Source organism: Aulostomus chinensis, chromosome 5 (assembly GCF_037954235.1).
Source record: "Aulostomus chinensis isolate RoL2024-O1b breed Wild chromosome 5, RoL_Achi_v1.0, whole genome shotgun sequence".
Lineage (NCBI taxonomy): Eukaryota > Metazoa > Chordata > Actinopteri > Syngnathiformes > Aulostomidae > Aulostomus > Aulostomus chinensis.
Genome location: NC_141324.1, coordinates 17,934,220 through 18,077,665, shown reverse-complemented (window position 1 = coordinate 18,077,665; position 143,446 = coordinate 17,934,220). Strand labels below are relative to the sequence as shown.

Genomic DNA, 143,446 nt, shown 5'->3' with positions numbered 1-143,446 from the left:
TTGATAATGAGCCAATGCAGAGTAGATCATTTATTCTGATGACGCATTGGTAGTGCAGGCTCGCTCTGCCCTGCTCACTGTTGGTCTTGCAGATAATATAATCAAAGTTTTCTTGAATTTCTTGCTCTTTTATTTGCTCTTTAAAATGTTTAAATATGCTTTTATGTAGGTAGAGGCCTACCAGCTGGTGTTCAGCACTTTGGCTGGAGATCAGTATGAAAAAGTCATCGTACCACGAAATGAGGGCGTCACCACTAAGACCACTCTCACAGGTAAAGCAGGAGGACGGGTGTGTGCTGTTCTGTCTTTTCTTCATCATTCATTCATTCCCTCTGTTTTAATGTTTGTTGTTATCATCTGTGTCTGTCAGAGTCATTTGTCGCTTGCAGTGTGTTTACTGATGTATTTACTGCTGTGCGTCTAATGTGTGGATGCGGGGAAGGCGGGAGGTGCCCGCGTGTGTGTCTGAGGATTGTCTCCAGAGCGCACTCGGCTGACAGGCTACTGATTGTATCTGTAGAAATGCTTGTTGTCCTGCGGGCATATTGAAAGGCTGTCCAAGAGGAGAGGTCAGATGGGAGGGTCTCTTTTTTTTTTTTTCCTTTCTTTTTTTCTAAAAGGCCATAGTGCTAGAAAGGGCACAGACTGGAAAAAGAAAAAGAAGCAAAAGGTTCTTGTGATATTCTGTTGGACTACTGCAAATATCCCACTCTCCAATCCATTTCTTGGCTGTGACACATCATTCTTTCTCTGCTCCCTCCACTAATGATTTCTGTCACTCTTACTAATTTTTTATTGCTCATGTCTTCATCTCAGTTTCTGTAGCTTGAGAAATTCTCTGTGGGTTTACTGGATTTGAAACTCATCAATTATGCTGTTGGCCTAAAAACAACAACAAAAAAACAAACAAAACAGGTTTCTTCAGAAATCATGTCGATGTATAAATGTATGAATAATTGGGCTGTTATGAAAAAGTGTCTGAGAGGAAGTTTGTGAAGTTTCTTGTCGAATTAGTCACCAGTTCTCTCTCCGTCCCTGTGTCTCAGACCTCCTCCCGGGCACCGAGTACGGCATTGGCATTTCTGCCATGAGAGGCAACAATCAGAGTATCCCAGCGACCATGAACGCCAGAACAGGTGAGGGAGACACGGTGATCTGCTCTAACATGGTAGTGTTATTGTGGAAATGTCAGCATCACAGCAGGCAGTTGTGAGGTGGGTTATTGCCGTGGGTCATTGCTCCTGTTCCAAACATTAAAAGCAGTTTTAGTGAAATTAAGCAAATGGGATTTTAGGGATGTGTGTGGCTTTTTAATGTAACTGGCTCAGGTCAAAGTTCCCATTACAGCATTTTAAATCAGTAATAATGCATGTCATTATGCTAATGGAACTCTCTTTGCCGGAGTTCTTGTTTGAATTTGTGCGTGTTTTGAGGTGTTTGACTGAAAAGGGAAAAAGAAAGGACCCCATTTAACCTTGAAATGTTAGTGCACCGAGGTGCTTTGCTAATCTTTCCCATTATGTCAACTTTAAAGCATGTTCTTCCCCCAGTTGCAGTCATTTTTGTATAATTCCACCTCAGTTTGCCTGATGAAGGTCTTTCAACAATGCATTTCTGAGTTCTCTCCACAGGTATTACTCAAACACCCTCTGCATTTCCAATTCACAATTAAAGTAGTTGCTGAGAGGATATTGTCTAACAAAAGGTTAAATCATTATTAAGCACTAGTGATCCACTGGGTAAATCCAGGCATCACCACGGGAGTTTACAACATTTTGAACATGTGCATAAAAAAAAAAATCCTTAGTGGAAAATTGGATTAAATCTTAAAATATCGCAAAAAAATGTTTCATGCTTTGGGGAGATGGAAAAGCTGGAGTATAGACATGATACGAACGCGATGGAAGCGAAGTCAGCAAATAGACGATGACACACTTCAGTCACGTGATGCTCAACATCGTCAGGTCTCTTTGTCCAATAGCTGTAATATTATTTGTTCAATTTTCTCCATCTCCGTTCTGGTCAACACCTCTCACGTTATCCAGTTTTTTTTTCTTTTGTCGAGTCGTATCAGTGCTGGATGGAAATGTGTGTCAGTTTGCTTTGCCAAATTCATAAAAATTCTGTCAAAATTTGTGATACATTTTGGTGGAAACTGAATTGCAGTCACAAAAATATGTGGCTTTTTAAACTTTTTGTTATAGTGGTAATTAAGTCTAAATCTGACAAAAGCCATTAAATGACATCTCTTTGCGCTTTAAGTACAATCTGAGGGGAATTTCTTCATCAGTGGAACAGAATTTGATGATCAAATTAGAAGCTCAGTGACTGATTCATTGACATTCATATAATGTTCTAGTCGCTTCCTGCACGTTGTGTTGCTTTAGTCATGAATCTTTAAAGAAATCTACCATCAAATACTGCCATCAGTATTCCTCACACAACCACTTTCCATTCAGATCCGCTCATCATTTTCCGCTTTTGTTTTCACCGTCTGTACATCGAAACACTCGAACCTCACAGTGAGAACATGGTAAGGAACAACAACACAACAAGTCTGTTAGCTGGGGGCATAAAACTCCTCCCAGACTGTCTTTATTACAGAGTAATTGTCTGTATCGGTGACCGGAGGCATGGGCTGAAGGGGTGGCAGCAGGGTCGTGTACTCCAGTCGGTTCTCTGTGAGCGGTGACAGTATCAATGAGCTGGCAGGTTGTTAGTGAACAAGCTGGGGTCAGTGAGTGGTCTTCGAGGTGGACCGAGAGAATGTTCTCACATTATCAAAGGCCTGCCTGGCTTGTGTGCTGCTAAATATTGGATCTAATATCTCTTGCACAGGTAGGTTTTGCTGTCTTTATCTGATTTTTTTTCCTGAGTGGTTTCTGTCTCATTCAGCCTCGTGATGGAAAGCTTGCTGCTTTTCCTTAGGTTTTGTTTGAAAGGTCGCGGTCGGTATCAGGATCGGCGCTTGTTTGTTGGATAACACTGTTCGTGCAGTCCTCTACTTTGTGTCTGTGTTTTCCATTTCGTAACATGTTGAACTAATTTGCACTCATGTGTCAGGTCTGGATGTGCCTATGGATCTAACTGTGACGGCCTCTACAGACAACACCATCACTCTGGTATGGGGAGAGGTCCAGGGTCCCATCGACTTCTACAAGGTTACCTATACATCTTCATCTGGCCTGGCTACCGAGGTAAAGACTGAAGCTACTGAGTATTGACCAGGAAATAAATACCATGCTGTACATTTCATGTAATGCTCATTGTCAATCAGTACGTTCACATGAAGTTGGAAGAAACTCACATTTTTGGGAGCCCAACCGAAACCATACTTCAGAAAGTTGTTAAGTTGTTGTTAAGTTAAGTTGTACCCTTCCCGAAGCTTTCCAAGTCAGGAAGAAGACCTGCTTTCATATTTTTTTGATTGCTGCTGTGTCACTATATTGTAATGCTGTGTTACTATTGCACTAATAAAGCTGCTGCCTTGTTGTAATAGATGCGTATGGATTAGATATTGATCAATGTGACAGCAGCTCATCGAGCTACTAACAAACACTCATAAATACAGCTGCCTGAAATCACTGGCTAAACGTGGGTTCACTATTATTTCATAGTCTTTCATCGAAAAATCTCCATCGCAAATTTCCCTGAAATATTGTGATATCATTTCAAGGCTGTATTACCCAGCCTAGTAAATGTTTGCGGGCCCAGCTGCCATCTTAAACTCACAGGTCAATCAGTCCACAACTAAAATAACTAATTTCTGGACAAATGAGTGGACAAAATGTACGTGGTCTCAACTAATGGAGTTGCAGTCTTGCCTCTAAGGCGTCATACCGCTGCAGCTGTGCGTGTGAACCCACTGACCTGTTTGTTCCTGCTCCAGCTGACCGTCCCTAAAGATGTAACCACCACCACTCTGACCGACCTTGAGCCTGGGACGGAGTACACCATCACGGTAGCAGCAAGGAGAGGAAGACAGCAGAGCAACGTGGCTACAATAGACGCCTTCACAGGTAGATGATTCTTCTCATTCATTCAACCGGCATGGGAGCACTTTAGTAAAGTATAAGAAAGAAATCCATGAAAATAAGAACCATACGATACAAAACAAAGCCACTCTGGACATTTTTTTTAACCATAGCCTGGTATAAATATTTGTAAGGAGCATTAAGGTTGTAAAACATCGGTTTAATCCACCCAATTATCAGACAGAACTCAAATATATTCGCTCCCTCGTGTTTTATCTGAGCAGATGAAGACATGAAAGAAAGGCCTATTGGTGCTGGGAGCTAGAAAACAATCTTAACAACAGTTGTGAACTTGAAGGAAGAATACGAGTTAAATGTGGCAGCATGGAAGGTGAGTCTTACTTAAAGGAAACGGAGGACCGTACTTTGACTTTGAAGGAGCAATTAGCGGAGTTTAATTATTCGAGTCAGCTAATGAGCTTGTTACAAACGTTCCCTAATTGCGCCTTGATTTTTTTTTTTTCCCCGTCTAAATGTATTTGTGTTCCTGTTTCCTCTGATTTCCCTTTTCAACACCACATTCTCTCAGTCACTCTGATCTCGTCTTCGCTGCCCTCATCGTCTCTGTCGTCTACCCCGCGACCGCCGTGGCAGCTGTCACCGTCATAACCATCATCGTCATCATCGAGATCATCATCGCATTCATCGTCTTGTGTAATCTGTGGCTCTTTAGTCACACCACTCCAACCATCTGGCGTGGGGAGAGATGAAAGAATGATAAAATGACAGATCAAGAGAATCAGAGGGAAAATAATTAATTACCTGTCATCTCCTCATCCACCGTTCACTTGGCCATATTGGCAACATCTGTCTGTCTGCACTTACAAGGAAAAAATCGGATAAAAACAGCAAATGATAAATAACAGTCTTGTTTTTTTGGGGGGGGGGGGGGCGACTGTCGTTCCTCCAGTTTGCCCTTTTGTCCATGAGATGCTGTACAAGAACTTTCTTTCCTTAACTGGCGATCTTACAACATTTTACTTACGCTGTCCAAGTCTTGACAACATCTGCTGTCGTCCTCATCGCTTCCTGTTTCTTTTTTGTGAACAATTCCATCACATCTTCATCTTTATGGCAGCTCCATCTAATTTGTTTCTCTTTTTTATGGACCAATTAAATCATTACTTCTGCACGATTGTGGTCTTGACTTACTCTCAGTGCCGTAAATTAGTTAAAGGCTCATTTTCTCAGCTGTACCATAAACGACACCATCCATGGCTGCTTCCATCCATCATTGATTTTTTTCCCCTTCATTTTGTCCTGCCTCTTGGACATATTTTACCCTCTGGTGACCTTTGACCCCTGTTGCTCCAGGGATCAGGCCCGTAACTCACCTCTACTTGTCAGAGATGACCTCAGACTCTGTGTCAGTGGCGTGGAGCGCCCCGGCGCCACCTGCCGATCTCTTCATTCTGAGCTACAGCTCTGCTGACGGGACCGATACCTCTAAGGTGACGCTGGATGGATCCAAGACAAGGTCACTGGTCCAGGGCCTGCTGCCAGCCACCCAGTACACCATCAGTCTAATCACTATACAGGGGGATGTAACCTCTGAGCCTATAACGGCGTCACTCACCACCGGTAAGCTGCTTGATCTGACTGACATCTGGTGACTAAGGTGTTTCGAAGAAATACGGATGAATAAACTTGAGCAGCACAGTAAAGGTTTGTGTGTTTGTGTATTTCCATTCATTACTGTCAAAAATGTGTGCCCTCGATGCCTGAGGTGGTGTCGATGCTCTTTGAATATTACGGTCTGTACAGCAAACTCTCCAAAACACAGAGACATCAGCATCATACCACATACAAGAAAAAATGTATCGCCCTCCTAACTAGTTGTCAGGGAATTTTTCTTATGCATGTAAATCGATGTCAGTGCTTATCAATAGTTAAATGAATACACTTTTAAAAATCCCTGTTCATCAACTACCTCCATTCACTTTGATTATATTGTAAATGTCTACCAGTAAATGTGTCCATGGGATTTATCAAGATAAAAACTGTGTTTCTGAATGTCCTTTTAAAATTAATGTGACAAAGAGTTTGGGAAAAGAAAAGATGAGACAAAAGTGGGGAATTAATGTGTTTGAGGTAGAGTGGAAAGAAATGTTGAAAAAAATGGAAAGACAAAGTGATTTTGAATTAAATATGAATATGCGAAAATGCTCTTTGAGCATTTCATTCACACATAACCACAGCAAAAGGATCTTCCTTGAAGGGTTATTTTTTTCCCTCCCAAGACAGACACAACACCAGAAACGAGGATTGATACACAGATTATATCAGTGTTAAATGCACAATTTTGAAGACATTGCACACAAAAGACATTTTCCTAAGAGAAAAAGAAGAGGTTGTAACGCGTGGTTGAAATGATGATCGGAAAATGTAGTCGAGGTGAAACATTCTGCTTCAGCTTTGTCCCCTTTGTCATGCTTTTTTGGTCAATTGCTTCTTTCCTATCCCTTTTCCCAATTGCTTTCGATGCAGTGCAGCGCCACCCGCTGTACTTGTCTTTCAAACGCGCAGTATTAGCTTGTATTTCTTCATCTTCAGGGTTATGATAATAAGCTTTTTTTGGTGTTATTTGTATCTGTGGGAAACAAGAACAACATAATTAAGGGAACAAATGCGCACGCGCGCTCAAATGCGTGTACCGACAGCTTCAGCTGGCTCTTCACCACTTCGCACCACATTAGAAACATGAAAGTGAAAGAAACTGGAGTATTTCACGTCCTGAACGATCCAAACGTGCACCACATCCTTAAGACACCAAACGGTTCTCTTCTTTTTTTCTTGAGCTGAGGAATGCAGTGGCACCCGTGACTTGCAGTGCAACAGTACAGACCTTCAGTCTAGTAAAAAGCTGAAAGCTGTATTATCTGTTGGAGCTGGAAAGAGCATCAGTAGTCCCAACTGCTGTTCACATTTGCGGATTCACTCCAAGTATTTTGGGTATAACAGTGAACAAACATCCATAAACTCAGCAGATTTGGGCTGAAAAAAGTCCTGGTATCAATTCAACATGTCCTCTGCATCTGGATATATCTCCGATATTACTGACTTTGATAAATGCAGGACTTTGAATTCTCCCAGACGTCCCAGACGAGCGTATGAAATAGTATCCAAGCTCTCGCTCCTTCCTAAAATTCTTCACTTAGCTCTTCCACATCAATTTTATTTCAAGCTCACCATTCCCATCTGGGAGCGTGAGTCAGTGAGAAGATGTTTAAACCAATCATGAGAAAAAGGAAGCAAGAACATCATTTTTATATAAGAGGCTAAGACTAATGGAGACGTCAGGAATGTGAGACATTAACTATAGAAGCACCTGAATGTTCTGCTCTTTCATAACCTTGACAGTTAGAAGCAGTTCTGTTCTCTTTATCCACTTGCAGGAGATGATGGGCAGATTTTTAGGGTGGAAATTGGACAGGCATTTTCAGACGGGCGCACAGTATGTCTTGTGCTTGTCTTTGGCCCTTGATTCTTTCTGTGTGTGTCTTGCTTTTATGGTTCAGAATGTGAGCGCTGATGAGAGACTGAACTCGGGCTTGCCTCGTATAATTTAGCAGGCTGTTTACTCTGAGATTTGAGGAATTTGAGATCTGCCACATCCCAGTTTTAAAGGTGGTTGGTTTAGAGGACTGTGGCTGTCACACCTCAGCCATTGTTCTTTCATTCACTCTCTGTTTTATATAGCTTTTCCCTCTCTGTTCATGACCTCATACTCTCAGGTTGTTGTTTTTTTAAATCTTGACAAAATCTGCTTTGAAAAGTTGGCTGGTCCTTTTCTCACTGAAATGAGAAAAGGAGTCGCCCTCTTTTTGGGGGCAAATTACATTTCATGTCACAGAGTCAAGAACCAGTAAAAAGTGAAAGGTCAAAATAACAAAGGCATGTAGTCTCTGGTTCACACACAGTTTTTTGGTAGCTGTGTTTTGCAACCACAACAATGTTAGATTTTTTTTGATAAAATTTGTGGCTGAGATGATAAAAAAGTTCAATTTAGCGGTGGATGTGATGAGATTTCATTGCCTCCCTGTAAACTGTTGATAGCTGAGCTCCAACCACTCATCATACCTGTGGGTTCAGTTTTGTTTTTTTGTTGGTTATTTTTATTTGGGGGGGGGGGGGGGGGGTCTCAATTGTTCCAGTGAATTATGACCTTCCTGTGAATAAAGTAAATAGCAAAAGACAATAACTATTCTGCATTCTGTTGCTTTTTCCAGCTCAGAACAGGTGGAATCCTCATTAATTATGAAAAGATTTTCACCATTATCCCAGTGTTGCACCTTTACCGAGGCAAACATAATTAGTAAGATATCCATGCATGGATAACCACAAGTTATATTGATGCTGCTGTATTTCGTACAAGTAGAATTTAAATTAGTTAAAAGCTGGGAATTACAGATTGCCCTCTCTGCTTATGAATAACAGTCATTATTCTTTCAAACTAAGAGGGGAGGGTCAGGGTAGTTTGTTTTCAAGTGCTGCCCATCCTGCTGGATGGAAGTGATCCCTTAATCTTCTTCTTTTCATCCCCATCTCAAACTTTCTCTTCACCCCTGTGTCAGTCACTTTCTCTAATAGCAAAGGACTTCCCATCAGTTTAATTGTTGGCTCACAATGTTTTCGCCGTAACCTTTTCCATGGCAGCTCAATCGTCTTGAGAGACGTGTAAAACCAATTGTGGGCAAGGGGGAGAAATCTCCTGTGATTAAGCCTTTTCACTCCCAATGCTGATCATTGTGGTCTTTGAGCAGGACTCACCCAGACTGATCCTGGAAGATCTTTTCATTAATGGTTTTACAACTGGCATTGAAATATGTTATTCAACAGATCAAGGACAGGCCTGTCTGTGCTAATACAATGAGTGAAAGATTAAAAATGGACCAAAAAAATAAAAGAAACATCTTGCACTTTCAAGGATACTGATCCTCTTAGATTTGAATGCAAATTTCAGCACTTTCATTCTAATAGATTCTATAATGTGCTCCTGCTGAACCAGTATATTTAAATATCTTTCATGAAAGTCAAATAGTCTTTTTAGAGGCTCTGACCGAGCACATCCCTACCTCCTACATCCAGGCATGGACCCACCAAAACAGATGACGGTGTCAGCTGTGACCGAGGATGCAGTGACCATCTCATGGATCAAACCTCTGGCTCCATTCGAATATTATAAGCTGTCCTACCAGTCAGCCAGAGGTAATCAATATTTTATATATGTATTTAATGTCTTTGCTATATAGTTATTGGATTTATTATGTCAGGACATATTGTAAACATAATATCAGTGAATTTTAAAGGTATAATAGTTGGAAGGCAGCAATCCTGACAACCCCACACTGGTTTTTTCCTCCAGGTCGAGTGGACAGCGTGGTGATTGACAGCGATGTCACCAACTACACCTTGTCTAGTCTCTTTCCTGCAACAGAATATGAGATCAGCCTCAACGCCGTCAGAGGGAGTCAGGAGAGTGCGGTGGTCAGCACCTCCGTCTTCACAGGTAGGAGCCAAAGACATGTTGGGTCTTTCTTCGTGGCAGGGATCCTTCCAACATGGGTCCTCCAGAGACATCAGATCAGAGCCAGTCTCTCTGGATCGGTCTCATCAGAGTTGTGAATGATTGGGTCAGAGAAGCTGCTGTATTAACTGCAGTTGGGTTGAGGATGTTACCTCCTTTGAAGTGTTGATTCTAGAAAGCTAAGGCACATGCACTGCATGCGCTGTCTGTATGTTTGTGGCAAAATGCAAAATGGTTCTATTTTTCATTGAGTTTTTGTTATATTCTAGTTTTTAGTTTTGTACAGTCAATTTTGACCACAACAATAAAACCATATTCATTGAACTAGATTTACTGAGGGCAGCACGGTGGTGCAGTGGTCAGCACTGTCTCCTTGCAGCAAGAAGGTTCTGGGTTTCGAGCCCCGACTGGAGCACAGGATCTTTCTGTGTGAGTCTCCATGTTCTCCCTGTGTGGGTTCTCTCTGGGACTCCAGCTTCCTCCCACAGTCCAAAGACATCAAGAGAGGACGAGGCTGATTGATACTCTAAATTGACCGTAGGTGTGACTGTGAGTGTGAATGGTTGTCTGTCTCTATGTGTTGGCCCTGCGATGGACTGGTGACCTGTCCAGGGTGAACCCCGCCTCTCACCTGAAGGCTGCTGGGATAGGCTCCAGCCCACCCGCAACCTTAACAGGATAAGTAGTAGAAAATGGATAGATTGATTTACTCAGACATCTTTGCCACTTAAAATTAATTAAAAAAAACTCTATCTGTGTGACTTTCAGATGAACTTTTCTCACAATAATAAGTTGAGATATGTGCTTAAAAGAGAATCAAACACTCACACACACACACACACATATAGACATCAGACACAATCTAAGGTTGCAGATGCAGGAAGTTTGCTGCAGCAATAGATGAAAGCGTACGTCCATTCCATGACCCAATAATTGGTAACCTACTCCTAACACCATCTCCCTCTTTTCTATCACTTTACTTATCTCTTTATCCTTTCGCCTCACTTCTATCCCCCGTATCCTTGTATGTCTCTTTATTTTCTCTACACCCAAATGTCTTTGTCCTATTTCTTTCCCACTTATTTCTCCTTTGTTAAATCTCTTCTGTATTGCCGTGTCTCCAATCATCAGTAGTCTGTGGGTGCACGCTCGCTTATTTTCATCCTTGGAAGTTAACACGGTGTCACGAGTTAAACACAAAACTTGTACACTCACACAAACACACAAAAACATTGCCCTCTGCATTCTTTTCCTGGAACATTAAAAATTGATGACATGACTTTTGTGCCCAGTTGTGCACATACCCTCCCCAATTAACTGGTCTGATCTAGTTTGGTTTGTGTGCCTGAAAGTAGCTTAAGTCATTGGCACACGCATGCGTGCGTGCGTGCACACACACGCACACACACACACACACACACACACACACACACACACACACACTCACACAGACAATAATGCACATAGATATGGCCCACAGATCTCTATAAAAAAATCCGTTAGCCAAAGATTATCACTGTTGCAAGGCTATGCTGCATGCGTGATGTTAGGACTGTGTGTGTGTGTGTGTGTGTGTGTGTGTGTGTGTGTGTGTGTGTGTGTGTGTGAGAGAGAGAGAGAGAGCTGAGAGCAAAGGATAGGAGGCAGAAGGTGTGTTTGCATGCCAATGAGACCTGATTCTCCAGGAGTCGGCAGGTTTAAGTACCCTGTGAGATGATAGAAACTGAAATACTCTCTCGCTTTCTCTCTCTCTCTCTCTCTCTTTCTCTCTCTATCACACATAGACGCACACACACACTTCCACTCAATTTTCTCATCTCTGTCTGACTCTGATCCCACAATTCTTTAATATCAGACCCCTTTTCTAATAATCCCAGCATGTTTACAATGAACTAGGCTGTCGGAGTTTGTAAGCCTCTCAAATGAACATGTGTTTAAAGTCAAGCTTGTTAGAAGTGGAAAAGAACTTTTTCATCCCAGCACTTGATGCCCAAACAAGGACATTTTAATACAATTTTCAACAGTAAAACAGGGGATTTTGTGATTCTAACATTGCTTTACGTGATTAACGCTGCAGTCGCTACTGACTTTATTTCTGTAATCAATTATTGTCAGTGCGGATGAAAAAGTGGGGGAGCCGTACTTCACTTTGCAAACACAGCAGGTGTTGCTGGTCTAAGATGAATTTAGCAAGGTTGACACTAAATGGACTATGTGAAGGCCTGTTTAAGGATTAACGATGATTCTCATTAGCAAAGTGTCAGGACCTCTAGATCACTCTTCCCTTAAACTGAAGTCCTCCTTGTTTGGCTGTTTTTTTCCCCCCACCTGCTACCTCAAGTGTAGATAGGTATTTTAGATGGATGTGTGGTTTAAATGGAAATAAATAAGCCTTAAGTGTAAATGTTTAAGGTAACCAGTAATTTTACCTCCGAAGGAAGATGACTTGTAATTCAGAGGTGGTTGAAAATACACATACTAGAGATTTGAATGAGCGATTCAAACCAGGCGAAAAGAAGAGGGAGTAAAATGGGTGAGGAATAAGAGGTGAGTATATAGTCTTCATCTCTTCCTTGTCAGAAAACAGCATGTCTTGTCAAGCTGGAATAGTCTCTGACATGCAGTACCCGGCAGTTTACAGGTTAGCGCTCTTTGGCCCTGCTACTCTGAATGTCTTAGCACAACATGTCTACTTGAGGGCTGCAAGAAAGCATTTAGATTTTAAAAAAGGGCCCATTTAAAGTGGATTGTCGCTATTTGACAGTAACACACGGGGTCTAGTATATTGTACGTCACACTTACCAGGGATAAAGATACAAACGCGGAGAGGTAATAAGGAACAGGTAAAGAGAATGCAGACTCATAGCTCCAGATTCAGTTGCACTATAGCTAACAAGTAGCTTCTGAGAGACCTGAAAATGATTACAGTGATTTGACGTTTCCGTTGCTCATTGTACACTCAGAGAAATGTCAATTAAGCTCACACTTTTATGATGCATTATTAACCACTTCATGTGAATTTGTTTCACGAATCATTTAGGTTAAACAACGTAATTATGCACTATTACTAATCCCCCCGCGATTGCACCCCCCCACACACACATGCACGCACGCACTCACACACACACAAAAACAAGCTTCATACTTACAGTATATAACAGTTGTTATTTAACATTTGTACTAAAGCTTTTTCCCTACAAATGCATGTATCTGTAGTGGGCCTGCATTATTTTATTCGTGCTACAAACACATCCTGTGTAGCTGTGTGGGGCTCATGTACAGCGAGGCAGTGTAGCTTCCACGGTAATGATGAGGCATGCAGGAAACGGGGACTAAAAAGGCCCAGTGTGTCTTACTAGCTATAGCCTACCACAGTCTGGTCTACATAATTGCCAGAGGCTCAAAACAAATCAGACTGACCTCATGGTCCACCAACACAGCTGGCGGGCCAAACACAGATTTGAAGCATTTTTCCTGAAGTGTAACTGATGCATTATTCTGACATCTTTTAGCAAAAAACAAGAGAACTAGAGTTAGAGAACATTTATCCACTGAAAGACTGACTAAACCTAGAATGCAGAAGCATTAGAAATTGTTCATGGTGTATTGATAAGCACAGAAGGTCTTCTTTAGTCTGCTGAGGGTCTACTAACCACCTCATCCGGCTAGAGATTTGGAACGCATGCAGTACTTTGTGATCTCTTGCCGCAGTCTTTGCTGTGCCAAAATAACACGCATGGAGAGAAATTGGGGTTGAAACACTGAGGTTAAAGGTATAATTAGATTCCGTATCAATTTTGGCATGTCCAGCAGTCTGGGAATGAAATTAGGAAGAGGGCGGGGAAACAGTTGGCTCCGGAGAATAACTGAGACAATCTGCAGCATATTTTACCACGTAATTTCTGTTTGATTTGATCCAGTTGAGGGAACGGCGATGGCAATGACAATGACAAAGAGAGTCATTATAAATCAGTATTTGTGCAAAGCTGTTCTGTGTCTGGGTCTATAATTATCAGTCGGATGGGGTTATAATATTTTTTCTATTAATCATTATTTGGTTATACTTGATTTTTTTTTCATGTGATACAGCTTTGAAATCCATGGGAAAAAGGATGAAAAGATACTGCAAATTCTCACCATCAGTCTTGCTGAGAAACGTGAAAATTGAGTGTTTATCAGAGACATTTTTGTGCGTTTTAAAGGGAGTTGAACAGACTAGAGCTTCCTGTGACTTTCAAGAGATGATGCCTCCCAAACATTCTGTATTCCGGTTTTGTTTTGTTTTTTTCAACTATGTGTTCTGTTTTATTTTATGTTTGGCTGGACTGGAGCACTATAAATGCAAATATGGCGTAGGTAATCACAGTTCTGAGAGACCATAGTTCATTGCTGATCAAGAGTACGCACTTGGTCAGTGGTGGTGAAGGTGGGGAGTTTCTCACTGCCTGCTGCCCGTTCAAAAGAGTCAATTTGAAATTACATAATACACAATATAACCTGACCAATGCAGTCCAGCCATATACTACAGTAGGTTTTGACCCTATTCTTGTTTGTTGTTGGCGTTGTTTTTACAATATGTTCTTATGTTGTAATCCCAGCTATGGACATGCCTTCTGAGTTGACAGCCCTCAACATCACTCCCCAAGGAGCCCTGCTGAGGTGGAACCCCCCCCTGTCCAGTGTGGATAACTATGTGCTAACCCTCACACACAACCAGGGTAAGCTGTCATCTAAACACTTGTTTTTATTTTCTGTTTCTTAGACAGTGGAAGGAGTAAGAAATCTTCTGTTAGTTTAATCATCAGTGCCTTTTTCTCCGTACTTGGAACAGCATTATCAACCGTACATCAGCCTTTATAGCCAGAACCATATGTTTACAGAGCAGATTTTAGAGGACAGCCAAGATATTTGATGTCTGTTGTTTGCGTTTCACTTTGTTACCCTCACCGAAGCCTCTAGATAAATGAATATCTACTTACTGATTGGATTTGGAGAACAGCTCTCCCTATCTATTCTGCTGAATTAAATGAGTGAAACCTAACGCCGTAACGGGCGGGCTTGTTTTCCATCATTCCGTTGCATTGTGGGGAGACGAGAAAGGTTTCCCCGTCAAGCGGCGACATCAGCGTGATGCATCCCTCAAGGCAACACAGATGCATTTGTCTTGCTTTCACAATAGTTCATCATGCTTGGTTGAACTACAGTACTAAGGCTCGGCAAAACCATTGCACTCATCACACGGCATAAGCTTGTGATGCAAGCTGTATTTTCCCTTGGTGACAGCCGTACATCCAGATTGGTGAACGATGGCCTTATTGCTCGACTGTTTATTATTTGCTCCCTGATTGGCATGGACACCTGCCAGGTTAAACCAGTCATACATGCAGCTAAAAGCTCCTCGACACACAGAGAGCTATATAAAGTACAAGACCTTTCAAATGAACATTAGCTACAGTTGGCACTCGTTGGCCTTTGCAAAGATACTGTAATTTTTTTTTTTTTTTTAACACACCTGACTAAAGTTCAGCAGCGCTTGAATTTTCTATGTGACTTTTATGAACTGGTTGGTAAAAAAAAAAAACAAATGTTAGGGAAAGCATATTTTTCATTCTGGCAGCGGCACGGTTATCCTGAGAAATCTGTATTGCTCAGCTGTCAGAGTCGATGTGTAAATTACACCCTGACTGTTTGGATTGCAGCCAAATGATTTCAGCTACAGAGAAACCCAGCAAGGGTTTTAAAGAACTGCTATGCAAGTTGTGGACAAATTCCCTTGAGTGTCAGTGTATTAAACCCAGGTCAATAAAAGTCGTATTTCAATGAGCATCGTCCTGCATCACTTACAGGTTTGTTTTTTGCTATAGGCAACTGGTAACACTCAAACAAAACCATCAGAGTACATACAAAAATACATGTATGATGGAAAAATACGATTTGTACGTGGTAACGAAGCCAAACTCAAATTGAAAAGGTATCAGGAGCAACTTGACAGAAACTGTTTTGTGATGAAGACAATATTACTACTTTATATTCTTTAAAATCATTTTATATTAAATTATTTATTTGTAATTTAACTATCACCTTTTCAAGTTGGTTACATGGACAATTAGTCATGGAAACACCTTAAACATACATTTGCAATATGAAATAACATGGGATGTTCATCCGTCTTACGCTCCTCAGTCCAATTTGAATGCGGAGTATGTTCCATAGTCTGCCTCATTTTTGCAGAGTAGTTTCAAAAGCACTATGAATATAGAAATCCTTCGAATTGAAAGAAAAAGCCCCCAAAGGTGATCAAACCGTGCCGGTGTCGAGATTCAAATTGTTCCCTTGCCGAGGTGCATTTTTTTCTAAGAGATTGAATATAATCTATTTAAATGAAACTAAAAACAGCGGAAGTGTGGGACGGTGCAAGTGTAAAAAACATGAAAAATCTCGTGTGCGTTTTACTTCTGTTTTTGCAGTGACAGCTGATACTTTCCTTGTGGAAGGCAACAAGCAGGAGCATCAGCTATCCAACCTGAAGCCAAGCACCACCTACTCCGTCGCTCTCTATGCCACTAAGGGCCCCCTCACCAGCGGCACCATCATTGCCAACCTCCAAACACGTATGTATTAACCTCATTAAGTTGGTCTCGAGCTGGATAGCGAGCAGCGAGGGTGTTGGAACTTGTCGGCGGGCTCTTCTAGGTCATATCAAAGTCATTTTTTGTACAGCGTCATGGCCGCTCTTAAAATAGTAGGTCAATAATTTAGCTTGACATCAGCAAACTAATTTCACCCAGGGGATTAATAGATTATTCAAAAAAAATTATCACAGTAAACGGGAACATGGTTCTCAAGTTAATTAAACGTTAATTAAATTAAAGCAATATAAATTAAGAGATTGTATAAATCAAAATGAAGCAATACAACAAGTATTCATGAACTATGCAAACGTCACCAGGAAGTAACCGAAAATGCCATTTAATTTGATGGAAAGGAGGAGGAACACGTTAGATTTCAGTTTGGCGTATTATTGAATATCAATTTTCATTTCAGCCAATATAGAAAAATAAGTTGTGCTCCCATTGATATTGAGCATTAAGTTCACCCTTGTAATTCCCCCATAGTGAATTCAGAAGCTGAACAGTTTGAACTGTTGGGGGGGGGGGGGTCACACTGTCATGCAGCTTCGGGGGGGTCGGTGTAGTTGCTGGTGTGGTGTTAAGCTTTCACTTGCATTTGTATGAATTACAAAACAATGGCCTTTCAGGAAAAGATTTTGTTTTTCGTATTGTATTTTATTGTTTAGTTCACAGTAGACTTAACGTGTCTTTACGGATATGATGTGATGTCCTCTACCCACTAAGGATCTTTATATGGCTGGTGAAACATCTCTGTACCAATACAGAAATGTATTGAATGTAATGTATGTATTAATGTATTGTAATAGTTTTTTCTCCGCTGTCCTGTGTGACTTTTGATACCAAAACAACCGCGGCGTCTTCAGCTAATCCATCCAGATGTGCTGACTCCATTCAGTGTGAGAAGTGAATGTCAAGCAACAGTGACAGGGGCTTATCAAGGACATCGCTGTTCACATTATTTATATCAGCTGTGCTTTTGATGGATATATCAGGGTTATTTGACAGTACAATTCCACTGAAATCACAGGCTTTTTGTGTTTAGCCTGCTTCACTTGAAAGTGACACTCAGGCAGCTCTAATTACATTTACCTTTATTGGGTGGCTTTGCTGAGAGAAAAAAAAAGTGTGAGGTGAAGGGATTGTTCTAGTTTAGCTGAGTTGCAGCTCTGTAAACTTTATTTTTCTTAAAGAAAAAAAAAAACATTTCTGTCAGCAGAGGAGTTTATATCCCCCAAGGAGAACCAGAGGTACCTGTCCTGCACTGCAGCAGAAACGAAGCACTTGGAACAGAAACAAACAGCAGGGATGCAGAGACTGAATAACATACAGTAGATGAGGCTGAGGAGAATGAAGTGTACCTACAACCATGTCAACACTCTACATGCTGATAATAATTCAGTAAAAACAAATCTTCTTGGCAAGACAAGAACATTTAAATGCATGATGATATTATTAAAACTGGCAGGTGAGATTTGAGGAAAACCACTTCCAACAATTACTGATTAAATAACCTGACAAAAACACCAATGATGTAAGGAAATTACTCTCTGAAATCGGAATCAAGGAAAACATGGAAGTTCTGCAGCCGAGGACCGCGAACAGCACACAGCACTCGCTTCAGTGTTTAATCCAGAGATTCAGTAGGGACTTGACCCGATTGACTAAGATCACACTTGACTCAGTTACCTTGTACTGTTCTCAAGCACAATTGTCTGCTCACCCCACCCCCCCCCCCCCCCACCTCCCCGCTGGCCTACACTCATGTTGTTCTGGGCCTGACCTGGCATGAGCACTCTTACATCATCACTGGGCTGTGCATGAGAGCCTGATTGGTCTGAAATCCCACGGGTCACGATTTATTCATTGAGTCACGGGAGCAGTGAAACCTGACTCCCAACTTCTCTCCTGTTCAGACTGTAGACTGTAACACACTGCAACCAAAGTTTGCATCCAAAAGTGTAGATTCGTGATTCAGTGCAACATACAGCAAACTATGTTTACCTGGGTTAACTCTGTGTTTGCTTGTCCACTGTATGTTAGGAATCACAATAGACTGATTACTTGTTCTCCAGGGTTTAATCACTGGAATTCACCCTGTCTGTCCACTAAGCTGTCCACCGAGCCACAGTGCCACACCCCACCGCACTCATTATGACAGCCACACCGCCCAGCCCAGCCCACAACCTGCCAAATGGATGATTGTAATTGTAAATGTAAATGTTATTTTGCTGTATTATTTAAAATATCCCAATTGTTGGAACGGTGTTGTCACTGAAACACGCCTGTAAACATCGGAACAAAGGCTGCAAATGTCTCCAGGTCTCTCTCCTCCTGGATGGATAACTCAGATGTGAGTTATTCCACCGTGCTTCTGTAGCTGTAACCAGGAACTGTGACTGAGACGCTGCAGGACAACAGACTCTAACTGAGCGCACCCTGTACGGCTGACCCTGCTGCTGTGGCAAAGCTGTCCGTCAGTGCGCCCACAGGCCACGCCCACGGGTGTAGAAAGAGCTCTTAACAAACAGACAAATATTTCAAACAATATCTTTGATTAATGATTGCTGGTTACTCCTGCTGTTTCTCTTATGCACACACACTTGCTGTGTCTCTGTGTGTATGTGTGTGTGGCCATTTATCTACTTTTTTCCCTGCTGGAATCAGTAATATATTCTAAAAAGGCAACCCAAAACCGCCCACCTGACCCGTGGGCTGTGGGCCAACCCACGCATCACCATGCTCCTTGCTCATGCAGTTGTACCGTGCAGAAGCCCACCTCTTTTGTCCGCGTCTGGCCCAAGAAGCGCATCGCGGCTGGGTGCGGTATGGAGCTATCACGCGTATCAAACAAACTGGACTTTGCCGGGTAAATAGTACAGTACTGAGTAGGTCCTAAGGCTGGAGGTTGGTGCTGGGACAAACTGTCCAGATTAATATCAAATCAGGCCTAAAACAAGCCCGCAGCCATTGTAGAGTCATTAATATGCGGGTGATGCGGTCCTGTTTCTCAGTCTTTTCATGGTGTGTGCCATATGTTAGCAAAGCGCCGGCTCTGTTAACGTGGAGCTGGTCCACTCTGAACAGATGCCTCGTGTCCAAAAAAAGCAGACTCTCTGCCTCGTGAGTCATGTACTTCAGCTACTCCAGGCTTCTTCAGTGAACAACTGAAAAGGAAACAAGCAGTTCTATCACGGTAAGATTTTCATATGAAAGAATTGGGAAAATTGCTGTGATGTCGGCAAGCACCGTAGAATAAGAAGACACGGATTGTGTTTTGTTATGAATACCATGTCTGATTGAATCAAGCACACGGTTGGAGGCTTGCTTTTGTTGTCGGCCTCTTCTGAGTGGAATATATTACATCAATCCTCCCCATTCTGTTTTAGGGAAAATACGGTTGGGTAGAAAAGACACAAATAAATCACATTCCTCCACAAAAGAGGGAAAACATCTTCAGTTGCTCGTCCTTTTCTGGTCAAACGTGTCCTGCAATTACAGAACAAGCATTTGAAAATAACATCCTTGCGTATGCAGCATGGCTGAAGCTGTGAAGCATTTTTGGTAACATTTCAGTTTCACATATTTTTCAGCTTTCATCCTATCGATGAAAGAATAATTAAGTTTTGCCTCATTTCACAATATCAAGGATTGATGATGGATAATTCCTGACTCCTATCCAAGTTATTGATGTCCTGTGAGTGACTTGCTGCATTTATATTCTCAGGCAACCAGGCGTCGCAGTGGGACTCCTCCACTTTACTACTCGCACAACCCAAGTTGATAATTCAAGCCCTTAAATTGAACATGTGAAGCCCAGTTCAGTTGCACTCACTCACAGTTTGTTTTCACGGGTTGATGTCATCCTGTCTGAGAGGGAAAAGGTAACACATTTGACTGGATTAGCCATCAATTCTGGCAATATCTGCTGTACAAAGAGAGAAATGACCATAAACCCGGTGAACCACGAGCAGTTAGGGGAAGATGTGGTGGGCTTGTTACCGTCTACTTTATCAGTCCCCCACCCTTTGATTGTTGCAGTCAAAAATATTTGATTTTGCAGCTGTTTTTTCAAAAAATATGTAACAAAATGTGCAGGATTTTTTTCTTTGAGCATTGTTTGATGGAACATGATGTGAGGGGCCGATCAATTTGAGGTTTGCCCATAAAGCAAGACGTTGGTGAGGTATTTGAACACTGTGGAATGAGCTTTTCAGTCTTGAAGAGTCAGATAGATGAAAAAAAAGACCTTGTGCAGTTGTGGGAAGGGCTATTTTATTTGCTTCTTTTATGGCCAGTGTGATTTACAGCATACTGTCCCACTATGGGAAATTATTATTTATCTACACGCAAACTAAAGACAAAAAAAAAAGAAGATAGAAGACAGAAAGCAAGTAAGTGGCCATTCTGTTATTTTGTTGTTGCTTGGAGTATTTTGATATCTCACCTCCACGCCACAGTAGCTCAACACTGACTGAGACTGCTTGGCACCCCAAAGGCTAGTATTTAAGTTATGGACCTGGAAAATAAGGGATTTTGCTATGGGTGTCTCCATAAGCCTGTAGGCTGGAGCACCAAGATTTTTTTACTCCTCAGATGTCTGAGCCCACTTGCTGAGAAGTGCTTGGCAAGTTTTTGAAGGCACCAAGATCCTTCCCGCGGGCAGCCTTACTGAGCTCTGGCTGATCGTTGCTCACCAAGTGCTGAGACTGCTCCTGTTACAGAAAAATAATATCAGTTCTTCAGGCGATTGGGGCTCTCTTGACAGTTTAATATACTTTAAGAACCCTGTTGCCATCAAATCTGTGTTACTAATTCTTCCATTACAAAATGTAGCAGATTATTCAGCTATGTTCCAGTATTACCATGTGAAATTAGGCACCGTCTTGAATTCATGAGCAAATTTTTGTCTCCTGCACGAATTTAGGAGATGCTAACCTCATACTTGTTGCTGGAAGCTACTGGAGAACAAAGAAAACCAACACCAAACCTCAACAAAACATCTGTTTTTATTCAAGCCACAAGCTCAGTACTCAAATAACACTTTGATGTGCGCTAAAAAGTGCTATAATTTATGGACAAACGATCATTTTTTAGGGTTGGTTTTTTTTTTAGTCATTTGAAAGCCTTCATAAAAACGTGCGTAAAGATACAAAAAGTCCCTTGTAGGTAGGTTTGAATTGTCGTTCTACTGTAATACGCAGAGCAAATGCAGAGACGCTCACGTTCTTGCTTTGTAATGTGCAAAGAGAAAATTAGAACATTCGATTAGATGTCATTATTTGACAGAAAGTAACAATCGAACAAGCAACCACCAAATCCACTCTTGTCATTTGAAACACTGCCGGGTAATTTGATCAAACTCAGCCAACTGCCTTGTCAGTTGCCAAATGCAAATGTCTTTTTAGAAGATTGTAACACAGTGCTGATATTATTATTCCATCTGTGGGATCCATCCACAGCAGAATTGTGCGAGTTCATCTATTCAAATGAGTTACATCCTCCAAGTGGAGTGTCTCACTTGTAAATAGGTAAAGCGATGTTATTCACACTCGACTGTATAAATTCCTCCCGCTTGTCTTCATTCTACAAATTACCGTTGCCCATGCCGCCCTTCCCCATCTGCTGCTTTGTGTGTCTGTTATTTTCCTCTAACACTGTTTACACTGTGTGTTAATGAGACATTAAATGTAGCCAAACCTATTCATCTCAATCTCATTGTCCAAACCTGCGCGTGTGAAATTGAGCTTCAGAGTCGCTGGAATTGCTGGCGACAACCTGTTCACCTGCTTTGCCGCTTTTCATGCAAAGGTTTAATTGGAGTGCAAGTGTGAGAGAAAGGAAAGGACACAGAGATTGATTTAATTGGAGAATGAAGAGCAGGAGAGGAAAAAAAAGAAAGAAAAGAAAATGTTTTTTGGGGGCCATTTCCTTGAATTGAGAAATATACCCCTCTCGCCTCTCTTGACTATTCCCTCTCTCATCTGTCCCCCCATGGGCACATAATGCAGCGCCATCAATACCAGACGATGACGAAAACAAAAGATAAACTGTTCATTCTCTTGCACACTGAGGTAGAATGGCAACCTGTCAGATAAAAGAAGAAGGAGGAGGAAATGGACAAAGAATAGGGACTTTAAGAGGGCAGCAAAAAGAAAAAAGAAGCACAAATGGAGATAAGGAGTAAGGAGGAGAAGGAAAGACCCAGGTTGATGTGGGAATATGAGGAAGCAGACAAAGGAGGAGAGGGAAGATAAATTCAAGAAGGTGTAGGAGAAGAGGAGATTTGCACATCACTGTGGACTGTTTTTTTTTTATCTCAAAGTGCACTCCTCCGCCTCGCACTCTTAAACACCCTTTGTTTCCACTTTTTCCCCTTACTCTTTTGTCCCTCTCTCTCTAAATCCCCTGTTGCACAATGTGGAGCTGCCTATCAGAGTCTCTGGGAAAAGGTTATCAAGGCGGCTACATGCTGTTAATTACTGAGCTGTCACCGATCTCTCCGCACGCGCAGACATAAGGATTTAAACGAGAAGCGAGCAAGGGTTGAAAGAGTGTGGGTGCCTCTGGGTTTGATGTCCCTCTGAGTGTCACGATCAGAATGAGTGGGAGTAAAACAACAGAGATTTAAATCAGGTTTTGCAGATATATTTGTCAGATGTTTACAGGAGTGACTTTTGGTCACACAGCCCACAAACGCACCTCTTTATGTGCCTCCTTCACACTGACTGTTGTATGATGACAAGCTGACCCCGTGTCCACCAGTCATGATGTAACTCCAGGAAACAGATTTTTCTGAATAGAGGGTCATTTCTTTTCTATCATGCACTAAAATGAGGTTATAGCGTGTCACTGCTTCAGCTACCAGTCGGAACATCGGATATTGACTCAAAAAAGGGTGATGTAAGGTGGGGAAATTGAGGTGAGTCTCCCTGTGATGTGGTTAAATTATCAACAAAGGCACTGTAATCAAGCTGAGTTAAAGCTGTGCAGAGACCAAGAATATACTTGAGTGGTGTGATGTAATGTGCAGTAAAACTTGGGTGGGCTTGCTGATCAAGGGCTTGAATGCTTTTGAGGGTGTGACACAACCAAATTATATCACTGTTTTTCTTGATAAGTCCTGCAGGGATTGATAATTGTTGCAACTTGGCATACACTCACAGCACATCTGCAAGAATGGCTTGATATTTGTTTTGTTGGCATTTTGATGCGATATATATATTACTTGTTTAGCTAGCAGTAGATGAGCGCTTAGTTCATTTAGCTGTCATTCAGAATCGACCTCCCCCGATGGCAGACGTCTGAGATTTCTGTCTATCGGTGCTTCTCATCCCCAGTTGTCCCTCACAGTGAAGGAAAGCAGAGTCATCAGATTGGTATATTTCAGCACAAACATTTAACAAACACTGATGAAGTGTTTGACACGATGGTGTTGTCTTCGGGGACTGCGGCTGAGTTGTACGACGTTGCTGTGTTGCTGGTGGGACAGCGTTTAGAGGAACACCAACTCAAAGGGCTGTCCTTAAGATTCGGATGTGGTTTTGCAATGCGGAGCTTTTTTGTTTTTTTTCAATCTTCATTGGTTTCCATCCACTTGTATCGACATAACCTGTGTCAACAAATTATGTTAGCTGACCAAAATTAATATGGATTTAATCTCATTAATGTTGTCTGTGCACATATAATGAATTTTCCATTGTTGTCTTTACATAATGAGCCCTACCATCACATCGGGTGTAGTTTTATTTTTTTCATTACCACGAACCCAGCAAGTTCATTCAATATACACAGTCTTTGTTCTGCAAATAGTCACTAATGCACCAAATGTTTGTTTTTTATTCTAGGGCTGAAACTGTTTTGCAGGAAAATGGAGTTGACTTCTCTTCTTCAGCAGGAATAGAGGGACTCGGCCCTTGTTTTCCCGTTTCTGTGAATGTATGCAAGTCAACCGCGAGTCCTGCCAGTTTCTATGGAAATCTTCTAGATCAACAACGTGTTTGTAAACGAGCCCAACCTTAAGTTTATTTTCCATCCTGGTATCACCGGAGTGCTTCTTGCTGCTATTCCACATGAAAAAGTGGCCAAAAAAAAAATCGGATGCTTCGTTTCCACATGGATTTGTCAAGTGTTCATAAATCCATGTAGAAATGAAGCATGGCAGTTTAGATTTATTGTTAAGTGTAGGAAAGTCCAAAATTACAACGTTTCTCATTCGTTTGCCACTCGTCATCACCCCCTCTCATTCCATGTGTCCCATTTAATCTAGCAAAAGATTAAAAAAAATCAAAAAGTACCGAGGAACAGACTTGCACATGGTCTCATAATGAGATTTGTAGCCGTAAGAATAATTGAATGATGTCAGCCTTGTCCTTTGGATCTATATTTAAACTGTATTTACACTGGAAGAATTGCATTTGCGGATCAAAATGCAGAAATATCTAAATAAAGAAATCCTTTGAAGATGGCCCTCAGCAGCGCTGGCATGGACAGTTTTATATTTTAACACATTCTGCTGTATTCGGTTTAAGCTGATTAGATTTCTTTGAAGTAGGGTCACTGCTGCTCTCTTCATGGATCTCTATGCTCAGAGAAACCTCCAGAGACTTGGCCGGAGGAGCAAGTCGACTCGTGACCTATAAAAAAAAAAAAGGTCCCTATTTCTGTCAGATCAAGTCGAAACTTCATATTTTATCCTGCTGTGCATCAATGGGCATCATAAGATGTTAGTTTACTCTTTTGCTTTATTGGCCGCTGCTGGTAATACGGCCCATCTCGTCTGTACTACCTGTCAGACAATGAAAACTCTGCAGGACACCTGACCTTGAGCTCTGTTACATTCCTCATCTGTCAGCTTGCCACATTAACAAATAAACCACATTAAATACTATAGTGATCTTCCAGGGGAAAACGAGTATAAATTGATACAAAGTATAAATTGATAATACAGCTGATGGAGTTTGTAAAAGCATGCGACTTTCTATTGTGCTAAGATGTTGTTGTTGCGTTTGCTTGAACTTTGTGTTGCGTTGGGCTGATGTGGCCTGATAATGAGACGTGCAAAACTTGACTTTCCTCTTCTAGCACAAATTTTCAGCTCTAGACACTCCCTCTACCTGATACTTTAAACTCTACTCTATAAAACCTTAAACGAGAATTAAAATGAATGAATTAAAAATCCTGCAAAGATTTTTTCCAAGCTGCACTACACTGACGTGTGGAAATGTGTCTTTTTAGGAGGATACGCTTCCCTTGTTTTTTTCAGCTTTCTAAATTTATTGTAAAAGTTCCTATTTTCCTTCTTTCTGACAGCCATGGATGCCCCTCTGAACCTGACAGCCAGTGAAGTGAATCACCGCAGCGCTCTCATCTCCTGGCAACCGCCAATCGCAGAAATTGACAACTACATGCTCACCTACAAGTCGGTCGACGGAGGCCGTAAAGTATGTGTATACACACACACACACACACACACACAATCATATTCCGTGCTCTATATTTTCATCTATTTAAGCAGTTTATCTGAAATCAAATCAGGTTTTCACATCTTACCGTGTTCCTGTTGCATATCCATACGAACGTGTGTCAGGGGAACAAACTCTTCTTTTGTGAAGCCACGTATCTGAAAATGGAAAATCTAAATCCGTAGATTTTGTTGCCATGGGTGGAACCTCCTCTTGGATTTAACTTCGTATACTCAAGTCGACTCAATATTCAGGAAAAGAAAATGAATGCAGAATCACAACTTTAAGACAGCCGCTTTAAAATTCGAGTTTTATTTTACAATCCTGTAATCCCTGGATGTGGACGCGCGCACACGCACATATACACGCACACGCACATATACACGCACACGCACATACACAATCACAAGGGAGCAACACAGTGAAATTGCTTGTCCGATAGAGATATTACTTTAATGTGCCTCTGTAGAGACATTGTTTATTTTGATTAAACTTGTCAGTGTGGCTTAGTGATGGTAATAAAGCACATTAGTAAGAAGTGTGTGGAATATCCCATGAAGAATTAAGTGGAACCATCTCCCATGATGCTCTGCAGTAGATTTTTATTGCCGTTTAGGTGTGTGAAACACACAGAGACGGTTCCTTGGTTGCCCATTATCATGACATTAATAGTGATCCTTTAATGCAGTGGATGCTTCATCACTGTCTTGCCCGCTGACCCTGCATGTGGCCGACCATCAGGTGTCACCCATGTACTAAGAATGCTACAGGAACTCTCTATATTATCATTGAGAGGTCATTTGCTGTCAATGCAAACAGCTACAGCCTCTTCACCAGACGGTCACACAGGCACAAACACTGTTGCTTTTCACAGATTGTACCGCCAAATCATTTTGAAGGAAATTTGCAAACACAAAGTGCACAGATCTGCGTGTTTTCTTCGGCACAGTTTACATTCCTGCTGTCAAAAGTCGTGTGGAAAAAAAAACAAAACTTTACGCAGTCGGCCATTTTCACACGTTATAGCCGGGGAAAGAAGTGTAATTGACAACCCCAATTTAATGAGCCGACATGCACTGCTTGCCCACCCTAGCACACGTGGATCAGTTTCTCTTCAGATCACTTTCTGTTGTGCTAAATGTCTGGACAAGGGGGGGGGGGGGGATGGTGAAAACCAGCTGCCAAAAAAAAATAGCAATCATCAAACTGTCACACACTATGTCACTGTAACTGCCCCAGTTGATTACAATGATTATTGCCTGCTGCAACTGTTTCTACGCTCACATTATGCGTCACAGACAGTCAGAAGCATTGAATTTCTGCCCTTAGACCTGTGTTTACTTTGGAATGACATGTCATGATGGCTCCTGTAAAAAGCACCTATAGAGAGAATGTGTATTTATATTTTCATGATGGCTCCTCCATCTTTGCATTCGTCGATCAAAGCAATCAAACTCTTCCATCTGAAAGTGTATTTGTATAAATCAGCAGCCCACTGACAGAAAAAAAGCCCGTCTCCCACCTGCTTACACAACAGCTGCAAACTTTGAACACGGTCTTCTTTTAGATTTTATTCAAATGTTCATCCGAGAGCTGCTTTAACAATCAGCGTCACATTTTGAACTCGGAACATTTCAACAATAAATGAGTCATCGCACTCGGAGCAAAATCCCTGCAGCCACACACTCAAGTGCACCTTGTGAGATGCTCCTCCTGTTATCTGCTCTTCAGATCCGTCTCAGCTGAGCATATGTGATGGTTTTATTTAGCCACATGTTTGTGAGCTTTACAGCTGCTCCATACAGATAATACATCATTGAGATTTGCACGCAGTAGTTGTGAGATTAATTTCTTATCCGATCAACATATCAGTTATAGTTTGTAAATGCATGTTTCAGCGTTTGTCGAGTGTATCCCTGGAGTGATAACACGTCACCATTCACACACAGGGACAAGCATACCTCTGACCACTCAACCACACATGCACAGTCGATGCTGAGTGTATGAAGGTGTATATTATCCTTGAAAAGTCAGGGTTATCTCAGTGGTCGTAAAAAAAAAAAAAAATCTTGTCTCGACCCCCGTAACGGTGAGAAAATATCTGCCTGTCCTCCGAGACGGACACACCCTGTGTACCGGTTGTTTCCCATCATAATTCACATGGACACATTGCCTGGAAACGTGTGATGTGATATAATTTTTTCCAACTTTATAATATATTCTCTCTTTTTCATATGTCATGTGTATCCCAGCCAAGTGCTCCACACACGCAGACACATGTACGCTTGTTAAATCCGACAGTGCGAAGCCCTCAAGGTTTCTGCTTATCAGCTGCACGAACCTGATGTGGGTGAAAACGCTCTCAGAGACGGTCAAACACATTGGCTCGCTGAAATGGGCAGAATAGGAGGATTTTGTCTGGAACAAATGGAGTGAACTGTGCTACATTCATGACTTTAGCAACAAAAATAGAAATCTTTGTTTCCTGATTGTTTCATTGCTTCTCAGCTTGCCTGTCTAATGGGAGTCTTTTATCTCATCCTGTCGAGTTTCAGCCCCGACCCTTTTTCTTTCCTGGTCTTTCATACCTTTTTTCTCTAAAGCTCAGTCACTTTTCATAAGTGAAAACATATGCCGCCAAACTTGTTCTAGCTGCCAGCAAAAGTGTAACTTTTCCTAATGAAATATTAGTTTTTTTATATTCTTTCTAAACACGCCTCATAGTTTGTGTAGTGAAACATAAACAAGCTGCCGCGCGCTTCCAGAACAAAAATAGCTTGAAGGTTTCTTTGTTCCTCTTTTTGTCATTCAGTTCAATGTTTTATCAGTGACCTAGCAGAATTCTGATATAACCTATTTTTTTTACCCTGAGCTTTCCACTGAACACACTTTTAAATTGCTCCCTTTTACAGAAAGCGGTGTTCATATCTGATACCTTTAACCCTCCAATGATATGTGGATTAATTTGCTAATTGTTTGTGTTGAAGGAGTTGATCTTAGATGCAGAGGACACGTGGATCCGTCTTGAGGGACTGGCTGAGACGACAGAGTACACTGTCAAGCTCCAGGCTGCAAGAGGACTGGACACCAGCGCTGTCGTCTCTACTACCTTCACGACAGGTGAAAACACACGCACATATTTCATTGTTTGCTTTAAGCTCAAAGCAGTTTGAAAGGGGACAGTTTTCTTGACCTCACAGAATCGCTGCTCGCATTTATACTGTTTTATATCCCAGTCACAGAGACAACAGTGCACAATAATGAGTGTCAGACAGTTTAATCCCCCTATTAAGGGAGGACTCCTCCACTCCTGCTGTACTTCTGCTGGAAACTATGATATTAAATAGTCAGAATGTAAGTGGAGGCTGTGATGGATGTCGAGCAAGTTCTCAGTACCGCTTTAGTTGTCATGACAAATGTCTTAACTTACATGTTTACACATTCAACGACAAAGCAGCATTGTGTTTTTTCCCCAACTAATGATGTAAGTGCAGTATATTCATGTTCTTTTTTCGTTTTTTTCAGCTCCATTTGGGTGTCCACCATTTTAGAAGGAAAATATCTGGCTCTCTAGCTAGGCTGCCCCTTTGAAACTCAATGGTCCGAATTATCAATTAGGAAACCCTCAGGCCAACTGAGTTTCATCAAATCAAGCAGCGAAGAAGCTCAGACATGCCGCTCTTCCCTCGATTCAGTTTGACCACGGGATCATGCTTTGCTTTTTGGCCCCTAAGAACAGGAATCTCCGACTATTCTCCTCTGGAAAAGAGGAGACGAATGCTGCTAATAGTGTTCATGTACATTTTAAGCATCTTTTATGGAAGATTAGAGGTGGTTAAAACCGTAAATCTGTTAACGTTATATCTAGGTAAAGCTCGCATTCTGCCCATCTACCTTTAAGAGATTGTGCACTTTGAGCACTGAGTAGTCGCGGTTGTGGCGAGTGCTGAGTCTTGCTAAGTCAAAGCTAACTGTCCTCACTCAGAGGACCTCACATCTGTGGCCTGCCCCTCCGTTCTCACCACACAATTATTCCAGGTGATGTAACATCACCTATGGATTTCACAAGTGGAAGAAGTAATTGTTACTGAGTGCAGACTCAATATATAAACATGATAAAGTGCTTCTAATATTAGTTAGCAAGCTAACAACTGGCTCGTCAAGCCGAAGCCAGTGCTTCTTCCTGACAGTTTCTCTTCTTTGGCCTGTTTGCTCAGTGCAGGTGAAAATGTGAATAATTCATTGAATTAAACACCTCCAGTAAATTAATCTCTGACAGCAGCGTGAAATAGGTGTGCACGTTGAAGACAGGGACAGCAGCTCCCCTTGTCCTTGCTGCTGTCACCAACCTCTGTGGCACAGTGGCTGCCGCTGTGTTCACGCCAAATACAATAGAGGCAGCGCTGGAAGCCGTTCACCGTCTGAAAGTACCACAACTTTGTCGCTCCGCTCTTTGGGGCTTGGGACGTAGCGTACAGAGGGTTTATCAGCGTCTTTTACCAAAAACAAACTGCCTGGTGCTGCAAACATTTTTAATGAAAGTGACAAGTAAAAAAAAAAAAGTTCCACAGAGAACTTGAAATATATGTGGGCCCCTAATTATTTCACAGCACATTATTTTTGGATAAATCCTGAATGGTGTTTGTTTGTAGCTGCGCGTTTGACATTCTTCTGCAAGCTGAGTCTCTTAAAATAAAGAAGGAAACACAAAAGAAATCAAAGCATGTCATCACTCCTCCTCTTCCTCCTCTGCTTCTCTCCAGGGAGTCGTCTGTTTGCGACACCTCAGAATTGTGCTCAACACCTGCTGAATGGAGAGACGCTGAGCGGCGTCTACACCATTTACATCAATCGAGACCCCAGCCAGGGTGTGCAGGTGTACTGTGACATGACCACTGATGAGGGAGGCTGGATTGTAAGTCACTGTGAAAACAAATCTTCTTGTGATAGCACACACTTGCTGTAACTCCTGCCAGTTGGATGAAAATGTAGGGGAGAAGTGTAGCTGAGAAAATTGGAATTTGATTAGATTGTCAGACTAGTTCTTTATTAGTCTCACTTACAGAATATTTCTTTGATCACAGCGGTGAGTAACAGCTGCTATTTTAGTCTGAACAATTTATTTTTACTCATTATTTATTTATTTAAATTTCTGTCACATCATCACTTTGTAAGGTATTCCAGCGACGTCAGAACGGACTGACTGATTTCTCCAGGAAGTGGAGTGACTATCGAGTCGGTTTTGGAAACCTTGAGGATGAATTCTGGCTCGGTAAGACTCTCGACATAATTAATCTGGGGAAAACATGAACGCGCCGTTTCAGATGGAATTCACTTTGAATTCATTTTGACGTAGAATTAAACACCTTCTGTTGTGGAAACATCAATTGCAGGTAAAAGCGTGTATTCTCTGGATCCTGGGAAGAAAAAAAAAAGATAAGTGGAAAAGTCCCGCAGCTTTATTTCAGCTTCCTGTCAATTTACGCAGGAGATGCTGGCAGCATGTCACTGGCTCAGACCAACACCAACACTGAAGACTTTATCTCGCCTCCGTGACTGAGGAGAACTTGATAGGTCCAGTCATTAGAGGCTCGTAACTTCCTCAGGTTCCAGTTGATACATCTGTACATGGCAAAGAATAATTTCAGCAATATCTTTTCGGTGGCCTCGCTTGTAAGATGGTTCACTCTGGAACTAAAACCCAGCTGCCAGACACCTTCTTGTATTATTTGCTCGTCTCATCTTTCAGCGCGCGCCATCAAAAAGTCGACCCTGTTCGTTACTGGGTGTTGTGAAAGCTCATTTCTCTCTGAAATGACTGGGTAATTGTTTTCAGCATCGCTCGATTTCCAAGACAAAAAAAACAACAACAACAACAACAGAAGATCACTTTTTTTTTTTTTTTGATGGACTGCTGACTGCCCCCGCTATACCCCCACCACCTAAAAAATAAAAAAAAAATCTAATTACGAAACAATAATTAGATTCATTAAAAAAGTGCAAATGAGTTATGTTTCTTCACGAGCCGTTTTTTTTTTTGTTTTTTTGTTTTTTGTGCATGTTATTGTTTTTGTGTAAATGATGAAAGGAATATATTACATGAATATTTCATGAAGTAGATCAGGACCTTCAGAAAAATGTTTTTTTGAGCTTTTTGATCAGAGAAATTAAATAACGTGCGTGTTACAGCTTTGTATATCGCTACATTATAACCGAGGAAAGGCTGTTACTCTGCCAACATATATTGGATCGTAATATAAAATGGCTGTGGCAAGCAGCGGCCCATTAGTGACTAAGCACACTGTAATAGGTGATTTCATGAACAGATTTTTAGACGTATCCCATCATGAACTAGAGCTGACAACATAATGGAATCCGTGGTAATAGCTCGCTTTTTTTTCTTTTAAGTCCTCTATCCTATAAGTTGCTTCATTGGTTAAATTTAATCCGTGTGTTTGTGCTGTAGTTGAATTGATTACGGATGTCTGCCGTTCTTATTACTTTGGTTCAACACCGCAGGGTGCGTGAACAGAGGTAGATCTTAATGTTTTATCACTACAGGAAATGATATTGCTGCCCACGGATATAAATGAACAAATCCATTTGTTGTTTTTTTCCCACAAAGTGGAGTTGTTACTTGCGGAGGCTCGATGTAAATATTGGACGGGTGTCTTCATCTCTGATTATGCACTCGCCATCCAGAGAGAAAGCACAGAGAGGGAGCAATCTTCTTCACCAGTGTAACACCAAATATTGTCATCAGCTAGGAAGTGACATTTTTTCGCGATTTTCACAAGCGCTGCACCCTGATTGGGATCACCTGTCAGAAAACTTAAACTCGCTTGACTGAGATTGTTTAAGTTGATATTCAAGAAATGTTCTTAATATCCCAGTTTTTGTTTTTTTTGTTTGAATTTGGCCGCAGGGTGTTTTGTTTTGTTGTTGTTTTTTTGGATTGATTTTGCAATTTTCGAATTGATTCTGTCACAAAATGCTAGGCTAGTGCCGAGGGATGTTAGCTGTGGTCAGTGACAGCAACTCGCTAAATCATCCCAAAATACAGGATAGAACGTAATTTGTTTGCATGAAATCAAATCAATTAAACCAGCCCAGCTAACAGAAACTGCCTGTTCACCCTGCCAATGTTTGCCATGGTTACAACCATCGATAACAGAATCCTTTATTGCAGAGTGCAGTTAGAAAGAGTTGAAACAAGAGAGCCTTTGTATAGTTTTATTACCTGCTAAGAAAACCCCCCAAAAAACCAAAAGTCAAACTGAATGGTATTAAACAGCCAAGTCTAAGTGGACTGTGAATTCTGCGTACAGCCCTGATCTCCTCGGGACAAATACCATATCAAGCCATCTCAAGCATTTTGCTTTATTTTTTAGGCGCCCACTTTGCCCCCCCACCAAAGCCTTTCTTCTTTCTAACGCTGTACTCCGACCTCTGAGTGCATAAAAGCAGCTTAATGTCACCTCAGGGTGTAGCTCTACTCTTGGCTCTTCCTCTGATGCCAGATAACAAGCCAGCACAGAACACGAAGCCTCAGTTTACAGGACAAATGTCGGGCTACTCTTTTCAAATTGTCTGTTGGAGCTGCTGGTAAAGAGGGTTGGGCAGAGGTGTGCCGCTGTTACTCACAACATCAACCAAAGCTCAGAAGGGAACAAAGAAATTAAATGGATTGAGTCATTTTATTATTTGCACCTTTTGGTGCTGTGACATGTCAAAATGTAAAAGACAGTCCGGGTTATTATGTAATCACCACAAAATGGCACAGGGTCACTTATTCTTTCTGTCCTTGTACAAAAAAAAAGCAGGTATTTGAAGTTGAATTTAGAAGGTGATGTAGCGAGTACTTAACTTTTCATTACGGCTGGATTTATTTGTGTCAAGATTGTGGATAAAAGCTCCGATTGTGCTGCTTCTCATCCAGACGAGGAGAAAAGAGGTCAGGAAGAAAAGGTTGTACGAAACAGCTTATGTAATAAAAGGTTTTCTCAATTTTGTATCCTCCGCTTCTTTCCTTTCCCACAAAGGTCGTCATTGCCAAGACAGTTATTGGCAAGATTTTCACTGTGGAAAAGTACCAGATAATCTAAGTCAAGAGCAGTCAATGACAGCTCAGCAAACCTGTCTTATTTGAGAGAAATTTCCTGCGTTCCTGCGGCCATTAACTCCAAGGTTCCGTGTTAGTATGGAACCGTAGTCCCTAGATTTCAAGCCGTGACTGTGTTGCAGTTTGCTGAAGTTGACACTAAAGTTCTGTAGGTAAGTAGTTTGTTCAAAGCACGTTTCTGTTGTAAATACAGGCTAAACCTGGTCACAAGAAAGCAAACTCGCTGTACGGAAGTAGTATTTTTTGATTTTTTTTTATGGATTATATGGAATAGCTTGTTAAGCATAGATAAAACTGTGTCATTCTTGGCATTTGTGACCAGGTTTACATGTTGAACAAAACTGGGAGAAGTTGCATTGTGCAGCAATTGAAGTTCAGCCTAGTCAAAGCTAGCAGTCTGTCATAGGGTGAGGAAATTCTTTTAAAAAACTAAGAGATTCTGTCCTTTTCAGACAACATTTAGGGCCTAATCCCCCCAATTCATTGTGTTCAGGGCTAGTGCATAATAAATCAAAAAGAAATATTGTCTGCTGTTTATCCGTTGAGCCAGTAAGACATGGTGGTATTTCTGTTGCTAGCATTGAATTGACAGCTGCATTCTTCTCCTGCTGAGACAAATTCCATTCAAATTCATTCTCTTTTCCTTCTTCTCTTGTTTGCAGTTTCTTTCAGCGTTTCCTGAAGTGTCCATGTTCTTTATCATGTTTGTAGCTGCTCTGAAGTTCCGAAGCTTGTAGCATCAAGCTCGCGGCACTCGGAGGTTTCCACACGTGACGCTGAAGTCTCTCTATATTTCCAATCACAAAAGTTAAGGGGGTTCTCTGCTGTCTTGGCTGGGGACCAATATAATCAGCCATTCTTTTAATGGGGGGGGGGGCATCTTTTCAACTTGGGGGTATTCCCTGATTTTTCCACCCTGTTGCAATGCCCATGTAGACGGTGTATCTGCGGTTGCAAGTCAGAAACACTGAAAATAATTGTAAAGTGCTCTCATTCTTATTATTCTAATTTAATCTGTGACACCAACCTGCCTGGGAAATAAGGATTAAAAAAAAAAATACAGATCAGAAGTGCCCATTAATACGCACTGTCTCCATTTTTAAATCAAGTCTAAATCGTTAGTGATTTTGGTGGCGGCACCTTTTAACTCATCAAGTGTCCTTAAAAATCATCATTACATAAAAAAGTAAATTGCATCGTCACACAGATGTTCACAGCAGTTCAAAACCATTGGACCTTCACTCGCGGCTCCACAGATGAGGTTCGTGCTGCCGCAGCCCCGGAGAGCGATCGTATTAAACATTTAGCTAATCACCTCCTCCACACACAGAACAGCCATATACCGGACAGTATGGAACCATAAATGTCCACATTAAATCCTAAAGAGACACTTAACTGGACAGCAGTAAAGACTGAGGAAATTACACTTTCATTATTATCTGTTACAGTTTGAAAGTGGTGGGTTTTTTTATTGTTGTTGGAGGGCAGTCTGTTCTGCCTACACGCTGACCTCTGCCAGTTTTATGCAGAACACAGAGTCGTTTTAATGATATAATAACGGTGAGAAAGCGCGGTGGCTGTGATTATTATCCCATTCTCTTTTCTTTCTTTTTATAAACCCCCCGTCCTCCGGTCCCCCTTTTTTTTTTCCCCTGCATAAGTGTTAGTGAAATGCTGGTAATAAAATGTGACAGGATGATAATACTGGTAGTATAATAGGACAGGAGCAGGATCATGTGTCAGAATGCATTTTTAATCACTGCAGATGGGAATTGAGCAGTCTGACCTGGTGAAACCGTTAAATGAAAACTGTTAAAAATTACAGGGGTTTGATTAATTGGCGATAATGTGGTCGTATTATACAATGGGAGTTAAGGATGACTGAGCGTTAAACACAGTTTTATTGCAAAGATTGCTTTTTCTCTGTCACCGTACGTGCCTAGAGGTTGTAACATCGACTTTATCTGTTTTCCATTGACATATTACTGCAGACTTAGTTTTCTCCCTCTCCCGGATTTCTACTTCCTCCTCCTTATCAGCAAAGGCTTGAGGATCTCTTTATTTTTCTTCATAATTTCTGTGGGTTCGGGAAAAGTACACACACGAAGGTTTCTGTGGGAGGTTAAGCAGGGGCGCAGGTTCTTTTCCAAATAGGTGCTTGTTATAATCTGATGGTGAAGGCGGTTCCAATCTCTCAGGTCGGTGTTGGGTCTTATCACCTGTCAGGGTCCAAACGAGCCTCGCATCTGCTACATTGGAGATACAGAGCCAAGCATATCTCTAAAAGCTGCAACATGTGGCATTTGTGGGCTTGAGGGAAGAGAGGGGTGGGGGTGGTGGTGGTGGTGGGGGGGGATTTGCCTCTCATCGGTGCCCACCATCCACCTCTGTTTGACCAGCTGACATCTGACACACTGCTTATCGGGATTCAAGGCTTTACACTTCAAAACTGCAGGTGGAAATAAAGCACATCTCACCAGAAATAATCCAGTTTACGTGGTTGAATATCATCAAAACAAAATGAAATATTGAGTCATAAACATTTCATGTATTTTGAATTTATTTAGCGAACTATGAAGCTCAATCTACCGCATGTTTGTCACTCGTAGAGGACAGATCCAGACTCTGCTCCCTGGAAATGTAAAAGATCAACAATGTCTGCCTTACCTGGTTTTAGAAGGAGGGAGACGCTTCTACCTGCCTAGAAGTACCCCCAGTCTTTTTGTCGTTGTTTGTTTTTAACTTCTGGTATTCATTTTTATTCAAATTAAATTCAGCCAGAGTGTAAACATATCAAGCAGTGCAGACAATTAAATTAGTGAGAATGTTGTAATAAGTGTCTTATTATTATTATCACTGTTACTTTTTAGATGCAAAAAACAACAGTAGCGCGTTTTCATTATAAGTCAGCCACGAATCGCCCTGTTTGCCCCTTAAATGTCTGCACTGGCTGCTGCTGACTCATCACGTGAGCGATGACCGCAGGTGGGTCACGTCGGCTTTCTGTCCCACCACAGTGAGTTTTATCTCATGGATGGAGCAGCAGCTAACTAGTGTCCCCTTCATCAAATCATCTGATGAGTATTTTCACAATTAATCAATGAAGTGGCGGCGGTTTACTGTAAGCTGCGAGGAGTTCGACATAAGAAAATGTGACAAGGCCGATCAGAACATGTTTAAGCCCAAGTAATAAAATAGTAAAATCAATTCTGAACACTGCAGGAATCCTGAACAATGAAGAGAGAAAAAGGATGCTGATATTTTGGAGTCCTTGTAAGAACTCTGGCTGAACCCGAGTCCATCAAATCCTGAGTTACAGTGGAGCTGGAGACAAAAGAATGACTCAGAGCCTGCGCATCGATGCATGAGAGAAAGAATCTGGTCCTGGCAATAATCCTGAATCGGTGACATTACATCAAATCCTGTTCTGCTCCGGGTCCAAACGCCATCACTCCAGTTTTGTCATTGTTACCACGGCCAAACGTAGTCATGTGACTGCTCCCGTCTGACTGTCTTTTAGCAGGATTACATAGAAGTTGTGAGGCCGATTTTTACCCATCTTGATGGAGGAGTGTAGCAAAGGAAACGGATCTGTTTAACGTGGGATACAAACACATGGTTTGGGTCAGTTCACCTCGGCGGAGGGATACACTCTCCAAGTGTCCTCTTAGCTAATTATTTAGGAGATCAATCTACATGCAAACTTTACTCAACTTATTTTGGGATGCTTCCAGCACCACTGGATTGTGTTCGTGTGAGTTCTAGTCCCTCTCCCACTGTCAGAACTACATCTCCTATTATCTGATTGGCTTCTCTTGTGTCTGTTTGTTGTGATTGTTTTGATTGTGGATTGTTGCCGGCTGGCATCTCCGTCTGTAAAGACTAAACTACATAATAATCTGCTGCTCTGATCTTTCATCTCTGATTTAATGTGTAAGTGCTGGTGGAACTGGAAGCGACTCAGCTGAAGATTGACTGTCCCTGCAGTCAGATAAAGTCTGACAATACTGTTGTTTGTTTCTGCAGGTCTAGACAACATCCAGAGGATTTCTGCTCAGGGCCGGTATGAGCTGAGGATTGACATGAAAGACGGACAGGAGTCGGTCTACGCCAATTATGACAAATTCTCTATCGGAGATGCTAGGAACCTCTACAAGCTCAGGATAGGAGAGTACAACGGCACCGCTGGTACGATCCCGGATGTGTAACTGACTTACCGCAGTAACTTCATTTATTAAAGCCTCGCCAGCCTGCGTCCTGTATTGAATCATCCAGCGAAGGCCTCAACACTGACAACTTTTTACTAAATGAATCTTTTTAATGACAAAATACCACTATAATGTAATACGGTGTTAAATAAGGTGTATCACTATTTCTCCACTGCCATCTGCCATTTTTCCTCCCACCTCCTTTCCTCTCCCTGATGTCTGAAATCCATCTCAGCCCTCCTCCACATTTCCACTCTTGTCCTCTCCCTCAGTCTCTCTCACAGTCTGTCAACATGACCATATGCCAGAATTACCTGTCATCCCCTCATGTTTGTAATTATAATTCTCTCTGCCTAAATACGTTCCGAGAGCCAGCAGCAGGACTCCATTCCTCTCTGTTCCTGCCTGCTCGCTCTTTTACTTCCCCTCGTCAGGTCGTTACTCAGCCATATGCCGGCGTTGCTCTATATTTGCTGATGTTTAAGAAATGTCTCTCTCCTCTAAACCCAGGGGACTCTCTGAGCTACCACCAGGGACGACCCTTCTCCACTAAAGACAGAGACAACGACATCGCTGTCACTAACTGTGCCTTGTCCTATAAAGGAGCCTGGTGGTACAAGAACTGCCACCGGGCCAACCTCAACGGCAAATACGGCGAGTCCAGACACAGTCAGGTCAGTCACAGACAAGTTCACATTCGTCCCACCATCCAATAAGAAGCAACCGCTTATACAGGAAGCATTTGAGGGCTGTGACACAACTCCCACAACACCGTGTTACTTCCTGTTTATTGTGAATGCTGGTTATGACTTTAAATGAAAAAGATATAAGAAATCTTCCGGTCATGCCTCAGAGTTGTGTTTTGTGTGTGTGTGTGTGTGTGTGTGTGTGTGTGTGTGTTTATCACGTGAATTGCAGCAGTGTGTGTGGATGATATTGCCTCTAAAAGGTAAACATCAGTGTCGTCTATGAAATGCCTGATAACCATATGAATAATTGGACTTTCCCTCAGAGTGTACTTGTACTTTATAAAATGGGGAAAAAATAGTAACAAAATTTTAACTTGAAGATGAAGAGCTAAATGTCAAATGAAATGTCAGAGATTTCTGCAAAAATCAAAATAACAATGTCCCCCTTTGCATTTAGAATGTTTCACAATTTTAACAAATTCAAGTTGAACTCAAAACTGAGATGAAATATTAAACCGTAGGTAAACGGCAGTTCAGCCGACTCCAGGGAGGCCTTCAGCACTTTATTTTGGCATTTACTGGTTTGATTATGACAGTGTGATTAAATGTTACCGTTCCTAATTTTGGAGGTTAATCAGTTGTAAATTAAACTACAAGAGGAGACATTCGAGTTGGTCATTAATCCATCAAAAGGTCGTCAGTAAAGGGAAGAAAAATGTGTGTGTGTGTGTGTGCGTGGGCAGGGGCGTCTGTGTGTTTTCTGCCTAAGAATGTCTAATGCAGAGTCCTAATTTCCCTTTAGGGATTAACAAAATATCTAAATTGAAGTTAATCTTAAAAATGCACCACTGTGAAAGGTCAAAGGAACATCACTACACCAGTTTCTAGTGTTCAAGTGATGCGTCACTGTGCTCAGGTTTGGCAGCGCTGAACCAGAAGTGTTGGCTTGTTTCAAGCTTAAATCAGAGTGTTTGTGGATTCGTCGGCATCCATCTGAAGATGGCGTGGATTATACCGGATGATGTGCTTGAGGGTTTGTAATTAGATGTTTTCGGACAGTTTTGCTGCTGTTAGCCATCAGTCGCTGTTAGCTTCATGCTAACTATATGTGGCTGGCTCTTCCTGCATTCTGGAGTCACAAAGACATGATGCAAGAGGGAAAAGTGTATCTGTGAGCTCAAAACACCAATTAATGAGTCCTCAAAAGGATGAGTGTATACATAGAAATATATATACACACACACAGTATTTACATATGTATATATGTGTGTGTGTATGATATGGTTGAAGTATCAGTTTAATAAAAATGACTGCGTCATCTGGAGGGAATTTGACTATTTCAGAAGGATTTGCTCGTGAGCGTTCACTACCCAGGTCGAAGGAGAAGGCCACAGTTTATCCAGGAAATTCAACAATCCTGCAGACATGAAAGCTTCCAGTATCGCCACCTCAAATTGAAATAGACAGTTTTTTGTTCACTGTGTGGAGGCAGCCGGTGTTGAAAGCTCGTCCTGTGCCTTTGACGAGTAAGTGATGTAGCGCTCTCTCAGCCTGGTGCTGAAACGGCATTCTGTGGAGCTGTGATTAGGCTGAACTTCAAAAAATGAGAGCAGGTGGGAGCAGAGATGGACGGGCGTGGAGGCAGGCAGGGTTGGGCTGGTGGGGGGGATTAACTGGGCTAGAGTGACTCTATAATTACACCAAGTTCATCATTTTTCTAGCTTTCAAACCAGAATTTCTGCCTGCGTGCTACGAGTCCCTTGAAATTGAGGAAAGAAAAAAAAAACTCAACATGAAGAAATGCCATTTCAATCTCCACATCCTTGATCTATATTTAGCTCCTCCTTGTATTTAATGTTCTCTCGCTTTCTTAAAAGCCCTGTTGATTCAAGCTGCGTCTTTCTCCCTCACACGCAGGGTATCAACTGGTACCACTGGAAAGGACACGAGTTCTCTATTCCCTTTGTGGAGATGAAGATGAGGCCGTTCAACTTCCGTAGCATCAGCAGCAAGAGGAGGCGGTCGGCGCCTGTATAAACAAACCGCCCCCGTCCAGCTCAGTCATAGATAAATGGAGTTCGGACAATGTTTGATGATGCTTTGCTGCTATCTGTGTGCCTCACTGACAGTACACGAGGCTGCAAAGAAGATGCTGGTTAAGACAACAAGAGAAGAAAAAAAACTACTAATATTTTATGAATATTCATTTGTAAAATAGTACACCACCGTTCTAATGATACTACCATACTGATCCTACGAGCACTACTATAGCAGCAAGGGTAAAAACAATGTCTCAACTCAGTTTTTCTTTGCTTCTGCCCAGCTTTAGCTGTCTCTCCCTGCTCTACTTCTACCCTGAAGACAGAAGACAACTGTATGTAATTTATTAAATATTTTGAATGACAATGGTTCCTTTTGCTGTAAAGAAAAATTTGGAAAAAAAAAAGAAAAAGAAAGGAAGGGCAAACCAAGAAGCTTTATTATGTGAATTCTGTGATTTGCCTTTCCCCAGGATGCCAGGAAATGTGCTCAGAAATGCCCTCAAGAGTACAAGCGCTATTTTAACCGAATTAATAACTGTTTTATCAACAAAAATAAATAATGTAAATTCCCTTAAAACCCTTAAGTGTAAGATATATATATTTTTGTAACTGATATTGTGACAAAAGGTCCATCTATTTAATATGATTTGATGCCTTGTTTTCTGAAACCTCTATTACAGTACGTTGCCGTCAAAATACAAAGCCTGTAGCGTTCGTCCTCCTCCAAGCACTGCACCAGCAACAAGCTTCATTACCAACTATTTATTAGTCTAACAAATAACAAATATCTTAATTAGAGAAGCAGAACGAGCAGAAGCATAAATCAGTATAAGATTTATAATTAGTGGAAGTCACACGCAGTTTCTTTACTTGTTCGTGGGCATTTTTGCATTTCCTAGATTCAAGCAAACTCTCGCGTTGCTGTTTTAGCTTCTTTCTTCCTTTTTTGTCTTTTAGTGGTGTGATTGCTTGCAGAGATGGTGTCAATTAATGTTTAAAAGAATTTAACCAAAGATCTGCATATAAAAAAAAAAAGAAAAGAAAAAGAAAAGAAACTGTTCTCGGTGTTTGGAAAGATGCCAGCCATCACCAAAGTCACTGGAGCAGCTTATACAGTATTAATAGATTCTCACTTTTCAGGGACTTTTATGGTAATCAGTCCTGAGGCGTTACTTTATGCAACGTGAACACTAAATTCTATGCAAAAGAAATTGTGATGGTGGTGGGCATAGTGCAGATTTAATCCCAGCCTCCCTTCACACACACCTCCACCCTTAGTACCAGCTCAAAGACAGCAGCACAGGAGAGTGGAGAAAGTCTTTCCTATGTGCCCCCCCCCTTTTTTTTTTTTTTACTCACATTGCCAGTGAAGCAACACAATCAGCAAATACGAGCCAGAATGAATTCTCTGAGAAGGGGGTGGGGCTAAGCTGCAACATGCCCACTAAAGCATTTTGTGTTCACTCGGCTGCATAAATTGTTTCCTGGAAATTTCACTTTCTTCCCTCCTTTGGTGGAGATGATCCACGAGCTAAATCTACAAACTGCCCCTTTTTGGTCCAATAAAGATCTGGACTTTACCATCACTGCAAGCAACATCTTATGTCACATTTATTCAATATTCTATGTAGATTTTAATTCAGTTAAAGCAGCTTAATGTTAGCGTTTGTATCATATGACTGTATATTTTTCTTTGTGTCTTTTTCTTCCTTCTTGGACTTTAACAATGGTGACTCTCCCCTCCGTGAACTAATATACTCATGTAGAAATAGAGTTGAAGATCTCTTCGGATGTTTCACCCCTTTAGATAAAATTCTGAAGAGAAACCCCTCAGGAACGTTTCCCCTCTTGCCCGCTGTGTTTTAAACTAGAGGGAGTCTTCTGCATGTCCACTAAATTAAAATCCTAATCGTAAATAACAAAATGTCATAAAAAAAAATGTCGTAAACGATGAGTTTCATCGCTGATTTGATTAAAAGTTCCTTTTACTTTGGTTTCTAATACGTAGAACTTTGATTCTGAGGTACTTAAGTTGTTAATTTGATTGAAAAGTCACGTCTCCACTGTCTCACCTACTAGTCACCCTCCCCAGGTCCGACACACTTTTTGAAGCGTATCATGTGATCCATCTACTCGAGTGATTTCTAGCTGTTTCATTAACTACTCAGATGAAGATCGTCTCAGTACAAGAACAAAGGTCACGGCGCTTCGTAGGAAAGCGACAGAGTATTTGCATTAAGAGGGATTATCTCCTGTCAATCTACAAGTTTTAATCAGCTTTTTTTTTTTTAGGCAATCGGCGTAAAAACAAAAACAAAAAAAAAACACAAAAGTCGTCCTGCTCTAGAAAAGCAGCTTTGTCTTCTGTTTTACAATTAATAATCAACAGGAAATGATTACAACTTGTTTTTAGCATTTATTGGAATTCTTCACCGATTACTTGGGACCAACATTTACTTTTATAAGTAAGTAAAAAATCCTAAATTCACTTTTCATAGTTTAGTTTGAAGGAAAACCGGCAATAACAGAAAGTTAAGAACGATATTCCTGAACTTTTCTCGGACAAGATCCTCAATTATTTTCTTACTTGACCTTCCAAGATGAAGTATTTTGTTTTCAGGCCGATCAAATACTTGCCATGAAAGGTTGTTGTTGTTTTTTCTGGAGGGATGTGTTTTTGTTTTGTCATTGTAAACATTGTTTACATGTTTTGTCATGTAAAAGTTCTATAATGGACGATTTCAACTCTTCATTCTGCTAAATACTGTTTGAAAAAAGTATGGCCACGAATGAAAGTGAGTCTCAAATTCTCCCAACACCGTTAATCACAGTTGCTTTTTACCCTGCAGGAGAACTACTTAGCCCCCCCCCCCCCCCCCCCCGGTATTTATTTCACAACTACTACACAACTATTTATTTTCAGACGTTAATTTTGAGGGGAAAAATAGACTCAAGGTCCTCTGTGCTATCAAAAATGCTCCATTTTATGATTTTTTTTCTTTTGCAGATGGTATTTATTAAATAAACCAGATAATATAACTACAATAATTTGAAATCTTGCCATGAAAATGTAAATGTTGACAAATGTTATCTCGACTGTTGGAAAAACTAATATATGCTGAAAACTTAGGGTTTATTGTTGGATAACCTTGGATATTGCTGTCAAATTTAGCTCTAGTTTGACTTAAACATGTACTATATTCCTTTTTTAATACATTTTCTACATATTAATAAAATATTCAAATAGTCTGATTCGCCGTCTGGTATTGAACTTTTGTTTCAGGTGTTGTCACGTCGTATTGTAACCGTTTTTCATTTTTGGGACAGTTTTACTTTACAACCTAACTCAACGTTTTTCACGTCTGAAAACTTAAAGTGGTCAAATTCAACTTCATAGATTTGAACTCATCTCGTAAAGTCTCCTCATCGCCAATTTGGCTCATTACAGGCTGAAGTTACAGCGCAAGTGAAGGTTCCATGCGTTTGGCTAAATTATCATGAAATGACTTAAGAGAGGATCTTCTTCAAAATTTCATATTGATGTCCCTGTACTGTAGTTTGGTTTACTTATGGGCTCCCACCATGCATGTGGAATCACATCAGTGGAGCGAGCCGTGTCTGTGGCTTTACTGCCAGTATTTTGTCATCAACCCAATCAACATAAATGGTCAATTTTGAGTTGATGACACTGAAAATAAAACAATTAAGCGTAGTGATGCTACAACATCCTGATAGCAACACAAGTGCCTGAAGGGATTTCGTGCTGGTTCATCTGACAGTTGCTGAAACTCAAACCCACTCATGTCAAACGCTGGGTCCATATTTAAGTGATCTCTGGCACCAGGCCGATGGCGGATGTTTGCGCCGTGCGTTCAGGGTGTATCCAGCTTCACTTTGGTATTTTGAGGGCGCTTAATCAGCCGTCACCGGACACCTAATTATCTATGGATGTGTTTCAGACGTGACACTCAAACCAATGCACGTGGCTCGTGTCGTTCTCTGTAAAGCCCAGGGTGCACCAGGACTTAGCGTGTTGTTCTCTCAGTGGCACACACATCACAACTCCACCGGAGGTGAAGCAGGCCTGGGAGGAGGTGGCGGCCAATGCTTCGCCATCGTTACCATCTGCTCGTCTGATTGATGTGCCCTTAAAGTAATACTTCACACGTATCGCCACCGACCAGCCTCTTCTTGCTTTACCGCAAAAACGTTCTCTGGTGTCCCAAAATAGCAATGCACCATGGGTGCACCGGACCACACCTCATTAACATTCTCAAGCACCTGCCAGCACAGGCAGAGCTCATGTTCACGTGCTCGGTAAAGGGTGGAGGTGTTTGGTGTGAAAATGTTACCAAAAGGTCCCTCCTCCTTATCCACCTCTTTGTCTCTCTCTCTCTCCTGCTCACTTTCCCCACCAACCGGTCAAGGCAGGTGCCCCCCCCCCCCCCCCCCCCAGAGCCTTAGCCTGCTCACTCTTTTCACCTGGATGTTATTGTGGCCGCTGTCACAGATGTGCTTGCTCATAGGGACTTGTTTGGTTTACATGAGTTGAAATAGTGCAGGCCTGGACCAGCTCCAGTTCCAAGGTGTCATGAGATACCTTTGTTGTGATTTGGTGCCTTATAAATAAAATTGCCTTGACTCTGACGTCTGACAAAATGCTGGATATATGATGGATAACCAGTTCAAGCTCTTATTGTTTTAAATCATGCGGTTGTATTAAAACTGGTTGTACATGAGCAGTGCGGCTCCTAAAACACTTTGTATACATATTTATTTATGCATAAACTACCCACACATACATTATAGAAGCCACAGATTTTATCGCTAAAACAGATAGGCGTTTTCCAAACTCCTCCATTCAGCACTTTGAAGATTCATTGTTTAATTACTGGATGTTGTAATTTTCCATTAATTATCCACTCAAGTGTCTGGTCAGCAGAAACAACTTGGTAAATAATGGAGCCGCTCGCCTGATTTAGTGAATATATTAGGCACAGTTAAATGAACAGCACAGCACCACTGAAGCGGCAAAGGTCAGAGAGATGAGCTCCATCACAGCTAAACCCCTCACGCGCTGGCTGGTAAAAAAAAACAAACAGAAAAAAGTCTTGAAGATTGACAAGATTGTTGTTGTGCTATGGTGGACCTGAAGTAAAATGAATTTGATGTGTTTGCTTGTGCGTTGGTAAACTGACTTATCAAAGCGTGCGTCTCTGAACAACAGGACGTTTGCCGAGGGCTTAAAGAAAAGGAAACCTTTAGCACGTATGTAGATGCAGCTCGACGAGATTCTATGAGCGAAGGCCGAGCAACTGTTTAGCAAGTGCGTTAAAGATAAAGTTGCTAAAACTTCGGCTAAACACAACCGTGGCCGGTACGCCGCGTGATTTAAAACGGCAACGAGACTCGCGCGTAGCCTCAAGACCTGTAGGAACTTCTCCTATTGGCTCCTAAGGATTCAAGTCCGCTTGCTTTGGTTCTCTACCTGGATATATCGTGACCAGAATGAGTGACAGTCTTCATCTCATTGAAAATTCGCGTAACCAGCAGATGCTCAAAGTCTGCAGCAGACCGAGTCCGATCATCATTTACCAGCAGGGGGTGGGGTGGGGGTGTATGACAGGGTGGGGGTGTATGACAGGGTGCAGCAGCAGCAGTGGGTGCTGCAGACTGGCTCCTTATTGTTTTTGACAATGAAAAAAAGAAGAGCTTATTTCTCCTCACACCTCCAGTCTCCCTGCTGCCTTGATGGTCTGAATAATCCAGCGGGGGAAAGTCAGCCCCCATCCAGCAGCTCATGTCAGTGAGTGTGCCTGTGTGTGTGTGTGTGTGTGTGTGTGGGGGGGGGGGGGGGGGGGGTGTGCAAGTTACTTGAGTGTTATGGACTGTCACGCTATCATCCCAAGCACAATGAAGAAAGCTTCTAGTGGCTTAATGATGCGCAGCAGAGAAGCTGCTGCTGTGGATCCTCTGACCACTGCAGGGTTGAAAAATCTCCCACTCTTAATTCAGGTCTTCCCAGTGGAGAGGTGGTCCTGGTCTGGTTCCAACTAAACTCTGGATCCGTTGGTTTTGTGGTGAAATCCTAATCCGACCACAGCTCAATCCAACCGCAAGATGCTAATGCAGAGCAAGTTTGCATAGCCTCTTGAACCTATGATCAAACATGACAGTAGTGTGAGCGCAGAGTGTCAACGCTGCCATTAAAGTCTTTTGACAAAAGCCATTTTAAACAAAATAATGCAGTAAAATGTTTCTCTGTTACTTTCTTCTTTCCAGCACCAAGCAGTTTCCAAACTGAGATGTTAAGGTAAGATGCTAATGAGAGGCTAATTAGCTCAGTTGGCTCAGCCTATGATCCAATATGAAAGCAATTTGAGTAAGTATGTTTTGGGGTTTTTTTTACCCAGCAAAAAGAACCTTGGGAAGGTTACCATGGAAACCATCTGGTTAAAAGACACATTGTTTTATTTTGAGATCAAGCTTTCCCCCATCGACCGCAATTAATTACAATACTAAGAAAATATATGATGTGTGCGAATACAGATTCAAAGCAAACAAATGCATACATGGCTATGAAATCATCTTGAAATAAATGAATGAAACAAATGTGCATAAAAGAGTAATGGAAATAAAAAGGCAAGATGCCAGTTTGTCCTAATTTACACAATGAAGTTAATTTTGTTTCAGCGAGGTGAAACACTGGCCGCTCCTACAGTCACATCTGCTGCCGACCACATCCAGGATGATTTTGCACCAACAAACTTTTACTGAATTTTCTTCTGGAAAACTGGTTGTCTGTGGCTGGACTGTGCTATGATGCTGGTGGTGCCCTGCAGGTCATCACCCCGAGCCATGTTTCCTTCCCTCCAAACACACTTCTGTCCTCAGAGTCCCAGTGAGTGACCCGTTGTAGAGTCCAGGCAAGGAGGTGAGCGTTAGGGCCAAAACATGGATGCAGTGCAGATTTAATAACCACTGGAGCAACTACACCGACCGTATTGGTAGTAAGGAAAAAAAAACAAGCATGTGCACATGATCTTTTTTATATAAAATATAATCAAATTTACTGTAACCTCCACAGACAAGTGAGCAGAGAACCAGCAGGCGACCTGCTTCAGTGTTCAAGTTGAAGGTGAACACTGCTGGACCTCATCATCTTCTTCTTGTCGAGTGCAGCATCTGAAGGGAATAACAATGGCAGCAGATCTCAGGTCAGCAGTGGTTACATACTGCAGGAGCTGAACTGAAAGGAGTCCGGACAGAGAACAAGGGCATGAAAACACTTGGGTGAAGTAGAATGTGTCCACGCTGCAAAAACAATGTCTCGCTCAACCGCATAATTTCATCTTGAAGTAAAAACAAAGAAGTGGACTTGACCTGGCTTGCACTGTTTAATACCACACACACTTCACAAAATGATCCTGTACGCTGGTGTCCATCAATTGAATCTGATGACTTTACCAGTGTAGTTTGTGCAATCGAGCTGCACGGTGCACTTTGGCACATCCCGGTGTGTTTGTCCCTCACCAGTCCCCTAAATCCGCCGGTGTTTGTTGACTCCAGCTCAGCCAGCCTCCTCTCCTCAGTCTCAAAGTCACCTCTGCTGAAGGCTTTGATGCCTATGTTTTCTTCAAGGCTCTTTGTGTGTGTGTGTGTGTGTGTGTGGGGGGGGGGGGGTATAGTGGTGGAGGTCTCATGTAATAACTCTTGATTAACATAATAAACAGACCAATGAAATATACATAGAAAATATAATGGCGTAAGTTTCTATGATGAAACCGGACCAAAAAGTGTATTCATGAAGAAAAATAACTAAACCTTCTGTCACCATTAGTTATCTTTACCTGTGAATGAGTGAGTAAATGAATCAGTGAACGGATGTTAAAGTGAACACTGTCCAGCTTTCTGTGTCCTGCTCTGGTTCTTCCTTCCTCCTCCGCCGACCCTCTTCTTCTCGCAGGACTTGGCGCTGATGACGAGGCGAAGCTGATCAAAACTGGCGTAGCGAGACTTCCCTCGTCTCCCGCGTGCTCCTGGAGACTCTTTACATCTCACTGAAGCCAGAAGTTAACAGGCCTGGCAGCCATCTGAATAAGAGGGAGGTGCAGACCTGCTCTGTGATGGCGCTGTAAACACTCGCGTTTAATTGGGCTACAGATCGGGGAATAGTTCAATTTTCAGCTGGCGTGTATGGAGGCTCATGGAGGAATTGCTGGTGCAGAGATCCTCATAGATCACACACACCTGACAGCTGACAGATTAGGTCCTAGCTCTTATTTAATGTCCCATACAAATAAGACAAAAACAACCCATAAACAACGACTACAGTGGCCCGACACCCGCTTATGTTACCATATTTGATATACAGAGGATATACCAACCCTTTTTGTCCAGTATAGCCACAGCCCAGATGAGTCCCCCCCCCCATTATCATTCACCTTTGACAGGAAGCTGTCACAGCATCCCTGACTGTATATTGAATGGACGGACCTTCCTGGTCTGATTGGTGGTCTGCATTCTTTCTGATAGCCAGCAGGGGGCAACATCTGTGGGATAACAAAATGACCCTACCGCTCACCTGATGTAGCAACTTTAAGTACACTCTCAGTTACTATTTAAATTTTTGTTAAAGCAACATGTTGCTAATTATGTAAGTTATGTTTCCCCTTAAGAACCAAACAGATGAGATCTGATGTGCCTTTGTCTCCTGGATAGAATGGATATTTCATTGAAAATATGACAGTCTTGCATTTTTATGTTTTTTATTATTACATCCCCCCCAAAAAAAACAACAACAACAAACTCTCTTCACTCTCTGGGATAAAGAAGAAGGAAAGACTACAGCAAAAGTGAAATGGGGAAAGGTGCTCCGGCCGTTGCTGCTTCATCAGTGTCAACTCAAGTGAAGTAGATATGAGGAGTGTGAGGCGGAGTCATCCAGGCTGCTGTAGAAGCACCATGGCGCCTCTGTGGAGGAATAAGTATTCTATTCAATTTCTGCTTAAAAATCCCACTAAACGAAATTTGATGAAGTTCGAAATGAATGCAAGAAATCTGACTTCCTTTCTATTTTCTTTGCTTGGATACGATTTGCCGTCGGTCAAGATGCAGTCAGAGTCCAGGAATAAACGCTTAATGCAATTCATGCCGTTTTAAAAAAAAAAGACTGAAAGCAGAAGCGCCACCGTCAGAACAGGACATCATCAAACGTGCTGTCACGTGGTTTCTACTGGGCCTCAAGGTTTAGACGTTATCAAAGCGACCATTTTTAGAAACCATGCCGCAATAACACAAACGCATGATTGTCAACACGGACATGAAATGTTCCCAGGCCCTCAATAACGACCCTGTTTAAGGAAACCACGAGGATGTATTTGATTTTAAAACACTGAATAATTAAAAACAGAATGAGAAGCAATTACAGTCAAGTGATATACCAGAGCAGCAGATGTAGGAGTGTGACGAACCTACGGAAGGAAAGAACCGCATCAGAATATTCATGTAACGTGGTAGAGCATTTACAGCTGACAACGAAACACCCAGATAGGTCAGTCCTGGCCAATGAATGAGCGAGAGGGCGGGATCCCAACTTAATATTCAAAGTTTAAACACACACGTATGATGATGACGCTTGTGCTGTATTGAAAAATTGTTTTAGTTTATATATATATATATATATATATATATATATATATATATATATATATATATATATATATATATATATATATATATAAACATACCCAATATGCTTTTGAGAGTTTAAAAACACACTTATCTTTACAGTTTTTTGCTGTTGTTAATCTTTGGTCTCCATTAGCAACTAGAAAGAGGCTAACATTTTCTACATTTGCCAAACGCTCATACAGGGGGAAAAATTCTTGATGAATATGAGACATCTAATTGTGCATAATTGATAAACCAATTGTCACTTTTGGTTGAAGTATCACTTTAAGCAAAGTTTTTTTTTAATTATTATATACATATAGTGCATATTCAGTTTGTTTTGTTCTTGTTTTGGACTCACTATACACATTTCTTACATAAAGCCTGTTATTTTGGGGGACGTGCACTCACACGTGAATGGATGTGACAGAGAAGGACGTGGACGCTGAGATCATGATGAGATGAAAGATGTGACGACTGTTGGCAGATGAATGCAAAAGCAAAAGATTCAATTACAGCCATGCTGATGTTAACTGACACCAAACTGTTGTTTTTTTTAAATAAAGAAATTCATGTTTTGTTTTTCACTGCAGGCTGATAATGTCTAATTGAACTTGCTTGCTGTGTCATTACGTTCCCGTTGCTACAAATTAGAAATTAAGAGATTTCAATCTTTTTAATTTCCTCATCATTTTGACATAAACGGGTAAGACGCAGCCTCCAAGCGTCGTATTTTAAAGACAAAAATAAGGAAGTGAATTCTCGTACTGTAGGTCTTAGTTATCTCATGACCACATGAGGTCACGTCAGTGTTTTTCTCTGAAGACAAGAAACAGCTTTCAGAGTCTGCCTGTTAAAGATTATAACACAACAATTACTCTGTAGTTCTCAGCTGTCAATCTTTATTTTCAGCCATTTATAAGTCATTCATCACTTTTGTCTCCATTTTTTTTTAATCTCTATTAGGATTTCCTTAAAGTTCTGTGTCAACTGAAAATGTTGACCTAACTTTTACTTCTGCGCATCCTCATTTTTTTCTGCTTCTGTGTTTGGAAATACTTAAGAAGGTAGAATTTAACTACCGACAGTGTTTCACACACTGACACGGCCGTTTCTCTAAGATCCTTCCCCCTGCATGGTTCAGCCCAGCCACTGGCCATCTGCAAAAGGTTAGAATATATATATATGTGTATGTCTATATATTTTTCTTCCTTTTTCATTGAATGCCTCCTCCAGTAGAAGTTAATATTCCTCTTGCTTACCAAATGCTGCTGTGTGTCAAACTTTATTGTATTCGATCGCACGTTTGCGGCAAAACGGAGCTCGCACTTCTCATGGCGTGGCTAATTTTCATTAACAGTACCTGCTGAGGTTTTCGAACCCCTCATACGCCGTGGTACTGCAACACTGGTAAAGCAATACTGCTTTGTGCTCCACATTAGACTCCGCCCACCTCGCCAGATGTCCTATCACTCCTGTTTGGCCCCAAATTTTCATCGACGTCACGTCTGCTACGTTCACTCACCACGCGATAGTGAAACAACGTCCCTGCGTGCTGCAGCTCAGCTCGTCACAAGCAGCTCCGGTTGAGGCTGCTGACCTTCGGTTTTCCACCTCCATGCAGGAAGCAGCTCATCAGTCGAATCAGAAACCGTGGCATGGAACAGCGAACCGTCCTCTGATGATATCTGCGCGACCGGAAACTTCAATCATTCCATGGAATTCCACATTTCTGTCAATCCATCAAATCTCTCTCCTACTCAGGGGTCTCTGCAGATCATTCATGCCTCTGCTCTTGATAGACTTGAAAATTCCTAATGAATCTATTCAGTCTGCTTTTTACTAAAAAACATTATGCACTCCTCTGCGCTGTTACTTGTCCGGAAATAAGTTTTATTTTTTTGGAAGAAACATGAGTTACTACTGAAGAGCACGATAAAAAGACGAGAAATGGAAATCTGAAGGTGAAATCCAAACAGACTGGTGATCACATGACCTCCTCGGCAGCGGTGGAAAACAAAAAGTTGGCCTAAATAAACCAAACTGCACCTATCGTTTCAACTTTTTGCGAAAGCTGCAGTTTTTTATGATGATATATTGGTAGTTTCTAAGAAGTCGATGAAAATCTGCAAAAATGTCCTATTGTACAACATTAAAGTGACACTTCACCGATGTATTTCACATTACAAGTACCACAAGTAGGCGTCTTGAGCTCACAAAGCGGGTTTTTCACCGATGCGTTCCTTCTTTTTGACAGAAGTTAGACGACGATGCATATGTAGCTTAAAGCGAATACCAATTTACTGCTAAAAACAGCAAAACTGCAAAAAAAAAAGTCAGTATCACGATCTTTTCAAGACACCATTCACCGCATTTCAGAAACTCTCCTTTGTCTGTGATATAATTCGAGTTTCACCTCATAGATGTTTAAAAATTCCGTGCTAGTTATGAAATATACGCCTGAGAGGTTTTACAGTGGCTTGACTGCTGCGCGTGCGGTGAATCAAACACAGCTCTTAGAGATCGCAACTATTCCACAGGTGAGCAACACAATCAGCTTGAAGCACTGTGCAAATAACAACCTTAATATTACATTTGCAAAAAGAAATGTGCAATTTGTGCCAAAGAACTGGCAATTAGAATCTGATGCTCACACGTTTCTGTAAAAACGACCAACAAAAAAAATGTAAAATGCAGTAATTTGGAAATTACTCAAACTCGGAGCGTCATCCTCCAGGGTTATGAACTCACCCAGCAGAGAAGACTGCATTTCTTCTCTTCACAAGCCAGGACAGGAATGTCTGACATTATGCTCGGTGCCAGAGCGCAGCGTGTGTCACATGAAAAGTATTCTGAAACTGTTCAATAAATGAATGTTGAAATAGTTGGAGTGTGCAGCGGCTGGGTCCCCTCGTAGAAGCCTGAAGTCTTCATGCCAACGTGCCAATAATGAGAGGCGACTCCTTATATAGACTGATCATCTCTGCTTCTGTGCTGCCTGTTTTCACAACACTGGCTCCAAACATTTTGCAGGGCTGAATCACAGTTCAGGTTCTCCTCTGGGGGACTGGTTTTATGAGCAAACTATTTCTGGATGCTTGTCGGATTCCACCGCAGCAACCCTTTAGTCACTTTTCATTATCCCTCACATCCAAAAACTCTCAGAGATCACTAGTTTTGGGCTCAAGTTCACTCATATTCCTGTATGCGTGTGTGTGTCTGCGTGTGTGTGTCCATCAGCGCACTGGCAGGAGTCGTAGAGATTTATAATACTGCACATGAAACTAATCCCTAAGGACTCTCCTTCCTGCTCCTGGTCGTGTCACAGCCGGGTGTCCCATCCTGATTCAGTGATTCAGTGTGAGCTCAGTATTTGTCCCAGCAGTTTGCTCATCCACAGGCCTGAGTTCGATAAAGGAATAAACATCGTCTGAGCTCTCGCAGGCCAGCGCAACTGAGAGCAAGGTTCCTATAAACTAGAAAGGGCCTCTGCCTGCAGTGGTTCGGGTCAAATGCTCCTTAAAAGGGAATTAATAAACATTTTTATGTGTCTGGCATTGCTGAGGTGGCATGGAATGACACGTAGGTGCTACAGAAGAAGAAGAAGATGCCGCATTCAATTTGACCTTTGACCCTTTGAATATAACGACTCATCACTTCATGCTATTAAACATCAGATTTCTATTTTTTTCCCGTAATTCTTGAGTTACTGTCAGAGCTGTGGGGTTTTGTGAGTAATAGAAATTTAATAGGAGTCAATTTCTCAGAATCATTCAGTTCATCATATGGTGCAGGACCGGCCGCGGGCCGCTGATCTTTGCATCAAGCTAAAGGCAAGCGATGATGTCACACCTGCCGCCTCTGCAGCCTGGTCTTCGTAAGTGACATCAGACCTCTTTGTGGTGCCTTCTGATGGCATCAGATCTCAGAGCTCTTTCCCACTTGGCTGCTTTAGCTCACACTCGGGCTGTTGACAGTCTCGGTGCGTCGTCTTGGGGAGGGTGAGGAGGTGGTTCATTACACTCCCAAATGAACTCTGTTGCGGTGCGTTAATATCCAGAACGTGTCGACCCCACCCGACTACCAGCGCACTCCCCACAGTTCCTGTTACCAGGCTTGCATTTGTTTGCTTTTCTTGAACAAAAGATTCACCAGATTTGTTTATACAGAAGAAAAAAGAAGATTTATGCACTGGTCCCAACAAAGGATCTTCTTTCTGTATTGATGCCACACACATCTGACCAATAAATAAAATGAACATCCTCAGGGTTCTCTTCCTCCTCTTTCAGGGTTTATTCGTGATTAGTAAACCAGGTAATACAGGAATAGTTCAGCCACCTGATGGTTTGGAATGATATAGTTCGGTTTGCTCGTATTCTTGGGTGTGAGTCGGGCCCAAGAAACACAAATGAGCCATTCAGGTTTGCAAGCATGTCTTCGCATAAAGAAAATATTCCCTCTCCAAAAAGCTGAAGCAGCAAAGAAAGGCAGCAACTGGTTTTACAGTAAAATAATTTTCATATAAACTAGTGTAAATAAGGCTTTCTGTCGTGGAGCACGCTGCAACACTGCGTTTATTTATCAACACAAGCTCTAGCTGACTGGACACTGAAAGTCTCCACAGCTGCGGTATTACTTCACTGTGTAGCAACCTTCCAGGTGTGTGTGTGTGTGTGTGTGTGTGTGTGGTTGCTATTTGTATAAGATGGCTCAGACACACCTACGGACATGGTGGGACTTGTCTCATCAATTCTCCTATAACAGTGGCCCCCAGCTATGAGAAGCAGAGTGAGGGAGCGTCCCATCAGGCTGATCAGTACATAGCGACTCCACTGGATCTTTTTTTACATTGATAGGATTAACACTGGTGGCTCAGTGGTGCAGTGGTCAGCACTGTGGCCTCACAGCAAGAAGTTTCAGGGTTCGAGCCCCGACTGGAGCACAGGATCTTTCTGTATGGAGTCTCCATGTTCTCCCTGTTCCTGTGTGGGTTCTCTCTGGTACTCCAGCTTCCTCCCACAGTCCAAAGACATCAATTGGGGACGAGGCTGATTGATACTCTAAATTGACTGTAGGTGTGACTGTGAGTGTGAATGGTTGTCTGTCTCTATGTGTTGGCCCTGAGATGGACTGGTGACCTGTCCAGGGTGAACCCTGCCTCTCGCCCGAAAGCTGCAGGGATAGCTAGCTTGTTAGCTTGCTAGCTTGTAGTTTTCTGTTGTTCCACAAAACAAGGGCGACTTTGAAAATGGTCGAAAGCGGAAGGAACAGATACCAGCAATGGAAACACTCGCCCGGTAGCACGCTTCTACCTGTAAACTAGACCATGCCAACGCAGCAGTAGAGGGTAGCTGAGTATTTTTACTCTGTAATACTGTATGTAAGTGTAATGTCAAGGTATCTGTACTTTACTTGAGTACATGCAGTGCCCTACAATACAGGTACATGAGTTTTTACTCCACTTTATCTCAACCCTTCAGTTACTTGGAGGGAAAAAAAAAGATTTCTCAAAAAAACACTACAAATTTCGATGAAGCCGATGTCGTTTAATTTTTGAAAACTTCAAGATGGAACAGTTAATGTTTTGAGGGCTGAAAAACCCCCAAAACACAAATGTGTGTATACTTTTACTTTTGTTACTTATTCACTTACGTGAAGTCAATATCAAATACTTCGCTACATACTTGAATTCTGAATGGAAACTGCGTTCCTAGGAGACTTATCTTATACTTAAAAGGAACTGAATACTTCCTCTTCCACTACTGCACCAGAGTGGAACATTATTTAAAGGAAGTTAGTCATTTGTGACCTGTGTCTCAAGTACAAGAACTGCTTTTTGAGTTCCTGCATTACTGTATGCCCCCCTGACACGCACCATCACACCAGGAGTTCATGCAGTATTCGAGTCAGTGCACATTCACTCCTATTTACCCCCTTTCATGAGAGCTGACTGAAACATGTGTACGACAACACTGCAACACTTTCTCTCCTTTCTCTTACTTGGATGAAAATCCTCTTTTGCTTGGCTGAACTAAAAAAGGGGACTGGACCACAACGCCAAAGGCAAGTGTGTGTGTGTGTGTGTGTGTGTGTGTGTGTGTGTCTGCCCTCAATCTTTCATCTGACTCTTTCACCTGCCATTCATTCCGGCTTTTGTTACTCTTTCTCTTCTCTTTTTCATTCTATTTTAAGACTATGTGGAGATGTGATTATGTGATTATGAAAAATCTTGCAACTTAAGTGTGTGTGTGTGTGTGTGTGTGTGCGCGCGCATGCACGTGTAAGTCACCTTTCTCTTAAGTCATTTTAAGGCTCCCTGTGACATAATAAAACTTTTCTTTTTTGGGGGGGGGTTTAGTTTTCTCTCCCGCTGAATCTCTCTGACATCACTACGTGAGTACAGTAAATCAACCTCAAGAATCCAGCGCCCCACACAGGAAACACATAAGCACAGACAGAGGGCCCATTCTTACACAAAGTGGGCAGGGTGCAGTGACGTCGCGACCAAAACACACACACACACACACACACACACACACACACACACACACACACACACACACACAAACTTCGCAAGCAAGAAGAAGGAGCAGAAGGAGGAGGAGGGAGGAGGGGGACGGGAAACAAGGGTAGAGAACAGGAACAGAAAGTGAGGACTTGTCATGATGTCTGGGTGAAGGGGGACCAGCAGCGCCGAACACAGTTGCCAAAACAGAAAGGAGAGAAGAAGTTTGAGCAGCTGACTGGATGAGACAGGAGGGGAGACTTGACCTGCCTCTTCACGTGTGTCTGCGGGGTGAGGTGCCGCTTACAACCAGATCTTGAGTAAAAGCGACCTCAAATACTTTGGTGAGCGTTTTATTGATGCTTTTCTTTTTCCTGCCTGACAGTTCGATAACAAAGGCCGATTTGTTGTAGCGGCTCGTTTAAAAAATGTTGCGGCTCATTTGAGAAGATGTTTGACAAGTTACAGATAAACAGATAGGCGTTTTCTTGCTCCTCTGACAAGAAATATCAGTGGGGTTTTTTTTTGTTTTGTTTTATCTGAATTTCAAATTATATTCAAATCCTGCTTTGTTTATTAGAACATTGTGTCAATGCTAATCTTTTCATTTCTGGACAACAGACAGTAATAATTTTAATTAGAGATGTCTTTGAGTACAAATGTCCTCTTTGCTTAGTTTTTAAAGAGTAATGCCTTGTGCACTTTGTGCACTTGCCCTCCTCGTTGTGAGAATGCCTCTCCTTCCAAAGCTGTTGCACTTTAAGATCCAAAATAGCTCCAAATGCAAATGATGCGATTCCAAATTAAGTGCCGGTTAGTGGTTGAGTCAAGTCAAAGCACTCGGTATTAGTAAAGAGCTTTGCTCTGACATTGTGCTCGGGGCAAGTCATTAAAGATTCCTGCCCTGCCTTCTGTCACAACTTTTAGTCTTGTAGGTCGCACATGTTCCATAAAAAGCAAGGGTTGTGTGTGTGTGTGTGGGGGGGGGGGGGGGGGGTGTTGGCAAACAGAGTGCAATCATAACATTTTTCTCAGCCCCTTCCTGGCTTTGTGTGCCCCAGAAATGGTCTTTTCCTGTATGAATGTCTCCAGGAGTGCACGAGGTCATGAGAATGTAAAATACCTCCTAGAACGGCATCTCAGAGAAAATGAGACGATCCAAGGACGTAACCGGAGGCCTGGTTTGAAAACCAGCGCTACTGCTGCTCTCAACATGAGGCATTTTTAATTATTTTGAAAGGGAAAAGTGAGATATTATCTGTATGAAATGACTAGAATTTCCTGTTGTTTATCTGTACATGCGTCTCCAGCAGTGCGAACAACTCTCACCGAACTGTAAAATGACCGCTGAGTGTGTTTACCTCATGGAAAGTTTGACCCTCCGAGTGGGAGCCGGAGACTGTGAATACAACATAACGCTCATTTGACTTCATGACAACTTTGCGAAGATAAATTGAGATCATAATGATGCTTTGTTTTGGTACATGTAATCAGTTTACATGTAACTTAAAGTGATCTCACTGTTTCTGGACTATAATCATCTTACTTATCAGTTCCATTTCTTGACTTTGCCACTGATGCATTGTTAGTCATCTCTTATAAATAACTCCACTTAAACTGCTCTCTCTCTCTCTCTCTCTCTCTCCTGCTACTTTATTGTTTGGTGTCTCTGGTATGTCTTGTGTTCTCTTGTTGTGAGGGTGTCACTCACTTACCAGCATGTACAAAAACGGTGGTGTAGCACAGCAAAGATCATCACATAACCCTGAAGTTTAGGATCTGAGCATGAATGTGGCGGATGAGTCGTTCAGTCAAGTGGTGGGAGAGGGGATTTTTACTCACTGGAAATGGTGAAGTGTAGTTTTGTGTAGCAGAGATGTTTTTGTAACCACCAGGCTGGAAACCACAGAACTCTGATGTAAGGCTTAAACACATGATGGTGCAAGCCTAGTAAAGCCGAACCCGGATACTTGCAAGTGGGTGAGTGTGTGTGTGTGTGTGTGTGTGTGTGTGTGTGTTGGTGAATAATGCACACAACTATTTATGTGTCAGAGGCAGCAGATCTGTTTTCATGCACCTCACACCGTCGCTCACCTCGCTCATAAATGTCCAGGGTTTAACTTGATCTGTTTTTATTCAGGTTTTTTCTCATCCGGCTCCTGAGCTTTTTCATATTGTTGAGCACAAACAAGACGGTCGAGACCAAAATATTGAAAAGGGAAGTAAAAAAGCTGCAAAACATTCAGCAGTCAAATTAAAAGGTTACTGAAATGAGTCTGTGGTTAGAACAGTAGTAGGTTTCTAACACGTGCGGCGCTCCAGCTCGGAGTCAGAAGGTCACAGTTAAGGTCACTGCTTGCTCGCTGAGGGGCGGTTAAGCGGCGGGGAGGTTTTGGTCACGACCCCTCTATTTTTGATAAACTGTCGGCAGCTCTGTATTCAGCCAAGTGCGTGTGCAGACTGCAGGATGTCATCAGGGGACTTTAACTGCGCACAACTTGCACCGTCAGTCACAGAATAGCGCCCAGACGGTGGTCTGACACATCAGACACGAAAGGGACATTTGAAGACATGCTCGCCTTATTGGTGCGTTATCACAAAGACAACTGGGAGGTGACAAAAAAGCGGTGGCCGTTAACGGTCCGTTAGTCTGTATCTGTCGTTTTCTCCTCAGGGGCTCGCTGGTGAAGCTGTTCATTAAACCAAGACTGAAAGGGCTCCGCCTCTGATGGTTTGGGCCTAACAGTGTCGTCTCGGATATTCAAACTGTTATCTGGAGAGTTTTAACTCAACACTTGGCAGTGCCCCTCTGACATTTGGTGCCCTGCAGCCAACTGCCGAGCCGGCGCACTCAACACTCACGGGTGCGTGTTTCAACAAATGGGAGTCAGTCAGTCTGTCAAACACCATTCTAGGCCTGGCAGGAAGATTAGCTTGTGCCTGACGTCTGTTAACAGCAATGTACATGACAGGCTCATCCAGGCCTTGCTTAGTCTAGTTTTAAAAGTTTTTTTTTAAGTCAATAAAAAGATTTAAAAAAAACGTCAACAGTGAAGCAGAAGTATTTAATGCGTCTATCAATTTTGGTATCAGAGTAGTTGTGAAACTACTTGTTCTAACTTTTATCACTTCAGGTGATATAAGAACTGAGTTTCCTGTTGAGAAAATGAGTGCGAGGGAAGTTAGTTGGCTGTCTGTGGCTAAAAACAATTCCAAAAATGAAACAAAATGCACAGCAGCAGCAGCGGCGGCGGCGGCGGCGGCAGAGCAGCATCATCTCACAGGTGCATCTTCCTCTCTGTCTAATAAGAAGCCAAAGTGAGAAGAAAATCGCTCTCCTCCCTACTTAGAACACAGCCGAAGCGGCTCTGTAGCCGTGAGCTATGAAGACTCTGAGGGATACACTTGATTCAAATGGTGTTTGAAATCAGTGAAAAACTATAGTTGTTTAACACTATTTAAATAAAGATGTCGCCGCCAGGCCTCAGACTTAATCAAGCAGTCTATATTCTTAGAGAAAAAAGAGATAATAGTGTCTGAAAGGCTGCTTTTTTCCCGATGCAGACCGACTCGCTATAGCTCCTCTTGTATTTTCTGCTCCAGAGAGAGCTGTTAAGAGCAGATTTCATCTGAGGGCAGAGGAAAATGGTTCAATCAGACATTTATGAAAACTAAGGCCAGATGCCATCTCCTCCGATGGGAGCCACTTACGGGTTATATTCAGATGAATCTCCTGCAGCAGGTCTCTCTCTCTCTCGCCTATACAACTCTCCTTTTTCTCTCTTTTTTTCTGACATCATGTCAAACTCTAGGTCTCAGCGGGACACTTAGAGAGACTCTTTCTGTCCCTCAGACACAATCTCCCCATTTCTCCCTCACTTTCTGTCTCTCTGTCCCCATCCTCCTCAGTGGGACTCTTACAAAGATCTGCCCTGCAGCCCCAACGGCTCCTCTGCAGTATTAATGAGGGGAAAGCTGGAAATCTGAAGCTGACACTGTCAAGATGGGATGTTAAAGACCGAGACAAAAAGATGGAATAGAGGCAGGGGAAGGGAACGAGGGAAACCACATTTCTGTCCATGCTCATTTTCTTTCTTTTTTTTTGTTCCACAGATCCATCCTATGTCTCTGCAAGTGGAATGACAAAAAGGCGAGAGGAGGAACTAGAGAAGAAGGAAAGAAAATCTCTCTAACAAACTGCCTTTTAATCTCTTGGATTGTTTAGATATTCGGCCTTGTGATTGCACTTTAGTGAGAGACATAAATGACGCCAACCCTAAACGGCAAACACACGCAGAAGCGTCACACATCTCAGGGAACTCGACTCCAATAAGCAGGAGCCATGAGCACGTAGGCAGAACTTCATAACTTTAAAAAGGAAACCACATTCACATCATGCCTTTTGAATTAAATTAACAATCCTAAATATTTTGTGTCTCCTGCAACCTATTATGAACATTTACTGCCTGATAAACTTTGCAGCAGTCTAGAGGATTGATTGAAACTTTACAACTGCCAGACAGTCTCCATTAAAAAGGAGTCACAGCTCCGTATCTTAAAGCCATGGATGGGAAAACAGACGGCATCCGGGATTTTTTCAGTCAGCTTTGGAATATTACAACAGACAAACACAACCAGGGCGTCTACAACACTGTTTGCCTCATGGTACTTCTAACTCTCCCCCTGCTGGTCCTTCTCACTACTTTGGTGGTGTGCTGCCACTGCTGCTGCTGTCGCCATGCCAACAGTTGCTGTTGCTGCGGGGACACCATGGCAACCGCAAGGTCAGAAATGAAGAAAAAAAAAAGTGTGGCCGATAATGAAGACTTGTGGATTTCTGTCAAAACAGGTCCGATGACACCTGACAGGGTGGCCCTGGCCATGGTGGACTGAGGACAACACGACGCGACGTCGTGACGGACACAAACGTGTTAAAAAAAAAGAGAGAGAGAAAATGTACAAATTCCTGCTGTTTTTTTTTAAATTCATACGCTGTAGTATGTGGAGGTGTAGTAGGAGTGTTTACAGTATTTTATACTAATTATGAAATAATTGGTACATAAGGGCAGAAATATGTTAGATAGAAGGCTTTACATATCTGCAAATGTGTTTGCTTGTAGATGAGAGAGGATGATAGCATGAGTGTGTTTATGAGAGAGAGAGAGAGAGAGAGAGAGAGAGAGAGAGAGAGAGAGAGAGAGAGCGCTTTGTTCTTAGAGCTCCCATGTGAAATTCATTGTGTCTGTATTTGGGAGAGAGGGCCAATTTAAAGTGTCCAGTGTTCAGAAGCCTGTAATTCTGCCTACTTGTCACAAGCAGGCCGTAATCTTAGCTGGCGATGACTCTCACTTCATAAAGGGAAAAAACAAAAAAGGCAAAAGAATGCCTCTTGATTCACTTTCAAAACACTCCCGCTTGATTTCAGACGATGCGGTACATGCCACGTACACCGCGGAACCCTACAGACACAATTCACCATTAAAAAAAATAAAACTCTGACGTCTGCTCACCCTGTGCAACTACAGTCACTTTCCAGCAGAAACCGTCAATGTTGCAGCAGCATATTAATGATATTCAACAGAGAAACAAACCATTCTGAACTGTAACTGTATGAGGTCAAACGATCGGCGCAGTCAAATACTCCTAAACACATTTTCAAGCTACTGTATGCAAGGAATGAGGAGTGAAGATCCGGGGGATAAGAACACAAGTCGAGAAGGGAGGTTGTTTTTTATTTTTTGCGTGTGTGTGTGTGTATGTGTGTTTACATATCGAGAATAACTTTGAAAAGTCAAGAATTCAGTCAAAATGGTGAGAATAAACATGACATTTTAAGACTGAAGTCAAACTGCTAGTGTTGAATAAATACGGCTTCAGGACCCGCTGAAAGTGTACATCAGAATCAACAAGGACATTCTTTTCTCTGTGGAGGTTATAATAGCTGAGAACTCATCTGCTCTGAGGGAGAAACCACGCTAACCTGCAGGAAGCAGCAGTGTTGCTGCAAACTGAAGTCACTGACACATGTAAGGGTACCCACGGCGCTGTACTGAGACACCGAGAAGAAATAGGGAACAAAAGTCTTTAGATGGCTTTGCACTGACTTTCTCTAAAACGAATATTTCAAAAATTCATTCTCAACATTCCAAACAATCCATGTATATAAAAGAATCTTGCTCCATTTTGTTTCACCTCTTATCTTCGATTCTTCTCTCGATAGGCATTTATCGTGCGCCGTGCAAAATATCAAAAAAATGACTCCACCTTTGTATTTTGTTGTGCATATTATCGCAATTTTACTGAAGTTAAAAGTGTTACATTCCCTAGTTGCTAAATTACTGTTTTTTTTATGCCACACAGTATATTTTGTGCAACAGGACCCAGTAGAAACATAGTTTATTAATATATTTCAGTGTGCTACGATAAGTGGCTCATGCCAGCTACCAAGCTAGTGTTTTCACGTCCAACGTGCTCATAAAAGGTATTTTGATTGTGTTACCATGGGTAACGGCGTTGGGCTCCACCCACCACTGATGTCACTGCATAATGTTTTTATATTAGAGTAGTGGGCTCTTCACATGGTCAGGTGGTTGAAGACCACGTGATTTCTGTCTTATCACGCCAAAACACCAGTTCCCATGATCCCACGTTATTGTTTTGATTCAGAGACCCCTTGTGGCAGAAATTTCATACTGTGCATTTAGCATATTTTATTTAATTTTTTCTTTTTTAAATATCAAGAGAGTAAAAAGTCTGAAATAATCAAACAATTTTGGGCTTAATGAATCATGCCAGAGGGCTCAATTTTTCAAAGAGTATGACATCTCCAAGCCCAATTAAGCTGAAGCGTCTCAGTAGTATCATCATCTTTATGCATTAGCATACACTGGCGCTAAGTTGATCTTCTAGCTCAAGTGCTGCTGGGAAAACAGGCCCCGCTCATTTCATTACTGCTCAGACAGATACATTTCCATGAGGAAATTGGAGTTTGTCTCTTCTGCTTTATGTTCAAAGAGAGAAGCTGTAGTTGCTCTGGCTTTCCTTCGAAAGCTTTATCCTGTAAAATACAGACTGTAAAGACAGCTAGAACAACAACAACAACAACAACAACAATCGTCATAATAATAATAATAATGCGCCAATGTGTATGTACTTTTTTTAATTTGTATTTTTCTGATAAACCACCTGAGAAGCAGAGGCAGTGTGAGAAAAGATGCTGGTCTTCACGTTATTATTATCTCTTATTATCTATTATATAATTATTATTATATATAGGAATACAGAGGGATCTGTTTTGATTTCAATCCTTTGCCAGTAGGTGCATGTCAGTAGAATTCCAAGGAAAAAATGTGAGCTAAAAAAGTATTCTGCCAAATGAATCAATTATTCAGGCACGCATGCGCATTAATGTTTTTTTGTTTTTTTTTAATTCACCTTCGCCGGCCCGGGGAAGCTCATGATCAGTTTCTAAATGAAGTAGTAAAGAGTGCGTGTTTGAAACGACCCGTGTTACCGATGTACGTTATTTCGCACCAGCCCTGCGAGACGGCCCTGTGGTCCGACTCTCAACGTTTCCCTGAAACACGTCTTTATTTTCTGGAGAAAAAAATTCAAACAGCAGGAGGCGCAGAGGAGAAATATAAAATATGTTTGGCTTTGGGGGAGGGGGGAAGCATCTGTTTGAACCGTTAATCTTTCATCCTCGATACTTCTTAAACAATACCACCACCTCTTCTTTTTATTAATCCCACCCAATTATCCATGACGTTGTATATTTAGGATGTGCTTTTGTTTTTCCTCAGTTCAAAAGATGCTGAGGTGATTATTTTTGTTAATTATGTGCCCGGCTGGGTTCTGCATGCATAATTTATCCCGATATACAGAGATGCAATGATAAAGGAGACCATGTTGTGGGAAATGACAGGGGGAGAAATGAAGCCCCCCCACCCAGCTCGGTTGAATCTCATCTTTCCATTTCTTGTATAAATTGAAGTTAGTGAGCCTTTGAAATTCAGCAGCAAGTCACCATCATTGTGTGTGAAGATATCATTATGAGCCTGTCTTGCATTGGCTCGTCCATTCAATATGGCTGCCAAGACTCGGAAAATACTCTCACGTATTTACTCTCTACAGCCTTTACTTGTATGACATCATGTAAATCCTTTACACAGGGCTCTCAAGTTTTGAAGTGAGTTCAGAGTGAGACTTTACCAGCGGGGGGGGGGGGGGGGGGGGGGGGTTCCTGTGCTATGTACCTTGGCCTCTTGTACACTCATGCCTCCAACAGAAGTTTCTGGTGTGTAGAACTGTGTAACAGTGCTGGCTGAGTTTAGAGCCTGTTCTTTAGCACGATGTCCCCTGCTTTCTACATGCCTGCTTATGTCCCTCACACCTTGATGGGCACAAGAGTTTTCTTGTCTGCAGACAGAGCACCAGTAGAAGGAGCTAGTGGTTCCTATTGTGATGAATGGCCATCGGGTTGACCATTCCTTCTTAAAGGTACACTTACAGGTGGCTGCTCCACTCAGTCCTCTGTTCTTTCTTGTTTCTTGCTTTTCCACTGTCTCAGCTATGGTGTCCTCCACAGTTTCTTCCACAGATTTTTTCTCTACTGATAACATAGCTGTCTTCTTCACTGTGTCCTCTGCAGCCTCTTCTACAGTGTCCTCCACTACTGCCCTCTCCACAGTCTCCTTTTCTGTGCCTAATCTGGCCACCTTTTTAGGGAGCTGGGAGAAGCATGAAAGGATGCTTGTTTGCCTCTTCCCTGACATCTCTGAGGGCAAATGCAATAATTACTACAATGCATTGTCTGGATAAAATAAATATATATAAATAAATAAATAAAATATGTGTCTCTGAAATAAGTTAACCCACAGTAACTGCTGCTAACTTCCATCCCCGACACGCACACACACACACACGCACACACTCGCTCCCACTCCTGCTACCAGGACAAAATATCCATAGACAGTATAAAAGAGACTAGAGACTATTCTACAGCAACGAATAAATGATGAGATCACTTACCAGAACCATCGGATCTTTTTGCCCTCTTTAGCAAGCCTGCTTCTTTTCGGCAAGTGTCCGTCTTCCTCAGTAACCGTGGGATATCAAAATCCGACCGGAGACAACAATGCTCCTTTTTGATTGGCTGTTCGGTAGATATACTTTATTTGATTGGCTTGCGCGTGGCGCGCACCTTCTGAGCTCTCGGGCGGGGGTGTGGAGGGGAGGGGAGGCGATGGGAGGAGACGAGGTTCACTTGATTCCTACCTGTTCCCCTGTTATAGCGGTGCAACTTGGTGGACGTCACTGTGGTGATTTAAATGCGTGAGGAATTCAATGTGTGGCGTGAGAGCGTGTGAACGGGTCAAAATGCGTGTGTCACACGCTCATTGCGTGAGACTTGAGAGCCTTGCTTTACATGTATACATAAGTGATGAATTCATCACTATATAAAATGTTCATGTCATAGTGAACGGCACATATGGACTTGAAACGCAATCATAAAAAAAACAAAAAACACGTGTTACTTCTGAAGTTGAGTTTCTCAAAAAATCGCCATCAGTATCGATTGGGCGTTTTTATCGCTTTCGGTTGCACCATCCAGAAACTCTCGTGTATCCTGGAGTCTGTTTTTTTTTTTACGCGATTACTAACCCTGATGTCCTTTTCAACAGCTCCCAAAACAACGACTCTCAGTGTCGCCGTGTCACGCTGGTACATGAATGTGATGTCACAGCAAAATCAGGATTCCGGGAGCAGAGCGAATGGCGGTTTCACGCTTCTCTCGCTGTGATCTTTCATTCTCCTTTTTTTTTGTCCTACATAGAAGCAACCACAGGAGTGCGTTACAGTCACAAAGTGTCTGATTTGATATGTGGGTATTGTGCTTCGTCACCATGGTTGCGCCCATGTGTTCTTCTGTATCCATACTGATGATGCGGAGGGTGAAATTGCCTCTCGGTGTTGTCTGAAAGATGACGGCTGCATCTGTACAGCGGTGTGATTATTAAGTGTTGGGTAATTCAATAAAGGATTCTTTATCCAAAAAAAACAAAGACTGTAAAGATTGAATCCATGCAGGAAATTGAATTCTAGATTTTTATTTGATTCTGGAAGTTACAGGTCCTACTGTTGTCTAGTGATGCACGACAGCATCAGCACATGTTGTTTTTTTTTTTAAATATTCCAGCGTTTGTAATATTTTTTACATCTGTATTTACATGTTCCAAATATTTATGAAGTCTTTCATTCTTGCTCATCATCTGTCATCATACATATATCATTTACGGGCTTTTTCCAAATTTTTGTCAATGTTAACATGAGGTCCTACTGTAAGTACGTAAAAATAATACAAACTTGTTTTTATGCCGATACCGTCAACCTCGGTAAATGTCGGCTATCGGACAAATCTGCAGCTCCCTGGTCATTTTAAATACATGTTGCTGTGTGCAACTAACGTATTTTTATTTAGCTCAAACCCGAGAGCGAGACTTGGAGGTTGTTGTTTTTTTTAGAATTGTAATTAGAACCGTCCAGGAGAGCGAGCACCTGAAGTATCCACTGAGCCTCTGAATGTGATCCACATCAAAACACCAAGCAGTGCTCCTTCCACCGTTGTCTTTGATTAATAGCCACCTCTGTCTGCAGTGTTCATGCACATGTCACCTTACTTTCCTTTCCTTTTTCTTATTAGTGTAGTTTTTTTTTTCTCCAGGACTGGAAATTGCTATTTTCAAATTCTGTGTTTTTCTTTATTGTGTAAAGCTTGTACACCCCCCCCCCCTCGTGTCTTTCCATCCTTTAGCTTCTACTTCTTTCATTTTTTCCTTTTTTTTTTCCACATAAGCGGCTCAAACTCCACCCTTTAAAACAAACACTCCCTTGTTACAACCAAGTTCTCTCATGGAAAAAACACATCACCGGACCTCAGGCACCTCCTATCAAGTATCAACTAACACATTCAGACAAATGTTTCTGTCTGCGTGGTTTTTCTTGACTATATTTACATCAGAGACGCACAGTAAAAAAAATAGGACCTTTTTTCCCCCTACCCAGACCAGCCCAGCACAGCCAGCTGGATCCTGCACCGTCCCACGGTACCGACACGTACAGACATAATGGATGATACTTTCAGGCTACTGTAACACTAATACAGCGCTATTTTAAGAACAAGTGAAAGGTTTGTCAGCAGGCCGCCATAGCAAGGACACGGTGAAAGATTCAGGCTGCTACAAATGTGCTGTGAGTTATGATGACCATCTTCAGCAGGTCCGACTGTTTGAAATGTATTTATTTGTATTTATTATCCACACAAAGAGTACTGACTATCAGTAGAAGTCAATAAAATATGAGGGGCAAAATAACTAACACATCAGGTTACATTAATAACTGTTGGTTGATGCTGAGTTTCCTGTTAGTTACCAGTTAACTAGTGTATCTAGTCATCATTTACTAATGATGTTGTTTCCACTGCAAAGATGGATGGAAAAATTGGACGGACATACATTCTACACTAGTAAAGAGCATTCACTGGTGGTCAAGTAATGCTTACTCAGCACTCTGATAGAGAACTTAGAGCAATGTACCGTTATTGTAAAATGCTGCCAAATAAGAATGACAGAAGAGACATATTTTAGACTGTCAGACAGATGGGAAACCGGTATCAAGCTGCTCGTTCAGAGCCATATCTATTTATTTATATGTTGGCTTGAATAAATTGTTCTAGTAAGTGGATATCTTTTAATTATTTATCTTATTTTATTATCTTTATCCTATGTAAACATTTACATCACTTTTTTTTTTCAAAAAGAGCTTAGTAAACCAGAGTCAAATTCCTTGTTTATGTGACAAACTTGTAGAAATTTTTCGATATTAAAACGAAGGGTAGGGCGGCAATAGTAGGGTTGTGGTCAGCGCTGCACCACCGTGCTCCTCCAAAACAAAAAGTTGGTCACCCAGGTCCACAGTGATAATTGTGTCTGTGTGTGTGTGCACGTGTGTGTGTGTGTTGGGAAACCACTTTATCTTTGAATGTATTACAGTTTATTAAAAAAAACTTTTTAGGATGTTAAAATCTACTATGTAATAGATGAAAAGCTTTAGGGGCGGCACGGTGGTGCAGTGGTTAGCACTGTCACCTCAGAGCAGGAAGGTTGGGACCTTTCTGTGTGAGTCTCCATGTTCTCCCTGTTCCTGTGTGGGTTCTCTCTGGTACTCCAGCTTCCTCCACAGTCCAAAAACATCAAGAGAGGACGAGGCTGATTGATACTCTAAATTGACTGTAGGTGTGACTGTGAGTGTGAATGGTTGTCTGTCTCTATGTGTTGGCCCTGTGATGGACTGGTGACCTGTCTAGGGTGACCCCACCTCTCACCACGGGGGGCTGCTGGGATAGGCTCCCGCCCCCCGTGACCCTTAACAGGATAAGCAGTAGAAAATGGATGGATGGATGGATGGATGGAAATGAAGGGTAAATTTATCACTACATTTGAATTTTGAGAACATTTCTGATCTCAACATTGTTGATTAAGAGAAGAGGACTAACTGCAGATAACGTCATCCGTTAAGTGGTGAAAATGTATTCATAGTACAAGTGACTGATGCCATCTAGTGGCCTTAATAATTATAGCAAAAAAGGAGGAAGCAATCCTGTAAATAAAAGGGGAGAACAGCCTGTATATGGAGGTGGAGGTAGCAGCAGGGTTCAAGGCTACCGAGTGACGGGATATTTGGATATCGTGCGCTGCCTGACAGGGGGCCTATGGAACAAGGTATGGTACCTCGTTTGTCCCGTCATGGTGTGTGTGTGTGTGTGTGCATATCTTCAGGAGTGAGGTCATTCCTTGGCAGCAGCTACATGTTTTATAGGCTTCTATGTGCATGCATACGTACTGCTTAGCTCTGCGCGTAGAGAAACTGAAGGGTGTTGAGATAAGATAGATGAGTTAACTAACATGCCGCTGTAGCCCCCACCCACCCGAGAACCAGCCCCCAGCAAACACAGGTAAAGTGTCCAGAGGAAGCCAGAGGGAACCTGAAAGAACAAATGTCCCCCCCCCCCCCTTTTGTGTTCCTCCTACCAACCGAGCAGTTGCCGTAGAGAGAACTGGCAGGAACTAATCTCCTTCAAGTAATTTGCAATCACTGTGGTTGAAAAGGCCTTTTGCACCACTGAGCTTTGCAAGACAGAAATGAAATTAAATGTGATGCAAGAAATAAATACAGACAATTTTAAGACAATTATCGTCTCATTCTTGTTTTGGTCTGTAGGGATGAAATGACATTCCTGACATGTCACTGGAGGTTTGAGTAGACTGTTTCTCTCTGTGTTTAAATCTTGTAGAGTGATGTTTATATTCTGTCCACACAATGTACATAAATGAGAGTGTAAAATGGCTCCATGTCAGACAGCCAGAGAGGAGGAATCAAGTGCTCAGCTGTGGAAACTCCACAGTGCTGTGAACACCAAAGTGTAATGATCAACTTTAAAATATATGGTGTCATGGTCAACAGAAATTTAAACAGGACCAGTTTAAATATGTAACCATGCTATGCTACTACATTATTTGAACGCCAGGGTTTTTGTGAACAAAACTATGTAAACGATCTCTGGAACGAACCACAACAGCAGCTCCCATCAATGCATTCATCAGTTAACTAGTATTTGAGCAGTTGTGCTAATTATGCTACTCACCCACCTGGACGCTGAAGAGTTAATCCACTTGTCAATAGTCTCACTCACAAACATGGTCTGATCACATTCCCCAGGGTCCAGATGATCCTTATCGAGGCAAAGATTCATTTTATTAAACATTTTATAATCTAACATTAATGTCTGGCGGTGCTAGCATCATTCCTAGTAGCCCCTGCTATTAGTATTTTCTGTCAGTACTAAACTGGATAGTCAACCTGGGTTGTCAAACCAAACAAATAAATGGTCTTACAAATGGCCGCCGAACGCTTACCTTTTGATTGACATCTCCTTCATCCAATCCAAGCTTCTGTGTCACATCACAAGGAAGCTGAATACTTCCCCCATTCTTGCAGTTACAGGCTGGAACTGGTCCAATGAATGGAAAATGACTTGCGTCTGGGACAGCCAAGTGTTAACTTTTTAAATGAGATCAAACTGCTGCAGATACTCCAAATGGAGTAGTTCAGAAAGTATAGCTTTCTAAGAGTTTTTTTTTTTTTTTTTAGCTAAATTTCACCCTGGAGGCAGTAGTCCAACTACTACTTTGGTCCAGACTGAAATATCTCAACCTCCTCCCAGATAGATTAAAACAATGAGGCGGTACTTTTGGCAGGAGTGTGTGGAGAGCTGAGACACTGCTGATCTTGATCCAAATGTATGAATTCTGATGAGTGAATGCGTGCACGCGTCTATGCAGGTTGATAAATGAGCCTGTGACATTGTCACGTTAAAACACACACATAGTACATATCGCAGCACATACATCACACTAAACACATGGAATGTTGATGTATCGTCAATAATGTGCATGTGCATATGTTTTTGCCCTGTGTTACCTTACTACACTGCACAGTAGTAGGGGAGCGGGGTATTGCTGTAAGGCGTCTGCCGCCCGTTAGTATCACTGCGCACCCAAGATTTTATATAGGGTGACGTGGGGTGTGAGGGGGGCGGACCATAGACGGAGACGCCAGGTACGCATGTCACAGTTTTGAATGGTGGCGCCAAGCCAAGGGTTTCTACTTCAAAGAGTAATCTCCTTGCATATCAGGTCAGAAAAGACTAAATCTGAAAAAATAGAATAGACTGTGATAACTGGGGAGATGTGACAGGTGAAAAGCCCAACGAGATCCTTGGAGACGTCTCCAAGCAAGTGGACGTGGTAACAACGACTCAACTACTCCCCAAGCCGTGGACTACTGATCTGGTGAGATCGACTCCGTTTTTTTTTCCTTTGGGAACGGTTGGCTTGGGATTTGGAGTCCAGCAACCGCCGTTTTGTTGACCTTTTCCCCCGTTTTGCTTCCCTTTGGATAATACCTTTTGCTTCTGCTCGCCGGATGTTTCCTGGATGCGCGAACTGACTGTTTGGACTGTTAGATTGTTTTGTATGAACTATGAACTAAAGGGGGTAAATTCACTGGGGTTTGTGAGAGGTTTCAGATGCGCATTATCTAAATGGCGTGGATTTGCTGCGCATAATTTAAATCTCGTAGTGGTGCGTCTTTCTGTGTGTGCGCGTGTGCAGCGCCGCCTGAATGTGTGTTGCTGGTGGCACTTACACTTCTGTCAGCCCCGTTGAACTCTTTGTGCGCTGTGACGCAACTATTTAAAAGTTGGATTTGTTCCAAACCGATTAATGACTGTGTCAGTACCTTTAAACGTGCTGCATTATATTAGTACAATCTGAAAAATATGTACCCGAGACATGGATGTCGTTGGGCTCTTATTAGTAAGAGACAGTATTAACTTTAAAGAGCTGCACAAACCGACTACTCTTTATTTCAAGTCCCCTCTCACTCAGATAAGTTTCATAGATCACTTTTGTTGCAATTTGCATCACTTGACATTTGAGAACTGCTTTGAGCTGCCTGGCGGGTCAGCAGACAATTTTCAATGAATGAAACAAAAATTGTAAGTTTAAGTGAACACAGCCAACATGACAGCACATGTCAGCTTGTTTACTCCATTTTTAAGCGTTCAGAGTTTGGCATTTTGGTTGAAGCCATCTTGGTTTTTACCAACAGGGGGTGAGCTTATATATTTTAGATGGTACAGCTTTGGTGGATTGTGATTAGTGACATCACAATCCTGAGGCAGCTGCTTCCAAAATATAGGACACGTGTTTTTCTATCAGTACCAGAGCAGGGAATATAGGGCTCACCTCTTTTTCTTGCACTTTTTTGCATGCTATATTTTATCTGGAGTTTAGAATATTCATTCGAAATACTGCAAAAATAAACTGACTTTTAAAAAGTAGTTTCAAAGTTACTTAGTCATTCTGAATCAGTACAAGATAATAAGATTAAGAAGGACATACACTTGTTTTTAAACTGATATTTTAGGTCCTGAATATGTCATGCAAATACATTTCCCCCCTCATAAACAACAAAAATCAAGCATTATTATTTTTTTTTTGTTCAGTTGCTTTCAAGTCATAAGATGAAGGGACTCCAATCCACTACGAGATATAAGTACGGCGTGGAAATATATAAGACACATTTATTTCATATCATTTCAGTACCTCTTGTACCATGAATATCTGTGTGCAAAATACATCATTTTTTCCTTGTCAACAAAGATTCAGTCTGTTCTTTTTTTCAATAGCTTCAGCGTTATGTGGTCCAGAGACACATCAGGCTGAAAATACAGAACACAATGGGAAAAAAACAACAACAAAAAAACCCAGTAATACCTTTTAGTACTAGGCTGGAATAAAATTTAATAGACCTTGAAGGCTTAAATAAAATTTAGAGAATGATAAATGTATGACAGGCATGGTCCACTAAATCAATTTTGGCAGATTAGCAAAATGTTGATTGATGCATTCTGTCCTTGCCACATACACTGACAGTTTGCGATAAAAGTGTAATTAAGTAATAAAGTAAAAGTCAAAGCAGTATTAATAACCTTTGTCAGCTTAGCAGATTGAAAACAAGAGTTTGGTCATTAGGTGTCTTAGGATATTGCATGAAATTCAGATGAAATTAAGTCTTAATGACATATGATAGGAGCACATTAAGCTGATTGATAGGCGCTGTCTCTATCGTGTAAATGTAAGGCAGGGGCAATATGGCCTCTCCAGACAGGCATCCATTGTTATTCTCTGGTTCATCCCACAGCAAGCTAATGTGATGTGGCAGTGTTTGAGGCACAGTGACATTCTAATGTGACACAGTCTCTTGATCAATAAGCTCAGGGCATCAACTGCACCTGCTGCTGCTGCAATAAAAAAAAAAGAGCATTTATGTTATTATGACAAGACTACTATACACAGGAAAGGTTGTTACTATTTTCCACGAGACCATGACATAAGCAAATTTTATACAAGTAAATCTGGGCTGCTGGGATTTTATTTTAATGAAAATAGTTAGAAATTATTCCAGTATTTGGAAAAGAGTCTTGGGTTTCCAAAGTCTTTGTACTGCATTCTGCATTCTATAACTGTTTTCTACCAACATAAGTAAGTTTTTCGTTACAATGACATTCTAACTATTCTCGGCTTAATTTTCGGTTCAGTATGAAGCATCTCAGAGGAAGATTCTTCTCTGTCTCTTTCCCACGATCACACTAAACTCAGGTACGGAAGACAACAGCTCATATTTGACAAAGAGCTAATAAGTTACTATGGCAGTTAGTAGATCATATTCATTCATATTCTGCCAGATAACGTTATACACCTGTGTTCCAGTCTGTAACTTGTAAATGTATGGAGTCGCTTCAGCGCTTGCCAGGCTAGGATTTGTAAAAACAATGGAAGTACCATAACTGACAAGCTAATGCTAGCATACCACCACTTCTTAGCAAACACCGTCTGTTGTTTTGTTACAAGATACAATAGGAAAAGTTAATGTGCCACGTATTTCTTTATAAAGTTCAGATTGCATCCAACACTAAAGTGTGTTCCAAGAACTTTAGCACCATTTGTTTTAGGTAGTGTGAAAAAGCTGGCCTGACATTTCTGCTTTTGTGGAACAAAGACCCTTAGCATAAGAACGCAGTTTAAATAAACATGAAATATGTTTTCTATACTATAGTGGCAAACAATTAATAACTTACTCATTTCTTATTGGATCATTTAGCAAGAAGTTTCTTAGCTAGCATTTGTAATTGTGTCGGTACATGATTCAATAAGAAAGGAAAACTACGTGCCACAGATTTCTGTTGTATTGACATGATAAGCAACACTGAATGTGTTCCACACACTTTAGCAGGGAGTGTTTTATGTAGCGTCAATAAGCTGCCAAGACATGTCAGACCATAAACAAACAATAAATGGACACAATGCAGTTTAAGTACACAGAAATACGGGTTCTAGTGAGTAAAATGTCACATGATTTTAACTTACTCCTTTCTTGTATCATGAAACAGAATAACCGAAGTTAACCGTTGTTTTTGAATACTAACATTTAGCTTAAGCTAGTTAATGAATTCTCAGTATGTTGCCTTGCCACCAGGTGTTTATTTCTTCATTCTGTTGTCAATTGCTGGTCAACCAGGAAGCAGGGAAATTATCATAACCTGCCAGATTCTCTGCGGTGCAGCCTAGAACACAGTGGTACGACATTACCTAGCATTTCAGTTCCCCTACCCTGAACGTGACATGAGAGAAACATGGCTGGTGTGTGAATATGCCCGATTGTGTCAAAACAAGCGTGCTCTATCAAGACGCGAGGCTCAAAGACATGCAGACTGATGGGAATTAATGGATGAACTCCTTCAACCACACAAACAGAAGGAGATCAATCTATATTTAGCACGACGGCAGGTTTACACGGCGGGAAGATGACTGCTATTGTTTTAAGAAGTGCTCTTCTATTTCTTTTGGTGGGTTGTGTTTCTGCTTTTCTCTTTGGTCATTAACGATCTCCTCCTCCTACTGGACAATGCTCCCACGGGTCGGATCTTCATCTCCGTGAAGTTGAGGGATGTCAGGTGGCCTTTCCAAGGCTCCCAGTTGACTCCCTGAGAGAAGATTGGATGAGAAAGAGATTGAGGTGAAAGTTTGGTCAGAAGAAGGTTGAGGGGAAATGAGGGAGGCAGTAAAGGAGGAGAGAGACGAGTCACTGAAGAGGCAGGCGGCGTGACAGGCAGAATACTAATAAATAGCAGCCTCTGGCTTTATTTCATGTGAGCACAAACTTGTTTTGGCTGTTATTGCATTTTGACGACAAACATTGTGAGAGACATCTGCAGCAGTAATATTATGGTGAAATCTTGACAAGAGCAGAGAAATCCCCCAGCATCTCCCTCAGTATCAGTCTCCCTTAGACATAATAACTGTTGTTGGTACCCCATCAGCCTGGTAAAGAACACTTATGGCTGGTATAGCCGCTGTGAAATGTTTTCTTGTGCTGCTGATGGATTCAGGCCATTTCTGCTTCACCTCAACAATTCAAAACAGAACAAGCTGAAGTGGGCTGGGGGTGAAATTTACTTTGATTGCTGACCATGAAACAACCTCCCTCTCGGCGTATATTTGGTGTTTTATATTTTCTTGTTTTCTTTTTTCTTTTATACAGTAAGTCGTTACAGAAGAGACACCAAAGATAGAAGTGTTGATCGTAATGAGTAGTTGTGCTTGTGAATGTTTCAGTGGATGAGTTTGCCTCCTTCCAACAATCCATTTGGGATGTATTTGTTTTACAGAGGGATTTATGCCAATCTCCACCAAGCCAAGGAAGAAGCCATTTGCTTTTGGGGCAGAGAAGTCATAGCCTGGTGGCGACAGGCAATTACATGTTTGCTTTTTTTTTTCACTTTTGATGTCCTCCTCCTCCTCCCAGTGGATTAAGAAGAGCCATCTTGAGTTTGGTCTGAAATGCCTGAAGAACTTGTTGAAGGGTTCTTGTGGAGAAGTAAGTGGTTTTACTGTGGCCGATTTTGAAATTTGGTCACCGTACTGACTGGACTCCACATGGTCAGATCTTCTCCAAACTTGATATGTTTCAGTCCCGGCATAAAGACATCTACAAGCTGAATGTAAGTCACAATCACAATGCCACGTCGTGATGATAGGACTTAAATATGATGTAACAAACATTGGATTTAATCAAAATTGTACTGCTGTCTTCGCAACAATGTACAGGAACATAATATATAGTAAGAGCAGATTCTCTAGTTTTACATCACCTGGTTGGGGCTCGTTTCACCTGAATTCAGAGTCTTAAACTTTCAAGTTGCGTGGTGCAGATTTGTGAGTGCTGATTAAATGAAAATCTTTTGAACGCCTACTCTGCAGGGCGGGATAAAGGCTAGATTTTATCTAAAGGGAAGATGACGCTGCTTCCTTGACCACTCACCAAACTGTGCCTGTTGTCCCCCCACTTGCCGTTGAGGTTGGCCAGGTGACAGTTCTTGTACCACCAGGCACCGCGGTGAGTCAGGGCACAGTTACCCAGGGCGATGTCATTATCAGAGTCAACAGTAGTCCACGGCCGACCTTGGTGGTAGGTCATTGCATCACCTAGGGATCGTCAACAAAATTGGTGATTATTACTGTCAAAATGCTGGGCCTCCAAGAAAAACCTCTCTCCACTTAAAGTACATCCAGATTTTGCTGCTCACTCGCCTCCATCTGCTCCCACATGGAAGAAATTTATTAAAATTCCAAAAATAGAGGGGTACTGTACTTGCAGTACATGCTGTTTCAGCACACCGTTGTACGAGTAGACACAGCAATCCTCTTGTTTAAGTCGGTATCTGTCTGGATTCTAAGCCCACTAACACCCTCCCTTGCTCAGATGCCACCTTCCCACTGGAGAATCTGACAACTGCTTTCTGGATTTAAGTCTCTGGAACAAATACTCCGCCTCCTGTCATTGTATTTACATTCCCTGCATCCCGCAGAATTATGGGAGAGGTAACATGACTTGAAACCAGCGTCTATCTTGTTAGCATTCTCCCACATCTGTATGATTAGTGAGAAAATATACATTTGTCACCTCCGCGGTCTTATATATTGTTTGAAATCCTGGAATCAAAACCCACCTGCTGTCCCTCTGTAATTGCCAATGGTGAGTTTGAATTTCTGCTTGACGGGCGCAATTTTAAAGTTGTCATACACGGCGTAGGCCCTCTCCGAGCCCAGGCCCAGGTCAAACCTCAGCTCATACTGGGTGGGAGTGTTGGTCAGCTCGTATATCTTATCCAGACCTGAGGTAACACACAGACGGAAAGTGTCAAAATAAAGAAAAGACGCTCCATTCCTCAGTAATACGAATAGTATTTTTGGGGTGCTCACCAATCCAAAACTCATCGGTCATGTTGCCGAACCCTGCAATGTACTGTCTCCAGCGTTTCATGAAGTCCAGCTTGCCACTGTTGCGGCGCTGAAGCATCTGAACACACACGTAAAACAGTTTGCTTTTGGTTCCTGCTCTTCACTCACGCATAGTGGCAAAAACTGACAACTGCAATCATTTATAGTTTTATACTTTCAGTCCACTAAACACTCAGTATCAATATATTAAACAATTCTTCACAGGACATACTTATATACTAATATCTTTAAAATAAATAGAGCTTTGGCCCTTATTCATGAAATAGAAAGCTCAAACTTTTATAGCCCTCAATTTATTCCTTCAGACAGGAAGAAAGACCTGGTGGCTATTTGTTATTCCTTGCTCCTGACGTCTACTGTGCACCTCATGCAACACTGCAGTCTTTTCAAGCCTGGGGTTGCTAGTTATTAGAGGTACACACAAAAGCAATGAGTTACATGTAGCCATCAGATTTTGCTTCCTGTCTGTATGACTGAACTGAGAGTGGAAAAAGTCCTGTTTAAATTCTGCGTAGGAACACTGAATGTATTTTTTGTAAAGTGAAGGGATCATTCGTACCAGCCAGCCGCCTCCATCAGTGTCCATGTCGCAGTAGACTTCTATAGGTTTGGAGCTGTTGTTGTTAATGTAGACGGTGTAGATGCCGCTCTTCTTATTGCCGTTCTTCATTATCTGAACACAGTCCATGGGGAAGGGATACAGGAGACCAACTAGGTGGAAGGACGTTGTGGAATATTAATCAAGTTCAAGTAGACCAATTCAGAACAACACAAAAACCTAAGAGACAGGATTTATGAGGGACCAGCAGCATATACAGACCTGTCCTGAAGATGGTCTCCACCGCTTTACTCCTCTTGTTGCCAACGTAAGCGATGATGGTGACGATGTATCTCTTCCCCATCTCTAGATGTGATACAGCAAAACTGTTCTCACCAGCTCCCAGTCGCTTCTCAACAGTCTGAGCACAAAACACAACAGATGACATTTAATACGGGTTCATTTTTAGCGCATCGTAGTCCCAACATGAAAAAAAATCAAGTTACTATACTGTCTTAAAGCACTCATGTCAGTGGATACCAATCATGAACCTCATCTATGTGTACATGAGTTTCATGTTTGGCCACAAGAGGTCAGTATACTATGAAACTTAAATTTAACATGTGCCCTCATCTGCAGCCTGCTTCACACACTGAAAACACACTTTCAGGTAGTATTTGACAGCTTAAACAGTGTAGTTAATGCAGAGTAAGAGGTTTGGTGTCACATCCTCAGCTCCACATGATGGTGCTGATACCGGCTTGTTTATTCCTGGATTTCTAAACTGTCGACAGTGAAAGTTCTCTATTTTTGACGACTCATGCTTTGTGTGTATTCCTGTATGTTTTACAACAAACAACTGCACATTTAAACAACCAAAAAAATTTAAGTTGACCCTCTCTACTTGATGTGTGCGTGTGTGTGTGTTCTGCAGCCCTGTACCTCCATAGCTCCATCCTCATCTCTGTAAGTGAGGATGTATCCGTCGATGTCGGCCAGTGGAGGAATCCAGGTCAAAGAGGCCGTCTCCAGCGTCACGTCTGTAGCCTTCAGGTCCTTGGGAGCATCGATGTCTGTTGGTTTGAGTGTAAATCAGAGCGAATGATGGCACGACAACATTGTGTGTATTGTTCATTTATACATCTCAGCACCTCAGCTGATGCTTTTACTGACACCGATACAGCTAATGATCAATGACTCAATGTACTGTCTGAGTATTACACAAATACAGGCACATCACCTGCAGTGCACGCTTCACTCCCTCTTTATGACGCCATACAGTATGCGTCTGTATAGTTTCTCAATTTGATGCACAACCTCCAAGATGGCAAACATCCACCTGCAGAGATGCAATTTGCCTCTCCATGTAAACTGGCAGTTATCTTCCCCCTCACTTAAGAGGTTTGACCAAAATAGACACTGATATAATTTGTCTGGTATAAAGACATCTGCAGTAGCTGTGGGAGGCTTTACCACCCACGGCTTAAGAAATTACAGAAGGTGGGTTTCACAATGATAAGCAAAGTCAGGCCAACAAACTGATTATTAATTGATATTGAGAGTCATGACTCTTAGGCTAAAAGGCAGTTTGTCATTGGAATTATCAAGGTTTTTAAGATCTATTAAAAAAAAAAGTCCTTTTCAAGTAATTAAATCTCAATTGAAATTGTTGCGAAAGCCACTGTTGGAATGCAGCTCTCACGCCTAGAAAACATGTTAGTCTGTGACAGTTTCACTCAAATGTAATAACACGTGTCTTTATCTATCCCAGATGATTTCCTTTTGAGTTTTTTTCTATTTGAATGCAGCACGGCGTTGGTTTGTAGCTATCGATGCTTGCTGATGAGTTACGAGGCAAATTTATAATCCAAAACTCTGGCCATTTGCTGCCTAATTGAAAAACATCTAGCTTTCATTCAGTGTTCCCTGGTGGTTTCACAGATCATCTAACTCACACAAAGATGCTCGTGTTGTAAGCCATCCACCAGCTGCTGTTTTTACCCCACACTGAGCTAAGAGACATAGCCGGCCTCTGGGAAGCATTTCCTGGAAGCCAAAGTAGAAGTTTTGGTGCTTTCTGGCAATTTTAAAATTCTTACTCAACAGTGACTGTGTCAAAAATATGGAAGCAACATCAAGAGGCATTTTATAGGAAAAGTCTTGTCTCATTTGATTCATAATGTCCAAATGCTTGTTTTGGATTTCTATCTGGTTGTTGCACATTTTCCGGATATTTGAACATTTTTACTTTAGGGAATTTAATACTTTTCCTTTGCTACATTTCAAGGGAAATACTGTACTTTTTTTTACTCCACTACATACACCTGAACTCATCAGTTAATAGTTAATTTGAAGAGAAGAGTTTGTCAAAGAAAATGTGGTAAAACCTGGTGAAGATGATGTACTTTCAAATTTACCACACAACACAAGAGGTCAGTGTTTTGAGGACTGAATGCCCCCAACTACTGGAAACACCATATTGAGTGTGTACTTTTATATTTGATACTTAAGTAAAGTCAAATATTTTTACTGATTAGGATTTTGAATGAAGACATTTGTTAGGGTACAGTTTTATCTGCGCGTGTCCTCTTTTCTCTGTACTTCTTCCTCAACTTGTCTTTAGACTATGAGGTAACATTAGTACTTAATATCACCTTAGCTGATTATGGGCGTCATTTCAAAAGAAAAACTATGGATTACCAAATGAAAACTCTGCTCAATCACGAGTATTAACCTGTCTCAGCTTGCGTTGAAATCTTCCTGCTGGTTTTGTCCCTTCTAACAGCCCAGATGTAGATGGTGTAGAAAGTTCCAGGTCTCAAGGCAGTCGCTCTGTAAGAGGTACTTTCAGGCCCAACGCGGATTTCTCCGCTAGAGCCCTCAGATGAGCTGTAGGTTAGGATGTAGCCATCAATGTCTGCCTGGACCTGATCCCAGGAGACGCTGAAGCTGGACTCAGTTTCATCCCGAGCTAAGAGGTTAGCAGGAGCATCCAGTTCTACAAGAAGATGTTAGTAGATAGTTAATATACTACTGATGCCGACTGCAAGATGTATTGTTTCATTTCTCACCGGAGAGAAATGAAACAGACATTTGATAAAAATATTAGTAACACGAGTAAGGTTGAAACAGGCCAATCGTAAAAGCATCAAATGCAGAAACCTGCTTGAGTCCCAACAGAGCCCCAAAAAGCAGGTGATGTAAATGAGACGGATGCCACGGTCCAAACAGGTCCCCTTATTGAACTTTCATCATGCAATCGATGATTTATGACTGGATTTGTCCTCATGACACACTAAAGATGGACCCTCTGTCATCTCGGGCCAAGACGTCATAGTAGGAACGTCCAGTTCTGCTAAGGTTAGCATGAACGATAAAACTCTGCCAGGGATGAGGACATGGGAGCTCATTTCTGGAGCAATACAAGGTCGGTGATCCACTGGCCAGGGGACAGACTTCAAATGTGATCCTGTAAGTCCAGTCTGAGTAATTGATCCATGAGTTTGGGTTTATCAGATGTCAAGTAATTTACATAGAGCTTTTCTAAATACTCAAAGATGCTATAAAGTGTAGAGAGAAAAAACAATTCTTCATTCGCAACCCTAGAGTGAGCTGGGATGGGTTTGATCGGCCAACGCAGGGCTTTGCAGAATGACGTCACGTAAAAGTTTGTGTGGGTTTAATTTGTTCATATGGTGGACAAACAATTCTTTTGCTGGGGTGGATTTATTTTCATGTTCCGTCTATGCTATACAGGTGGAGATTCTACAACTACATCTGCATATTGCAAAATAAATTTAAATATTTGGCATTCAAACCTGCTGGATATACTGCTAATATAATTTCAAGCATTCACTCTATCAAAGAAACAGCTGTGTACACCTGTGAGGTGGACGGCAGCCAAGGTGGAACGGTCATTGGGAAAGAGTAACAAGGTGCCCTCTTAGTCTTGTAGGGTCCTCCCAGGATGGAGGAGATTAGATCTCTGAGCCAGCACGGCACTGCTCAGGAAGAGCTGAAGCTATATACTGATGGGAAAGGATGTTTTGCTCGCCATGACCCGAAAAAAGTTTGGAAGTGGATGGATGAACTGATGGATGGATCCAATGGAAAACCACTTTAAACAAACAGGCCGATTCTGATTAGTCTACCATGTGAGAAATATACTTCTTTTAGGCTTGACAGGGGAGTTGTGCTGTCAGAGTCACTGTCGTCATACACCTGATATATCCAACCCGGAACAAAGGAATTCTTTATACAGGATATAGGTTGTACATTTCAATATAAGAGTGGATTTAACTGGTCAGGTAACTAGGGTAATTAGTATCTGAGACCTGTCTCCGCTTGTGTCGAGCTCTTCCTGCTGGATTTGCTTCCCTTGATGGCTGCGATGTTGACAGTGTAGAGGACCCCGGGCCTCAAGCCAGTCAGCCTGTGAGAGGTGGCGTCTGGGCCCAGAGATATTTCCCCACTAGAGCCCTCCGAGGAGAGGTAGGTTAGGATGTAGCCATCAATATCTGCCTGGACTCGATCCCAGGACACGCTGAAGCTGGATTCGGTTTCATCATGAGCTAAGAGGTTAGCTGGAGCATCCAGTTCTACAGGAAGATGTTGGATATTAACACACTGCTGGTACAAGCTAATATACAGATGGGTGATGTAAGCAGGGGAACCTGACGGAAGCAGATCCATCTATATATGGCCCGTGGAGTCTGATATTGTTTTCCCACAGGTTTTTCACACAGGGCTCTTGGTGCCATTAAAGATTTACAAAACTTCTGCTCTGTCAAAAGAACTGGCCTGCATTCTCACCAGTTTTAAGCTGAACCGCTCTATCACCATTAGAGTGTCGCACAATGAACGTCACACACCTAGCAGAGCTTTTTCTGCACCTACATCCCAACCAGGGCTGCAATGGTTAAAAAAGCTGGGTAAACAATGAATTAACATTCCACATAAAGGGATCAGAGATGGGGGAAACCCAATCGTCTGACCTTTGAGTTTATGATACAGTGGGAATGAATCAAACCTGATTCATCATTTCATTGGCTCACATGTGGGGGACACATTCACATCAGGTGGACCCAAGACCTCCCATGTGACACCAAAGAGGAAGCGAAGAGGCGAGCACATTTTGCCGTCTTTAATGTGTCACCCATCTGTATATTAATCAATGTAAGTGTTTCATGCAATTTGACATTAGCCACTCAGATAATCCATCATGAAATGGTTAAAGAGACCTGTCTCAGCTTGTGTTGAGACCTTCCTGCTGGCTTTGGTTCCCCTGACGGCCCAGATGTAGACCGTGTAGAGAACCCCGGGCCTCAAGTGTGTCATTACGTAAGAAGTACTGTCAGGGCCAACTGGGATTTCCTCACTTGAGCCCTCTGAAGAGCTGTAGGTGAGGATGTAGCCATCAATGTCTGCCTGGACTTGATCCCAGGACACCCTGAAGCTTGATTCGGTTTCATCTTGTGCCAAGATGTTAGTTGGAGGGCCCAGGTCTGTGTAGGGAGTTATGGTTAGTATAAGCTACAGAAATGCAACACTACATCCAGTGCAAACATAACAGTAAACACACACTTCTGACAGAAACTAGAAGTGTGTAGTTTACCTTTTACACATAACCCGATGGTCATTCTGTAAAAGGGTAGAAGCACAGGAGATGTCAAACTTGGAGATTTAATTTGTTTTGTTATTTCAGTAGAATAATATGAAGCAGAATGTTAATAAATCCAAATAATACCATCATTTTTGAACACTTTTTCAATAGAGGGTGTGACTCCAAGTATGACAAAAGATTCAATTGTTATGTAAGCATGGCGACTACAGGTTTACTATGAGCTGTGTTAATAAAAGACATGCAAACATTCATTTCTACACGAAGAGAGAGGTGTCGTTAAGAAAAATCTGAAGACTGCCATTCTGCAGTTCGAAACTTCACCATGTGGCTGAAGCTTTCACATGACATATGTACTTCTGGCTCTCTTACTGTGCTTTTTAGTTATTTGTTTGGGTTGTTTTACTGCAGAATTATCCTCTGAGGAATATGCAGATTCCAACAATAATTTTGCTCATACATCTCTGTCGTCCTCCTCCCCCCTCATCCCAGTTTATAAAGACAGCAAATGCAACCCAGCTTCCATCACCACCTGGCAAAGTGATTGCAGGCCACTTTAGATTATTTGTATGCATGTGCACTCCTACTGTTTGATGTATGAGCTGTCTGCTTCCCTCATCAAAATCTAACCAGAAAAAAACAAAATCTCATTGTAGAAGAAAAGAGATTGAGAATGTATAAAAATAGAAAAAAGGAAGAGGTTCAGCAAGTATTTTCTGTAAAAACACAGCTATAATGAACATTCACTCATTGTGCTAAAACAATGAAAACTGTTTAAAAAACTGGCAAGACATAACCTGGCACACAAGTGTACAACCTAACGGTATTACATACAGCAAACTTGATTTACTACACTGCTGTCATGTCTAACATGTGGTGTTTGTCATCAGAAGAAATGGTTTATCTCTGCTGCATATGAAAACATCCTGAAAATTTTTGTCCCCATGTCTAACTTGACTTCAATTTTAAATTTAAGCTATATTTTTGTTAATACACACACACACACACACAAACATACATATATCCATCCATCCATCCATTTTCTGACACTTATCCTGTTAAGGGTAATGGGGGGGGGGGGGGGGGGTGGAGCCTATCCCAGCTGCCTTCAGGTGAGAGGTGGGGTTCATCCTGGAAGGGTCACCAGTCCATCACAGGGCAGCCAACACATAGAGACAGACAACCATTCACACTCACAGTCACACCTACGGTCAATTTAGAATATCAATCAGCCTCGTCCCCATATATATATATATATATATATATATATATATATATATATATATATATATATATATATATATATATATATATATATATATATAATAATGGGGGAAATAAGTATTGAACGCATTAACTTTTTTGTCATTACATTTATTTCCAAAGATGCAATTCATGTGACATTTCTTCCAGACACTGGTATTAACTCAAATAATCCACACATGAAAAGAAATCACAACATTCAAATCCATAAATAATGATTATGTGGAATTATGTGCAATAACACAGGAAAAAAGTATTGAACACACCATGGGAAAGCTGTATAGTTTGGCAAGGAAAGGCACCATACCATCTCAAATCTGAAAGTAATTAGTCTTTGTACTTCCTATAAGTGCAGACCAACATCAGCTGGGTTAGTGCTAATTGATGGCCCTATAAACAGGTTGTTTTTTCACCAAGTAGTCAAACAAGACACATCTCATGATGGGTAAAAGCAAGGAGCTCTCTCAAGACCTTCGCAATCTGATTGTTGCTCAGCATCAGAATGGAACTGGTTCCAGACTTATCTCAAAGCATCTGAGTATTCCAGTAAGCACCGTTGGGGCTATTATCCGCAAGTGGAAGAAGCATCACCTTATCATCAACAGGCCACGCACAGGAGCTCCTCGCAAGATTTCTGACCAGGGGGTCAGAAAGATGGTCAGAAGAGTTCTCAAAGAGCCAAGGACCACCCGGAAAGCGCTCCAGAAAGACATGGAGGCAGCAGGTACAAGTGTTACAGAGAAAACGATAGGCAATGCACTCCACCGCCATGGCCTCTATGGACGCTCAGCCCGCAAGACTCCATTCCTCAAAAAAAGGCATGTTGAAGCTCGTTTAAAGTTTGCTAAACTGCATCTGGATAAGCCTGTGGAATACTGGGAGAATGTTGTCTGGTCAGACCAGACCAAAATTGAACTTTTTGGCTGTCATACTACACACCATGTTTGGAGGAGAAATGGCACTGCACATCCCCCAAATAACACTATACCAACAGTGAAGTTTGGTGGTGGAAACATCATGGCATGGGATTGTTTCTCATCTCGTGGTACTGGCAGACTTCATATAATTGAAGGAGCAATGAATGGAAACATCTATCGGCAAATTCTTGAGATGAACCTGCTGCCATCCACCAGGATGATGAAGATGAGACGTGGCTGGACCTTTCAACAGGACAACGATCCGAAGCACATGGGAAAGTTGACTCTCCAATGGTTTAAAAATAAGAAAATCAATGTGTTAGAATGGCCCAGTCAATCACCTGACTTAAATCCGATTGAACATTTGTGGAAAGAACTAAAGAAAAAGGTTCACCAGAGGGCACCAAAGAATATTCAAGATTTAAAGACAATCTGTGCGGAGGAATGGGCAAAAATCACACCTGAGCAGTGTGGGCGATTAGTTAATACATACAAGAAGCGTCTGGAAGCTGTCATTGCAAACAAAGGCTTCTCCACAAAGTCTTAAACGAGTCTCAGTGTGTTCAATACTTTTTTCCTGTGTTATTGCACATAATTCCACATAATCAGTATTTATGGATTTGAATGTTGTGATTTCTTTTCATGTGTGGATTATATGAGTTAATACCAGTGTCTGGCAGAAATGTCACATGAATTGCATCTTTGGAAATAAATGTAATGACAAAAAAGTGAATGCGTTCAATACTTATTTCCCCCATTGTATATATATGTATATAACTACACTTCCTTTTGCCTTTTCTGAGAAGTGCAAATTCAATCTGTCAGAAAAAGCTGCAAAACTTCAGAAAAGCAAGATTACGAGAACGTAAGGGACCAGCAACACAAAATAGCTGTCTTTGTTGACCAAATTAAATCTGTCTCTCCTCAAACTTCTAACAAATTCAGCCTGAGGCAAAACTCCACCACCTTCAAATTAGGTGTCCAGCCTAATCTTGTTAAATTACATTTCTTCACTGAGAGTTCATGTTTCCCTCTTGGCAGTCGGGCAAAGATGGGTTAGTGGGCAAGGTGTAAAATGTCTACACTGATACTTTTAACTTCTTACTATCAGTAAATGTGACAGGAAATCTATGCACACAAAAATGTACAGGAAAAGTTAAGAGGAGCATAAAGAGGACCTTTAGTATACCACACCGATAATCTTAAGAGAGACACGTAAAACATATTTCCTGCAGGATGTAAAGGTGAAATTCACAGTTCATGCAAGAGTGTCCAGAGGGGTCATAAAAACATGGATTACTTTATTAGTGTGGCGCCTTAGAGTTCAACCCTGACTTTGTGTGAAACATTTTTATACTGTATATAGAAGTGTTGTCTGTGAGGCCTTTTAATGGAAAACACCCACGCAAGACTAAAGGCTTGAGTCTGTCCTTGAATTAACCCCGAACACATTCGAATCATACCTGTTTCAGCCTCTGTTGAACTCTTCCTGCTGACTTTGTCTCCCTTGTAAGCCCAGATGTAGACGGTGTAGACAACTCCTGGCTTCAAGCCAATCAGCCTGTATGAGGTCATATCGCGGCCCACAGGGATCTCGCTGCTGGAGCCCGCAGAAGAGTCGTACCTCAGCATATAGCCATCGATGTCTGCCTGGACTTGATCCCATGAAACTATTGCAGTGTCCTCTGTTACTTCAGTGGTGACAAGGTTTGTTGGAGCATCAATATCTGAAGAGAGCAAAGAAAGAGTCGGATATCAAGAATGAAGTGTTCTTTAGCTTTAAACATTCTGTGAGAAAATAGTCTGAAAACTGCCCCTATGGTGGGAAATAGAAACAAAGAGAAACAGAATAGAAACTTGTCTGCAAAGGAAGCGTCATACAGACGGAATATAAACACATTATTATAAAATAAAATGCTCAGAAATCTCCTTCCAAACTGCCAAAGATACAGTAGTTCCTCCGTATCACTGATCCTCATCCCTTATTCTATGTAGGCTCAGTGACTTTCATCAAAATATGCTTATATATACTGTTGAAATATCAAACTTTATATTAATAGTAGGTCTTCTGTATCACAGATCAGGAATACAAGAATGGTTATCTATAGACACCAGAATATATTTCTATTCTACATTTCTCATGGACTCCAGAAATTCCATGAAAAATTGTCCATGACTGAGTGACGTTTATCATCCCAGGCTCAAACTCAGGATCTACGATTTGATCCAGATCACCTCCAAAAGTGAAAGTGAATCCTTTGCTGCTTGTGTAATTACCCATTTCTCCACCAAATGTTTGTGACACATAATTGTGTAAAACTATGAACTATGAGGACAAGTACAAGCCCCCACACCTGACACGAGGGAGCCGTAAGTACACTTTAAATTAAAATGAGTGTAAATAATAATGTTATGGTGACTAATATGACCCTGTTTACACTGAACAAATAATGAGCGTCTGGGGAAGACGAGGCTGTGTTCTCTGGATACCTGATGAAGCCTCTAATAAACAGAATATGAGTCATTTGGTAAAACTATTCAACAGCACTGTAGGATTAGCAAGATATAGAACACAGTTAGCAGAGAAAACAGAGCAAATGTCATGCAACCAAGACCCTTAATTGAAGTGATATTAATGCAGGTGAGAGAAACTCACGACCGGAGAACGTCAGCATGTGGTAGGTAGGAAGTGTGCAGCAGCCCTCTGGCCTGAAGGAACCACAGGGCACGTTGAGGAAATGTAACTGATGTTGTTTCTCTGTTTTTAATCCATAATGATCAATGTTTGGAGTAAAAGTCTTCTGAAGACTGGAGTTGCGTTTCATATCAACACTGAAGGAAGCCAATGAACCAAAGCATCTGTAGCGTCTCTGTGTGTGAGGTATCGCAGAAGATACATGGAAGAGGAAGGCTGAGCAGTTGGTGGGTCATGCATGTGGTGGGTGTCAATCTTTGCTGAGGGAATGACAGCGAAGAGAGGGGAGAGAGTAAGGAAAAAAAGCGGGCAGGAAACCACAGATAAAAGAGACAAGAGGACACAGAGGCACAGTAAGATCACCCAACAGAGATACAGAGGAAGTGACTGTAAAAGCCATCATCATTTAGGAGTATTCCTCCGTGGCAGCGGCTCAGTCAAGGTCAGTCTGTGTCAGCGCCTAGTCTGCATCATGAAACCTGATTGATGATGTGTCCAGGAGAAGAAAGGAACTATGCGACTGTCTAACTTTATACCACCACTTTGATTTTCTTTCCTCTGCGGTCACTTTTCTGTCCTTGTGGTTTTTATGCTTTACTACGGCTGAGCGTTCCCTCCGAGGTTAATGCTGCGCTAGCATGGCTTCAGACAGACTGCAGCCAGCAAACAGGATGGTGGATGAGAACATGGGTGTAGATGATGCTTGCAGAAAACAGCAGCAACGGTCAATGGTAGACAAGTTCAAGTTTTGCCTTTTACAATTGAATTTTACACTTCAACAAAAGCAAGGAGGAAACAAAGGAGACGCGCAAACATTTGATACAACACAAAGACTTATACAACCAGAGCAAGTTCTCCAATTCCATCAGACTGTCTTTGTTGTTCCAGTGTCGACCACAAGGTGGTGCCTGTCTGATGATTCAACGTGAAAGCAACCTTAAACGTAAGTCCATCAAAGATTTGGCAAAGTTTCCTATGTGTCACTTTGTTTTTAGGTTGACTCTCGCTCTTTTTTGGTGGGGAAATGTTATTTACAACTAACTACAACAAACTTCTATGACAGACCTTGGCAGGTACTTTCGACAGTGAGCAAAACTTGCAGGTAAAGTCTCGATAATGCTCCACATCACCATTATTTCCTAGAAATTGTGCAAAATGTGACAAAAAGTGAACCCAAAGCATTGAAATACTATTCTAGACCACCCAAGAGACCATTTGAACCTCTGGAGCCGACTGCTTGATGAATGACCTCTTCTCCTGTCAGTCGGGGGAGTCTGCTTTCCATCATAGACTGGACACTTTTTAGTCAAATACATAACTGAGGAAATATGTTGGCTCCAAATGTCTGCGTTTTACATTGATATACGATGGTGGCACAACCCAACACAGCATGAAACAGTCGGAAGTTCTGTTTTCATCCCTCTGAAAGAGTTTTGTTGATATTTGACTCTGGACAAAAGCTACGTTTAAGTCACTCCAGAAGGAGAACACAGCGAAGTTGTTACTCTTTGAACAAAGATGTTGCAGTTCATTTACAGTATAGCTGATACCCCGACATCATATATGTTAGTTCTCCAAGCGTTTACTGCTACTTTACAGGGGGGCCTGCATTTAAAGTTTATGATGGATGGAGTTCCTCCAGATGTTCTACCTCACTAACTGTGTAGTGACAGTGGACACTGGGCAACATAACATGAGTGGTGGCTTCAGCCATTTGGAAAACAGCTTATCCATTACATGTGCAGCAGAGTCATCTAGCCTGACGTGTACAGTAACAGGCCATCATTCATCATTTACAGCTTCACAGCCTCACTGTAAAGAGGAAGCCATAACCCCATGGCAGCGGGCGCCATTCCTTTAGAAACTACCGAACGTCAGGTGTCACAGCGTTGCCTCGCGGAGGTTAGAGGTGCTTTTATTATTGTCCAAGGACTCCTAATGATGTAATATATTTGTCATTTTCTTTACACCACAACATGTCACACGGTGGAAGGTGTTTTTTTGTCGTTGAAACGTAAGAAATCTGCAAAATGCTATCGGTACGCATAAGGTGTCTAAATCTGTGGAAGGATAGATAGGTTCATTATACATAACATACATAAGAAGAAGAACGAATGTCCCCCATGTTGTGCTCTCTGACAGCACGGTAAGAAAACATTAGATAAATCATCTAAGATGATGACCTCTAATGTTAAATATAGGAAATAGCCTGCTGTGACTTCATGTCTCCAGTGTCAACCTCCACAATGTAGTATTGTTACTATCTAGCAGATAGGATTATCTTCACCACTGAATGCACATAGAAAGAGGAGTTCAACTCACATTGTGTGGGTTTGAGGTTGACATTTCATTAATCCCTCAGGGGTCCTTGTTATTCTTAATAAAATCTCTCTTCTCACATTTTCACGTGCTGTTTTCCTGCACCTACTGCATAGAACCATTTAATAAAACCTCTGATGGTTAAGTGTGATGGACAGGCTACTCCCTCTGGACCATATAAGGTGTGATGTGTTCTGATAACATTAAGGCTCAACATTTGTTCTCCATCTGCTCTGAGTTATATCGACCGCAGTGGTGACTATATTGAATCTAAATCAACAGCAGCTGATTCAGATTTGCCCTCTAATGTTTTGGCATGTTAGTAACTATGAGCCAAGGAGAGATTCCTTTGATTGTGGTACTCTGTTGAATGTTAGCTCTCGTGGACACATTCGGTATCATAACTGATGGTAATGTTCACTCAGTCCCCAAACACACAGATGCTGCAAGACCTGTGTAATCTTCAGTCTCCAATTAACCAAAGTTGCATGATTAAGGATTAAGTGGGAGCACCCGAAGAACATCTACACGACCACAGGGTTGAACGCGCAAACTTCAAACATGAAACGACCAGCTGGCCGGCAGGTTCGAAACTTGAACCCCCCTTCTGTGAGGAGACCACTGCCCCTCCACGCCAGCCCGCACGGTGCCAGAAATACAGCGCCATTCAATAGCATACAGTTCTTTCTGGCTCACATCAAAGAAGTTGCAAAGCCATATTGAATCTGTACTCAGCACCACTGCCTGCAGTGTCAGTAAAAACACGTTTTAATACTGCCTGTGTGACGTCGCATTAAAAAGACTGAAGTCCTACAGCCGCCCATTTTATTAACGCGCTTTGTTTTTGTGGTGAAAGTTTTCATCGCCTTACTTATAATTCTATTTAGGGAAACATCCTCCCTTAATGAAAACAGCAAGAAGTGAATGTGAGAGAAGCCTGAAAAATTTGGGGGGGGGGGTGACTGAGAAAATGAGGCAGAATAGGAATCAGATGGTCAAATTGAAAAGATTCTTTCCACCATAACGGCTTTACCACGTGAGGACCTCTGAGGACAAAACTAGACTGAAGTGCAGTACATTCAGGTACATGAAACCTTGACTGACAATCTCACCTTGATTTCAACTTGTGTTCTTGTTACATAAATTAAAGTGAATTTTATTAAAAGTTTTGAAAGGTCAAAAAAAAAAGAAAAGAAAATGTGAATTCGGCACATTTCCATCAATTGGTTTTGGAACAAATAAAACAATGGTTTTGTTTTTTTTTTGAGGATGGCAGTATAGATAGCATTATGCATGGCATCTACCAGAGAAAAAGAGGCCGCAATGAATTCACTGAAGTTGGGCAAATTGTAAATTGTTCTTTTGAACCGTCTATTGTCGGACATCATACATGCTGTCTGGAAATAAAGACAAAGTTTGGGAATATTCAGTAAGTCGCCAGCAGCGGAAACAGCTGGTTCATGATTTGCCACACCAGAACCTAGAAAACTGTTTTCCAGCTCCCATTTTCTGCTTTTATAGTTCTCAAAAATGTGGAAAAAACAACCTCCAATAACCATTAAACATATTTTAAAAACGACAAGACATTTTCAAAATTTCACCGTTTCTGTCAATATTTTCAAAGCCATACTTAGAGATGCACATTGGAAAACAGTGATGGAAGCAAGACTACAATTACTGCAGCTCTTGTTGCTAAATTTTTGTTAAATCCAACTGTGTTGATTTTCTCAAAACTAACGAGTGATTTGTCTCTGGACAGGTTCCTTCATATATCAGGAAATATTACATGGGCCTTGGTGGAGGTAAGTGCCTCAAAGAGTACATTCCAAGTCTTTCCGTAACCACTGTTGTTACATTTTTTGTGTTTTTCATCATGAATATGTTGAGTTTATCTCTCGCCACATTTTATGACGCTGGCCCAAAGCAAACAGCAGGTTCAGTGAGACAATAATCTCTGTTGCATCATGCAAGCCTAAGTGAAACCAGCACATCCTCCCTGGCAAACAGAGCTGAGGACTATCCTCTTCAATCACCTCTAAAAGCCTTTTCGTGCAACACCTAAAATGAAGGATTGTAGCTACTGGAGAGGAGACAAGTCACTGTCTGTCTGGTGCAGATTAGCACACACACACACACACACACACACACACACACACACACACACACATTCGCATGTAATTACCTCACGAGTAGGTGGCACTCTCACACAGGAAAAAAAAAAGATTAGCGGTGACAGGGGGCTCTTGAGTACCTGACTGGCTTCAAAAGAAGAGAGGTGAGTCTTGAAAATACCTGATGACTAAAAACCATTAAATTGGCTGCCTCGGGGTCTAAGAAAATGAGGAGCCATCTACCTGAAGCCTGCGTTTGAACTGATAAAGCACTGAGGTGTGGGAGAGACAGGAGGTAAAGGAGGAGTGAAAGTTGTGGGAATAAGAGAGAAGGAAGTAGAAAATAACAAAGCACAAATGAGCTAAATAATGTGAGTAACTGACGACCCGTCTCGCCATTGTGGACCATTTGTCACCAAGTTGAATATTATTAACGCAATTGAATGTCAAGACCAGCTGCTGGAATAAAAATTAATTCCTCCTTGTGTCCCAAATCTGGTCCGACGTATGGTTAGATGGAATAAATCAATGCTACAATGCTACGGTCCGACATTACCAGATGGACTCAATCAGAAACCTTCTCACCTCAACCACCAGGGAGCATCTCACGAAAGCCATTTCCCCTCTGTGCCTATGCTCACCATCAGAATCCGTCCAGATTGTTAGGTTGTAAATTCCAGCTCTCCATCAATAATATATAATTGTACCTCTGGCTGGGCTGCAGTCATTATTCTATTATCATTGGCTGAATGTGGAAGGTTGTATCGTATGGTTTCCCAGTATTACACATGACAGATTATGTGTTTTTCCTATTAAATTCTGACCACTGGTAAATTATTTGTGGCTTTACAGGGGATAAGAGTCTGTCTTTGATGCTGCACTCAACTGAAAGTGTAATATGGATATCCTTGCTGTTTCTTTAATGTGTATCAGGTCCACAAGTGGCTGATCTATCATTTTAAGTGTCCAATTGAGCAACAGTCATTGGGAGCACAAATGGAGTCTGAATGCAATTTCTGTTCAGCTGTAATCCATTTCAGGAAAATTGGACCTATTTTTGCTCCCCGGTAATATTTGGACTTTACTATCGCGCAGATCATTGCAAAATCATTGAAGTCAGGAATTGAACCTTCCAGAATGTCCTGAGGTGGACACCTAGGTTGTTACAATTGAGCGGTCATGTTAATGGACCATGTCAGAAGTTGGAGTTGGTCAAGGATCAGAGAAGAGGGTACTAGAGTAATGCTTCTGGGGTTAAACATGATGTATGTCATGTTTATGGAGGTTGAGCTTGTTTGTCTGTATGGTTTGTGGGAGTCTTTATTCTTGTGGTGGTGGTGTAAAAGATATTGCCTTGTAAAATTCCCAGAATGTTCCCGGACAGTCATAATGTGGAGTTCTTTAAAGAGTAGGGGGGGTGTTACTCAAGATGTTCTGGGAGTGTTAAACGGAGAACTTTTTGTGACATTACATGACCCCTAAAGAGACCAACATGTCCTATAACTTTCTGAGAATGTTTGGTGGTTCTTCACACTGCAATTTCAAAACGGATGATCTTTTTGCCATCCTCACAGGACCTACAGAGAACCATGTGAGAATGCCGTCTTTGTGTCCCAAATGTCCTTTTTGTAGCCCTGTTATATAAGCAGCCTGCCCTCCACAGAGGAACAAGCACATATAAATGAAAATAACCTTTATTCATGTGCACGTGTCATATGCCAACTATTGGCCATAGTATCTATGACCAAAAGAACATAGGATGACGTCAGTAGCAGCAGAGAGATATCCACATACGTATAAAGGTGGAGGGAGCTGCGCATGGGTCGATAAACAGGAGCTGGGCTGCAGGACACTCATGTTTGTGGCTATTGAGTGAAAACAGCTGTTTGATCGCTGCTGTTTCGCAACCGATGTAACGGAATAGTTGCAGACAGCTGCAGTGTTTGATTTTATGTTGCCTTGGTGAGTTTTGGTTTTCATTTTGGCAGAAACAACAAGAAAAAAATGATTTTGTGCCTGAACCTAACCAAGCTATGCTAAAAATGTGTCATATAGGAAAGTCAGCTGACATATAAGCCTATAAATGTTTGGGTTGAAGTACTTGTTGAAGCAACAAAGGGAATCATTCAACCTCGACTCATATGAAGAATTTTCGGCTCACGTTTGGTGAACTGTATTATCATGATGATGCTGATGCGTTGACACTGACCTGTGGCGCCTGTGACACTGGAAGGTTTGCCCTCGTTGGTTCCTTTGATGGCCTGCACTGAGATTAGGTACTCCGTTCCTGGATTCAAACCTGCAGGAAGACACGATTGTTTTGACCTTAAAAATCAATTCAATTCCAAATTTCCATGCGAGCTTTTACACGCACAATTTTGAGTTTCATCTGTGTTAACACATACCTATAATGGTGTGTTTGGTTCGCGCCTCTTGGCTCCTCAGTACGTCTGTCTCTTCCTCCTGTCCTGACGGGTCAGTGTGAGTGAGCCTGAAGTGATCTACCTCAGTCTGGGGGTTGTTCCAGTCCACCTGGATAGAGACTTCTGACTGCTCAAGGACTCGGATATCATTGATAGCAGAGACGTCTGGAACAGATAGAAGAACATCTTTCAAATGGGCAACAATATGGAACTGAGCGTGAAAACACGCTCCTAAACTGGCAGGCATCTGCTCTGCTCTGCTCCCACATGTCCTTGAGCTAGGGAGTAAAATCCCCACCACCTTAAAATGCAACATTCCTGGGAAGGGTGCTGAGTAGGAATTTCCTTGTGGCAATGAAGAATTCATAGGCAAATTTGATACGGGAATGTTTTTGGGAAGTCGTGCAGGTAAAGTTACTCCCAATCAGGTGTGTATGAGACATATAGAACAGGTACCATATAGACGTAGAAATAATTTGCTAGTATGTGCACCAGATGGATGTTTTCTGAGGAAAAACATTCAATTAAACTTTTGACGTAGATCGTTTGAAGTTTGAAATGTCTGCCTCATGCTGAGAGCTGCTCACACAATCATAAGCCAGATGATGGCGTGTTCCTCGCGGTCATACAGGAATGCCATGTTCTGTGAGGTTTTCCATGGTTAGCCAGGCTAACCACACATGAGAGCCAAGCTTAATCTGTCCTGCTGTTTGTTTGTGTGTCTGTCTCGATCAGGCCCACCAATCCTGTCTAGCAATCTCTTTCTCCTCACATCTGTCTCCCACCACATCTGTGAGGAAGTTCGATTTTCATTAAATACATCCGTGGAGCCACTTCCTTGTAATTACCTTTAAATTTAATGGTTAACAAACCAGCGCTTAATGAAAGACTTTCTGATTGTTGTGCTTTTCGCTTAGCAACAAAACAAATGGTGCCACAGATTCAGATACGCTACAGACAAGAGGAGCGGACTTCTCATTTGCGCAGGAATACACTTAGGTTGCTTAAGGTGACGGTGAAAGGATTTTAGGATGTCTCACTTGTCCCTTTGCTGAAAAGAAAGACAGATTAGTCACAGCGCCACCTGGTGGCAACAGAAAATTAATTGGTTTTTTTTTAACACCATGATATCCCACTTCTGGTGGGTCAACCAGTTTCATCTGAAATTTGGAAATGTCTGAAGAACTTAGTTATGGGTTATGGGAAGACTGTGCGTTTTCATTTAACAGCGTAACCATAGCGATGTGGCCAATTTTGATATTTCATCGTAGAACAGAAAACTGCAGTAACTGGATTCCCCATGATCTGATCTTTTCCAAATTTTAACACGTTAAAAGAGTGTCCAATCCCCCCCAATTGAAGTCATAGCGACACGCAGTAGTTACAGGAAGAAAAACCTGTGGTAACAAACATAATGTGATTTACGTACATCACAACTGATTGGTGTGGGCTCCAAGTGATGCAAAGCAACATAATTTCTTGTACATGTGTGTTCTCTTATGCTACCTAGTCAACACAGGGAGGGATATTACACGCAATCGTGCATGCTCCTTCATGCAAAATACAAACATTACCAGGTTTCATCTCAATCTTTCTTTTTTGGATAGACATGCGCTCTGCTTGTTTTTACATTTGGTTCTCCGAGTGCCCTCCAGTTAAAATCTACTATGTCAATTTTCAATAATGGCCCCTTCCGCTTCTCGCCTCCTCTTTAAAACCTATTTTCTTAAGCTGCAACACCTCCCTTCAGCATTTAAGTGCCTGACATTTAAAGGTTTTCATGCTCCATCACATGTTCACTTACTTTTGACCTCTAATGTGACTGTTTAATCCACAGAGAATCTAACTAAATCCCCCAGACCCCAGGGTAAACCTGGTCTCCACGCCACACAAGTCCTTTCTAGATCCCTTTGCTCTGAGCCGCTGACACATCAACATCCTACATGTTGCACCCAGCCCCATTCCACTATTGACACAACAGAAGCGTACATTTTAAGTCTTTGTGCTCTCTGCGCTCACCTGTTGTAGCTTCAATCTTGTCTGCTTCACTCTGGATGCCTTTGATGAAAGCGTGTACCTTGACGATGTAGGTGAACCCGGGAACCAGTCCTGTGATGAGGTAGGAGTTTTCTGTATTGGGAACACGAACCTAGGATACAATCAGTCATCACAAAGAGACGTATGGTTATCACGTACAAAAACTCTTGATCCCAGATGAGACAATTTATTTGGAGTCAGAGGTACAAAAAAAAGATAAAAGTACAAAAATGTGAAGGAAATGAAACAAAATCTTGCCTGCTCCAGTGCACTCTTACGGCCTTTAGGATGATATGTCAAAATGTAATACTCTGCCCCACGGACGGACTCCCACTCAACCAGGAGGGAGATGTCAGTCACTTGGACCAGCCTCAAACCCTGAGGACTGACAACTGGAGAGGACAGAGACGGAATAAATTAGCAGATAATTCCAATTTGCTGACTGACAGAGAATCGATCACAAACTATTTTGCTGGCTGATTCAGCATTTAGCAGCAGCTTCTCGATCAATGGGCAGATAAAAATAAGAACTTTAAAGTTTCTAGGACTTGAATGTCAAATACCTGTGTTCTCCCTCTTCACCTTCTCCCATTTGTTACATTTATTGCTTGAACTTTAATTTTATTCGTGTGGAACTTTAAATACATGCAATGCTTAGAAAGTAAAAATGGAGATGGCAGTTATTCATCATCGTTCATCAGAATGAATTTACACAGCAGGTTTCAAGGCTTGAGTCGTACTGAAGTCTTTCAAGTCAGACATACAAGTGGGTTTTTGCTGCTTTTAGTTTTTTATTTTATTTTACACACTCTCACAACTCCTCTCTTAGTTTTCTGTCTCTTTATGTGTTTGGTCATGATGTCATAGATATCAAGAAAAAAAACACAGAAAAACAGAATTGCGGTTTCTTCACAAAGCTGAGATGGAAACTGTGAAAAGATACTGCCTCTCAGTGGCTACTGCATTATGCATGGTGCAAGGGCTCCTCACTAGAGATGATGGAAAAAATATGGCAGCGACCGACTAAGAAGGTATATAACTACGGGGATACGGTAACAAGACAGCAGCCAACTGACAGAAGACGACAAGTCAGCAGTGTTGAGCAGTGAGGCTTTCCACAAACAAGAGGAACCCATCTGTGGGTACGATACAGGGACCAAAATGGTAATTGGTGGTAGATTTGGAGAGAAAAAAAAAAGCAATGCAGAAACTCAAACATATTTGAAGGGGAAAATATGAAGGAGTTGTCCGTAAATTGGAATGGAAGGATTTCATGTAAAGAATGGATGCCGTTTTATTAGGTGCTATCTTAAATTAAGGAGTTAATCGATCAAACAATCTTAACCCTTCAATGCTATTTGAGAACATTTAAGAATAAATCAAAGTATTTAGATTGCAGATAGTGAGATGTGTGATTCTCTGATTTAAAGAAAGTGAAATATTATGCAAGTACAAAGTACAGTACCTACTGTACATACATTTGATGTTTTTACTGTCTTGACTCGAGTTTCTCTTCCTTGTATGTTTCTGAAGTTGTTTTTCTTCTGTTCTAATTATGTTGTTAAATGTTGTGTATTTTTGGAGTCTTAATACTTTTGATGCTGATGTTGTACGTGCAAAGCAAATTGTCCCCATGGGGCAATAAGTATTTCATATGTTCATGAAATACACCGTGAATGGATGAGCTCAACATCACCCCAGCTAGCTTTGTGTTTCATCTGTCGGCGTGGTGACGTTTAATGTCCATGACAAGCTGTGCAGTCTTGTTTTGGCGTTCATTAGCATTTTTAACGCACATAAATGCTTTGAATTCACCAGCAGATGCCAGGGGAAAAAAAACAACATGAAAATATCTACATCAAGTGTTGCTACCCTTAATTCAGTCGTTTAACTAAAAATCCAGAAAGCATTGACTTTGTGACAAGGAAACCAGATGTTCAACAACTTGTTTCTGTGTTTAAGGACTCATTTGTCCGCCACTCTTTTCTTAAATGAGTGAGTGTTTTATCATTCTGTCCATGCCAGCCTTCCTAAGATGTGTTTTTTCATTTAGAGGATCATTCGAAGATGATAAAATAAGCATCTTCTTTGTGTTCATGTGGTTCAGGCTAATATAAATATACAGTATATATATATATATATATATATGTGTATGTGTGTGTGTGTGTGTGTGTGTGTGTGATCAAACCCATGATGTTTGCTTTTGATGTTGGTGATATAAAACCTTCAGCGAAGCTAAATTAATATCAGTGGCACCGAATTAAACCGAGTTATCCCAGATGTACTGTCTATGTGAAGCCATCACTTCACGAATCGCCCAGGGAGTCGACTGACATCCATCACCCAGGTGCTGAAATGGCAAAAAGCCACATCAAACAAAAAGCAGCTCTCTTTCTCCTGCTGCTTATTACCACTAACACCTAAAATCAACACAGTATGTTTTTTTCTTCCTCACCTCCCACTCTCTGTCTCCCCCGGACTTTTCCTCTGACACTGTGCCACGGTTGATGTTGGAATCCTTTCAATAGCACCTACACATGAAGCTGTCGGACTATTCTTTGCCTCTGCAGCATAACACAGCTTGACAAATCTAAACCATTTATGCTCTGTTCTCCTCTCTACAACTGTGGTTCAGGACATGAAATTGGTTGGAGGGCATCCTACGGTTGAGAAGAATGCGCTTTGTACCCTCAGACAACGACAATTGTTGCATATATTGGATTATTTCTCCGTTTCTTCTGAAGAGTTGAGCATTTTGACAGAGTGAAATTATCTGCAACTGACCCGCAGCAAAATCTTGAAGATCTCCTTGGAAATTGTCACAATCTTAAAGTGTGAACTCTGTGAACTGAACCCCGTGCCTGGCAGCTGTTACTCACCTTGCTGCTTAGCTGCCCTTAAACTGCCACTAAATGCAATTTTGTGCTCTTCCTCCTAAGGCGGTAGTTATGGTGGTTTGTTGAACAGCACATTAAGCAGGAAAGGGGGATGCTAAATGAAGCCCAAAAAGACTGATGGTCTTACTCTTATTCCTGGGGTATTATGTGACATGATGGAGGCCGACGCTACCACCGGTGATGGGGTCAATCCCCCTCAGCTGCTGTATCGGAAAAAACTGCTGAAAAGATTCCCCGAATTCCACAGGAGTCACTGAGATAGCAGCCCATTATATTAGGTTTAGTCAAATCCAGTTAGGAACCGACTGCTGCAAATACTTATCTTCCTGCTACGCTCGAGAAAAGAGGGCCTCCAACACGCTGGTCATTAACGAACACAGCTTAAAAAAAGGAGAGTTTAATTGACAGTCATTGCGGTTAGTTTATTTGTAGTGTTACACATTCTATTATGTTGATTTGAGAATTATCAGAACACTGCACTAATGTAAAATCATTTGAAATGCAAAGACTAATTTTGGGATCAAGATTGAGGCAGAGAAGGACCCAAATGTCATGAGGTAACAAAAAGATTGGTCCTACTGTATATACAGTATTTACACTCACATGAGTATGAGCTCAATCACAGCATTTGAGTGCATGTTCTTATAATGTAGTCGCCAACAGCTGGCATTATATTGTTTGAGTGTAGGTAAAGTTTTCCCTCTCCTCCGTTTCTTCTTTAACCATCCCAAACAGTTAAATAATAAGATTTCTGAGCTTGATTCTAGGACCCAAAAGCAGCACAAGCTAGCAAAAGTTTCATGCATGGTAAACTCAAATTACAAGCAGAGGGTTGAAACAGGAAAGAAACACTATACTTATTTCCAGGTCAGTGCACCATCAGAATGAAAATAAAATTGTTATTTTGAGCTAAAAATGCTGCATAATGTTGCTTTTATTCCAAGCTATCAATGTTTGACATTCAACAAGCTCACATCTATGACAGCACAAAATCCTGAGAGGGTTTCTATTTGCACACCATACATCAGCAAAGCTTGCAGCATCTTTAGGACTGAGTAGTGCCGGCATGTTCCAGCGTGGCTGGTGTGTTAGCTTACTATCATATAAGTTTGCTACATTAGCTCACCAACCACCAAGTGAAGAGTCCCCACCTCCTATTTAGTGAGGACATGATATACTTAGAGGTGTGTGTGTGCATTTCATGTGTGTGCGTGCGTGCGTGCTTACCTAATGAACAATCCTCCCCATAAAAGCCTTCATCGCAGATGCACTGGCCGTCCACACAGAGGCCGTTACCGCTGCAGTCATTAGGACACTTCTGGATGCTGCAGTCCTCACCGGTGAAGTGCGGGAAACACACACATTTCCCATCCACACATCTTCCCTTGTCATTGCAGTTGTCTGGACACAACAGCTGGCTACAGTCATCCCCTGAGTAGCCCTGATGGCAAACGCACTTCCCATCAACACAACGGCCGTTGTCATTGCACTCATCGGGGCAGGAGGACACAGAGCAGTCTGGGCCTTCCCAGCCTGGGTTGCAGAGGCAGCTGCAGGTGTCGTGTTGGTAGGTACCATGACCGCTGCAGCTCGTGTCCCCACCTACATAAAGAGGGGTGTTGCAGGTTTGTTTCTTAGTGCCGATAAAAGGTTGTTTAGGTCAATGACTGATTCCCAACAATAAGACGTTGTGACAGATCCTCTACCTGCTGCTTGGCAACATCCCTTAGCGCACTGGGTCTTCAGGTAGTTGACTTCCTCTTCCAACCCATTAACTCTGTACAAGAGAGACTTGAAGCTTTCTGACTCCTCGCAGTCACACTTGGGCGTATTCAGCTGGATGTTGTGTCTGAAGACAAGGTTGTTCTCTCCATTTGTAGTGGTCTCAGTCTGCAGACCTGCAAATATGACAGAGTTCAATTTAGCAACTGATACATGATACAGGTTTTTATCAATAATAATCTGCCCAGCTCAGTAAAGGATAATGACCTGCTTCGTTCTGGGTCGGTAGCTGCTCCAGTTTACAGTTGGAGCCTCCTGGGACGTCGATTTTATAGACGTGGCTGAGGGTGACCACCTTCTCTGGGAATGAGGAGTCCAAGCTGTTTTCAGCACAGCTTAAATGTGAGATGGCGCAAAGCAGACCCAGCAGGCTCAGGGCCCTCCAGGGTAGTCTAGTGGTCATGGCTAGAAGACAAAATATAGAGAAACTGTCTTAATATGTCTGATCTTTTCATATTTCTTCCAGACATAAGCTAGACATCCAGTGCACGCATGGACAAGAATGAATTGAGAATGCTGATTGTAAGATGATTTGAGAAGCCATTAAAAAGCCATTTCAAGTGCAAATATGGAATTAAATAAATGATGAATGCATAAACAACACCGCTGGGAACTTATCTGTATTTTGCAGTTTGAACCATTAATGCTGCTCTAAAGTTGCAGTGCCAGCATGAATAATGCAGCCTTTCTGGGGATATACTCTCATTTACACTCTCATGTTTGCGCCTTAACTTTTTTCTTAAAAATTATTCTATTATTAATGAACATGTGTTCTTCATGCAGATATTGGTATGCTGTTGAGGGAGAGCGATTACTTTCTAATCCATGTTACATATACCTCTTAATTGGGTTTTAATTGGCACTAATGGATTTAGTTTGAATTATTTTTCACTGTAAGACAATTAGAATGGTCTCATTGGTTGGGGGTTTAGACGTGAACTCATTACCTTATGATATAAATTGAGAATTCTTTATTACTCATTTCAGCACTAAAAGTATTACAAGTTTTAGTTTATGTACCTTGCAAAGGCCTTTTTGGTTCAAATGTTGCATGCTTAGGAAAACTTCCTTTGGGAACAAATGAAACACAGAGCCAGTAACCTCTTTCTCTCTCTCTCCCTTTTTGAATTTTGCAACTGTTGAAATATTTATTCGGACGTGTGTGCACTTTTCATTACTTTACTTTGTCTCCCTTTATTTGAAAAATGCTAAATTTGTCCTATAAAGTGGTATTAGACATCACTTGGAAATGATATATTCCATCTGTATTTTACTGCAGGTTTATACATTTTCTTTTTCATGGACTGAGTGAAACAGACTACCGAAACTATAGATGTTTGTTGTCACAGCTGACTGGTCAGCAGTCTCCAGGTTGAAAAAGGGTCAAATTTATATTTCCCAGTCAGTGTTTTATAGAGAATTTAGGATGTCAATTACATTGCATCCAGTGTGGCACACTGCTGTATATTTAATCTTAGGAAACTCTAACCATTACATTACCAATGTGTGTGTGTGTGTGTGTGTGTGTCTGTGTGTGTCTGTGTGTGTGATGTATGCCAGGAGAAAGTGAGCAGTCATCACTTTACTCCAAATCTTTTTGCCATAAACCCTTAATTGTGCTCACTCAGCCATTTCAGATCTTCAAACATCAGACAGCCTTGCCCTACCATGATGATGTCATTGTGTATAATGGCAGTGATGTCATGTGAACCCCAAGAGGCCAAATTACATACTTTCAAAATAGTAGCGCTGTTTAAACATTCAGCTGGCATTTTTTCCCCCCATTCTGGTTTGATTTCAACTCTCTAAGGTCTAAATAGAAGCTGGAGAAACTTCTGATCTATCTGTGCTAATTTCTTTGTGGTTTCTCGGAAACATAAAACCTCTAATAAAGTGCTCAGTTTTAAATGGTTTGAGTCCTCGTTGTGATGCGCGATAACAGGCAAATCATACTGCAACATACAATATCACGTGTTTAAATAAATACGCTGAATATGCTTGAAATGAGATTATTATTCAGTGGGTTATGCATGGAGTGCAAAAACCTGAATTTTTATAATATTTTTGTAACATCGACTGGAGACAGGTGAACAGCTTTAGCAAGGCAGGGAATAATACTGTGTTGATCAAACAGGAGAAGGCTGTAGATGGTAAATGTCAAGAAACATCGTGAGACAAATAAAACTGAAAGAGACAAGTACAAGTGGACCGAAGAGACAATTTGAACCAGGAGGTGCCATGGAGCTGATTATGTAAGAGACAACAGGAACAAGGCTGGGTCAATGAGAGCTGATGACGCCCAGCTGACTTTAATGAAACACAGGAAGTAACCTGACATGTGAAAGCAAAGCTACAAAATAAAACAGGAAACAACTACAGATGACCAGTGAGTCCTAAAAGGCCAGACAGGAACCATGGCAACTGTGCAGGTAAACACAGATGACAGAACCTGGCGTTCCCATCCTAAATCACTTTTTAGTGTCTTAACTGGATTTCATAGTGGGAAGCTGAATAAAATATTTGTATATTTGTGTCCTTTCAGGCAAAGAAACTGTCCAACTGGACACATCTGTAGTCAAAACACTTAGTAAGTGACCAGAAAAGACAATAACAGATGGTGAGACTTGAAAAAAAATGCTGAGAGGAACAAGTCTGTAAAATCCCACTGGACACAATGACCAGAGCATTAAAATGTCAGCATGCTAGGCCTGAAAGCTGCCAATCCCCCAGCCACCATAATGATACCATTATCAGATTAAGCAGGATTCTCCACAAGGACTTTACGTGAGAATAACTTGAAGTGGTATGGTAAAGTCATACAAAGCTAAGGTGGAAAGCTACTTTTCTTGGACACAATTTATTTTCATGACGATAAAATGTGGCTTGTGAAATGATTTACACGGGACATGACTCAAAGTGGCTCTGTGATTCAAGAAGTTCTGGTGGAATTAGTCCAAACTCCGTAAGCCTAACCCTGTTAAGGTTATTTTAGCTGCCAGTTTAATTGCTGTTGGTCAAACGTTTGAGGTCGGAGACTGCTGGCTTGTGCAAGAAATCCAAGCTATGACATCATTAGGAAAATAGCTGGTTGACCCTGTGTAGTGGTCAAAATCTTAGTGGGTGTTTCATCAACGGCCAAGATTAAAACTGGTGATGAAGTAAGAGAAACATGAAGAGAGTGAGACAGGGATGGGAAATTGAGACAAAGACATGAAGAGTTAAAATGGTGAAGTGAGTGAGAGGGATTAAAGAGGTGAGAGAGTAAATGATGATGCAGTTAGCCACATTAGAGTCAGTAATAGCAGAAAGCCGCTGAGTGCTGGGGGGCAGAAATGCTTAACAAGCATGTTTATAGCTCCCTGTCAGGGTTTTATTTGATGCTCGCTGTTTTCAGGCTATTTCCTTGTTTCTTTTGGAGAATAAAGCAGTGTGACCTTCCAAGCATAGCAGAGGGCTGCTACCAACGGCTGAGAATGTCCCATTGTAGGAAAGAGAGACAGATGGAGGGATCAGTTAAGAGGGGAAATGGGGAATAGGGAGAAGGAAGAGGGCAGTCAGGAATAGAAGTGCTGCGAGTTGTAAGATGTGTGGACAGATGAATGTGTGAATCGATAGTAATGGATGAATGGATAATAGGATGAATGATGGGGATGGATGTGCAGCTATAGAAAGGTAATAATGCATGTAAACAATCATCTAACTGGTGATAAATGAATCTGAAACAAATCCAAACATTCTCAGGGGTTGGATGGTTTGGAATACTGCCCTCAAAATGAAAAACTGGATACCTGCAATAATAAGCGGCTGACAGGACACAAAGCTGAGACTTTCTCTGGCTGGGTATGCACCTGTGTGCCGTTAACAAAGAGATGCTGAGACTTTTGTTTGCCAGAAACGTTCCTTATTTATTTGCATGCGACTGAAGCATAAAGCAGCAAGCAGTTCAAATGGCTTTGCTTTCGTGTCCCTGCACATCCAGATAGCTTTTCAACATGGCTTTTAAATGATCTCAAGAAAAAGTTCAACATGTCCATAAACACAGTTTAAAAAAAAAGTCCTTCCTGAAAATAACTTCTCGATGTCAAAGCCAAGCTTTGTCAGCGGGCCGGTAAAATGTTTGCTGACTACCTGTGATGTGTGTTCTTTCTTTTATACGGACAAAAGAAGTGTGTGGGAGGTGCATGTGTACAGTATGTGGGCGAGACTTGTCTTTTACAGCTCGCAGAGGTGAGGAAGGGTTGCCTCCAGCGGGAACAGGAACAGTGGTTTAATCACAAATACACAATACTGTCTGGATCCACAGACATCAGGGCTTCCTTACAGGCTGTGTCCAATGTGTGTATATATATATATGTGTGTGTGTGTGTACTTTTAGAAGCTGCTAATGTGCAAACACTGAAATGACAGAAAGGACTGAAAGGGTTTACCTGAAACGACACAATGAAGCAAACACAGACAGAGAGAGGCAGCGGCGGAAGAAGATGCACTCAGTCTGAACACAGACGACATTAACAGTCACCAAGACTCACACAAAAGGCGTCTGTGTCACCGGGTTTCTTCTGAACTCTAATCTCGTTGGACTTACACGTGACAGACAGGAAGCTGCAAGGCCGTGCCTTTGCTGTTGCAAAATTTGAAGCATTCCTCTCGTTCTGCACCTTCTCATGGCAGAGGTGGTGGAGAGATTCTGGGCCCTGTACTGACAAAAGCCTTTAAAACACTGAACATAATGAATGACTGATAGCGCTCAGTGTTTTCATGGGTCCACAATTTTTGAGGCAGACACATTAGGGAAAGTAAAATGAAGCTGCAAGCAATTATGGTCTGAGAGGCGAGCTCATATCTTGATGATTCGGTCTGCCTCCTCCTGCCAAACGTCGAGCCTGCATCCCCTCTGAGGGACTATCAGGTGAAAACCAAAACCCATGAAACAAAACAAAAAAAGACGCAACTCATGCGTCAATAAAACAGCCTCAATTCAGACGGATCAGTTTCTGAAATAATAAAAAGTGTTTTGAGTACCCAGGGGTCATTTTCCAAATTTCTTTTTGTAAATGAAAAGTTTTCAGGTTTCCATGAAAGCTTTCGCATTACACTATCTGAACACTTCTTACACGCCACCCACTCAGGGGTTGTTGATCTCTTTCTCTATCTCTCTTTCCCTTTCTCTGTATCCCTCTCTCCATCATTTTGCATGGCCCAGGGCCCACATCTGTTGTTCATTTCGCAAGGGCTTCTGTGTATTCCCTGAGCCAGCACAGTAGCATTAAAGGTAAATCAAGTGGATCAACAGCCCCACGCGAATATCTGTCACCCACGCACCAAGTCATTATAAATATTAACACTTAATTATACATTATCATCTGAGGGGAAATTAGTGATGGCAGGATTGCTGACAGGCAATATAGGATTGTCTGTAAGTGGTTTGTCACTGGATACACACATCATAAATAAAACTTTAATGGATTTTTAAAGAAAATGACAAGGTAGCTCCAATTAGAAAAAAAAAATCCGCAAGAACAGTTATAGATATTTCATTCAAATTGAAAAAAAAAATCAAAAGCTTTTTAATCCATCTATTTTCTACCTCTTATCCTGTTACAGGTCACGGGGGGCTGGAGCCTATCCCAGCGGCTTTCAGGTGAGAGGTGGGGTTCACCCTGGACAGGTCACCAGTCCATCACAGGGCCAACACATAGAGACAGACAACCATTCACACTCACAGTCACACCTACGGTCAATTTAGAGTATCAATCAGCCTCATCCCCTCTTGATGTCTTTGGACTGTGGGAGGAAGCTGGAGTACCAGAGAGAACCCACACAGGGAGAACATGGAGACTCCACACAGAAAGGTCCCAACCTTCCTGCTCTGAGGTGACAGTGCTAACCACTGCACCACCATGCCGCCCCTAAAGCTTTTCATCTATTACATAGTAGATTTTAACATCTTAAAATGTTTTTTTAAAAAAAACTGTGATAATTCAAAGATAAAGTGGTTTCCCAACACACACACACACACACACGCACACAGACACAATTATCACTGTGGACCTGGGTGACCAACTTTGTGACTTTGAGGAGTAAAAATGAAACTTATTGGTTCGCTGCAAGCCGATTGTAAGCTTTTCTTCAAATACAAAATGGCATGAATCCAAAGGTCTCTTCATTAAAGGTGATCTAAGCTCTTACATAATAGAAAAACAACTTCACACAACATGATTCATTTGTAATAAAATGAGTTTTCTAAGATACAGCTACTAAATTACAGGTCAGGTTTGAATAGTTTACTGAAATAACCAGAACCAGGAGAGCACAAATGTTCTGTAACAGAAGAAATGAGTGTTTACCAACTGCACTTATCAGATCTGCTCTAAGTTTCATTCTGCCCCCGACGAAATTATGAACAAATAAGTTTAGGGTTACTACCTATTTAACTTACCTCACAAAACCAGCAAAAACAGTGCTTTACAGTCAGATTTCAATTTTTTTAAAATGTTTTATATCATAGGGCCTGTTATTAGTATTACTATTCATTTTACATTTGGCAGGCTGAATCAAACTTCACCGTGGGCAAATTTGTGCCCACAGGCCTCACTTGGGGCAGCCCTAGAATTGTTTGAATGTCACAGCAACATCGCGTCAGAAATGTCACGTCAACACTTATTTAGCCTTTTCATTGAAAAAAGTTCTGCCACAGTCCCAATATATAATAGATAGATAGATAGATAGATAGATAGATAGATAGATAGATAGATAGATAGATGACTTCATTGTGTTGATTTGAACCAAACTGCGGAATCCAGCTGTCAAAACTTCTACAAACTTCTAAAACACTCTCATGCATTGATTTTGCATGCACTTGAAATTGAGTTCAAAGTTGAAATCACTGAGAAAAAGACTAAATGAAAGCGTCGCCTTACCCTAGCGGCTTCTTCAACTCTTCTTTCGTTGGTCCCTGCCACCTGTTGACAGGTTTGGGCCAGTGAATCACAAGGCGCTTACACTGCTGGTGACTTTTGCTCTCTCGCTCCCGCCTCAATTGTTAAAACCTCTCCCAAATGCCTACAGGCCAATGGGCAGTTATTTTGGGAGTGTCTCCTCTTTTTGTGTGATTGAATGAGACGGGAGAGAGAGAGAGAGAGAGAGAGAGAGAGAGAGTGGAGGAGGAGGAGGAGGAGGAGGAGGAGAGGAGGTAATGAGCAGCAAGTATTTCTTCTATTCCCCGGAGTTCATCTCTCTCTACCTACACACGGCTCACTTTTCCATCATCACAACACTTTCTTTACTTTTTTAATAATACCTTTTTGGAGTGTGCTTCTGGTTATGGTTGCAGAGGAGGGTGAAAATAATCTGTTTAGCAGAAGGGGTAAGGTCTTACACGGTAACTGGATAAAGGTTGGATTCAAGGGGGTGAAAGGGAAGCCAGGAAAAATCTCATGTAGACTGGGGATTGGAGTCACTTTGGATGTGTTATATTTGACGCGAAATATATTTTTATTTCAAAATCAAAACAGTAACCCGCAAGGGAAGGCAGGCGTTGGCAAATCGTGTCAAGAAAAGTGTGACAATCGATGAAAAAAAAGAGGACTGGCGGCATTTGGTCTGCATCGGGATCGCATTAGACCACGAAAAGAAACCTGCAAGATCACACAATAAAATGTGCTTTGTCTCCTTGTAGGCTCCCAAAGACACACACCCTCATCTAGTGCCACACTGAAGACCTAAGGTGTCAAGGTTGGCAGTACTTTATGCTGACAGTGACCGTTTGTCTCTAAATATATTAGGTTTCACGTTTCTGGGGGAGAAACTGGAGCTAAAGCTGGGGGGTCCAGTTGTTGGTACCATGCAGATGATTTGTAACATTTTAATTATACCTCTGATTTTATAGAAAATGCTGCTTTTACAATTCCTATCACCCTCTTATCTAAAGCGTCTGACCGCATGCGTGAATTTGATATTTTATGGCTTTCAAGTTCGTACACAAAGCTTAAAAGACGTCTGTCTGGAAGGACGGATGTGATTGCAGCTGAAAGGGACAAATAACTTCAGGAGATTTAATGACAGTGTCTGATAACGAATAAAAATACACAGGCAATAAATTTTAAATGAATGCAGAGGCTAAAGCCATAAAAACACAACAGATATTTTTTTCCTCATATCATAAAGCTTTCATCCCAAACAGTTGTTTGTTTGTTCGGTGTTTTTCTTTTTGTAACACACTGAAGCAAGTGACCTGAGGAGAATACTGGGCGTTTGCTACTGGACAGGCGCAGGCTTATTGAAACATTTGACTGATGAGAGCTGAAACTGTGCTGATGAGAACAGCTAGAGTGAAGCAAAGCAGTCAGATTTGAGGCTGGAAAACCAAAATGGTGAAGTGAAACATCCTTTGAGCTGCTTGATTTTCTGCGGCTGTCACTTGGACTGACACTTCTTTTTACATCAAATGTGTAACTTGATCAATTCTTGATAAAAGAGATATTGATTGAAGGTCACGGGTGTTTGTAATAACTAAAAGCAGAGAGAGCATGGATGATATTGTGTCTGAGAGGCTCCTGGCTAGAAGATCCTATCTACCATCCAGCTGCTGTATCTCTAGAAACAAGTGCTTGCTGGTCCAGGGACGGACAAATAAATCACCGGATGCTCCATAATGACATCGTCATTACAGAGAGTTTACACTTCCTCTGGAAGTTCAAACATAACCTTGGAATGAGCTCATTTAGCGATGTTTCTTGATTTTTCCAGCCAGCAAACTCATTTCCATTATCAGAGAAGAGTGAAACTAGGCCACTCGTTTATATCCTGCAAAGAGAAGAAACTACAAAGATTAATTAACTTGCCTTGGATTTTGTTTTATCGTGTTGAAATTATTTGTCCAAGTACAAGTCTCTTTGGGTTTTTTTTGTTGTTTTTTTTTTAATATGTAGCATTCAGGTAATTAAATTTGTTGAGTAGAAACTAAAAGAAGCAGGAATCAGGTTGCTGTGGAGGACGGCGAAGTTGAGAGGAAAATGATTAGGAGTTATCTGATGGCAGAAATTAGACTTTTCCTCCCCGTGCTGGTTGTAACTGACGAGGTTCTGTTCAAGCTCTCATAGATATTCTTACTGCATAGGTGACAGTATGTGTTGACACTCTCCCTCAACTTGAAGTTGATGGGATTTACAAATAGATTTCATCTAGATGGCTTAGGCTAATTATAGTTTTCTTCTATGGCATGAAAAAGGTTAGTTGATGCCACAATGTCTTGAAAAAAGCCACGGGCTTACAAGTTGGTCAGCAAGACAAAAATAACTGTTAACGTGCCAAACACGTAGAAGAAGGAAGAAGTGCTAAACCGGTTGCTAACGCTGCATCCATTCATAGCGTAACATTAGCTTTTTTACTTCGAGAGATGCTCTAAAAATAATGCAACTAGTGAAATTTGTGGAGATTATCTTGCAGAGCAAAACCTTTAGGTATCTTTGCTTGCCAAGCTAAAATATATATATAAAAATATACCATGGGGGTTGAGGAAACCCATGATGATGCTAACTTCTGGTTTGGCCTCCAAAAATCCCTCATTCCTGCAGCATTCAATTGTGATATATTTGTGTCCTTTGCACCAGTCAGTGTATATAGGAATGTGAGCAGACAGCTAGGTGCTTATCTGGCTTTGCCTGTTGGACCCAGCAGTAGGATTTAGATACAGTAAACCTATTCCACAGCAGCTCAGAGGAATGCAGTTGCACATAGAAACCCATCTGTCAAACTGCAAACTTGTCAACAAGCTTGTATACAATGTCAGCAACCATTAAGACACTGTTTACCTGACAACCTTGAGGGAATTCAAGAAGGATCATTTTGGTTTGGGTTTTTTGTGATTTGTGTGTAAATACCGACCAAAAACTTCCTGCTTTCTTGCAACTGGCCAGGCATCTTTCATAGAGTGACATCATAAAGTTTGGAATGATTTCATTAAAAGGCGTTAAGGTTATTAGACGTTTTTCGTCATCCGCAATCCACAATCTCTATGTCAAACGCGAAGTCCTTCCATGCGCGTGGTTGCGAGGCCACGCTGTGTGATGACATTTACAGGGCCTCGTGGGACACTGAGGATTTCATGCGTGACACAAAGCATTCGGGGAAATGTGACTGTTTCTCATTTGTTGGTTTCAGGTCTTGCAGGGGAACGTACTTCACCAGCAGCTGATGTAAGAGCGCCTGTCACAGCAGGATGAATTTTTATCACGTTTCCTCTAATGTGATGCGTGTCTGCACTCTGAATCCTTCTCTGGGAAAAATCTCTGAACTCTTATTAGAAGTGCCCTCTTACATCCCCTCATATTTATCCCTTTTTCCTTTTCTGCCAGCACAGACATTGACTGTAGATTTAAAGTGACAGGCTTAAGGTGTTTTTCACTAAATTAAATAAAAACCACTAAATGTCAACACTTTTGATGGATTCCAGCACCAATCCAACTGAAGTGGCTGCACTTAATTATGAAATATTGGTTTCGGCAATCTGCATCTGTCAGTCTCACTGGAGTTCTCATTAAAGCAAAGTACCAGTTATCAGCATACAGAAGAGAGGTGGATCTGGTTCCTCTGATTATAACGCGCATGGTAAGTGGCATTTTCTGTGATGAGGTTTGTTAATTTATTCATTAATAGATTCATTTTGAGCCAAACTTTTACTAAACTCTGTGAACGCTTGTTCAATGCAAGCATTTCAAAGGAAAACACCTCAGAATCAATTCCATGACTTTTATTCCTCATAATGTTTATTTTTTTTCAAACTTCTGAACTTCACGATAGAGAACTAGACAAAACAACAACTAGACGTGCAGTCCAAGAGCGCATACCTCTGCCAAGGCCCATGTTATACTTCCTGAGACCCCAATGAAAATGTCCGCAGAAATGTTTCTTTTTATGAATATTATCATATCATCACCCACTGTTTGATTGACATTTACATATGTTGGAGTATGTTATGCTATAAATGAAAGCAGCAGCTATGTCTTCTTGTGTAAGATCAACATGAACATGAGCAGCAGGACTCACACTCATTACTCAAACTAATACACAAAACTGTTAACTTAAACAGTAACAGTTAAAATACAAGTTTCATTGACAGATTTGGGTGTAACAAATGACTCTAATCCAATTAAATTTGTCTTTATTGAGTTCTAAATTCTGTAATCTCAAAGCAATCTGTTACTAATCAAACAAGGTCATTACTCCGGCATTTAAATTCCTTAATTGTCTGCAAAAGTGGCAATTCGGGGAGAAAAAAAAAAATCAAACGTGTTTGCTTGCAGGCACGCGCTCGCTCAACCTTATAGCAACTTACAGAAAAATTTGTTTTGATAAAACAACAACAGTGGGATGGTCTAGTAGTTTTTGAGGGGTGAATATGTGTTCATTATTTCAAGGTGAAGTGTAGTAAAGTACAAACCCAGGCCTGAAAAACAACCATCGATTTCTGTGAACACAACTTTATGCTGATATGAAGGAATATGTATGCTTTTATGATACATTTTTAATGATACATTTTTAATCTGCACTTGTGAGTTTGCAGGATAATATATAATTGATATAATGAGAGGTGTGATGAAGTACCAGTTCTGGACCTACACACTCAACACCACAGACATCAGACACGCAGTCATATCAGCTGATCTGAATCAGCTAGGAAGCTTCAAAAGTCACTTTTTTGTTTTTCCTGCCCGTAAATCTTTCTCTCCCTTAATACTGGAGCGTTGTTTGTATGGGGGAGTTGGAAGTTGTTCACTCATAGGCTTGCAAATATGGGAGTGTTGTAGCTCAGGACTCCACATTGCATGATAAACTAAAAAAAAAAAAAGGGTGAAGAGTAAAAATTGTTCAGTGGAGTTAAGTTAAAATACAGGAGCTAACTCAACTCTGAATTAAAACCAAATCTAGCAACTCTACAACATCAAAAATACCTACAATTTAGCAAAAATATTACAAATAAAAAGCAAAACAATTCCTGTATTGATGCGATGAGCACCAGATATGAATTGGTTCTTCCTTAGCTAGCCATCCTTCCAACAAGTCAAAATCCGTGTTTTTAAATTATACCGAGAATAAAACCTCATCAGCTGAGATATCAACACTTCATCATAATAAGTTAGCTTGTTTTTGTCAGTGACAGTGGAAATACTTGTTCAGAAACCATTTTTAATTCAATTAGGAACATCTCATGAGCGAGGTTGCTCATATTGTGTGTGGTTTTCAATTGTTGCCATCGTTTTATAACATCTAACATAGATAATAGGATCCTCGAGCACCTTCAAGAGTACATCATCATGTGCCCTTGGTGCTAGTTGGCCTTCGTAACCCCAACGAATGTAAAGCCATTGTGGTTCAAAGTGGACTCCAGAGCATCTGCTCTGGTCAGATTCAGACGTTAGCTCAAATATTCATAAATATTGTCTTTAGCATTCTGCGGTTATTGCAGCTATGTTATAAATCATCTTAAAGTGGAGTCAAGACATGAGGTGAGGGTGAAAAAAAAACTAATAAGCACTGTTAAAATCCTCATCAGGCCACATTTTCTCCCACAAAGCTACGAGACGATCAGTGGTTGGAAGGAAAGGCTTCTAAATGTAAAACTTTATAGCATGTGAAAAGAAATGCTATTTTTCAAATAACTTCCAATCCAAATGTTATTATACGCTTTCTGAGTCGTACAGTAGAATTCCGTCCCATATTTATATGATAAACAAAAATAGATACAGGAATGTCATGTAGTGTTTTTGATAGGACTGGTGAAGGCGTACCGTTACCTCTCCACCTGACACAGTCCCTCTGGAACATTTTTGAGTTTGAGTGCTTGCTGATGGGGGAAGTAGGGGAAGTAATTTATTGTGCACTCCTCTACACCTGCTGCACTTCTTTCATATCATCTTGTTTTTCCTCCCACCTAAGATAAATTGCCGCTCTCCCGATACTCATATTTCTAGTTAGAGCAACCATATGTGAGAATATTCAGCTGTTGTTTCGTAGCGCGGGCTTCCTTACTCCCTGCATGATGAATGGAATATAACCGAGACAAAAATTAATTATGGAGCCAAAGACTACAATGTTCGTAAGCGTACGTCTTGCTTAAAGGAACACTGTGACTTTAAGGATATTTGCTTTTTGCCCATCTTCACCAGAGTCACACAAGATGACAACTCCCCTTCCCCCCTTCATGTGAGTATCAGGGAACTGAGACCCCCAGAAATCATCAGATTTCCAGTTAGCTTAGCACGCTAACTGGTGTTAGCAGAACTCCCTTAAGCCTGATTGGGTTCAGGAGCTTGATTTGTTCAGAAGAACTCTCTTACAAAGTCGGCCATGTCGCCATTCTAGCCAGGAAAAAAATATTTTGCAAATGTTGTTATGTTCAATTGCTATCTCATCACAAATGTTGAATCAGTTCAGGCAGTTTTGGAGAAACTTGCATTTGATGACTTTTGTCAGGGTATGCTAACCTGCCTATCCACTCCTATTCACTGTGCTAAGCTAACTAGCAGTCAGCTGTTCCTGTGTCTCAGCTCCCTAATGAGCCTGCAGAGACAGAAGGGGCTCTATCTTCCTGTGTCGGAGGGTGGCAAACACGTGTATTTTCCGCTTTTCTTTTATGCATCTGTGGTCTGATGATTGATGAGAGTATGCTTTATAAATGATGGTTGTGCTGAAAGGTGTCCCAGCATCTGCTGTCTTAAACCATAATTTACTTGCATTAAATATTTGCATTTGTCAGTTTTGACAGCAACACTCCTCAAGAAAACAAATATTTGTCATTTCAAGTTGATGTGTGAGGTAAATTGTGTTTTTCATATTCTGCATTGTAATGAACTACACAAAAAGTAAAACTCATCATCAGAATGCATAAATCAGACGGCTACTCCAACCCAAACAGATTATTTGAAACTTCTGATGATTAGTGGAAAGACTTTCCACTGGCATCGGCCATCATAAATTCATCAGCATATGTATCTGGCCTTCAAACAAGCACTTTCACTCACTTTAATCTGTACCTTTCCTGAGATCTTTCATGAAAATATACAAGAAGGACATTAAATCTAGCCTTTGAACCATATGGTAATCACACACAGGCTAACTGTGGTAGATGGAACTGAAACACGGCTGAGTGCGTGTTTCCTTCTGGAAACTGTTGATTGAGAGGGCTGATTTGATCCGAGGGAGAGTGTGAGGGGCTTTGTGCAAAATGGGAGCTGACAGACATATCCAAACAACAGATAGCTAACGCATGACGTATGTTTAAAGATAGGTGAGATTAACGCGGCCCACTTTCAGTCCCTTCATTACGCTAAATACGATTTTTCCAGTCATTTCTAAACACGCAAAAAATGTGGAAGAACTGTTTTCTCTGTGTTTACATGGAAAAAATGACATCAAGATTAGAGCAAGCGGGGTCAAAGATGGCTTCAATGTCACATTACACAAGTTTACACTCATGAAATGTCTTGGCGGTTGAGCTCCTGGTGTAAACTGACTGACTCTGGATCAGATTAGGGGATGCAGTGTAGATAAAGAAGAAGTCATTTAAGGGGAACAAACTAATACCACATGGAGGATTGGTTGAATGTGTTTCTTTCAAGGCTATTGTTGTGTGTTCAGCTGTCTTTGATGGCCGCCACACTGCGAACACTGAATGTACACACACACACATAAACTCACATACACATGAGTACAGGCTCATGAGCTGTAAGCTGCTGTTCTGTTTCCAATCATCTCTAATGACGCCACAACTCAGTTTTATGTTCTTTGTCAACCTCGCAGTCACAAAGGCATATGTGACTTCTGTTTTGTGAGAACACATATGGCAACGAAGAGGAAAAACTATCCAGCGGTGATACGTGGTTTCGGGGTTTTTTTTTGTTTTGTTTCGTTTTTGGGGAGGGGGGGTCTGTGGAGTCAAGTACAGTAGAGTTTCCTCAATCGCGGTTACTGTGGATCACAACTCGGCAGCCACAAGTGTGAGTAAATAGACAAATATTTCTCAAAGATGAATCGGCCATCCCAATGAGAAAGAATTATCTGTGACTCCTTATTCATTCAGTGGTTGTGGCTATCCCTCAAATTCAGGCAAGATTGATGAGCTGGTGTCGGCAGCTGTTACTGAGCTTCCTGCGCTGATGTAGATACCAGTCGCTGGGGTCGGGTCATTCTGTCATGAGATCTGACCCCGGTCCACCAAGCTGACATAACCGGTTTTTGCACATGCCTTTTGATGTCAGGGATTTGTGTGGGCCATCTGAGGAGAAAATATGTTGATCGTTAAAAAATAGAGAGAGACGAACTTGAGCAGGTAAAGATGTGCCACTTCCTGTCAAACACTTGAGACCCGTGATAATGGAAGAATTAGGTGTTGGACATGGTAGACTTGGGGGGCTCCTTCAATGAATATAATGATCCAGGGATGTCATCAGAATATTTTTATTCAGCTAATGGGAAAAACAAGGTGGTGACAGACAAACAGACCTTCAGGGTCTCTTCTTACTGAAACATGACAGTGACAAATTGCACGCTTCACTGCGCTCTTATTCTTGGGTAGTTTGGTAGAAACGGTCATTTCCTATTAATATGATGACGAACACAAATACGGAAAAAGAGAAGTCATAAGAATCAACCTCCCCTCAAAAGCTGACGTGACAGAAATTGTTCTGGAACCTTGTAAAACCGGCACCAGGAATTCCCCTCCACCTGATTCTCCCTGGTTAAGGTTAGTTTTCAAAGGTTGCGGAGTCGCTGCACTTCCTCGAGTGTTGGTGGTCCCGTAAGTAAGCATAATCCCAGATGTGTCTGATGTTTCCCCTCTCTGTCTCCGTCTCTCTCACACACTTCCTCAACTCTCTTCACCATCTCACTACTTCAGTTCTTCAGTGACATGAACAATAAACGGAAAGTTCAGCTTTTAAATATATGTCTTGACATCATCTGAAATTGTGGGACAAAACACATTCCAGTTTTGTTTTTGTTGTCTTCCCCCCCCTCCCCCCGTTTATGATTCAATGCATCAAACATTTTATGTAATAATGGTGCAGCAGTGTTTAAATCCGGGGGGGGGGGGGGGGGGGGGCGAGTTGTTGGTTTTATAAAAATGTTTTTGTATTTTTTTTGGGGGGCCGAACACGAAAGGATGTGACATGTCTGCACATGGAACTCATCAGCTTTACTTGACCCACAAGACACAGTTCATACAATATTGTGATTAATAATATTGGCAATAGATCTGCCAGGACAAGTAAATAATAAAACAGATGGTATGAGACAATGCACAAGTTTCCAATTTTGGAAAATAAAAATCTTCTGTATTTTTGAGCGTGACTGGACACTAAATCAAAGTATTATTAAAGTTTTAAAAGTTTCAGTCCCAGTAAGCAGCAGGGGGTTCAACTTTTTGACACCATCCTGTTTTCGGTCATGTATCCATACTGTTTTGTTTTTCCGAGTAATTTACAAAGATTGCAGTAATGAAACCCTTATAACTTCATTTAAAGCTTTCAACTGTGATTTGCCAGCCTAGAATTTCTGATGTTCCCACTCCAGAGATTCCTGATTACTATTTTTTTGTTGCCAAATCTAGAAATCGTGCACCAGTTTAGAAAATTCTCATGGGGCTTAATAACTCACCAACGAAAAGGGAGCGTCAGGTTTCTCGTGCTGGCACGTGTACCGTGGATCTCAACATCTCTTCCTTTCACTCCTGTTCTCTCTCTCTCTCTCTCTCTCTCTCTCTCTCTCTCTCTCTGTCTGTCTCCTGAGGGAATCATAGGCATTCCAGGAGTCTGGAAACCAGGTTGGTCAGGTCGTGGCCTCTTGCTAAATGAGCTGTATCTGCTTCAAATGGACACTGATTACAAAGTGCAGAGAGACTTCCCCTGCTGACGTGCTGGTAACGGTATTGTGGCGACTGAGATTGCTGATTCAGCGTCTTGTAATTAACGTCTGAGTCTATTTGTTAAGCTGCATAAAGAGGGACTGTAAGCAAATTTGATATGGTGATGGATTCATTTACGTACCCTGTAAAATCAATCTAGACTCAAACCCTGAGCCTGACTTCAGCGCAAGAAAACTTATTGGGAATTTTAACATTGTGAAACTTTGATGTACAGGAAAATGTAAAATGTTGCACTTACAGAATGTTTAAATCACAGTTTTCCGTGATCAGAAATCCAGTCTGAATGGTTTGCTTGTCAAAACGCTTATTTAAACACCATAACATGTGGTTTCTTCCTTTCATTTGGTATAAAGACATCTGGAATAGAATGAAAGGCCAGTAGAAGACCCTGAAACCGGGGCTCCGCTTGTGAAGTTTACGACATGCAGGAAGTGCTTCTCCATTCTATTTCTTATACTTGTAACAGGTACTGTATGTGTATGGGTAGGGTTTCATGACAGTCATGAAATGGATATTAAAAAAATAAACTTTTGATAATGTAACAGTGTGTTTACAGTGACTTCCATGGGCTCCTGTGAATATTTGTTTTGTCTGGGCAGAAATGATAGAACTGGAAAAAGCCTGTAGAGATGCATTAAGAAGCACATTAAGTATGTAAAGATATCAGTCACGGCTCCATCTCTCACATGAGACAAGGTGCAGTTGAACAACTTAGATGAATTTCTCTGTGTTTCTAAATTAAGATTCGTATAGAAGGCACAAGGAGATGATGTCATCAGATCCAGATCTGGTTCCAGGTCCATTACAAAATCTAATCAGTTGTACCGCAGTTCTATCTCCCGATCAACTTTCACGAAAATTCATCAACATTGTGAGTTATCCTGATGATCACCTGAGCTCCACAATGGAGGCGATAGATACACAAACTATTCTTATTGGAGGAAATGTTAAAAAAAATGATGGCTGATATATCTGATTTTGAAAATACCGGGATCATATACAGACTATTCGTTTTTCAATGGGGCATGGCATTCCTGTTTTCCGTGTGAAATTCCATCACATTATGGTTCAATATAATATCATGTTACCTTATAGAACTTTAAGGAACATTTTATTTTGGCAGCTAGATGTGACAAAACCCAAAAGGTTTTCAAAACATTCCATCCATCAGAGGAGAACATGCTGAGAAGTGATTCTATACTTTTTCCGCGGCATTGAAAAGACCCACTTGAGCTCAAATTCTTTCCAAGGCCAAAGTTAAAGCGTTGTCAGGTTTTATTAAAAAATATTTGACTTTTATGTTGTCACCGCGTGGTGTGGAGGCTTGATTTATGTTCCCAGGTCACGTTGCATGCAGTTAAGTCAAAGGTGGAAAAGCCCACCCACTGAGGAAAAAAAGGCTGTTTATTATTTACTGTTGTCATGTGGGTCAGGGGTGTGAAACCCACCTATGTCAACACAGGAAATAGATCCGTTTGTGTTGTTCAGCACAGCCAATGTGTGTGAGTTGTGACCTATATGTCACCTTAACGGTGGCACGGTGGTTCAGTGGTCAGCACTGTCGCCTCACAGCAGGAAGGTTCCGAGGTCGAGTCCCGGCTCAAGCATGGGGTCTTTCTGTGTGGAGTCTGCATGTTCTCTGTGTGCCTGGGTTCTCTCCGGGTACTCCAGCTTCCTCCCAACGGTTACCCATCCAGGGTGAACCCTGCCTCTCACCCAAAAGCTGCTGGGGTAGGCTCCACCCCTGTGACCCTTAATGGGATAAGCGGTAGAAAGTGCATGGATGGATGGATATTAACTAATAGTTACATGTAACATTTAATTTTCTTTCTTTCACACATGAAAATATGACTTATAATTAATGACTTAAACGTATGCGATCCATCCATCCATTTTCTACACTGCTTATCCATTAAGGGTTGCGGGGGGCTGGAGTCTGTCCTAGCTGTCATTGGGTGAGAGGCGGGGTTCACCATGGACGGGTCACCAGTCTGTGGCAGGGCCATCAGGAGCGATTAGGGGCTCGGTATCTTGTTCAAGCACACCGAAATGACCAGCGAGGAAAGTGAGGATCAAACGTTCCTTCAGTTGCTAGACATCCACTCTACCTCTAAAACACGCCACCCCAACTTAAATGTATGAAATTAGCTAAACTGTTCAAACTGTTAAAAAAAAAAAAAGTTTCTACAATATTCACATTTTGAACATAATGGAAAAACACATTAATATTTTGAACTGGAAAAAGTAAAGTTTTTCTTTATTTCAAAACATTTGGAAAAGTTACAGGGTCATCGTAAAAGAACACAAGCGACTAATGATTCATTTTACGCTTACAATTAATTAAAGTCCAGTGTCACACATCCGAGAGAAAGCAGGAGTCATAAATCAGTATATCCTGACAAGATTCTGGGACTGATCCTACTTAAGATGGTCACAGGACTCTGTTGGGTTGTTGTGTGTATGAAAGTGTTTAGATGACGACCATTTCAACTCGCATCCATGAAATATTCTCAATCAAAAACAATCACGCATGTCCTGACGATGTTCTTTAAGAGCAAACGAGAACATTTACAGCAGACACTGTCAGTGTACATTTCGGCTGCTCGTTGAATATAATGATCTACTTTTTTACATTCTGTATGTTGTTAACGTTTGATGAAATGAGGAACGTACTTTTTGGTCGAATGAGTTCGACCCTGTCAACTCTTTAATGCAGACGACTGTGAAAATCATGAACTGTACTGAAGAAAACGAATCGTCCATGTAGCAAATTGTAGCAAAAAAAATACCTTGTTTATCTTTTGTGTTATCTTTTGCATTTTTATTATCACCTAAAGTAGTGTCGTATGAGCCCTTGGCACCTTGAGTCTATGGTGCTGTAACAATTAAATCAAATCAAGTCAAACATCAACTACTACTACTACTACTACTACTACTACTACTACTGCAGAGGAATTAGAGACAGCGCTTATTTGATTTATGAATTGGAGTAGTGAGGATGACAATACAACATACATTAATACCTTGAATGAACCGACAAGAATTCTGTGTGAGGTACCTGATTACCATGAGGTGCTGATGACATAGTACCTGCTGTCATTGCAGTTTTACATGCACTTCTCAAGTGCAACCAGTCATACCAGCCTTGGTACATTATGTTGGCCGTATTCACACCACTGCTGTCATTTTTATGGATGAGGCCACTTGTGGGCCGTGTCACCGAGCAGGTTGATAGAATTCTTCAACAATCCAGCCTTAGAACTTGATCCTCCATAAAGCACGGTGGATAAAATGGAAAAGTCTGCACTTTTATATTCCATTACTTCTTTGATTTTAGACAGCAATGTTGCTCTGTGGTCTTTAGCATGAATAATGTGGAAAATATCTGGTTTAATCTGAATCATGGGTGCTCTTTCGACAACATGAAATCCATACAACATAAAAAAAACTCAAACGTTTTGGATGGTCACTAAAAACTATGATCAGTGAAGCCTTTTAACAAAGTACGCTTTGATTTAGATACTACCCTTCGTTGCAATACTGCATAACGCGTGTGTCATTGTTGATTGAAGTGCAGTCAGTTTGACCCATGCATCATTTAATCGGGAACTGACTCCTTGTTTACTGTGTCAAGTTGTTTGTGTCTAACAGAAACTCTTCTCGCACAAAAGTCTAGGATATCTTTATTCTTGCCGGCAGACGCTGGCAGCCTGGCATTTATCATAAATTTTATACACCAGAAATGTAGAAGGTCACCTTTCAAATTCTCTCAAGCTTTTTACCTCCCTAGAAATTAAAGGGTGGTTTTGCCGCTTTGGTAATCTCACAACGGCCACCTTGGGGATGATCAGGAACGAGCTGAGCAAAAGCAGTGTCATATAATATACCTCTGCTGTCAGCGACGACAAACAGCATCTTTGGGGTAGTGAGGGCATTCTGCAGTTCCAGAGGACTGAAAAAACATGTTGCCCACTAACCTAGAAAATAACAGTGTTGAAGATTTTGACTTTTGCTCCATAAATTGTGAATACTGTCTATATTCACTCACAAGTTGACAAAATATGTATTAAATGCATTTCAGATATTTTCAGCCAGCTTAAAGCTTTCCAACTCTTTGGAATCACTGCTGGCAGTTTTTCATTATCCACTCATGCTACTAGAATAATGGAGGAAACGTTAATGGAATCTGAAATTGTTTTTTTTCTATTTAAATAAGCTCTGAACCATGCATTGACCACAGGCTCAAAGGGCAGTGTTTGATATATATATATATATATATATATATATATATATATATATATATATATATATATATATATATATATATATATATATATATATATATATATATATATGGGGCAGAGTTTAAAATTCATAGATAAAGAGTGCCATCTATTGGTGGCATTGATGCACAAAACATTCCTAAATGTTGGATGACTTCTTCAGGCCAAGTCCTCTTCTAACACAACACATTTTGACACTTGTTCAGTATTCAGATAGAATAACCTTTTGTAAAAAAAAATTGACATAATGTAAGTAAATTTTAAAAAAAAACGTTAACCAGCATTTTCTTATATGCTTACGATTTATTTCTGCTCAGTTTGTGTTCATTGCCTCAAAAAGTATATTTGCATGACGTAATTTATTATGTTATACTCCTGGTCGCCAGGGGCAGTGTGTTCTGTTTTGTCAGCCTCCCGTCGTATCAACCGCCAGTTTAGCTAAAGAAGAAGGAAGTCCAACATGGCCTCCCAGAGGTTGGCCTCCCTGGGCTTCAATGCCCTTTATTCTGTTTTCTGCGCCCCGAAGCAGGTAATTTTCTTAACGTAGCATTTTGTTGGTGTGGTTTTAAACTTAACTCAGCGAACCGTTGAAAACGAGTAACTAGACGTCAACAGCCGTACTGGTGGACTATCAGACGCTAACATAAAGCTAGCACTTAGCTTAGCTACCCACTCACGTCCTTTATGCCCGGTCGAATAATCCCATCGATGTTTGCTAAATTAAATTACACTTTACCATCCAATGGCTATCGTATAATATTGGCATACTAATTAAAGTTAAAGCTTATTGCCCGGTTTCATTAGTTGTCACTCTTTCCCATATTTCACAAGCTCATGTGATGGCCGTAGAAATCTGTTTTTATAATGTTTTTGTTTATAGGTTTCGTCTATTAACTGCAGAAGTAATAACGTGCCTAGCATCAATTTTATCTCCATAACTATTTGTTATATTTGTTTGCTAAGCAGTTACATGGAAAACAATAGGAAAGTATGCGACACTTCTGTTTGCAATAATATTGGAACCTTTAAAGCACAAAACGGCATTGAGCAATTAAAACGTTTGTAATTACAAAGTATATGTAAGGGATGTGTGACCATAGTTTATGATCCATCAGCTTCTAGGCTCTGCAATATCTGAAATATACTGTGAGACATTTACTTTGTGTTCAGCACAGTGGTGCATGATAGCTTCTATACTACTTGTTATCTTGCTAATCCCTTTAACTGCTTGGACTCTTCAGGCCTTGAGGAGCTGGTGGGGGACAGTGGAGCAGGCGAGGGGTTACTATGTTGACTGGAGAATGCTGAGAGACGTCAAGAGAAGAAAAATGGCTTTTGAATATGCCGATGAAAGGCTACGCATCAATGCATTGAGGAAGAACACCATCCTACCAAAAGAATTGCGGGTAGCTGAATACAATATTGCTATAGTTAAAATTGTCATTTTTGCCAAGTGACAGTTGCATTTACAGTTTCAGTCTCTCTCTCTCTATATATATATATGTATATATATTTACAGTATGTGTGTATGTATATATATATATATATATATATATATATATATGTGTGTGTGTGTGTATATATATATGTATATATATAAAAATCAAAAAATTCTAATTGAATAGAAATATATCATAAAATAGTAAGATAATTAAAAAAAATAATATAAATGATGATAGAGGACTTTCCTTTGAATTATTTGCAGGATCAGGCCAGTATAGACATTGCAGCCCTACCTCGAGACAGCTGTCCTGTGAGAATACGCAACAGATGTGTGTTGACGTCCCGTCCTCGAGGAGTAAAGCGGAGGTGGAGACTTAGCCGGATCGTCTTCCGTCACATAGCTGACCACAATCAGATCAGTGGTGTGATGAGAGCAAGATGGTGACTTGTGTCTCATTGGATGTTGCACTGGGCCTGGACAGATGCAAGTGCTTTCACATCCTTTGCTTCTCTTTCCACAAAAACAAGTAAATCAAGAATATTTGCAACGTATTTGAAGGATATCGTGCTGAGGGTTTCTGTTTATGGCAGAATGTTTTTGTCTATATATTGCCTAATGAATAATAAAAATAAAAACATACACCAACACTTGAAAATAAAAGATAAGGGGGCTGTTCAAATTCCAAATGTCCGTTTACCTGTCTTCAAAACTGTTTAATAAATACTTGTACGTTATAAATCTCTAAAATGTCAAGATTTATTCATATATATGTATATATATGTGTGTGTGTGTGTCTACAACTAGTCAAACGTTTGGACACACCTCATTTAATGTTTTTTCTTTATTTTTATGACTACATTGAAGTTTCTCACTGACGGCATCAAAACTATGGATGAACACATGGAATGATATAGTAAACAAAAAGTATGAAACAACTTAAAATATGTTTTATATTTTTGACTTGTCAAAATGGCCACCCTTTGCTTTGGTTACTGCTTTGTTCACTCTTGGTTTTCTCTCCATGAGCTTCATGGGGTCGTCGCCTGAAACGGTTGTCCAACAGTCTTGAGGGAGTTCCCAGAGATGCTGAGCACTTGTTGGCCCTTTAGTCTTCACTCTGCGGTCCATCTCATCCCAGACCCTCTGGATCAGGTTTGGGTCAGGTGACTGTGGAGGCCTGGTCATCTGGCACAGCTCTCCACCTCTCTCCTTTTTGGTCAAATAGCCCTCACACAGCCTGGACTGGAGGTGTGTTTGGTGTTATATGTATATATATATATATATATATATATATATATATATATATATATATATATGTGTGTGTGTGTGTGTGTGTGTGTGTGTGTGTATAATTCAAGGATGTAATCCTGTTCTAAATTAAAGTATTAAATATCACAAGTGTAAGTGGAGGGAGTGTGAGGGTTTGACAGTGGTTATGAGCTCACAGAGAGACCTGGGATTTTTGTGATTTCAGCCTTTGTCAGGAGAAACACTTGAACCCTGCCTGAGGTATACATGCAAGACTTCATCATATATGTCCATAGAGCAAGAAAGGCCCCCCCCCCCCCCCACACCCAAAGAGCCCCACACTGCAAAAAACTCCAAACTGTTATGTAGTGTCTGACAGCCACAGATATGACGAGGAAAGAAGGAGTTCATAGTAGGACATTGGAAGAAAATAAAAAATATTAACTCAGTATCAAATCAAGTAATTATTTTAAAGTAACTGGAATGATGGGTGGCACCGTGGTGCAGTGGTCAGCACTGTCACCTCACAGCAAGAAGTTTCTGGATTTGAGCCCCGGTTTATGCATGGGATCTTTCTGTGTGGAGTCTGCATGTTCTCCCTGTTCCTGTGTGGGTTCTCTCTGGTACTCCAGCTTCCTCCCACAGTCCAAAGACATCAAGAGGGGACGAGGCTGATTGATACTCTAAATTGACTGTAGGTGTGACTGTGAGTGTGAATGGTTGTCTGTCTCTATGTGTTGGTCCTGTGATGGACTGATGACCTGTCCAGGGTGAACCCTGCCTCGAGCCCCAAAGCTGTTGGGATAGGCTCCAGCCCCCCCTGCAACCCGTAACAGGATAAACGGCAGAAAATGGATGGATGAACCGGAATACTGGCAATTTTTTTTTTTTATTACTAATCTACTGCGCCACACTCCAGTCCTATAGGTGGCAGAAATACTCCTTTCAGTAGATTGAACAACCGCCAGTAAACGGAGGAGACGAAGAAACCCTGGCGCTACGCATTCTGCTAGCAGAGGTGTTTGAAAGCAGGCAGGCACAGGACAAATAAGTACAATTAAAAACGAGGCCTTAATGGATCGTACCGAGCAGGTAAAAAACCGATTGTCTGATTTTTTAAAGCCAATAAACCATAGAATGACAACTGGGAATAATTAGCAAGGATTTTAGGTGTTGTGACCTAACTTTAATTCCACTGCAAGTAGTGACAGTTAGCTAGCTTGTTAATTAACATGCTAGCTAATCGCTAAAACTGAGAGTTGCTGGATTTTATCCTGATCTAAATGTTTGTTTCGTTTTTTTTCAGCCTAAGATAATATCAGCAGCCAGTGACGTAGGCTGCATGTGTCGTCGTTTTGCGACAGCATGTGCCTCTCTTGTATTAGCTTACATTTGAATATATTGTCCATCAAAACTTTGCGAAATTATTCAAAAAAATGTAAGTTTAATACTTGGGCTAGTCAGTAGTAGCCTCACATAAAAGTCATATACGTTTACTGTAGCTAGCTAGAATGTTTGACTGGGGTTTACCAGAACATTCTAGCTAATGTCACACCCGGTTATTTAGCATCAGGCATAGCTTTAACAATTAGCATGGCGGTAAATTGATGTTTAGTAACGACATTCTTTGGACCAAAACTATGTTATCCAATCCGCCTGCTTCCTCTATTTGGCGGTAATATTGGTGTAATAAACCAAGAAGTGTACATTATTACATTGCCAAGTCAAGGTTAGAGGAATATATTGGATTTGACCTGATGCAGTTGTCGTGTGTAAGCAAACTATTCGCAATCTCTAAAGAAATTTTACTTCTGGCTTTTTGTTTGTATAAAATGTGTGTGACTAATTGATCATCAGATTACATTTTTTTGTTGATCAACTGAGGACGAAGAAATGACAATCAAAGGATGAAGACACAAATTTCAACCGAGTGTTTGTGGTGTTACAGAAAATCTTGCATAGATCCTCTAGCAAGGTCTCATTTTTAAAATTCTTGACTCTCCACAGATCAATCAGCTGGAGGCAGACTTGCAGGAGCTGGGCTCTCTTCTGGAGAAGGCGCAGAGGAAGAGGGTGCAGGAGTTGCTTAAACAGGAGCAGAAGAAGGTGGAGAAGGAAATAGCAACCAAACGACAACAGCTAGAGCAGCAGGCTCGGAGGGAGGCCAACCCAGCTGCAGCCTCTAAAGCCGCGTACACAGTCAAGATCACTAATTATGGTAAATGTTAAGAAAGATTGCCTCGCAGTTGTCAGCTAGCATGTGAAACCAAGTAAAAAGTTGCTGGTCATCTCTTTTGCAGCGTGGGACCAGTCCGAGAAGTTTGTGAAAATTTACCTCACACTGAAAGATGTGCACAAAATCCCATCGGAAAATGTGGAGGTCGGCTTCACCGAACGGTAAGGTGATGAATCAACCATCGGCAAGGACATGACGTTGCTGGTCACTCTTAACAAACTACAAAAAAATGTCTCCGCTCCTCCTCTCCATTGCAGGTCATTTTCTGTACTTGTGAAGGATCTAGATGGGAAAAATCATCAAATGACAATTCTCAATCTGTTATATCCAATCGACGACAAGAACAGCCACATGAAGGTGAAAACGCCAGCTCAACTCTTGATCGTGTCTTCACTTTTACTTGCTGGTGTTGATATGTAAACGAGCTGAGTTTGTAAGTTGAACTGATTATCTCCAACACTTGGACTAGAAATTGATATGTTTTACTCCTAATCAAGCTCATCTTCAGAACTAAATGTTTTGTTACACCTTTATAACCTTAAACAGCAATGTGGGGTTCATAAATGTACATAATTCTTGGACGTAATCCTGTTCTATATTAAAGTACCACGTTGGTGTTCTTCAATTGCTAAATATGTTTTCAAACTAAAAATGTTCTCCTCCACAGATAAAAACTGACATGCTCCTGATCATGTGCAAGAAGCAGGCAGCCAAGAAGTGGGAGTGTCTAACAAAGGTGGAAAAACAGTCTAAAGAGAAAGAGTAAGTTTCAAGAAGTGTCATATATTTGAGTTCAAACGATGCTCAATGAATGAATTTAAATCTGAAGCATAAGCAGTGTTGTCTTAAGCTACATTTTTTAGTACCAGAAATGAAAAGGACATTTGTACTTGTCCTGTACGTGGGTTCTGTCGTCCTGTGGGTATGTAACTTGGACTTTGGCAGACACTAACATGTCATGTCGCGAATTCCAACAAAAAAAGTTATCTAAATTCTCCCAACGCATAATTTGAGGACACATTAGCAGACTCATGGTGTAACTTTAAAAGCTCAGCGTATATTTTCAAAGTGTTTAAATGACCTGCCAGTATTTTTAAACTTGTATTTGAACTTTGCCCGTCACCAGTAAACCCAACCTTGAGGAGAACGCAGACCCCAGCGAGGGCTTGATGAATATGCTGAAGAAGATCTACTCAGAGGGAGATGATGAGATGAAGAGAACCATCAACAAAGCCTGGTCGGAGTCCCAAGAGAAGAAAATCAGAGGAGAGGACATGATGGACATCTGAACTGTAGGACCACGCGACAGCCGCCTGCTGAAGTGACGTGAAGATGGGCTGTTGTGTCTTTTATCATGTGTCCAATATACAGATCATACTTCCACAAAACGAGGTCATTGTCTCATGAATAAGGTGCTGGGATACCGCTCTCACTCGTCATGCGTCAGTCAGTGGATCGCTGTGGTGAAAATGCAGGTTTGTCCACCAGATGGCAACATTCCACACTAAGAAATCCCAGATTTGAATCATAGTCGTCTGTATATGGCAACATTAGACGGAAGAAAGGACCCTGATCTAGTCATCGTCTGTGCATATGTCTCTGTCAGTACTTCATTGTTTAGATTTGCAGGGGTTGATGAAAAAAAGCAGAATTAAATGCAGCTAAAATTGATCTCAAGAGTACATTTGCCAAAGTCATCCATATATCCCTTAACTGAAGACAACCGGGGCTATCGAGGTTTCTTTTTTGTTTTCACATCAGTTTTAAAATGTTTTCTTTCCATAAATGAATCAAAGAAACCGAGTGAGCAGCCGTGATTCTGGTGTTGTAGTCCAGTGGAATAGTTCACATTCCTGCAAGGTCTATTCTTGAAAGATTCCGTTCACTCCTGATGCTACAAACATTCTTTGTAATTCCACGTGTGTGCTTTTTTATAGGGTCCACAGCTTCCTACTATGATTTGTATTAAGTGTAACTGGTAAAAAAAAAAATGCTCCTGTGAATATGAAAAAATTCATGTTGAAACTGTTGATTTTTCTATTCTGGTATTGGTCATCGTCATGCATGTGTTGTTACCCTCCTTCAGGTTGCAGTTTTCACAAATACAGCTCTTGAACTGAGTCTTTGTGGCCTCACTTATTTTTGCTTATCAAAATTTTATAGTTGAATAACAAAGCAAACATTAGAAACGGCAGTGCTGAGGCTGATGGTCTGAGATGAAGAAGGATTCCGTGTGTGTGTGTGTGTGTGTGTGTGTGTGTGTGTGTGTGTGTGTGTGCCTGCCATCTAAGACACCAACCCATGGCCCTGCCCTTCAAATAACAATTTCTGAAAGGGGTAAAGGCTCGGGAGCAAGAATCACTGATATCCAAGTCCTAATAAGGGCATGTCTTGAATCCTTGATGTTCCAAGTTTGGAAAAGCATCACTGAAGCCGTTTTTATAGCCCGGATGTAGCTGCCACACAAGGTTGAAAACATGGCGTCTAAACAACTCGGCATGTTAAGGCTTTCATGTTAGATTACACGTGGGTGACGTGAGAAGTATGAGGCATTTTATGATATGTTATTTTTTATGTGTGAAAGTTGGTCTCCATTGACTTCAGTTGTTTGAGACATTACTACAACACCCCTTTCTTGTGGAACTCAATGTTTAGTGGACCAGAAAAGATGATGATAACCTGACCTTGCATCAGCCTGAAGGTGATTAGATCATGTCTGAATTTTTATTTTGGGGTCAACTATCCCTTTAAATTGACAGTCTTTAATCATTTGCACACTCCTGGTTTGAGCTTTGTATTTTGCCCACCAGGTGGCAGTAGCGTTCAGGTTTTTCTCACAAGGGTTCCTCTGGAGACTGAATAAACTAACGCAAGTCATTTACTCGGGCGGCACAGTGGTGCAGTGGTAGTCACCTCATAGCAAGGAGGTGTCGGTTTCGAACCCGGGGCTTTTCTGTGTGAGCCTCCATGTTCTCCCTGTTCCTGTGTGGGTTCTCTCTGGTACTCCAGCTTCCTCCCGCAGTCCAAAGACATCAAGAGGGGACGAGGCTGATTGATACTCTAAATTGACCGTAGGTGTGACTGTGAATGTCTGTCTGTATGTGTTGGCCCTGTGATGAACTGGTGACCCGTACAGAAAATGGATGGATGTCATTTACTCTTATTTTATACATTTGAGCTCTTACTTTGAAACGGCCTCCTTCTCAACGTGTTCATATTGTTGAAGTATCGGTGACGCGAGTGGACGAACATCAGTCATACAAGAATTTACACCATTTTAATGCTCGCTCAAATGCGATAGCAATGCTGCCTCTAATAACAGGCGGGTTTGAAGAAATTCAGCTTCACAACACCACTGAAACACGATCAGTGACGTTTGTCATATTCTCTCCATTCATATTTTTTTCCTCTCGTTTTCGGATCAATTTTTTTGCCCTAAATATGTGTCTGGGCAAATCGTCTGGCCCTTCTCCACCAGAACGCCACCTCCCTCCGCCCCCTGCTCCGTGACGTCGCCGCTCGCCTATATAGCGGCGGGGCGCTTTGCCCGGACACGCCAGATGGATACAGTTGGAAGAGGCGAGCGCATCTTAAGGCACCAGCTCCTGAGAACATAAACCAGAAGGATATACAAACGTCCGCCTTATTTTGTGTTTAAATGGATACTGGGTGTTTCACCGCGACGCAGCGTATTTCGTGTCAAACCATGAATGCGGATTTATTGAAGCCTGTTCCTGAACGAGGACCGCCACAGTCCTCCGCCCCGGTGAAAACGAGCAGGAATAAACCCGAACAAGGCAAATCTGAGCTGGCCCAGGTGGTGACGGACACCAAGACTGGAAGATCCTACAGTAAAGGGAAGCTTTTGGGAAAGGTATTTGACTACTAAACATGTGCGTCCCCGCTCCGCAGCTTATCGTTAATGTGAGATTCCTTTAGCGGGTTTCTGATTGAATGTTCCTCGATGATTGGAAGTGAGCAGCAGCTATTTCCCAGGTGTGTCACCAACCTCGTGGTGGATGTGTCCAACCTCCCCCTGCTGTGCGCGTTATGTGCTCAATGAATCAGACGCAAGGTGTGCCCGGCTCGCCCGCACACACTCCACGTCCTAATGATTAACAGGAGCTCTGGTGTTTGGGTTATCCGTATACTCAAATATTACCCCGTGTGAGTGTGTCGAGGCTCCCTGGTGCTTTATCACACCGGATGATTGAACATGTGAGGCAGCAACATGTTGCTCGTCATCGTTACGCTGCGTCGGGCAGCCGGCCAAGTCTGCTCTCTGCTGCCTGCCGCAGAGCTGGAAACGTCTCCGTCAAATTCATGGTTAATGAATGCCGCAGCTCCGTCTGCCTCATCCCTCATGTCCTCCAGTAGCCCGAACAGCCTCGCTGCATCTGAAATGACCACTGAGCTTTAAATGTATTTTCACTGCTGCTCTGCAACAAAGGAAAGCCATTAATCGATGATGTTACTGATGTATCAGATATTTTTAGGGTTGATTCATAGCATCTCAGCTCGAGGCCCTGTTTAAGATTCGCTGTAGAGGCTCATTAATCACACCCCTAGTTATTGATGGTTGGTTTTTCACTGATTACCCCCCCCCCCCCCCCAGGGCGGCTTTGCTCGGTGCTATGAGATGACAGACCTCTCCAACAACAAAATGTATGCTGTGAAGGTGATTCCACAAAGCAGGGTATCCAAACCCCACCAGAGGGACAAGGTACACGACCGTGTGTGTCTTGCACATTGCACATTTAATGACATAATATATGGACATTAACTTATTCTGTCATTTTTTTTATTTTTTTTTACAGATTACAAATGAGATCGAGCTCCACAAAACCCTCTCTCACAAGCATGTGGTGAAATTCTCGCACCATTTTGAAGACCAAGAGAACATTTACATATTTCTTGAGCTGTGTAGTCGAAAGGTGAGAAATCTCAAAACTGTGTGCGTGGTTTTTAGCAGGTTTGTTTGGCTTGTGGCGTTCTAAAGTGGTGCAACAGACTAGATGGTCTTCTTTTGCTAATGTCACGTGTCCTTACCTGATGGCTACCGTGGCACTAATGCTGTGCCGTCACAGAAGGATTCCAGAGGTTGACGTTTCTCTCCTTCCTGCCTCTGCAGTCCCTGGCACACATTTGGAAGGCAAGACACACGCTGACAGAGCCAGAAGTGCGATATTACCTCCGACAGATCATATCAGGCCTCAAGTACCTCCACAGCAGAGGAATCCTGCACAGAGATCTCAAACTAGGTACGTCAGCGCACGGCTGAAATGTGGTGAATGCACCAAAAAGCATCCCAGGAATCTGCTGTGATTTTTTTTTTTTTTTTTTGGGCAGCGTATGTGATCTGTGGAATGCTGACGGGTCAAATGTGTTCGTCTCTTTCAGGCAACTTCTTTGTCAATGAAAACATGGAGCTGCGGCTCGGGGACTTTGGCCTGGCCGCCAAGCTGGAGACAGTTGAACAGAGGAAAAAGTGAGGCGTTTTTTCTTTTTTTTTCTTGAATTTGTTACTTGTTAGAAGTTTTTGTGTATCTATTTTATCCCATTTAGACCTAGTTTGTTTGTGAACAACCTTTTTAAAAAGTGAGGGGTTTTCTGAAAAAAAAATCCACCAAAACCTTCATTTGTCAGCGTCTGTAGCAGATGGAGGCATGATTTTAAAAGCTTTTTCTAAAAAAAGCTTAGGTATTTTGCTACTGTGTACAGTGATTGCCTTTGCTCCACGGTTTGTGTGTTTTTGTTTTTTCCCCAATCAATAGGTTCACTATGTATCCAGGCATAAAACTATGCCTCAGATCATGAAATGTGCTTATTTGTCATCCTCCCGCAAGCCAGGAAAGAAGACAACCTTCTCTCCTGTGTGTGTGCATTGTGGCGCAGAGACCGGAATCACCGCTAGTTAGCTTAGCAGTTAAGCGCAGCGATGAGGTCCCAGATCTTGATTTGCCCAGCAGTAATCCTCCTCATCCTCTCTCTTACAAAGTCAATCATAAGTAGCTGGCGCTCTCCTGGTCGGCAACCAACATGTTTTTTGTTTTTTGCTGGCAACGGGGCAGCTTTTGAGGTGCCGCGTGACATCAGTGCAGTCATGAATGTAGTTCTGGCTTTGTCTTGATTGTAAAATTAAAGCAGGTGACGGTAATTAACGAGAAAAGTTAGACTTTCGACTGTAGGCTAACACTTCCCACCAATTACCCATTGTGCTAAGCGAATTAGTGGGTCATTCGGTCTCTGTAGAAGATGGCAAATAACTATTTCCAAAAAAAACTGGTGGGTTCATTTAGAGGTAGAACCGCCTGATCAGGTTTAAATGGGATTTGATAAATAAAACCACTAAGGACTGGAAAACGCATCTGAAATTAATCTTTTTCTTTAGAATTTGTAGCTGGCGACTGGGGTGGCTTTAACCAAGCGTCTAAAACTCTGTTACCTTTTTTATTTTGACTTGCTCAATGCATATTAACCTCACACCGTTACAGCAGTTACCAGGCACATTCTTCCACCCACTGCTTCTCCTCAGGAAGCATCTCACTCGACCGGTTTCCAAGTGGCAGTTGAATGTTACGCTTCAAGCATAGTTCCGCTATCTGACATGACACTTTCTTGGAAAATGAGTGGAATAGCAGAACCATGAGTCAGTCAGGAAAATAGGTTCCATTTCTGTGTCTCCGCTACGGAGTCGGAATAAGATCTTTTTTTTTTTTTCTCAACGCATTTATATTTTGATTTTTATCTTGTCAGAACGATCTGTGGGACTCCTAACTACTTGGCCCCCGAAGTGCTCAACAGACAGGGCCACGGCACAGAGTCGGATGTGTGGTCTCTGGGATGTGTCATGTGAGTGTTGTTTTTACCCCGAGGTGTTTACTTTCTGATGTCATGTGCTTGGGGGAGTTGAGGATTAGAGTGGAAGGTTACATTGAGTGTTGTAATGGAGGTGAGGAGGAATTATGGGTAAATTTTGATGAATTTCCTCTAAGTTGATTGTTTGGTACCTCACCTAATTGCTTGATTATTAAAAAAAAAAAAAATGGTTTCCTCGGTTTGTCTTCAGGTACACGCTGATGTGCGGCAACCCTCCCTTCGAGACTCTTGACCTCAAAGAGACCTACAAGTGTATAAAGGAAGTTCGGTACAACTTGCCCTCCACTCTTTCCCCCCCTGCACAGAAACTCATCTCAGGCATCCTTCAGAAAAACCCCAGTGACAGACTGACCCTGGATCAGATCCTCAACCATGAGTTCTTCACCAAAGTATGCAAAACCTGCGCTGTTTTCCTCTTGTTGTCATTTCACAGTGTTGTTTAGCTAGGTGTTAAAACGCTCGCCGTTACGTCTCCTTCCTCCTTGCATCATCATCATACTCTTCTTCCCGGCAGGGTTTCACTCCTGATAAACTCCCCCCTAGCAGCTGTGTAATGGTGCCAGAGCTCCACCCCCCCAGCCCTGCCAAGAAATTCTTCACTAAAATGGCCAAGAGCCTCTTTGGCAAGAAGAAAGCGAAGGGTAAGCAGCGAGTCTCGGAATTGAAACCCGTAACTGTAAGTCATCGGGTTAATTAGCGCTGCCGTAGTTTCTGAGGATTGCTGCTGAAGTAACAGGATGGTGTGGGTGTCTGTGGTTGAACGCCACTGTTGTGACTAACATGAGAATTTTGTTGCAGTGGAGAAGATGCCATGCGAAGAGAAAGATGACAAAGATATTTCCAAGCTGGTTTCTGGGATCGTTAAGTGTTCCATCAACCGACAGATCAGCCATAAAACAGTTGGACCCAATGAGGTACGTCGCTTTTCTTTCTCTCCCCCATTTTTTTTTTCATCCAGCAAAAAACTGTCAGGCTCGTGCGACTGCACAACACGACGGGGCAGTTCCAGCTGCTTAGTGTAATCATGTCCCACAGCAGTCTTTAAATCTGGAAGGACAGAAATAGAGGCTTCACTCACGTCAGGCGTCTCTCGCTGTCCCTTTTTCCCCTTCCTGCGAGCGCATTGATCTCCAGGCTCACAAAATGACGTCATATCGCTTTAGCTGTCCTTCAGCTTGTTAACCGAGTCGTGAAAAACAAACGTTAAAAAAGAAGAGCAGTCTTTGACAATATGATTTTAAGTTTTTAAAGGCCTTGTGAAACAGATTTGCTTTTTTTTTCTTTGCTTTTTTTTTTCTTCCACGTATTTATGCAACGGGCAAAGTCACGCAGCTGTGGAGGAACTTGTGCATGATTCAGCATGCGCACCAGAGACTAGCAGCAGCTGCACTGGATCCCTCTTGTTAGCGCTCTGCTTCTCACTGGATGAATAATTTAATTGGAAGGTCTTAAGACTTTCCAAATGTTAAAAGAAAAAATTTTCATTGGATGCAAAATTGGTACGCGCCCTTTCTGACAGGTTGAGTCATTTAATGTTGGAATTGTTTTTACAAGAAATGTCAAATACTCATAAAATTATTACGGTATTTAAAAAAAAAAAAAAAAAAGGCTGGCATTTATCATGATTATTTAATAGCTGACGCAGGATCAGAACATTTATTTTTCATTTCTTTAAACCTTTTTTTTTTTTTTTTAATATCCATAGAAACCGAGGTTAATTTAAGACGTTAAGAGGTCAGTTTTTGTGACATGAATCCCGACTATCCTCCACTGCCAGAGAAGCGTCAAGCCGTCGTGCCCAAGCCCTAGTCTGACCGGTCTGGTTGCTATTTGTAGAACCCAATAGGAACTATAGTGTTTGCTCTTTAGAGTATGTTGTTCTTTCAGGTTGATAATGAGGCTGTTCTGAGAAACCAGCCTCTAGTCGAGGAAAATATTTTTTTCCAGTCAACACCACCACCGAGTAGTGGTACTGTTTTTTGGATTTTGATTTTAACCTCTACTCATGACAAATGTGAGCGCCATGTGGTCACACTAGGAACCAGTTCAAATGTGCATCGAGCTTTCAAACCTTCAGGAACGGCGAAAGTAAGATGCACAAGATCAGCGTTCAAAATCAATGAAGTAACAGTGTTGAAATTCACTATGTAGCTTTTTTTTGTTCTTAGTTCCTTTTTATTTGGTCACTTCTTTTGACCCAGATCTTTATATATTTTGTGCTCCTGCTCAGGTGCCCTCCCCCACTGGTCAGCTGGTTAACTCGGTGCCTCTAGAACAGACTCCTGCGGAGGAAGAATCCAGGAAGTCCATCTCTCGCTCCTTCAAGGGCACCATGGCCAGCAGCACCGAACGTAGGTCCCGGTAACTTCCCCGAAACGCGCGTCTTTTACGGTCGTAGTCAGTCTGAGTTGACCTCTTTGACGTTTTCCCGCCAGCGTGTGAAGATGTCCTGACTCCGGCTGCTGTGGCTGAAGCAGCGATGAAGGTTCTCAACAGCTGCTTGGCTACCATGCCTTCAGGTAGGAGATGATCACCATCACTGGAGCTCTTTTGGCCTTGTGACTTCCAGACAGTAAATGGAAAGGCAAAGCAGAGTCTTTCTATTTAAATCCTTGCATCCGAGTTTGAGCTTCAGAACACCAAATGGCTCCCCATTGTATTGGGAATGGTGCAGCATCATTAAAGTTTAATCAGCCAGCAGCCTCCAATGTTTTTTTTTTTTTTTTAATAGACTCCTGAATATTTGCTGACTCATGTTGCTTTGGGAGCCTGAAGCTCTTGTAGCTTTCTGAACATTTGACGGTCTTTTTTTATGAACTAAGTGACAAATGTAAATTCTTTTCTTCACTGGGATTGCTATTGCATTGGTGAAATGTTCCAAAAATTAATGTTTTTCTGTCTCACTCTCTCACCAGCCACTAGAAACCCGCCCTGCTTGTCCAGACCACAGTCCTTCTTGTGGGTGACCAAATGGGTTGACTACTCTAACAAATACGGTTTTGGCTACCAGCTCTCGAACCAAAGCATCGGCGTGCTCTTCAATGAGGGAACGCACCTCAGTCTTAGTGACCAACGCAAGTAAGTACCATTTTTAAAACACTTGAGGCGTGTGCGCGAGGATCAGGACCGTTTCTGGCCCCGTTACAATGGCCAGGCTGAGCGACACTTTAATGTCTCTAATTGCGTTTTTCCCTCCTCTACAAACAGGACAGTCCACTACTGCTTGACTAACAACAAGCACTTCACGTTCGCCGCCAACTCTCTACCTGAGCAGCTTCGCAGCCAGAAACAAATTGTTGAGCTCATGGCCAACTACATGGAACAGAACTTAATGGAGGTACGAGGGCATTTTTTATGTGGTGGACTGAAGCCATTAATCAAATAGTAAACGACTTGATACATTTTGCGCTACAATAAGTGCTGCATCACAATTTAAGATGTCTAAACTGTCTTCTGCCCACCCAAGGGTGGAGATCTGCAGTGTGAAGAGCAGGTTTCAGGTCCTCCTCCTCTGCTACTCCAGTGGGTGAAGACTGACCACGCACTTGTGATGCTCTTCAACAACGGCACTTTGCAGGTTTGTTGGTTATCCAGCTCTCTATCTGCTGTCTAGTCTGAGGTCTGGTTCTGACTGCAGGCATATCTGATTTTGTTTCTCAAAGATCTTTCTCGTCAGCATTTTTAGCTGCGAGTGATGTCATCTGCATTGTTGCATGCTGCCAACATTATCTACAAGTCCCAAACTTGACTTGGGAGAAACAAACTATGGAGTTTGTGCAATTAAAAAGGGGATTTTAAAGTCTCTTGCGTCGCTTACAGACAAAGATCAGATTTCAAACCACCTCCAAATGTGGTTTGGACCAGATTCTGGGAAAAAGTCGTTTTTTATGTTTTGTTTGCTGTTGGGACTGTTTTTTAGAATCAATCTGGTTTGGCAGTCTGAACAAGGCCTGAGATAGTTGTTCACTTCATGTCGCATTCTCCTCTTTAGTGTCTGTTTGATCACGACTGTTTGTTTAATCTCTCCCCTGCAGGTTAACTTCTACACAGACCACACAAAGATCATCCTGTGCAAGTCCTCTGACTCGTACCTGCTCACCTACATCAGCCGCGAACGCGTCTCCTACACTTACCTCCTCAGCATGCTGAATGAGTTGGGCTGCACATCCGAGCTACGACACAGACTCCGATATGTGGTCCATCTGCTCCAACACCATGCTGATGCCTGAGAGCACAGCTTAGTGCCCCTCAGGGTGCCTCGGAGGCTACCTGACTGGTTAGTTGATATAATTTCTTAAGGCAGAGCCAAACTGGGCTTCAGTTGACAAACGAAAGGCAACGTTTCCTGTCTGGACTAGTGCTTAGGCAGCTGATTATTCGGTTGATTGACCTAGAGGAAGCACCAAGCAGTCAGGAGGTTGCCAGATGCAGCATCTGCCTCAAGGGTTTGTGCCTCTCCAGCATGTGCCTCAAGGGTATCCATCTGGAAGGTATTGATACTTGAAATTGGAGACACTTACCTGGCCTGAAATGATGGATGCCTCGCTGGCAGATGCCTAAGTAATCACCCCAATTACCTTCCCTCCCACACCCCTGAACCACTGCTTCTTGGTTGGATCTTTCAAAGCCGCCAATCAACCCCGCAGCTTTCATCTCCTCCTGGTAGCCAATGACCCTGGCATGGTTCCTCAAAGGTATCTAAACACTAATTGTCCTGTATGCTTGCAACTGAAACAAGGATCATCTTACAGCTGAAATGCTTTTTTTTTTAGGTTCCGTTGTCCAAAAAAAGCATTTCTGCAGCAAGGTTATTAATGTCGTTGACACGCACTGGAGCAGCGATCTTGACAGCAGAGTTGCTTTGGGGGAGAACTGTTTTGATTGGAGAGAGACCCTCCTACCCTCAGTTGGTTTTTCAGGCCTCTTTTGACTTACTGGTGCACACCTTCAATCTTTTTGTTTTGTTTTTTCATTTAAAAAAATGTATATGAGCCAGCTCTATTGGATCACACTACGATCTTTACCTCACATGCACAAACAACATTCCTGGCCTTATTGATAAGTGATGCTAAAGCTGGAAGAGAGTCTTTGCTTCTTCTGCTTAAACATCACATTATTATTATTTTTTTTTGCTGTTGTTGTTGGAAACAAGTCACTTATGCGGTACACAATGGGGCTTTAGGAGCAACACAATTTTGCACTTTTTTTTTTTTTTTTTTCCTTTTGGCTAAATTTCATCTTGAGAAATCAAAAACATTTTACTGCCACTTGTTCTTTTATTTGTTTTTAAACTAGATACCAAAAGGCATTTTCTTTGGGTTTTTTAAAAAAAATTCAGTTTTAAATTCACTGAAGAGTAGGTGAATGTATGTGTGCCACACATGGGCTTACAAAACTGTTGGTTGGAAATCAAGGTGGGCGGTGGCGGCGGCGGCGGGGGGGGGGGGGGGGGGTTAAAAGTGCCTTTCTGAAGGATGTCTGTATAGTGCAATAACAACCCTTTGTGAATGTTAAGCTGGATACAAACAAGATTCAAGATGGGTTTGAATGGTTGGATTTACTTTTGTACTTTTCAAACAAGTTTAAAATTAAGTCCAATAGCACTACACTCACTACCTGGTATAAGCTTTTAAATTAACTGGTATCATAGATGTATATCCCAGTAATATCTACTATGGAAAAAGAAAACATTGTACTCTGTTGTACTGTAATCCCTATCGGTTTACATTGCTTTCTCAACCTAGAGTTGTATCCTAAAAACTGTGACCTGGAATGCAAGTATTATATGTACAACTATTGTGTTTTCAAAAAACCCAACATTGTGAAAGCCATCTGCCAATTCAGAAGAGTCTTTATTTTTGGCACATAATGTCCTGTTTGTTTTATTTATTTTTTTATTTATACATGTTTTTTTTATTTATTGTTGTGCAGATGTTACGGTCTTGACACAAGGAAACGTTCAACGCCGATCACGTTTTTGTATGTATTGGGGGAAAATGGGACAAAATAAAGTTTATTGAAAACAATCTTTTTTTTCTTTTTTTTCTTTTTTTTTTTGTACTCGTCACATTTTGGAAACCGTCACACGGGATGTAGTTCAACGTAAACTGAAGATGAATATGATTCTCATCTGGCATTCCCCCAGAAAGACGACTGCCTAATCCGCACACAAATATCAGTCATCCTCCAATACGCTAAATTTCCGAGCAGGCGCTGAATCGCATACGTAAGCGGGTGCTTTAAAACGCACCAGATGGGGACAGTCCTTCACATACTACAGTAGCCAGTGCTAAAATTGTAAAGTGCTACGTTTTTCTCCATCGCTAACAATATTTGTGTTAAAGTACCTAATTTCAACACATTTCAAGTAAAGATTAGAGTTGCATACTTTTTTTTTCTTTTTTTTTTTTTCTAAAACATGTATTTTTACCAGTTGCCCACAGCACTGTTGATGATGTTGCACTCTATGTTGGAATGTCATTCTGATGGTAAGGATTTCCAAAAATGTAATAGGAATAATGGTTAGTAGAATGCAGGAAGTTATGGTCGTTGCAGGAGACTCTATTCTACTCAGTTCGCACTGGCATAAACTGACCCTGGTTTGAAGAGTTCCAACATCCCAATCGGAGGAATGTCCTGACCTCTGTATCCTCACTCTCCTCTCACCATCTTTGTACTAACTTGACCCTTGTCACTGGTAATGGTGATGATTGTGAGTAAATCTTTTCATAGGCAGTGGATTTGGAAGCAAAATTTAGATATTAAAGACTTGTAATCTATACTCGTCCCTAAATGAATCAAATAATATCTCGCCTGGTAAAAGCTACTTTCCAAAAAAATAGTCCTGCAGGACTGGTGTAGTTCTGAGAGCCGCCCCGTAAGTTACTACAGACATGAGATCTCTCCACCAAAAACGAACGAGTTTTTTTTTTTGTTGAATTAGATTTTGTTGTGCAAGGAAAAAAAAAATCCATTTCTGTTTTCTTCAGCAAGATAATCTTCACAAGAAAACACTATTTTAAGGTATCAGTTCTGCAAAGCTAATGTCAGGCTTTGAATACCACAGAAACATGACTTCAACAGCTTTGCAGTTGCTTCTCATTTCTGACATGGTGACACTTAAATATCTGTGACACCCTCTTTAGTCCTGTTTTGCCACTTGTTAGCGACCACCAATTTCTATTTTAAGAATTCACTAGAGTGGCATTCACCGATGTACTTTATCCCGTCGAACAAGACATTAAAATGTCGGTCGGGTTAACAACGGACCTCTTTTTCAAGCATTTAACCATTATCCCGTACGAAGGTGCTTCAACTTGCTGCTTACAGGTATGCTCTGAAAAGTCACACATAATCACGTTAGCACAGAGCGGCAACATTCCTTCTCCCTGTTCAAGCCTCAGGATGCACGACATAGAAAGCGATTTTTGAGTTTGTAAATTTGAAATTCTCTCCTCTGAGAAAGTGGTGGAACAACACCCACGATACAGTTTTTAGCCAGCGTTGTTGACAATTCATGTGACTCAATCCTGAACCCCATCTAGAGCCTAACTGGGAGTGATGATAATATAAAAGGCCTCTGATCATGCCTGTCCTCTTGTTGCCTCTCAGCTGAGCTCTGACATCACCGACACTCGTCGGCATAAGGTCCTCGTCAAAATACATCATAATCGAAACGATGTCCGCAGTCGAGATATCGTCAGTACTTTAGCAGTGTTTCCAGGAAGCCTGTATCAAGGTACGCCATTTAACTCCTCGCAGCAGTAATCAAATATTTAATAGGGCGAATGATTAACTGCAGAAACATCAAGGGAGGAACTGATAAAGTTTACAATTTACTTTTTTTTTTATTGGGATTATCAAAGTTGTAAAGGCAATGAATATAAATGTTGTGATAATGAACTGTTACTAATAAACACAGTTTATCCAACAATATGAAGATTTAGACACGTATTTG

General features: G+C 41.6%; 6 protein-coding genes and 3 long non-coding RNA genes across 15 annotated transcripts in view; 7 read left to right on the top strand and 2 right to left on the bottom strand.

The window, feature by feature from the left end:
- The window catches only part of tnr (tenascin R (restrictin, janusin)), a 158,235-nt gene extending 114,134 nt beyond the window's left edge, over window positions 1–44,101 (top strand). For 3 of the 4 annotated variants that reach the window (XM_086203625.1, XM_086203624.1, XM_086203626.1), the window contains 16 exons: window positions 170–272; window positions 1,047–1,136; window positions 3,064–3,197; window positions 3,890–4,019; window positions 5,349–5,615; window positions 9,123–9,242; window positions 9,400–9,543; window positions 14,160–14,279; window positions 16,029–16,172; window positions 25,503–25,633; window positions 28,642–28,774; window positions 30,418–30,569; window positions 30,830–30,926; window positions 37,803–37,964; window positions 38,495–38,658; window positions 40,591–44,101. In XM_086203625.1, the coding sequence (XP_086059751.1) occupies window positions 170–272; window positions 1,047–1,136; window positions 3,064–3,197; window positions 3,890–4,019; window positions 5,349–5,615; window positions 9,123–9,242; window positions 9,400–9,543; window positions 14,160–14,279; window positions 16,029–16,172; window positions 25,503–25,633; window positions 28,642–28,774; window positions 30,418–30,569; window positions 30,830–30,926; window positions 37,803–37,964; window positions 38,495–38,658; window positions 40,591–40,710 (2,211 nt within the window). In that variant the 3' untranslated portion in view covers window positions 40,711–44,101. The remainder of the gene's footprint in view (window positions 1–169; window positions 273–1,046; window positions 1,137–3,063; window positions 3,198–3,889; window positions 4,020–5,348; window positions 5,616–9,122; window positions 9,243–9,399; window positions 9,544–14,159; window positions 14,280–16,028; window positions 16,173–25,502; window positions 25,634–28,641; window positions 28,775–30,417; window positions 30,570–30,829; window positions 30,927–37,802; window positions 37,965–38,494; window positions 38,659–40,590) is intronic. The other variant, XM_086203627.1, reaches the window with a different exon arrangement.
- Window positions 44,102–49,223: 5,122 nt separating this feature from the next.
- LOC147261559 (uncharacterized) lies at window positions 49,224–53,399 on the bottom strand. The gene is made up of 3 exons (XR_015116116.1): window positions 53,139–53,399; window positions 51,913–52,075; window positions 49,224–49,688 (listed from the first exon to the last, which is right to left on the bottom strand). It is a non-coding gene; the product is annotated as an uncharacterized LOC147261559 (long non-coding RNA).
- A 3,606-nt stretch (window positions 53,400–57,005) lies between these two features.
- kiaa0040 (KIAA0040 ortholog) lies at window positions 57,006–65,106 on the top strand. 2 transcript variants are annotated; one of them, XM_086203623.1, is made up of 3 exons: window positions 57,006–57,236; window positions 59,567–59,756; window positions 61,006–65,106. In XM_086203623.1, exon 3 carries the CDS (start codon window positions 61,456–61,458, stop codon window positions 61,783–61,785), a length of 330 nt encoding a protein of 109 aa, XP_086059749.1. In that variant the 5' UTR covers window positions 57,006–57,236; window positions 59,567–59,756; window positions 61,006–61,455; the 3' UTR covers window positions 61,786–65,106. The 2 variants fall into 2 exon arrangements, with proteins under 2 accessions (XP_086059749.1, XP_086059748.1); XM_086203622.1 differs by lacking the exon at window positions 59,567–59,756.
- Window positions 65,107–71,557: 6,451 nt separating this feature from the next.
- On the top strand, window positions 71,558–80,387 carry LOC147261557 (uncharacterized). The gene is made up of 4 exons (XR_015115791.1): window positions 71,558–71,801; window positions 76,244–76,452; window positions 76,547–76,576; window positions 79,349–80,387. It is a non-coding gene; the product is annotated as an uncharacterized LOC147261557 (long non-coding RNA).
- On the bottom strand, window positions 73,011–109,546 carry tnn (tenascin N). Of its 2 annotated transcripts, XM_086203620.1 has the most exons (19): window positions 109,399–109,546; window positions 102,686–102,883; window positions 102,403–102,594; window positions 101,924–102,298; window positions 98,058–98,191; window positions 97,782–97,911; window positions 95,745–95,927; window positions 95,549–95,638; window positions 87,678–87,941; window positions 83,655–83,918; window positions 82,749–83,012; window positions 81,149–81,412; window positions 79,357–79,487; window positions 78,697–78,835; window positions 78,436–78,587; window positions 77,838–77,934; window positions 77,585–77,749; window positions 76,897–77,060; window positions 73,011–75,559 (listed from the first exon to the last, which is right to left on the bottom strand). In XM_086203620.1, exons 2-19 carry the CDS (start codon window positions 102,879–102,881, stop codon window positions 75,410–75,412), a joined length of 3,354 nt encoding a protein of 1,117 aa, XP_086059746.1. In that variant the 5' UTR covers window positions 102,882–102,883; window positions 109,399–109,546; the 3' UTR covers window positions 73,011–75,409. The 2 variants fall into 2 exon arrangements, with proteins under 2 accessions (XP_086059746.1, XP_086059747.1); XM_086203621.1 differs by lacking the exon at window positions 83,655–83,918.
- LOC147261555 (uncharacterized) lies at window positions 102,213–119,299 on the top strand. Its single transcript, XR_015115792.1, has 4 exons — window positions 102,213–102,263; window positions 108,083–108,119; window positions 112,640–112,674; window positions 119,274–119,299. It is a non-coding gene; the product is annotated as an uncharacterized LOC147261555 (long non-coding RNA).
- Window positions 119,300–124,077: 4,778 nt separating this feature from the next.
- Window positions 124,078–125,987, top strand: mrps14 (mitochondrial ribosomal protein S14). Its single transcript, XM_086204969.1, has 3 exons — window positions 124,078–124,211; window positions 124,924–125,088; window positions 125,388–125,987. Exons 1-3 carry the CDS (start codon window positions 124,143–124,145, stop codon window positions 125,568–125,570), a joined length of 417 nt encoding a protein of 138 aa, XP_086061095.1. The 5' UTR covers window positions 124,078–124,142; the 3' UTR covers window positions 125,571–125,987.
- A 1,169-nt stretch (window positions 125,988–127,156) lies between these two features.
- cacybp (calcyclin binding protein) lies at window positions 127,157–130,730 on the top strand. Its single transcript, XM_086203619.1, has 6 exons — window positions 127,157–127,466; window positions 128,382–128,592; window positions 128,675–128,771; window positions 128,868–128,967; window positions 129,278–129,372; window positions 129,737–130,730. Exons 1-6 carry the CDS (start codon window positions 127,449–127,451, stop codon window positions 129,897–129,899), a joined length of 684 nt encoding a protein of 227 aa, XP_086059745.1. The 5' UTR covers window positions 127,157–127,448; the 3' UTR covers window positions 129,900–130,730.
- Window positions 130,731–132,170: 1,440 nt separating this feature from the next.
- Window positions 132,171–141,553, top strand: plk3 (polo-like kinase 3 (Drosophila)). Of its 2 annotated transcripts, XR_015115790.1 has the most exons (16): window positions 132,171–132,484; window positions 133,226–133,333; window positions 133,428–133,544; window positions 133,742–133,871; window positions 134,011–134,098; window positions 135,367–135,462; window positions 135,680–135,878; window positions 136,004–136,130; window positions 136,288–136,403; window positions 137,720–137,840; window positions 137,925–138,008; window positions 138,405–138,567; window positions 138,697–138,826; window positions 138,956–139,066; window positions 139,524–140,183; window positions 140,262–141,553. XR_015115790.1 is itself a non-coding variant. In XM_086203617.1 (15 exons), exons 1-15 carry the CDS (start codon window positions 132,269–132,271, stop codon window positions 139,716–139,718), a joined length of 2,001 nt encoding a protein of 666 aa, XP_086059743.1. In that variant the 5' UTR covers window positions 132,171–132,268; the 3' UTR covers window positions 139,719–141,552. The 2 variants fall into 2 exon arrangements, 1 of the variants encoding a protein (XP_086059743.1); XM_086203617.1 differs by having other exon boundaries at window positions 139,524–141,552.
- Window positions 141,554–143,446: the final 1,893 nt, after the last annotated feature.

Bases quoted from the DNA above. Each gene is read 5' to 3' on its own strand.
- kiaa0040 (XM_086203622.1), top strand. From the start codon at position 61,456: ATGGATGGGAAAACAGACGGCATCCGGGATTTTTTCAGTCAGCTTTGG.
- tnn (XM_086203620.1), bottom strand. From the start codon at position 102,881: ATGACCACTAGACTACCCTGGAGGGCCCTGAGCCTGCTGGGTCTGCTT. The intron at 98,192-101,923 runs GTAAGCACGCAC...TGTCCTCTCCAG, and splicing joins TGGGGAGGATTGTTCATTAG to TTGTCAGTCCTCAGGGTTTG. The intron at 77,750-77,837 runs GTGAGCACCCCA...GTGTTACCTCAG, and splicing joins GACCGATGAGTTTTGGATTG to GTCTGGATAAGATATACGAG.
- mrps14 (XM_086204969.1), top strand. From the start codon at position 124,143: ATGGCCTCCCAGAGGTTGGCCTCCCTGGGCTTCAATGCCCTTTATTCT. The intron at 124,212-124,923 runs GTAATTTTCTTA...TGGACTCTTCAG, and splicing joins TTTTCTGCGCCCCGAAGCAG to GCCTTGAGGAGCTGGTGGGG. The intron at 125,089-125,387 runs GTAGCTGAATAC...AATTATTTGCAG, and splicing joins TCCTACCAAAAGAATTGCGG to GATCAGGCCAGTATAGACAT.
- cacybp (XM_086203619.1), top strand. The intron at 128,968-129,277 runs GTGAAAACGCCA...TCTCCTCCACAG, and splicing joins ACAAGAACAGCCACATGAAG to ATAAAAACTGACATGCTCCT. The intron at 129,373-129,736 runs GTAAGTTTCAAG...GCCCGTCACCAG, and splicing joins AAACAGTCTAAAGAGAAAGA to TAAACCCAACCTTGAGGAGA.
- plk3 (XM_086203617.1), top strand. From the start codon at position 132,269: ATGGATACTGGGTGTTTCACCGCGACGCAGCGTATTTCGTGTCAAACC. The intron at 133,334-133,427 runs GTACACGACCGT...TTTTTTTTACAG, and splicing joins AACCCCACCAGAGGGACAAG to ATTACAAATGAGATCGAGCT. The intron at 135,879-136,003 runs GTATGCAAAACC...TCTTCCCGGCAG, and splicing joins ACCATGAGTTCTTCACCAAA to GGTTTCACTCCTGATAAACT.